The sequence below is a fragment of the Anolis sagrei genome, chromosome 10, assembly GCF_037176765.1.
Source record: "Anolis sagrei isolate rAnoSag1 chromosome 10, rAnoSag1.mat, whole genome shotgun sequence".
Classification (NCBI taxonomy): Eukaryota; Metazoa; Chordata; class Lepidosauria; order Squamata; family Dactyloidae; genus Anolis; species Anolis sagrei.
In genome coordinates, this window is record NC_090030.1 from 23920896 (window position 1) to 24030424 (window position 109529).

Genomic DNA, 109529 nt, shown 5'->3' on the forward strand with positions numbered 1-109529 from the left:
GGCAAGTATGATTTTTATTAATAATAATAATAATAATAATAATAATAATAAATTAATTAATATAATAATAATGTTGCAATTGGCCACCTTGATTAGCATTGAATGGCCTAGCAGTTTCAAGGTCTGGCTTCTTACTGCCTGCCATTTTCCAAGTTTCCAACAGACCTCACAACCTCTGGGGATTCCTGTCATAGATGTGGGCGAAACGTCAGGAGAGAATGCTTCTAGAGCATGGTCATACAGCCTGGAAAACTCGCAGCAACCCAGCGATTCCAGCCACAAGATCCTTTGACAATACAAAATAAACTTTGAAAGGAGGGAAAAGTTGGGGAAGAAGAAAGGACTGGTTTTTGGAAAACTGCTGAGAAATACGAAAGTACCTGAATATATACAATTTTTGTTTCCCCACATTTATTGTGGTTTCCTCGGTCAACAGGTCCAAATCCTTGAACGTGTGTGTGCAAGAGTGTAAATCCCTCCCTCTTTTCCCTCCAAAACTTGGGGACAGAAAAAAAATAAAAAATAAAATAATAATAGAAAAATTTTAAAACCAAGGGACAACATCCTAAAAACTGTACATCGTTGTCTTACAAAGGACCCTTCCGCCCGCCCCAAAGTCACTCCGATGGCATCAAAGTGAACTCAGGTGCCTCTTTTTAACTATATAATTATAATTATAATTAATTATTATTTTTTTAATAAAAGTCACTTTCTCCCCCCCGCCCTTCAAAAAACAAGAACCGACATTGCTGCGCCCCCCAATTATTATCTCCATTGTCTCTGTCCGGCCAGGAATAAGGCGATGCTAAGGAAGAGGGCCGCTTGCGAGAGGTTGGCACCGCTGGGAGAAGCGTTGGCCTTTTTGTCCATTTTGTTGGTGTTCCGCGTGACTTCTGTCGCGTTGAACACGAGCTCCGGGGAGCACTGCGCCGACCCGCATCCGCTGCCGCTGCCTTCGCCGCTGCCCATGTCACTGTCGATGGCTAAAAGAGAACGGAGACAGAGACAGGGTTTTGTTTACAAACGCAAGTCAACAAAACGCATCATCGGCTTCTGTTATGGCAGTGGTTTTCAACCTGTGGTTCTGCACAATGGGATCACAGGGTACTGGGAAGGTCTGAAGAAATGCTTATGGAACAGTTTCTCATAATAATGATAACAACAACAACAGGGTACTGGGAAGGTCTGAAGAAATGCTTATGGAACAGTTTCTCATAATAATAATAACAACAACAACAACAACAACAACAACAACAACAACAACAGAGTACTGGGAAGGTCTGAAGAAATGCTTATGGAACAATTTCTCATAATAACAATAATAACAACAACACCAACAACACCAACAGCTCTAAGCTGTTTTCAGACTACTTAGGTAAACAGTGAGCTGGGCTGACAATCGGGAGCTCATGTAGACCTGGGGCTTCGACCTGGCAGCCTTTTGGTTGGTAGATCTTATCACTGCTGGTGATTTATCAGCTGTGCTAAAGCCCAGCCCACCAATTATGATTCTGGATGGTGTGTGCAAAGATGCCACCAATTTGTAATGGTTTTGTAAAGGAGCCACCACTTTGTAAGGCAGTGGTTCTCAACCTGTGGGTCCCCAGATGTTTTGGCTTTCAACTCCCAGAAATCCTAACAGCTGGTCAAGCGGCTGGGATTTCTGGGAGTTGTAGGCCAAAACACCTGGGGACCCACAGGTTGAGAACCACTGTTGTAAGGGCTTATTTGCATGTTTTTGAATTGCTAGGTTGGCAGGAGCTAGGGCTAACAGCGGGAGCTCACCCAAACCTGTGGCTTCGAAATGCTGACCTTTAGGTCAGCAGATTCAACAGTTCAACCCGTCGCACCACTGCAACCCCAAAAGTAAAGGAGCTGTTACAACGGCTCAGTCTCACTTACGATCCAAATAGTCATTCCCGTTGTAGGCACTCTTCAATCGGGCGGTCATCACTCGAAGGGAGTGGATCTGCTGGCGAATCACCATGTCGGGCCTGGAGGTGTCAACCACCACTTCGGGATTGTTTGCCTGGTTAGCAAGGCCGTTGGCCGTCACGGCAAAGACGTATCTGCGGAGACAAAGGCCACCCATGCTATCAAGGGACAAGCCATGCATGGCTACCCATCTCAATCGCTCCATGGATCTTTCAGAGTATTGGTTAATCTATGGCTAACAGTTGACTTGAAAACACATATATACTTGCTGCTTTCACACCATCTTTTTAACTGGAACCCTAGACCACTGTATCCTACTTCTTGGATAGTGTAAGGCAGTTGAAATATCTGCTAATCTAAAATCGGGTGTTGGAGAAGGGATTTACTATGGACTACCATGCTCAGGAAAGGGGAAAGCTGCACATCACAAGTGCTGAACCTGACTCAGCACATAGACAGCAGATTACAGGAGCCGTCTTCATAGACCTGTCAGCAGCTTATGATACTGTAAATCATCACCGCCTCCTGAAAAAGATTTAAAATATCACCAAGGATTACCACCTCACTTGCTTCACAGAAAATCTGCTACAAAACAGGAGCTTTTTTGTTCGGTTCCAGGGTCAGAAAAGCAGATGGCAAAAACAGAAGAATGGCCTGCCCCAGGGGAGTGTGCTTGCACCATTATTGTTTAACATTTCCACAAATGATCAGCCACTGCCAGAAGGAACAGAGAGTTTCATCTACGCTGACGATCGTGCCACCAACGCTCAAGCAGGGAGCTTTGAAATGGTGGAACACAAGCTCTCCAAAGCTTTAGGTGCTCTTACTGCCTTTGCTACTCTGCTGCTCAATACGCATGCCCAGTACGGAAAACATTTCACCATGTTAAAACAGTGGATGTGGCTCTTAATGAGACATGCCACATTGTCACAGGATGTCTACACCCCACACCACTGGAGAAATTACACAGTTTAGCTGTTATCATGCCACCTGACAGCTAGCTACTTCGCTCAGGAAGGAAGCTTTGAAATTGTTGAACGGAATCTCTCCCAAGCTCTCGGTCAGCGGTTCTCAACCTGGGGGTCGCGGCCCCCAGGGGGGTCGTTGGGCCATTTTCAGGGGGTTGCAAAGCTGCCTTAGTTGGCCCCGCCCCTGCCAAAATGGCTGCCGACCTCCTGTGCCAGGCAAAAGGCTAGCACTCTTGGGTCAGCTCATCATCATGCTCTTCCCACAGGGCTGTTGGGTGGCAAGAGGAGGAGCTTGCAGGAAAAGGCAGGAAGAAGGCTCGCCTTTCTGCGTTCGGAAGGGCGCGGGGAGGGCAGGTAAAGGTAAAGGTTTTCCCCTGACATTAAGTCCAGTTGTGTCTGACTCTGGGGGTTGGTGCTCATCTCCATTTCTAAGCCACAGAGCTGGTGTTGTCCGTGAACACCTTCTAGGTCATGTGGCCAGCATGACTACATGGAACACTGTTACCTTTCCGCCGGAGCAGTACTTATTGATCTATTCACATTTGCATGTTTTCGATCTGCTAGGTTGACAGAAGGTGGGGCTAACAGCGGGAGCTCACCCAAACCCGCTCCCCGGATTCAAACCTGTGACCTTTTGATCAGCAAGTTCAGCAGCTCAGCGGTTTAATCCACTGTGCCACCGGGGCCTCCCATCATACCTTGGAGATATCATAAAATGACAACAATCAATAGAAAGGGTGATAATATGGGGCAAATGGAGGCCAATATGACTCAACGGAGCTACCACACCTTGGACACATCACAAAATGGCATGAATTGTTGGAAAAGGTAATAATAATGGGGAAAGTGAAAGTTGCAATCACTCAGTTGAGGCTATCATGCCTTGGACACATCATGAAAGGATAGGAATCCTTATAAATGACGATAACACAGGGGAAAATGGAAGCCAAACTGACTCCATAGAAGCGATCATACTTTGGACACATTACTGATAGGGCTGGATGAAAGTGGGGAACATGACAAACGGCAGCTCAAACAAGAGTCGCGATTCCATCCTAACCTGCTTTTGTCGCTCCCGTTCCAACACTCGTCTTCGTTGACATTCCCGGCGGCCATTTTGTCGTTGCTGCAGATATTGCTGGGAAGGGAGGACCAGAACTTCTTGGCTTGCTTCAGCTTTTCCTTCACGTCTGTCACCTAGTGAGAAAAAATGAATCCCAAAATGAAAGTGATTCTCTTCCATTGAGGAAGCGGGAAGAAGGAAATAGGAGAGAGGAAGGAAGAGGAATGTTGCAACTCAGGGTCCCAAACATCACCACACCAAAGCTGTAGATTTTGTAGTTCATTGAAGAAAAGGCAAAGTCAAAACATAGTATGAGAAATGCAAAGTTCCAAAAAGGCTTAAATGCAAAGACATAGTTCCCGAGATCCAAAGGCAAAAACATAAAGCATAATCCTTTAAGCAATGGTCAAACAATAGTCCATGAAAACAGTTGAACACAAGACCCCAAAATCCCAGACTCAGGAAGCCAGAAGCGAGCTGCTTAAGGCCAAGGTTAATCCATAGAAGTTTGCATGGAAAGAGCCACGTTGAACTGACAATGCCTGTGTGTCAGTGAGAAGGCTAAATACCCTTTGCAGACATGAACGCATTGCAATGACCTTTGGCAGACTTGGCTTCTCGCTTGCTTGCCAAGCAAGAGCTTCTTCGGACCCTTAATTGCAGACAATCTTGCCTGCTCATTAATTCGTTATCTTCAAGGCTCTCTAACCCCTTATCATCTTGGTCCAATGGCTGGACCGGATCACCGTGAGAAGGCAAAGGAGGCAAAGACATCTCCACCTGGCCGTGTAGGAATTCACTCTCCTTATCATTCGCACTGACATTCTTTTCCCCTGAGAACTAACTTGCGGTTTCCCTTTCTGCAGCCTCACCGTCAACCTTGTCTGAAGCATGAACAGAAATCTGTAACCCATCATCCTCATCATCATCTTGTAGGAACTCTGGCTCACAAAGCCCACAGGGGTCAGCTTCAGACTCAAGCTGAGCCACAACAAGGAATATGGTGGTGGACAGAGGAAAGCAGTGGCAGCAGGAAGGGGCAACACGCACTAGATCTCCAACCATCCAAGGTTGGAGTGGATGGCCCTTGTGGTCTCTTCCAACTCCACGACTCCATGAATAGAAACTACAAGTCCATCCAATAGCAAGGACAGCCTCCCATGCTTGGAATTTCCCATTAAGACTGGACCCATAGAAGACATCATAAAAAAGGCAGCTGCTGCAGTCCTTCCAACTGCCCTTGCCCTCGTCATAACAGAGCGAGTCTACTGCAAACACATTTGGGTGTTTACGCTATTTCGACTTTACTGATGGTCCTATGCCCCAGAGAAGTTGAAGTTGAAGGTTGGCCAAAGATGGAGGATGGTGTTGCCAACTCACCAGCCGATCCAAACTTGTGCCTGCTGCTGTCGTCGGCCGCTCCTCCGGGTTGTAAGGACGAAAACGGGCGCTGAAACTGCTTTCCGAGACCGAGCGAGACGTCCGGCTTTGGGCCAGCATTTTGGGCTGTCCACATCCTTGGAAAACCTATGACGACACCGTCGTTGTATAAACATTCTTACAGCAACAAGAGCAATGCTTAGGAATAACTAGCTACCGTATATACTCGAGTATAAGCTGACCCAAATATAAGTTGAGGTACCTAATTTTACTACAAAAAAATGGGAAAACTTATTGACTCGAGTATAAGTCGAGGGTGGGAAATGGAACTGGTAAATTTCAAAATAAAAATAGATACCAATAAAATGACATTAATTGAGGCATCAGTAGGTGAAATGTTTTTGAATATTCACATAAAACTGTAATTTAAGATAAGACCAACTCTGATTATTTATTTATTTATTTATTTACAGTATTTATATACCGCCTTTCTCACTCCTGGGGGGACTCACAGCGGTTTACACATAAATAATGGCAAATTTCAATGCCTTACATTGGGCACCGATACGATGCCAATACAAACAATAATTCACTCTGTTGTTGTTGTTACATTTATTATTTAACTCTATTATTATTACATTTATCATTTTATTTTATTATTGTTATTACATTTATTATTTTACTTTATTATTGTTATTGCATTTATTATTTTACTCTATTATTACTGTTATTATTACATTTCCATTATTTTACTGTATTTTGTATTATTATTATTAGATTTAATATTTTACTCACATTATTATTATTGGAAGGATAGGTAAGCACATTTACCTTTATATTGAAGAATAATGATTTAATTCAGAGTTGGGCAGTCTTATCTTAAATTGCAGTTTTTTTGTAAATATTAAAAAACATTAAACCTACTGATGCCTCAATTAATGTAACTATATTGGTATCTATTTTTATTATGAAATTGACCAGTAGCTGCTCCATTTTCCATCCTTGGCTTATACTCGAGTCAATTCATTTTTCCATTTTTTTTGTGGTGAAATTAGGTGCCTTGGTTTATATTCAGGTCAGTTTATACTGATTGAACAATTATTCTAACCTTCTTCATCTCCATCTACGAACCCACACGTTCTCTTTGGTCATCAGGAGAGGCCCTGCTCGTGATCCCACCGGCGTCGCAAGCGCGCTTGGTGGGGACGTGGGACAGGGCCTTTTCCGTGGTGGCCCCCCAACTCTGGAACACCCTCCCCAAAGACCTTAGACAGGCCCCTTCATTGGCTGTCTTCAGAAAGAACTTGAAGACCTGGCTTTTCCGATGCGCCTTCCCAGATTAGGAAATCTCCACTACCAAGTCGCATAAGCACTTTATCAGAACCAACGATTGCTGCACATCGCACATCGCACTTGCCCTGGAAGCCCTATATACACCTCCTGTCACATCAGCACTTTTAATCTTGTACCCATTGCTCTGGCCCGGCCCACTTTTATTGTGTTTAGTGTATTGTGCCTGTTGTTTATTTTGCTTTATTCTGTTTTTAATTGTTTGATTTGCTTAGATTGTATTGTGTTGTGTGTTGAGGCCTCGGCCTGTGTAAGCCGCATCGAATCCTTCGGGAGATGCTAGCGGGGTACAAATAAAGTTTAATAATAATAATAATAATAATAATAATAAATGTGCTTATGTATCCTTCCAATAATAATAGAGTAAAATAATAAATGTAACAATAACAATAAAATAAAATAATAAATGTAATAAAATGATAATAGAGTAAAATAATAAATGATAAAGAGTAAAGTAATAAATGTAATAATAACAATAATAAATAGAATAAGTAATATAATAAAATAGTAGGGTAAATTAATAAATGTAATAGTAATAATAAAGAGTAAAGTAATAAATGTAATAACAACAATAGAGTAAAATGAAAATGTAATAAAATAACAATAATAAACGTAATAATAACAATAATAAATAGAGTAAAATGATAAATTTAATAAAATAATAATAGAGTAAAATAATGTAAATGTAATAATAAAATAGAGTAAAATAATAAATGTAATAATAACAATAATAAATAGAGTAAAATAATGGAAACATAATAATAAAAATAGAGTAAAATAATAAATGTAATAATAACAATAATAAATAGAGTAAAATGATAAATGTACTAAAATATTAGAGTAAAATAATATAAATATAATAATAAAAATAGAGTAAAATAATAAATGTAATAATAACAATAATAAATAGAGTAAAATGATAAATGTACTAAAATATTAGAGTAAAATAATATAAATATAATAATAAAATAGAGTAAAATAATAAATGTAATAATAACAATAATAAATAGAGTAAAATAATGGAAACATAATAATAAAAATAGAGTAAAATAATAAATGTAATAATAACAATAATAAATAGAGTAAAATGATAAATGTACTAAAATATTAGAGTAAAATAATATAAATATAATAATAAAAATAGAGTAAAATAATAAATGTAATAATAACAATAATAAATAGAGTAAAATGATAAATGTACTAAAATATTAGAGTAAAATAATATAAATATAATAATAAAAATAGAGTAAAATAATAAATGTAATAATAACAATAATAAATAGAGTAAAATGATAAATGTACTAAAATATTAGAGTAAAATAATATAAATATAATAATAAAATAGAGTAAAATAATAAATGTAATAATAACAATAATAAATAGAGTAAAATGATAAATGTAATAAACTAATAATAGAGTAAAATAATGTAAACGTAATAATAACAGTAATAAATAGAGTAAAATAATAAATGTAAAAATAACAATAATAGAGTAAAATGATAAATGTAATAAAATAATAATAGAGTTAAATAATGTAAACATAATAATAAAAATAGAGTAAAATAATACATTTAATAATACTAATAAATAGAGTAAAATAATAAATATAATAAAATAAGAGTAAAATAATAAATAATTTTGATTTGAGTATAAACAGAGGGGAGCTTTTTCAGCTTAAAAAAGGGGCTGAAAAATTAGGCTTATACTCGAGTATATACAGTATTTTCATAAATTTCTCTGCTTGCATTATGTAAGGAAAGGCTATCATTGCATAACAACGAGAACTCGAGAACACATGGAGTCACAACTTATTGCTGTATCATCATAGATCCTGAGTTTGCTGTAACCCAATTGGAAAAAATCATTATCCAATTACCCTTTTAGTAGGTTAATTTGAAATGTAACTTCTGCTAAGGGAGCTGCTATTGAAGAAATGAAGCAGTCCTATACCTTGTGTACCAGTTTCCGTCATTCCCAGAAAAAGGGTTGGATAAATGGTATACGGCTCAATTCTTCCCACATCCTGAAATTTTACTTTTTAAAAGGAACTAGTTACTTTAAAAAGGAACTAGTTACTTTTTAAAAGGAACTAGTTACTGTAACTACTAAATAGATCTTGTCCTGTTACTGTTATGCCTGTCCAGAAATGGAATTTGTGTTGAGTTTTTCGCTGCTAACAAGTTCACATTACTGCTATTATTGTGCCATTGGGAAGTATGAAGAAATGCCCTCTGTCGCCCCCAAATGGTCAATTCAGATACTGCATTTGGAAACTGCAAACACAATTCTTTTCAGCACAAAACGGCCACCCATGAGATTCTTCCTTCCCCCTTCATAATAACTTTTTAGCGAAGTGTGATATTCCCTACCTTTTGGGACACTTGCATGCTGTTTTCTTGCATGTTCATGATGGCGTCGGAGATCTTCACGTCAATGGGATCCATGACGGTTTCAATGTTGAACGGTCCCTCCAGCCGTTCGGCCACCATCAACATCGAATCTGATTAGAAAGAAATGCCAAAGGAGAGAGAGGCAAAGGGTTGAGTGGAAAATCTAGCAATTAAACTGTGTTAATTTCACAGTGTAGACGCACCCCAAGACGCTGAAAACCATTCCCTTGGAGATTTGCCATGCTCGCATTCCCTGGTTTATTCTGCTTTTGAAATCTGTTGTATTTTCCCCATACAAAATGGGGATTTCTCTCCTTCTGTGACTTTATTTGACTAAATATTGCCTTTCCAAGACCTCAGACATTTTTCCTGGGAACACCATTCGAATTGGGGGCCTTGCGATTCGGAATGACATGAGGCCTTACTTACTTACTTAGGCGATCCCTCGTTGGCAGAGTAGGATAGTCTTCCAGGATCAGTATTCTTGTGGGTCCGTAGGTGACTGTGGAGCCCTATTCTTGATCTGCATCTTCTCCTGCAGTGAGGGAATTGGTTTCCAGGTGGAAGACTGTCTCAGTCGAGGTTGGCTTGACACGCCTTCTTCTTGGCACATTTCTCTCTTTCACTTTCCATTCGTGCCTCTTCAAATTCCGCAGCACAGCTGGTCACAGCTGACCTCCAGCTGGAGCGCTCACGGGCCAAGGCTTCCCAGTTATCAGTGTCTATGACAGAGTTTTTAAGGTTGGCTTTGAGCCCATCTTTCAATATCTTTTCCTGTCCTCCAACATTCATTTTCCGTTCTTGAGTTCGGAGTAGAGCAACTGCTTTGGGAGACGGTGGTCAGGCATCCGGACAATGTGGCCAGTCCAGCGGAGTTGATGGCGGAGGACCATCGCTTCAATGCTGGTGGTCTTTGCTTCTTCCAGCACACTGACAGTTGTCCGCTTGTCTTCCCAAGAGATTTGCAGGATTTTCCAGAGGCAGCGCTGATGGAATCGTTCCAGGAGTTGTATGTGACGTCTGTAGACAGTCCACGTTTCGCAGGCGTATAGCAGGGTTGGGAGGACAATAGCTTTATAGACAAGCACCTTGGTCTCCCTACGGATGTCCTGGTCCTCAAACACTTTCTGCTTCATTCGGAAAAATGCTGCACTCGCAGAGCTCAGGCGGTGTTGTATTTCAGTGTCAATGTTGACGTCAGTAGACAGTCCACGTTTCGCAGGCGTATAGCAGGTTTGGGAGGACAATAACTTTATAAACAAGCACCTTGGTATCCCTATGGATGTCCCGGTCCTCAAACACTCTCTGCTTCATTCGGAAGAATGCTGCACTCTCAGAGCTCAGGCGGTGTTGTATTTCATTGTCAATGTTGACATGTGTAGACAGTCCACGTTTCGCAGGAGTATAGCAGGGTTGGGAGGACAATAGCTTTATAAACAAGCACCTTGGTATCCTTACGGATGTCCTGGTCCTCAAACACTCTCTGCATCATTCGGAAAAATGCTGCACTCGCAGAGCTCAGGCGGTGTTGTATTTCAGTGTCAATGTTGACATCTGTAGACAGTCCACGTTTTGCAGGCACATAGCAGAGTTGGGAGGACAATAGCTTTATAGACAAGCACCTTGGTATCCCTACGGATGTCCCGGTCCTCAAACACTCTCTGCTTAATTCGGAAGAATGCTGCACTCAGAGAGCTCAGGCGGTGTTGTATTTCAATGTCGATGCTGACATCTGTAGACAGTCCACATTTCGCAGGCATATAGCAGGGCTGGGAGGACAATAGTTTTATAAACAAGCACCTTGGTATATCTACGGATGTCCCAGTCCTCAAACACTCTCTGCTTCATTCGGAAAAATGCTGCACTCGCAGAGCTCAGGCGGTGTTGTATTTCGGTGTCGATGTTGACTTTGGTGGAGAGGTGGCTGCCAAGGTAGCGGAAATAATCAACATTTTCCTATGTTCCACCATTAAGCTGTATCTCTGACATTGGAGAGGGATTGGTTGGTGACTGCTGGAAGAGGACTTTGGTTTTCTTGATGTTCAATGACAGGCCGAGCTTCTTGTATGCTTCTGCGAAGGTGTTTAGAGTGGCTTGTAGATCTTCTGAATGCGCACAGACGACGTTGTCATCTGCATACTGGAGTTCTATAACAGATGTTGTTGTAACCTTGGTTTTGGCTTTCAGTCTGCTGAGGTTAAATCGCTTCTCCGATAGATGAAGTATCATAGCGATGAAGATGGAGAATAAAGTTGGGGCAATAACACATCCCCATTTGATACCCGATTCCACCTTGAATGGGTCACTTTGGGAGCCATTGCTGTCCAAGACTGTTGTCATCATGGAGGAGCAGCAGGATGTTCACAAATTTAGGGCATCCGATTTTTTGGAGGATGGTCCAGAGAGCTTTGTCTAAATATTGGCTTTCCAATGTTTCCAAGACCTTAGGCATGTTTCCTGGGAACACCATTCGAATTGGGGGCCCTGCGATTCGGAATGACGTGAGGCCACACACATCACCGCTAAAGAATGCAAGTCTTGCTCTAACCGAGGGGGAAATGCATCACTTGAGAACAACTTGGGAAGATAAGCAAATCCATGCTCAGAGGACATGTTCAGCTGGGAACTGTTTTGGCTGTTGACGGAGACAGATAAGGGAGGCCTCGGGAGGAATGAACCCTATGGCACCAAGTAAACAGGAGCTGGTCTGGTTTGAAGGTGGGAGCCGTGCAAAGTGGGAATCCAAGGGTGAAACCGGCATTTGTTTAATTTTCAGAATCAAGGGAGATAGAGACAAAGGAGGGAAGCAAATAGTTCAGAACCCTAAACCAGATCTTAGTACAAGCCGAGTCTTCCCGTATCCAAAATTCTTGTTTTTATGATAGAGCCCTTTAAGACAGTGTTTCTGAACCTGGGGGTTGGAACCCCTGTGGGGGTCGTGAGAGGGGATGTCAGATGGGTCACCAAAGATTATCAGAAAACATAGTCTTTTCTGTTGGTCATGGGGGTTCTGTGTGGCAAGTTTGGTTCAATTCTATCGTTGGTGGGGTTCAGAATACTCTTTGACTGTAGGTGAACTATAAATCCCAGCAACTACACCTTCCAAATGTCAAGGTCTATTTTCCCCAAACTCCACCATTGTTCACATTTAGGCATATTGAGTATTAATGCCAAGTTTGGTCCAGATCCATCATTGCCACTACAACTCCAAAACTCAATGTCAATGCCCACCAAACCCTTCTAGTATTGGGTACCTGAGGATGCTTGCCATAGACGCAGGCGAAACGTCAGGAGAAAATGCCTCTAGAACATGGCCATATAGCCCGAAAAAATCTACAACAACCCAGTAATCCCGGCCATGAAAGCCTTCGACAATACCTTCTAGGTATTTTCTCTGTTGTTCATGGGAGTTCTGTGTGCCAAGTTTGATTCAATTCCAATATTGGTGGAGTTCAGAGTGCTCCTACAGAGTGCAACTACAACTATAAATAAAGCAACTACAACTACAACTCCCAAATGACAAAACCAATCCCCCTCAACCCCACCTGTTGTAGTAGAGTCTGTTGGCAATGCTGCAACTGGTAGTAGGAGTGGTAGAGGAGGGAAACGAGGTGCCCAGGTGTTAGACGAGGAGCAGCAAAGGAAGAGAATTTGGGAGATACTTATGTCACCCACTGATGAAGAATCCTTTGTAGTTTTCTCTGAGAGTGAAATGAGTGAGTAGGAAGAAGGAGATTCAGATGGGAATAGAGGCATTAAGAGGATTACTGGAGAGCAGGAGTCAGACGAGGAGCGCCAGAGAAAGAAGATCTGGGACGTACTTACTGCTCCCACAGAGGAAGAGGATTTCATGGTCTTTTCTGGGAATGATGGGTCTGGGGGTTGTGGGGATGAAGAGGAACCACTGGATTGGACCAAGGTACAGGAGGTTTGGAATGTGTGTACTCAACCAACATCAAGTGACACTTTTGAGGAGTTTTCTGGTGGCGGGGATTGGCAATCTGGGGATACTGTGGATTCATGGGGAGACCTAAGTCTTGACAAAAGGTGGAAGAGTTGGAGGGATGGGCGTTGGCGTTCAGCTGTAGAGGCTAAACCAGCTGAGAGTGATGAGGATGGAGTGGAGGGTGAGCTCATCATCGGATGATGAGCTGTAAGATAAATGAAGGCACTGGAGTGATAGAACTTTGCAGTAGGCAAAGTGTTGGTTTCATGCCTTGGGTCTTGTCACTGCCGCTTTCTTGTTGGGCTTGGGCCCTGGATCTGCAGGTTGCTGCTTCCTTCATGTACCGACTGGCTTGGATTCTCATAAGTGCAGATTTCCCCTCTCCTTGACTTCGGACTGTTTTTGATGACGACGCTGCCTTCTGGACTTTGGAACTTTCAACTGGGATTTCTTCAACTTTGGACTGCTTGTGGATGACGGCTTCCCTTCATGGCTCATTGTTTGCTTATTATCTTTGAACTGTGTTATTTTGGTGTGTTTTGGAAGAACTCTTATTTAATCCGGATTTTTTGCCAGTTTAATCCGGTTTATTTTCCAAGTTTGTTTTTCAAGCTGCAAATTGCTGCAAACTTTAAGTTTTGACCAGAGGCACTGAAGCAAGTGTCTCTGAGTCCTGTTACTTTGCTTTAATAAACTATTGTTTTGGATATACTAATATGTCTGGCTCTTTAAGGCATCTGTGTTCCGACACCACCAGTACTTAAATTTGGGCATATCGAGTATTTGTGCCAAATTTGGTCCGGTGAATGAAAATACATCCTGCACATCAGAGATTTACATTACGATTCATAACAGTAGCAAAATTACAGTTATGAAGTAGCAATGAAAATAATGTTATGGTTGGAGGTCACCACAACATGAGGAACTGTATTAAGGGGTCGTGGCATTAGGAAGCTTGAGAAACACTGGTTTAGGAAATGACCAAGGAACAAAAATCGTGTTACACAGTGTTATGACTGTCTTCTAATGTCATAATACACAAGACCTGGGCCGAATCCAAGCTGCACAATGCCAGAGTTCATGCCTCACAGTTCTGTGCTTTTGGGAAGATCCGGTAGCAGAAACCAGATCATGAGGGTGCCGAGCGCCCAATTACAATACTGCCGGGCTCCGAACCCAATTCACCCAAGACGCTCCCCTCCTTGAGCCATTGTGGGTTGATTCACAGGAGCTTACAATCCGCAGATTGTCCTTTCCCATCCAGTTCCCTGGCCTCCTGCCGAATCTTCTGTAATATCCTCCCCTTTTGCTATCATACGCGCGCACGGAGAGGAGACACACAGGGCAACTCTTTTCAATTCTGGGCTGTTCTGGTTACAACCTTGGATGAATCGGCCAGTGTGCTCGCATTCCCTCTGACGAAAGTGGGTTTGCTAAGGCTCCGTTGGGAAAGGCTGGGACAAGGCAGACCTCTGTAACACACTCTGTGTACAAAGCGCGGATATGTCTGCCAAAGGCACATTCCAACGGAGCGCTTGCAGACACAGACTATTCAGGACTCTCCAGTTGGGTTATTCCTTGAGCTGAATATACTGGGGACTACAAGTGTCTGGTTTTGAAACGCTTCAAGATAGATATTATTTATGATTATTATTATCTTTATTTGTACCCCGCTAACATCTCCCGAAGGACTCGGTGCGGCTTACAAAGGCCAAGGCCCTCAATAAAACAACAGCATAACAAATACAACAATAAAACTCATAAAGCAAAACAATAAACATTAAAGCAATAACAGTAAAACATCAAAACAATACATCATGACACATTTAAAACTAGGGCTGGGCCAAATATAATGAATAAATTAAAAAGTGCTGGACACAACAGGTGAAATGTAAGGATTTTAGGGTAGGTGCGATGTGCAGGCAATCTTAAATCCCTAGTAAAGTGCGTTTGGGACATGATGCTGGGAGTTTCCTATTCTGGGAAGGCACACTGGAACAGCCAGGTCTTCAAGCTCTTCCTAAAGACTGCCAACGTTGGGGCTTGTCTGATGTCCTTGGGGAGAGAGTTCCAGAGTCGGGAGGCTACCACAGAGAAGGCCCTGTTCCTCGTCCCCACCAAACACACTTGCCTCCCAACCCTGCTATATGCCTGCAAAACATGGACTGTCTTGGGTGGACAAGCAGACAAACGTCAGCGTGCTGGAAGACAAGTGTAAACAAGCATTGGGAATAAAAGCTTCAGTGGAGACCCTTTTTCCCCATGATAATAACTCTTTCAGGAGCGGTAGATTTCTCTAACTTCCTGTTGTCTCAGCCCTGTTCTTAACTAGGAGATGTTTGTAAGTCATAGGCGACTCACCTATGAAGTTGTTCCACTCGGTGTCCAGCTCTCCTTGGTTGGCAAGGCAGCCCCTCATGACGTTGAAGCAGTAGTTGTAGCAGGGCTTGACGGCCACCAATCCCCGGCAGTGTGGACAGTACATCATCTTCAGCAAGGCTTGGACGCCCTGCGGAGTGGGATTGACCTTGGGGAAAAAGAACCCAAAAAGACATGTGTAAATCAAGGGAAAGCGGGCAAAATTACTACTATCATAATATTGTAGAATGACCTGAAAGTTGGCAATTCGAAGCAACGGGTCAGGGTGAGCTCCTAGCTCCTGCCAACCTAGCAGTTTGAAAACATGCAAACGTGAGTAGATCAATAGGTACCGCTTTGGCAGGAAGGTAATAAAGGCACTCATGCAGCAATGAAATCAGGAGGTGGCTACAGACAACAGGCTCCTTGGCTTGGAAATGGAACAAGAGCACCTCCCCATGGCCTCCAGAAGCCGGAGATGAAAGGAGAAGCCTTGGCCTTTGTTCTGTGTGTTTGTGTGTCATTGTTATGTCACTGTATTAAAAGGCATTGAATGTTTGCCTATCTGTATATGTCGTAATCCGCTCTGAGTCCCCTCAAGTCAATAGAGCGGAATATAAATAAAGTGTTGTTGTTGTTGTTGTTATTGTGGTCAGATAAGATCCAACATTATGGTCTCTACATTACTTAACTCTGCAAATGGATCACAAAAGTCAGAATAACAAACGGACTTATAGCGATCATGGAGGCCACAATAATTTCCCAATAACAGCAATCACAACTGCAATGCCATGTGCATTATGGTGCTTGGTTCAAGGCATTATGGCACTCGATTTCTAAACCAAGTGGATTAAATCCCCTTGTACTGTCCTGATTTGTCATGGGGGTGCATCTACACTGTAGAATTAATGCAGTTTGACACCATTTTTAACTAGGATCCTGGGTGAGGCTCCACTAAAGAAGGCGAAAGCTCAACTACAACTCTACCACATAGAGAGACATTATATGAATCTACACCAGCCAGGGGCAAACTTCGACCCTCCAGGTGTTTTGGACTTCAACTCCCACAATTCCTAACAGCCGGTAAAGTGGCTGGGATGTCTTGGAGTTGAAGTCTTGCGGATGGAGCGTTTTTATTTGGCACCATTTCTGGCGTTACACAAATCTTCTTTGTCGGAAATAGCAACCTTCTTCTATTTGTTATGTATATATTTCAGATTGCTTACTGTATTGTATACGTATGCATTGGTATGCAATTTTCCTTGGCTCTTTGTTGTGGACGGGGGTGCAGACCATGTGATCTGGTCTGGGCTTGTTCAGGAATCAGACTCCATTTTTGGAACAGTATGAACAGAGTTGGAGTCCAAAACACCCGAAGGGCCGAAGATTGTCCATGACTCTCCGGATGTAGGTGAACTATAACTCCAAAACTCAAGGACAACGCCCACCAAACCCTTCCATGTAATGCAGTTTCAAACTTCACTATACGAAAGTTTGAAACTGCTTTGTACAGCAGAGTAGATGGAGCCAAAGTCATTCAGATATGTTTGACATCTATATAAATAAAAATGTAATGTTCATTTGTGGGATTAGCATAACTCAAAAACCACTGGACGAACTGACACTAAATTTGGACACAATACACTTATCAGGCCAATGAGTGACCATCACTCATAAAAACACTGAAAAACATAGCAGAAGGGACTTAAAAAGCAACCCCCCCCCCAAAAAAAAATTACAGTGCATGTGCAAAACCACATATATATACACAAACACACATATATACACACTTATATGCATATACACACACAAAACACATACACAGAAAGGGGGAAGAGAGGAAGGAAGGAGAGAAGGAGGGAAAGAAGGAGGCAAGGAGAGAAGGAAGGAAAGAAAGAAGGGTAGAGAAGGAAGGAAGGAGAGAAGGTGGGAGAGGAGGGAGAGAAAGAAGGAGGGAAGGAGAGAAAAAAGGAAAGAAAGATAGAGAAGGAAGGAAGGAAGGGGAAGAGGGAGAGAAAGAGGGAGGGAGAGAAGGAAATAAAGAAAGGTAGAGAAGGAAGGAAGGAGAGGAGGGAGAGAAAGAGGGAGGGAGAGAAGGAAATAAAGAAAGGTAGAGAAGGAAGGAAGGAGAGACGGAAATAAAAGAGTGAAAGAGGGAAGGAAGGAGAGAAGGAATGAAAGAAAGAGGGAAGGAAGAAAGGATGGAACCAAAGAGCAAAGGAAGCGAGAAAAGAAACAGGTAGAGAAGGAAGAAAGAAGAAGAGAAAGAAAAAGAGGGAAGGAAGGAAAGAAGGAGGGGAGGAAGGAGTGAAAGAAAGAAGGAGGAGAAAGAGGGAGGGAAGGTTTGCCACAGCAACGCGTGGCAGGTACAGATAGTATACTTATAGTAGGTAAAGGTAAACGTTTTCCCCTGACATTAAGTCCAGTCGTGTCCGACTTTGCGGGCTGGCACTCATCTCCATTTCTAAGCTGAAGAGCCGGCGTTGTACGCAGATACCTCCATGGTCATGTGGCCAGCATGACTGCATGGAGCGCTGTTACCATCCCGCCGGAGCAGTACCTATTCATCTATTCACATTTGCATGTTTTCGAATCGCTAGGTTGGCAGAAGCTGGAGCTAACAACAGGAGCTCACCCCGCTCCCCGGATTCAAGCCTGAGACCTTTCGGATAGCAAGTTTAGCAGCTCAACAGTTTAACCCACTGCACCACCTAATACGCATAGTCTAAGGCAGTGTTTCTCAACCTTCCTAATGCCGCAACCCCTTAGTAAAGGGCCTCATGTTGTGGTGACCCCCAACCATAATGTTATTTTCGTTGCTACTTCACAACTGTAATTTTGCTACTGTTATATGAATCGTAATGTAAATATCTGATATGCAGGATGTATTTTCAGTCACTGGAACAAATTTGGCACAAATACCCAATACACCCAGATTTGAATACTGGTGAGGTTGGGAGTGATTGATTTTGTCATTTGGTAATGCTGGAGTTGCTGGGATTTATAGTTCACCTACAATCAGAGAACCTTCTGAACTCCGCCAGTGATGCAATTGAATCAAACTTGGCACACAGAATTCCCATGACCAAGAGAAAACACTGGGAAGGTCTGGTGGACATTGACCTTGAGTTTTTTGGAGTTGTAGTTCACCTACTTCCAGAGAACACTGTGGACTCAAGCAATGATGGATCTGGATCAAACTTGGCACAAATACTCAATATGCCCAAATATGAACACTGGTAGAGTTTGGAGAAAATAGACCTTGCCATTTGAGAGTTGTAATTGTTGGGATTTATAGTTCACCCGCAATGAAATAGCATTCAGAATCCCACTGATAGAATTGGACCAAACTTTCCACACAGAACCCCCATGATCAACAGAAAATACTATGTTTTCTGATGGTCTTTGGTGACCCCCTCTGACACCCCCTCGCGACCCCCAAAGGGGTCCCGACCCCCAGGTTGAGAAACACTGGTCTAAGGGCAATTTAATAAATATTACTTTAATAATTGTGTCCATGAACAAAGTTTGGGTACATTAAGCACCAGAAACCAGGGTGTCAAAGTGCATTAATGCTACCGTGGAGGCGCGCCCAAAGTCAGACCAAGGTTGGGTTGACTTGGGAAAGAAGGGTGACCTCTATGAGTCAAAGCGTCAGAACAAAGGAAAAGCCTTTCTCTTACCTTAAGTGAACACGATTGACCCCTTTTTTTCGGGACGAAACGCTCCAAAGGGTATTTGCAAGGCATGCCTTGCTCCAACCCCCTCCTCCTTTGCAATCACTTCTAAGCCTTGATTTTGCATGACACATCAGTCAGCCATGTGTTCCTCATTACGGGGAAATTTCTGAAGCCGATGAATTGCCAAAGATCAGGTTCCACTCCGCCCTGAGTCACTGTGGGATCTGGCTCACATATTTCCCCTCTTTTTTATTTTTAGGTTCTTTCCTTTTTTCCTCTTCGCTCCTCTCTATTTTATTTTTATTTTTTGAAATAATAAGACGACCTCGAGGTTTGGGCAGGAAATGTCCGCGTTGGGCAGCAATTGAAACCTGTTGCTTTTAATTATTTTAATAATAATCAACCGAATCCCCTACCGTTCTAAAGGAAAACAAATAAATAAACGAATAAAGGAAATAAAGGATTTATGCAAAAGCAGAGAGTTCCCAAAGTCACAAAACCCCAAAAATGCATGAAATATTATCTCAAAATGCACGTGGTTTGAAAGAAACTGTGGTTTAGGATGGAGAGAAAGAAAGAAACAAGTATTATTATTATTATTATTATTATTATTATTATTATTGCAAGTCGCTTCTGTTGTAAGAGAATTGGCCGTCTGCAAGGACGTTGCCCAGGGGACGCCCGGATGATTTGATGTTTTTATCATCCTTGTGGGAGGCTTCTCTAATGGTTTCATGTGTTCATAATAATAAAGATTGATTGTAACAATACTGTGAAGAAAATACTGTGTAACAAATATGCTTTTTGTGCCTGAGAATTCATAAATAAACATTTCTTTGTTTAATTCTTATAATAAAGACTTGTGTCAAGTTACTGAATTGAAGATAATACTACAAGGAAGATGGCTGAAGATCATATTGGAGTTTTTATTTATTTATACACAGACATGCGCCTTTCACCTTAAGAACCTTAATATTTATTTATTTATTTTGTCATGTCAGGAGCGACTTGAGAAACTGCAAGTCGCTTCTGGTGTGAGGGAATTGGCCATCTGCAAGGACATTGCCCAGGGGACACCCGGATGTTTTGATGTTTTATCATCCTTGTGGGAGGCTTCTCTCATGTCCCCGCATGAGGAGCTGGAGGTGACAGAGGGAGCTCACCTGCCTCTCCCCGGATTCGAACCTGTGACCTGTCGGTCTTCAGTCCTGCCGGCACAGGGGTTTAACCCACTGTGCCACCGGAGGCTCCTGACACGACCAAATTATTATTATTATTATTATTATTATTATTATTATTATTTCTTCAAAAGTTTCCTCTTGACATTACGGCTAATTGTGTCCGACTCTGTAGGTGGTGATCATCCTCATTTCTATGCCAAAGAGCCGGCGTTGTCCATAGACACCTATAGGTCATGTAACCAGCATGACTGCATGGAGCGCCATTACCTTCCCGCCGAAGCGGTACCTATTGATCTACTCACATTTGCATGTTTTCAAACTATTATCTTAAAGTAGCGTTTCTCAACCTGGGGGTCAGGACTCCGGGAGGGGGGGTCACAAGGAGATGTTAGAGGGGTCACCAAAGACCATCAGGAAACACAGAATTTTCTGTTGGTCATGGGAGTTCTGTTGTAATAGAGTCTGTTGGCAACTCTGCAACTGGTAGTAGGAGTGTCAGAGGAGGGAAACGAGGTATTCAGGAGTTAGATGAGGAACAGCAGAGGAAGAGGAACCAGGAGATACTTATGTCACCCACTGATGAAGAGTCCTTCGAGGGGTTTTCCGAGATTGAAATGAGTAAGGAGGAGGAAGGAGATACAGTAGATGTGAATAGGGGAACTAAGAGGGTTACTCGAGAGCAGGAATCAGACGAAGAGCGTCAAAGAAAAAAGATTCGGAAGATGAGGATTTAATGGGTTTTTTGGGAATGATGGGTCTGGGAGTGATGGGGATGAGGAGGAAGCACTGGATTGGAGAGGTTCAGAATGTGTGTACTCAACCAACGTCTAGTGACACATTTGCGGGGTTTTCTGGAGGTGGGGATTGGCAATTGGGTGATACTGTAGAATCCTGGGGAGACCTAAGTCTTGACAAGAGGTGGAAGAGTTGGAGGGATGGGCGTTGGCGCTCAGCTGTGGAAGCTAAACCAGCTGAGAGTGATGAGGACGGGGTGGAGGGCAGCTCATCATCGGATGATGAGTTTTAAGATAGAAGTAGGCACTGAAATGGTAGAACTTTGCAGTAGGCAAAGTGTTGGTTTCGTGCCTTGTGTCTTGTCGCTGCCGCTTTCCTGTTGGGCTTGGGTCCTGGATCTGCAGTTTGCTATTTTGCTTCGTGTTACCGACTGGCTTGGATTCTCGTAAGTGCGGATTTCCCCTCTCCTTGTCTTCGGACTGCTTTTGACGACAACACTGCCTTGTGGACTTCGGAACCTTGCAACTTTGGACTTGGACTTCTTTGACTTTGGACTTCATTTGGACGATGGCTCTTCTTCACGGCTCTTTGTTTGTTTGTTTTCCATTTACTGTGTGATTTTCGGGTGTTTTGGAGGAACTCCTGTTTAATCCGGATTTTTTGCCAGGATAATTATTGCCTTAGTTTGTTTTTCAAGTTCTAAATTGCTACAACTTTTGAGTTTTGACCAGAGACACTGAAGTAAGTGTCTCGGAGTCTTGTTTGTTTTAATAAACAATTCTTTTGGATATACTCCTGAGTCTGGCTCTTTAAGGCATCTGGGTTCCGACAAGTTCTGTGTAGGAAGTATCACCCAATTCTATTGTTGCTGGGGTAAAGAATGCTCTTTGATTGTAGGTTCACATTTCGGCATATTGAGTATTCATGTAGAGATTGATCCAGATCCATCTTTGTTTGAGTCCACGGTGATCTCTGGACATAGGTGAACTACAACTCAAAAACCAAAGGACACTGCCCACCAAACCCTTCTAGTATTTTCTGTTGGTCTTGGGAGAACTGTGTGCCAAGTTTGGTTCAATTCCATCGTTGGTGGGGTTCAGAATGCTCTGTGATTGTAGGTGAACTATAAATCCCAACAATTACAACTCCCAAATGTCAAGATTCTATTTTCCCCAAACTCCACCAGTGTTCACATTTGGGCATATTGAGTATTCATGTAGAGATTGGTCCAGATCCATCTTTGTTTGAGTCCACAGTGATCTCTGGACGTAGGTAAACTACAACTCCAAAACCAAAGGACACTGCCCACCAAACCCTTCTAGTATTTTCTGTTGGTCATGGGAGAACTGTGTGCTAAGTTTGGTTCAATTTCATCGTTGGTGGGGTTCAGAATGCTCTATGATTGTAGGTGAACTATAAATCCCAGTAACTACAACTCCCAAATGTCAAGATTCTATTTTCCCCAAACTCCACCAGTGTTCACATTTGGGCATATGGAGTATTCATGTAGAGATTGGTCCAGCTTTGTTTGAGTCCACGGTGATCTCTGGACATAGGTGAACTACAACTCCAAAACCAAAGGACACTGCCCACCAAACCCTTCTAGTATTTTCTGTTGGTCATGGGAGAACTGTGTGCTAAGTTTGGTTCAATTTCATCGTTGGTGGTGTTCAGAATACTCTTTGATTGTTGGTGAACTATAAATCCCAGCAACTACAAATCCCAAATGACAAAATCAATTTTTTGCGTGAAGGACATACATTGGGTTGTTAGGTGTCTTGTGTCCAAATTTGGTGTCAATTCATCCAGTGGTTTTTGAGTTCTGTTAATCCCGCAAACGAACATTACATTTTTATTTATATAGATTGTTGTTGTTGTTGTTGTTGTTGTTATTATTATTATTCAGTATTTAGCTTTCTCTTCCAAAGACTACAAGATCCTTACCCAAATGACAGATCCTGGGATTCTACACCACTGAGCCACTGCAGTTAAAGTGGTGTCAAACTGTGTTAATTCTACAGTGTAGATGCGCCCCAATCAGGACAATCAAAGGGGGTTCAATCCACTTGTTTTGGAAGCCTTGCCTTGTAACAGAACAAGGCGTTTTCTCTGCTTCTCTGACATGATCCTCTCCAGCTGCCAAATTCTTCAATCTGCTGAAAGGCAAGCTTGGAAGCCGCCCCACCCTGCGATCGCTTTTAAATCTCCCATTTTTAAAAGGGTCGGCAACTTCTTACAGCTGGTGGGTTGCGTCCAATTACACAGCCTTGGCTCTTTCGCAAAATGCCTCGCCCTCAAAGGGCCGGGATTGGGGCGATTTCCCTCCTGCTCAACGCGCTCTCAATCACTCCCAGGCTGGGAAAAGAGAAACAATGCCAACCCTCCTCTTGGTTCGAGATATTCAGCCACCCGAAGTCACAATTTGTGGCAAAAGCCATACAGAAAGGCAGACATTTGGTAGCTTGAATGCTTATCCATGACGCCCTCAAGTTTCAGTTACCTATCCTGTTTGCAGAAGGATTGTTTTACCCCCGCTTTCTTGCAACGACGCATTATCTTGATGGGTTACACTTTTGTTGAATTTTGCAAACAAGGACTGTTCAAAATACCGTATTTAGTTGAAAACCAAGTGTTGTATGTTGGACTGTTCAGCCTGTGGTTGTATCTGATGTTCCTGATGGTGGGTCTGGGTCTGTTGGCAATGGGGATGAGGGTTTGGCCAGGCCTGAGTTAAGCTCAGACGAGAGGCCCGAGCTGTCTCAGGAAGATTCACAAGGTCACATTCCTGGGAGAGGCCCTTCACAGTCTTTCTCAGAGCAACTGTCTGAAGATGATTTGTCAGGTGTAGAAGTTAATGAGAGTCAAGTTAAGGAGAGTGTAGCTACAAAGCAAGACTTTTGTAAACAGAGACAGAGCGCTCAGGTGTAAAGAAGATCTGTTTGTTTGCAAGAAAAGAGAGATAAGAAACCTTTATCTGATGATAAGGTCAAGAGAAATGCTTTCCTTTCGGTTTTGGGATCTGGAAAGGCCTTATTTTGATTAATGGGAAAGAGTTGCCTCAGTTGGGTCAACATTGGAATTTCATGACGGTCTTGCTTTCAAGTGTAATAATAATAATAATAATAATAATAATAATAATAATAAACAATCAGGCACATCAAATCACCTCTCAACAAAAGATTCCCCCCCGGCACTTCCAAGCCATTAAATGCTAATCAAGGTGGTCAGTTGAAACATTCACACCTAGCTCCAACAGACAAGAGCTCTTTGCCCCACCCTGGTCATTCCACAGATATATAAACCCATTTTCCTACTTCCAACAGACCTCACTACCTCTGAGGATGCTTGCCATAGATGCAGGTGAAACGTCAGGAGAAAATGCCTCTAGACCATGGCCATATAGCCCGAAAAAACCTACAACAACCCAATAATAATCTATATAAATAAAAATGTAATGTTCAATGTATTGTCGAAGGCTTTCATGGCTGGAATCACTCAGTTCTTGTGGGTTTTTTCGGGCTATATGGCCATGTTCTAGAGGCATTTCTCCTGACGTTTCGCCTGCATCTATGACCTCACCTCTGAGGATGCTTGCCATAGATGCAGGCGAAACGTCAGGAGAAATGCCTCTAGAACATGGCCATATAGCCCCAAAAAACCCACAAGAACTGAATGTAATGTTCGTTTGTGGGATTAAGAGAACTCAAAAACCACTGGGTAAATTGATACCAAATTTGGACACAATACACCTATCAGACCAACGAGTGACCATCACTCATAAAAAAAACTGAAAAACTGCAGAAGAGACTTAAAAAGCCAAACAATAAAAAATACATTACAACACATCACAAAACCACACACACACACATATCTAAACACACATATATACACAAATATATACGCACACAAAGCACATATACACAGACTGGGCCACAGCAACACGTGGCAGGGGGTGGCTAGTAAATAATAATAATAAACTTTATTTATACCCCGCCACCATCTCCCCAACGGGGACTCGGAGCGGCTTACATGAGGCCAAGCCCAAACAAAAAATTACAATTAAAAAAAACAAAAACGCAAACAATAAACAACAAACAATATAATTACATAAAACATATGAAAACATAGCAATATTAAATTACAATAGGCACAATCACAATCACAATGGTCTAGATACATGTTATGACTAAAAGAGAGACTGATTAAAACTAATTAAAACTCAGGTGAGATAAGAGAGAGACAGATTATTTGCGGAGGAGGACTCATTATAGTGGGGGTTGTGGAATCAGGCTTTCCCACAAAGGTGGGGGGGACGGGGACATATACTCTAATGACAAAACGCTGAGGCTAAGCAATAGTGTGAGAATGTAAACCTATTCATCAAAAGCGCAGCAGAAGAGTCAGGTTTTAAGGTCCTTTTTAAAGGTTTCTAAGGTAGGGGCTTTCCTAATTTCTCCAGGTAGTGAGTTCCAGAGTCGGGGGGCCACAAAAGAAAAAGCTCTCTCTCTTGTACTTACTAGGCGAGCTTGTGAAATTGGCAGGGGTGAAAGAAGGACCTCCCCAGAAGAATGGAGGGCCCGAGTTGGTTCATGGAGGAAAATACGGTCACCAAAGTAGGCGGGTCCCAAACCGTTTAGGGCTTTATAGGTGATAACCTGCACCTTGAATTGGGACCAGAAAATAAACAGCAGCCAGTGGAGCTCCTTAAACAGGGGGGTTGACCGCTCCCTGTAAATTGCCCCAGTTCTAAGTTTCAAGTACCAAGTTTTTGCCAAGGTCCTGATTTGTGTATTGGATTTGTCATGCTGCCTTGTCTCATAGATTGTTGTTCCAATGAATCTTATTTTGCCTTGAAGCTCATGGACTATCCATTGTTTTGGAAACTTTACTGTTTTTGCTAATTTAATTGCTTTGCCTACATATATTCTTCAATAAACTGCTTGCTGATTTTACCAAATCAGTGTGGTGTTTAAGGGCAGAGGTGTTCCTGCTCTGGTGTATAACACTAATGCTCATCATTTTGGGATAAATCACCTGGCCAAACTTGAGTGCACATTATATTAGTATTGTACAGTCATCTTACTGCTGACCCAAAGCAAAAGGGGAAATTTCTCTTTGAGGGACTTCATATCTAATTTGATGGCTCAATGTTATGGGATCTTAGGACTTGTAGTTTGGTGAGGCCCCAACTCCCGGCTCCAAGCTGCGTTATGGATAGCTCGAGTGGTCCCTTACCAGGCAATGGTTGCTGTAGATCTGCCAAGCTGGTGTCCTTTTAGTTTCTCTAAAACTATTTCTTTTGCCCAGTAAAGGTTGGCTGTATTCCTCCACCAAAGCTGTGGAACTGTAACTTTACTCCCCAGCAGAGCTGTAGAGGTTTTCCCTTTTTCCCAGCAAAAGCTGGCTGTAGATCTATTTCTTTAACCCCAGCAGAGCTGTAAGAAGCGAAGCTTTTTACAGGTGGGACAGAGAAAAGGCCATATGTCCTACTGTAAGGCTCCAAACTGTGAGTCTGAATTAAAAGTCCCCTTTTCCCTCCAAAACCTAGGGAAAGGGGCAGATCTAAAGGCTCTAATGTTGATTGATAGGCTGATGGCCCTATGATTGCAACCTGGGGAAAGCTACCCAATTGCAAAATACAAGGCCCAAATGAATTCATGCAAACTAACAGTGCAAAAAAAAATTAGAAATTCAAATCTCCTGGCACAGTCGTGCCAGCACAGTTACTAATCAATTGCTGTACATTTATGAGGAGGGTCTATTGTTAATAAGACCACTCGCCCAACAATTACTTTCTTCTGAGACTGGGAAAGTAACAATACGTAACATTGGCAATGAGATTGTCATTTTGCCCAATACTATCCTAAGAAACTAGTTCTTCCCAAAAATAATGGCACACAACACACTGGACACTTTAGCGATGGGTGTACCATATTGTAAAAGCCCATCCTAGGAAAGAAGTCCCCCAAAATAATGATATGCAACTTTGGCGACCAGTCTACCACATTTCACAAGCCTACCCTATGAAACAAGTCCCTTCCAAAACACAATGGCACGTAACATATCACGGACACATTGGCAATGGGTTTACCATTGTAACGATGCCACCAGTTGTAGGGACGTTACTGATTTGTCAGAGTCTCCTACAATTTGTAATGAATCTATAAGTTCGATAACACAGCCACTAGCCTGTAATATTTTGTTTATCTTCCTTTGACGCGTAGCGTGGCTTGACTTGAAAGTATCCGAAACAGAGGCTTGGATTTAAGAGAAACTGTAATAAGTTTATTGAAGTATAGAAGCTTAATGGTTTCAATGTTTCTTAACTCCTAGAGGTACATTCCTTTAGTGGTTACATTTATAACCTTTCATAAAACAACTCTTAAGAGGACTGTTCTTTCCACTAGACAATTTCCTTCAAAATGTGTTTCTTTCAAAATGTGTTTTCTTTACCAGGTACTAGCCTATTCTTTCCCTCTGTTATCTCTGTTATAGTAAAGATTCTTACAGGGATTATCTTCCCTTTCTCCCCCAAACTCTAACTACTAATCTAAATAAGTCAACTTGGCCTATCTAAACCACACAGGTTAAAAGCCTAAACCTTCCTGATTCTCCAAACAGTAGAACCAGCTTTCCCTGCGGTTCTCTGACCACAGACTGCCTATTTAAAATGCCTGCTCTTGCCAAGTGGCAGTTGGCTCCTCCCCTTTTACCATGGCAACCCATCTCAGAGTGAGCTGAGCTGGCTATTATCCCCCCAGTTATGCTATTTTAAATACTTACCCCTTTAAACACCTACTTATAATTATACATGACTGTAGGTTAAAATTCACACTTCACCACAACCATATATTGCACAAACCCATCCATGGCATGCATAGTACAAGACTACGCTATCAAATAACCCAATAATAAATAATGGCATGTCTTTCCCTTGACATTTGCTTTGACCTTTTGACTTCACCATGTTGTACGAGCTCGTCCAATGACACAAGTTGTCATCCCCCCGCAAATAACAATGTGCCACCCACCGAAGACACTTTCACGACGACTTCAACATGTTGCATGAACCCATCCTGTGAAACAAGCCCCTCAAAAAGTAACAGGATGCCACTCACCATGGACACTTTGGCAATACATTTACCATTTTGCACGAACACAGTCTATGAAATAAGTCCCCTCCCCGCAAAAGATAACGGGATGCCACTCACAGCTAAAACTTTGGTGATAAGTTTACCATTTTGCACGAGTCCATTCTATGAAATAACACCACCACCACCACCACCACCACCCCCAAATAACGGGACGCCACTCACCGCAGATACTTTGGCAATACGTTTACCACTTTGCACAAGCCCAACCTATGAAATAAGCTCTCCCCCCTCAAATAAAGTCACACCACTCACCGGAGACACCTTGCCGATGACATCTCTGGCCACGCCCAGGCCCTGGGCAAAGGTCCTGGCGCAAACAAAGGCCCGGGTTACTTGGAGCTTGAGCTTGCGCGGCACGTCCCCGAAGGGCTTGAGCTGCTCGGTGTACTTGCTGACGCACTCCAGGTACTCGTCTGAGAAGTGGTACTGGGGGTTCACCAGGCGGAACATACGCTCCAAGAGCCGGGCCCAGAATTCGTTGAGCATCTCCTCCAGGTTGACACTGTTGCCCAGGTAGTAGCGCTTCAGCTCCACAAAGAGGTCCTTAAACATTTCCGAGTTCTGCATGTACAGCAGGCCGTAAGTCCTTAAAAACATGTCGTTCAGGGATTTTTCGGCATTCTCGAGAAGCTCTCTGAAGAATTCTGTAGCAGAGCAGAAAACATATTATTATAAGTCAGGACACAGGTCTGTAACAGCTTCATTAAACACAATCTACTCAATTAACAGAGGTATTACAGTACTGAATACCTTGGTACCTAATTTCACAGTTCAAATTGCCAACGTCCGGGTGCGGTGGAGGGAACATTCTCTCCAGGAATTTTCTGGATCGTCAAGCAACTCTATGCTATACTTCTCCTGGAAATTACTATGGAGGACCTAGCACTAGACTATCTTGATTTGCCAGAAGTTGCATTGGAACAGTGGTTCTCCACCTGTGGGTCCCCAGATGTTTTGGCCTTCAACTCCTAGAAATCCTAACAGCTGGTATACCGGTTGGGACTTCTGGGAGTTGTAGGCCAAAACACCTGGGGACCCACAGGTTGAGAAGTACTGCATTGGACTACATCAAGAGTTGCATTGGTAATCTTGATCTTCCAATGCAACTGTATGATATGATCATAGAATCATAGAATCCTAGAGTTGGAAGAGACCTCACGGGCCATCCAGTCCAACCCCCTGCCAAGAAGCATGCGTATTGCATTCAAAGCACCCCCAACAGATGGCCATCCAGCCTCTGTTTAAAAGCTTCCAAAGAAGGAGCCTCCACCACGCAGAGAGTTTCACAGCTGAACGGCTCTCACAGTCAGGAAGTTCGTCCTCATGTTCAGATGGAATCTCCTCTCTTGTAATTTGAAGCCATTGTTCCGCGTCCTAGTCTCCAGGACAGCAGAAAACAAGCTTGCTCCCTCCTCCCTGTGGCTTCCTCTCACATATTTGTACATGGCTATCATATCTCCTCTCAGCCTTCTCTTCTTCAGGCTAAACATGCCCAGCTCCTTTTTTTTAAATAAACTTTATTATCATTTTCAATACAATACAGGCTAAACATGCCCAGCTCCTTAAGCCGCTCCTCATAGGGCTTGTTCTCCAGATCCTTGATCATTTGAGTCGCCCTCCTCTGGACACATTCCAGCTTGTCAACATCTCTCTTCAATTGTGGTGCCCAGAATTGGACACAGTATTCCAGGTGTGGTGTGGACTCAAACAATGATGGATCTGGACCAAACTTGGCACAAGCACTCAATACGCCCAAATATGAACACAGATGGAATTTGGGAGGAAATAGACCTTGATATTTGGGAGTTGTAGTTACTGGGATTTATAGTTCACCTACAATCAAAGAGCATTCTAACCCCACAAACGACAGAACTGGGGCAAACTTCCCACACGGAACCCCCATGACCAACAGAAAATACTCAAGGCCATCCCGTCCAACTCCCTTCACCAGGGCAAGAAAACGTAATTAAAACCCTCCTGACAAAGAGCCATCCAGCCATCGATATAGATAGGTTTCGTTCGTTAATTTCGTAATTCGTTATTAATTCGTATTTAAATTAGCTTACGATCCAATATTGAGCCATGCAGGAATTGTGTGAGGAGTAGTAAAGATTCGAAACAATTTTTTCAATTTATTTCGTAATTATTTCGTAATTATTTCATAATTATTTCGAAATTATTTCGTAATTATTTTGAGATTATTTCGAAATTATTTCGTAATTATTTTCGCATGTCTGGTGCAAGTTTTATAGTTGTTGTTTGTTTTATCACACCAACAGTCAACAACAGAGGGAGAGGGAAGCTTCGGAAGTTCCTCCTGTCCCATTTGGAGGTTTTTTTTTTAGCATATTGCGCAATCTCGTCCGCCATTAACGAATCGTTTCGTAATTTTACGAAATTTCGTAAATTTCGAAATTTTTTAAAGGAAAATTTCGGAATTTTTTTGAAAACGAAACGCAAGGGCCCCCCTAAAAACAAAACGAGTTTAGAACCAAATTTTTCCGTGGTTATCCAAGCCTAATAGATAGATATGATTCACACACAGACATGTTGATTGTTCCAGAGTAGGCAAACCAGACACTCTCCACATCAACAGTGACAAAGAATCAACAAGAAATACTGTTTACCCATAAGCAGAAAGAAATTACATATATTAGAAACCAACGCTTTCTCATTACTTTATTTTCCAGATCACCAGACTGGGCCACAGCAACGCCTGGCAGGGGACGGCTAGTAATAATAATAATAATAGAACTAAAACATCTATGGAGGTTAAAAATACAACCCCACCAATTCAAAGCAATCTGGGAACCCTGGAAATGGTGATGGGTGATGGGTGAGGGGTTAGGGTTAACCCTAACCCTAACCCTAACCCTAACCCTAACCCATTTGTTGTCCCAGCTCCACTGGCTGCCGATTTGCTAGCGGACCCAATTCAAGGTGCTGGTTTTGGCCTACAAAGCCCTAAACGGTTCCGGCCCAAAATACCTTTCGGACTGCATCTTGGCCTACGAGCCCACGAGGACCTTGAGATCGTCTGGGGAGGCCCTTCTCTCGATCCCGCCTGCCTCACAGGCACGGCTGGCGGGGACGAGGGAGAGGGCCTTCTCGGTGATGGCCCCCCGGCTATGGAACACTCTCCCTGCAGACATCAGACAGGCGCCCTCCCTCATGTCCTTCCGAAAAAGCCTCAAGACATGGCTGTTCGAGAGGGCATTTAATTAAGTGCAACAACAATGTGGTAAAGAAGATCGGAATGGAACAAGGAATATGAGACTGGTTATGATTCTACTAAGAGACGAAGCGGATTTTTAGTGTTGTCTGTAATTGTTGTATAATCTATATGTTGTTGTAATTGGTTTCCTTTGTAAACTGTCTTCTATATGTGTTTGTACACCGCCATGAGTCGCCCTAATGGGCTGAGAATGGCGGTTAATAAGTGCATCAAATAATCATCTGCACACCTTGCATGGAAAATGCAACATGTGAAGCCAAAAGAGATGGGAAAATTAGGGGTCCCTAGGGACAGGGGGGCACCAATGTGGTCAAAAGAGGGGTCCACTAAAAAAAGGGCCGAAGAGATCACGGACCACGTCATAACGCCTGCAGTGCAGTCACCGAAACGACGTGTCTAATGCGGGACAGATGTCGGCAAGACAAAGCCTGGTGCGTCATTGCAAAACGATCTCCTCTCATCCATCAATTCTGGATGCAATTATGTTATGATTGAATAGCAGCGAAGGGAAAGGAGTTATTGGAATTCCTATAGGCTTTTTCCGGTCCAACGCTGCCCACTCCCTTTATAGAACCCACCAGGAATTATATTTTGCACAGACGCCGTGTGTCCATTGCATTGAGTCCACTCTGGACACCAGATCCCCAGAGTTTTGGCCCTGCGCTTTCTTGTGACTCATTTTCAATAAATAAATAGTGTGCATGCCTCTGTGCTGATTTCCTCAAAGGAGGCAGTGTTTGGACTCAAAAGTTGTTAGAAGCTGGAGCAAAAGAGGAGGAAAAAAAATAGTGGAAGGGGTGTGCGCGAAAAGAAAATGTTCTTGGCTTCGTCTGAATTTAAATCTTGTTAAAATGTATGAAGCATGCCGGAATTCAAATTTTGAAAGTCTTCAAAACGCTCCAGCACAAACAAGAATCAAACTTGGAACATCTGGGGGTGGAAGCAGAGGGTTTGAAAAAAGGAGGAATAAACACCACAAAAGCATGTTTCAAAAAGGGTTTGTTGCTAACGATGGCTCTGGGGTTATGTTGTTGACACCGCTGCAAAAACCACAGAGGACAACATGGAAACAGTTCCTTTTGGGGGAGGATTTTTCCCAGAAACCCCTTCCTAGGTCCAAAATCAATCCCCCCAATCAATAGTTTCCAAGTTCTGCCACGAATTCACGTATCAAAGGATGGAGGACAAGGAATCGGCCAGGTGTCATATGTTCTGCAGTTGATGGTTGGTGATGGAAGGGTTAATGTGAGTATTAGTTCTAGAGGGTTTGGTAATCTGTAAGTGGGAGTTCATGGGTGAAGGCAATTAGGGGTGGAAGTGTGCAGGAGATGGGTTGCAGCTGGGTGTTACTGGATTTAACCTTGAGACTGATCTTTGGGAGAAAAGTATCTGTTGTATTTTGGTGGTGGATGCTGCTGGTTTTCCCCCCAGGTCTGTTGGCTTTTTCAGTGTCCTGGCCTGTCTCCTGTAATCTTGGAATCCTGGAATCTTGAACCTTTGGACTGGCTTTTGACTACAGTATAGACTCTTGATCCCTGGACTTTGTTTATTGAACTCTCGGCATTTGACCATTGGACTGGACCCTGCTTCTTGGCAGAAAGGGATTGGATTGGATGGCCCATGAGGTCTCTTCTAACTCTATGATTCTATGATTCATCACTGTGCCAAGTTCCATTGCACTCAGTCCACAGGAAGTGGATCCAGAGAAATCTTTAATGAGCACCGCTCATACCTTTCTTTTGCTTCTAGCTCATCCTTAATTGTTTGTGCATGTCATGTTTTGCCAGATCTTGGTTATCAAGGCATAATATTTAGACAAAGTCACAGGTCAGCCAGAATCACGAATTCATTAGATCAGCGTTTCTCAACCTGGGGGTCGGGACCCCTGGAGGGGTCGCGAGGGGGTGTCAGAGGGGTCGCCAAAGACCATCTGAAAACGCAGTATTTTCTGTTGGTCATGGGGTTTCTGTGTGAGAAGTTTGGCCCAATTCTGTCATTGGTAGGGTTCAGAATGCTCTTCGATTGTAGGTGAACTATAAATCCCAGTAACTACAACTCACAAGTGTCAATGTTTATCTTCCCCAAACTCCACCAATGTCCACATTTGGGCATATTCAGTATCTGTGCCAAGTTTGGACCAGATCCATCTTTGTTTGAGTCCACAGTGCTCTCTAGATGGAGGTGAACCACAACTCCCAAACTCAAGGTCAGTGCCCACCAAACTCTTCCAGTATTTTCTGTTGGTCATGGGGTTTCTGTGTGGGAAGTTTGGCCCAATTCTGTCATTGGTAGGGTTCAGAATGCTCTTCGATTGTAGGTGAACTATACATCCCAGTAACTACAACTCATAAGTGTCAATGTTTATCTTCCCCAAACTCCACCAATATCCACATTTGGGCATATTCAGTATCTGTGCCAAGTTTGGACCAGATCCATCATCGTTTGAGTCCACAGTGCTCTCTGGATGGAGGTGAACCACAACTCCCAAACTCAAGGTCAGTGCCCACCAAACCCTTCCAGAATTTTCTGTTGGTCATGGCAGTTCTGTGTGCCAAGACTGGTTCAATTCCATCGTTGGTGGAGTTCAGAATGCTCTTTGAACTACAACTCCCAAATGACAAAATCAATCCCCCCTCTCAAATCCCACCAGTATTCAAACTTGGGTGTATTGAGTATTTGTGCCAAATTTGGTCCAGTAAATGAAAAAACATCCGACATTTACATTACAATTCATATCAGTAGCAAAGTGACAGTTATGAAGTAGCAATGAAAATGACTTTATGGTCTGGGGTCACCACAACATGAGGAACTCTACTAAGGGGTCGTGGCAATAGGAAGGTTGAGAACCACTGTTCTAGAGGGTTTGGTAATCTGTAAGTGGGAGTTCATGGGTGAAAGCAATTAGGGGTGGAGGTGTGCAGGAGATGGGTTGCAGCTGGGTGTTACTGGATTTAAGGAGCTAACCTTGAGACTGATTTTTAAGAGAAAAGTATCTGTTGCATTTTGGTGGTGGATGCTGCTGGTTTTCCCCCCAAGTCTGTTGGATTTTTCGGTGTCTTGACCTGTCTCCTGTAATCTTGGAATCCTGAACCTTGAACGTTTGGACTGGCTTTTGACTACAGTATAGACCAGGCGTCCTCAAACTAAGGCCCGGGGGCCGGATGCAGCCCTCCAAGGTCATTTACCTGGCCCTTGTTCAGGATAAACATAAGCCTGAAACGACTTGAAAGCACCCAACAACAACAACAATCCTATCTCATCAGCCAAAAGCAGGCCCACACTTCCCATTGAAATACTAATAAGTGTATATTTGTTAAAATTGTTCTTCATACAATCAAAGAGTTGGAAGAGACCTCATGGGCCATCCAGTCCAACCCCTGGCCAAGAAGCAGGAATATTGCATTCAAATCACCCCTGACAGATGGCCATCCAGCCTCTGTTTTAAAGCCTCCAAAGAAGGAGCCTCCATCACATTGTTCCACGTCCGAGCCTCCAGGGTAGCAGAAAACAAGCTTGCTCCCTCCTCCTCTCTGTGGCTTCCTCTCACATATTTATACATGGCTATCTCATCTCCTCTCAGCCTTCTCTTCTTCAGGCTTAACATGCCCAGCTCCTTAAGCCGCTCCTCATAGGGCTTGTTCTCCAGACCTTTGATCATTTTAGTCGCCTTCCTCTGGACACATTCCAGCTTGTCAATCTCTCTCTTCAATTGTGGTGCCCAGAATTGGACACAATATTCCAGGTGTGGTCTAACCAAGGCAGAATAGAGCATGGGGAGCATGACTTCCTTGGATCTAGACACTATGCTCCTATTGATGCAGGCCAAAATCTCATTGGCTTTTTTTGCTGCCGCATCACATTGTTGGCTCATGTTTAACTTGTTGTCCACGGGGACTCCAAAATCTTTTTCACACGTACTGCTCTCGAGCCAGGCGTCCTTTAAAGTTCTTCTGAGTTGCCGGTTAACAAATGTTTTCCATGTTTTTCATGATAGGACCAATTATAACCCAGGAACAAAAATTGTGTTACATAGTGTTGATAGGTTAGTGTTCAAATATCTGGATTCAAACCAAATCTGACCTGTCGGGCATTTTCAAAACCAATTGGACCCCAATGTTTTTCTTTTTAGGGTGTGCTTCCCATAGTTTTCCCTATTTGGACATCTTTCCAAGAGGCAGTGGGGGGGAAAGGGGGGCCTTTCGGGAAGGAAGCATGCTTTCGGGATGATTGAGTAAATGGGACATTAATGCATTCCCTTCCAGTTAATCTTTATGTCATATAGACCAACCCAAAGGAAGGACGGGGTCAGAGGGGACAAATAGGGGGGAAATGGATGGAGGAAATGCCAGCAATGGGAAGGAATGAAGGCATTGCAGGGTCAAGAAAGGGTTGGGTTGGAAGCCTTTGGAATCAAAAGGCTTTTCTAGGCTTCTATCCCAGAAAATAATGCTTATTCTTTAGGGTGGCAACTCCTAAAATCCTCCCAGTGGGATCATTCCCTGAATCCCCTAAACCCAAATAACCCAAGTTTTATAGGATTTCATTTTCCGCCTAAATGGCTAGATTTCTTTAGGATATTTACTATAATTCTGCCGTAGGGGAGCATGCTCACTCCATCAATATGTAACACTTACATGAATGATCAGGCACTGCCAGAAGGGACAGAGGGTTTGATCTATGCTGATGATCGTGCTATCACCGCTCAAGCAAAGAGCTTTGACATGGTTGAACAGAAGCTCTAGGACAGTGGTTCTCAACCTTTCTAATGCTGCGACCCCTTAATACAGTTCCTCATGTTGTGGTGACCCCCAACCATAATATTATTCTTTGTTGCTACTTCACAACTACAATATTGCTACTGTTTTGAATAATGATATAAATATCTGATATGCAGGATGTATTTTCATTCACGGGACCAAATTTGGCACAAATACGTGATATGCCCCAATTTGAATACTGGTGGGGTTGGCAGGGGATTGATGTTGTCATTTGGGAGTTGTAGCTGCTGGGATTTATAGTTTATCTACAATCAAAGAGCATTATGAACTCCAAAAATGGAATTGAACCAATCTTGCCATACAGAACTCCCTTGACCAACAGAAAATACTGGAAGGGTTTGGTGGGCATTGATCTTGAGTTTTGGAGTTGTAGTTCACCTACATCCAGAGAGCACTATGGACTCACACAATGATGGATCTAGACCAAACTTGCCATGAATACTCAACATGCCCAATGTGAATGAACACTGGTGGAGTTTGGGGAAAATAGACCTTGGCATTTGAGAGTTTTAGTTGCTGGGATTTATAGCTCACCTACAATAAAAGATCATTCTGTTCCCCACCAATGATAGAATTGGGCCAAACTTCCCACATGGAACCCCTATGAGCAACAGAAAGTACTACATTTTTGGATGGTCTTTGGCGACCCCTCTGAAACCCACTCGTGACCCCCCCAGGGGTCGTGACCCGCAGGTTGAGAACCACTGCTCTATGAAGCTTTATTTGCTCTTACTACTTATTATTTATTTATTTATTGTTTATTTAGAACTTTTATATCCCGTTCTTCTCACCTCCGTGGAGGGACTCAGAATGACTAACAGCAATGCAACAATAAATAACATTTAAACAACATCATAAACAATAGATCAAAACACATATAAAATTACAATACATATAAAACCATTCGCCAAGTTAAAAACATCATCCAACTCAGTTCGTACATTGTGGTCAATAACTGTTGTCTTTACTAGTCTCCGTCGTCATTTCACTAGCTTCTTGAAGGTCAGGAGGTGGGGAGCAGACCTGACTTCATTTGAAAGCGAGTTCCATAGCGGGGGGGGGGGGGCACCATGGAGAAAACCAGCACGTTCCTAATCCATCTAAAATGCAGATGTGTGCTTTCCATCTTAAGAACAGACAAATGTCTCAAGCTCTGAGGATTACCTGGGAAGGAATCCCACTGGAGCATTGCAGCACACCCAAATACCTGGGAGTCACTTTGGACCGTGCTCTGACCTACAAGAAGCACTACTTGAATATCAAGCAAAAAGTGGGTGCTAGAAATAATATCATACAAAAGCTGACTGGCACAACCTGGGGATCACAACCAGACACAGCGAAGACATCTGCCCCTGTGCTTGGCAACTCTGCTGCTGGATAAGCATGCTAAGTATGGAATGCATCTCACCATGTTAAAATGGTGGATGTGGCTCTTAATGTGAAGAAATTATACTGTTTAGCCGGTATTGCACCACCTGACATCCACCGGGAAGTAGCAGCCAACCATGAAGGGACCAAGGAAGTGATATCTCCGGCCCATCCTGTGTTCAGATATCAGCCAGAAAGCCAATGACTTAAATCAAGAAACAGCATCCTAAGATCTACAGAGATACTTGCAGGAAACCTCAGCAAACGAAAGTCCAAAAGTGGCAGGCTAAAACCCAGAACCTCAAGCCATGGCTGATACCGAATGAGAGACTCCCTCCTGGGCACACAGAAGATTGTGCGACTTGGAAGGTGCTGAACCGGCTGCGCTCTGGCACAATGAGATGCAGAGCCAACCTTAAGAAATGGGGCAACCAAGTGGTGTCCACAACATGTGAGTGTGGAGAAAAGCAAACCACAGACCACCTACTACAATGCAGTCTGAGCCCTGCCACATGTACAATGGAGGACCGTCTCACAGCAACACCAGGGGCACTCCAAGTGGACAGCTTCAAAGGAAATTATGGCAAATATCTAACTTTGTTTGTGGGGGTGACAACCAGGCAACCCTATTCACAAACTTTATGCCAAATATCTCAGGACATAGAAGATGGCTTTGAAAGGCAGCACATCACAGGAGCTGTCTTCATAGACCTGTCAGCAGCCTATGATATTGTGAACCACCGCCTCCTCCTGAGAAAAATGTATAATATCACAAAGGACTACCACCTCACCTGCCTCATAGGAAACCTGCTACAAAACAGGAGCTTTTTTGTTGAGTTCCAGGGACAGAGAAGCAGATGGCGGAAACAGAAGAACGGCCTGCCTCAGGGGAGCGTGCTCGCTCCATCCATGTTCAACATCTACACAAATGACCAGCCACTGCCAGAAGGGACAGAGAGTTTCATCTATGCTGATGATCATGCCATCACCGCTCAAGCAGGGAGCTTTCAGATGGATGAACAGAAGCTCTCCAAAGCTGTAGGTGCTCTTACTGCCTATTACAGGGAAAACCAACTGATCCCTAATCCATCTAAAACACAGACATGCGCCTTTCACCTTAAGAACGGACAAGCATCCCGAGCTCTGAGGATTACCTGGGAAGGAATCCCACTGGAGCATTGCAGCACACCCAAATACCTGGGAGTCATTTTGGACCGTGCTCTGACCTACAAGAAGCACTGCCTGAACATCAAGCAAAAAGTGGGCGCTAGAAACAACAATATTCGAAAGCTGACTGGCACAACCTGGGGATCATAACCAGACACAGTGAAGACATCTGCCCTTGCACTATGCTACTCTGCTGCTGAGTACGCATGCCCAGTGTGGAACACATCTCACCACACTAAAACAGTGGATGTGGCTCTTAATGAGACATGCCGCATTATCACAGGGTGTCTGCGCCCTACACCACTGGAGAAATTACACCGCTTAGCCGGTATTGCACCACCTGACATAGTGAAAGGACCAAGGCAGAGACATCTCCAGCTCATCCCCTGTTTGGGTATCAGCCAGCACGTCAACGACTTAAATCAAGACATAGTTTTCTTAGATCTACAGAGACACTCCCTGGAACACCTCAGCAAGCGAGAGTCCAAAAGTGGCAGGACCAAACCCAGCACCTCAATCCATGGGTGATACCAGATGAGAGACTCCCCCTGGGCACACAGAAGACTGGGCAACTTGGAAGGCGCTGAACAGACTGCGCTCTGGCACCACGAGATGCAGAGCCAACCTCAAGAAATGGGGCTACAGGGTGGAATCCACAACATGCGAGTGTGGAGAAGAGCAAACCACTGACCACCTGCTGCAATGCAACCTGAGCCCTGCCACATGCACAATGGAGGACCTTCTTGTGGCAACACCAGAGGCACTCCAAGTGGCCAGATACTGGTCAAAGGACATTTAACCAACTACCAAGTTTGCAAAATCAGTGTTTTGTTTTGTTTTTAATCTGTGTGTTTGTTTTGTTCTGTTAGAAATGTAATACAATAGTATGGTTGCTGATGACACGATAAATAAATATGCCAAATATCTAACTTTGTTTGTGGGGGTGACAACCAGGCAACCCTATTCACAAACTTTATGCCAAATACCTAACTTTGTTTGTGGGGGTGACAACCAGGCAACCCTATTCACAAACTGTCCAACCTTTCCAAAAATCCCATTGGCCTTTTTAGCTGCTGCATCACATTCTTGGCTCATGTTCAGCTCATTCTCCATTAAGACCCCAAGATCCCTTTCACATATAACTCAGGTGTCAATCCAGGTGTCGCTCATTCTGCATTTTATCCTTGAGATGGATTTTGTAAGTTTGCTGGAAGGCCTGCCTTGGTTCGCTTGCCCCAAGATCGACCCCTCTGGCCTTGAGGCTGCCGCTATCTCGACCTTTCAAAGGGCAAACGCAAGCCGCACCTTCAATTTGTCTAGGAAAGCCGGCAGGTCCTCAAACAGAAGCCTGTGGGTTTTAGAGATTACGGTGCCCTTGTTTTACAGGGCTGTAAATGTGAAGGCTCTACAAAGGCAAGGCAAACAAATGGGGACGGAGGTCAACACGTGGTGGCTGCTGAGACTTTCCTGGAAAGGGAACAAAGGGAGCCACGGAGGGAACATTTGCTGCAGCCTGAAGTTAGACTTCCAATGACATTCCAGTGACCCACAGTTTATGGAAATTGTAGTTGACCCGCAATCAAAGAACACTCAGAACCCGACCAATACAAACTTGGCACGTATACCCAACATGGCCAACTTTGAATACCAGTGGGGATTGGGAGGAATTGACCTTTGATTCTGGGAGTTGTAGTTCACTTGCATCCAGAGAGCAATGAACCCAACCAACGATGGGCCAAACTTGATACCCATACCCAACATGGCCAACTTTGGGGATTGGGAGGAATGGACCTTTGATTCTGGGAGTTGTAGTTCACCTGCATCCAGAGAGCAATGAACCCAACCAATGATGGACCAAACTTGGCACCCATACCCAACATGGCTAACTTTGAATACCAGTGGGGATTGGGAGGAATTGACCTTTGATTCTGGGAGTTGTGGTTCACATGCATCCAGAGAGCAATGAAACCAACCAACGGTGGACCAAACTTGACACCCATACCCAACATGGCCAACTTTGAATACCAGTGGGGATTGGGAGGAATTGACCTTTGATTCTGGGAGTTGTAGTTCACCTGCATCTAAAGAGAAACGAACCCAACCAACGATGGGCCAAACTTGGCATGCATACCCAACATGGCCAACTCTGAATACCAGTGGGCATTGGGGGGAACTGACTTTTGATTCTGGGAGTTGTAGTTCACCTGCAACCAGAGAGCAATGAACCCAACCAACGATGGACCAAACTTGGCACCCATACCCAACATGGCCAACTTTGAATACCAGTGGGGATTGGGAGGAATTGACCTTTGATTCTGGGAGTTGTAGTTCACCTGCATCCAGAGAGCAATGAAACCAACCAACAATGGACCAAACTTGGCACCCATATCCAACATGGCCAACTTTAAATACCAGTGGGGATTAGATACTTTAGATACTGCATCTGTCATATACATGTGTGTGTGTGTATGTGAATGGCTGGATGGCCCTTTGTCAGGAGGGCTTTGATTACGTTTTCTTGCCCTAGTGAAAGGAGTTGGACTGGATGGACTTAAGGCAGCATTTCTCAACCTGGGAAGACCTGGGGGCATCATCAGGGGTCTTGACCAAAGACCACCAGAAAACATAGACATTTCTGTTGGTCATGGGGGCTCTGTGTGGGATGTTTGCCCCAATTCTGTTGTTTGTGGGGTTCAGAATGCTCTTTGATTGTAGGTGAACTGTGAATCCCAGTGACTACAACTCCCAAATGTCGTCTCCCCCCCCCCCCCAAACTCCATCTGTGTTCATATTTGGGCATATTGAGTGCTTGTGCCAAGTTTGGTCCAGATCCATCATTATTTGAGTCCACAGTGCTCTTTGGATGTAGGTGAACTACAACTCCCAAACTCAAGGCCAATGCCCACCAAACCCTTCCAGTATTTTCTGCTGGTCATGAGATTGCTGTGGGCCAAATTTGGTTCAATTCCATCATTGATGGAGTTCAGAATGCTCTTTGATTGTAGGTGAACTATAAATCCCAGCAACTACAACTCCCAAATGACAAAATCATAATTTTTTGAGTGATGGTCACTCCTTGTGTAGTGAGACATTTTGTTGCCAAGTTTGGTGTGATTTCATTCATTAGTTCTTTTGTTTTTAAGTTACTCATTATGCACAGAGCATTTATATATATATAGATTATTATTAGAATAGCACAGGAGACAAAGTGGAACTGTCCCCTACCCCCCCCCCCCCTTCACTCTGGCCCAGAGAGACAGTTGGTGCTGTGGGGAGGGGTCTCCAGCTGATGGCATATCCAGGAGACAAGATGGAACTGTCCCCTGGCTTCCCCTCTCTTCAGTCTGGCCCAGAGCAAGGGGAATTGTTGCCAGTGTGATGTCTGTACTCTTCACTATTTTATCAAGATTGGTCAAGTTTGGTCCAGATCCATCCTGTCAAGTTTGGTCCAGATCCATCCTGTCAAGTTTGGTCCAGATCCATCCTGTCAAGTTTGGTCCAGATCAATCCTGTCAAGTTTGGTCCAGATCCATCCTGTCAAGTTTGGTCCAGATCCATCATTGTTTGAGTCCAGTGTTCTCTGGATGGAGGTGAACTACAATTCCAAAATTCAAGGTCAATACCCACCAAACTCTTTCAGTATTTTCTGTTGGTCAGAAGGAAATATAAAAGTAAATTATTATTATTATTATTATTATTATTATTATTATTATTATTCAGTGCGCAGATCGGAGGCAGACATTTATGGAAAACTAAAGGGTTATATCGGCCCCAAAGCAGACTTTTGGGAGGTACACCCATTGCAAAGAAAGAAACCTAGAAGAAACCAGAAAAAGAAGCAACCAGGCAAACTACAAATCCCAGGAACCTCATTTGAAGTGGTACAAAGATCTATTTTCAGAGCCCCGGTGGCGCAGTGTGCCAGCAGAACTGAGGACCGACAGGTTGCAGGTTCGAATCCAGGGAGAGGCGAATGAGCTCCCTCTGTCAGCTCCAGCTCCTCATACCGGGACATGAGAGAAGCCTCCCACAAGGATGATAAAAACACCAAATCATCCAGGCGTCCCCTGGGACACGTTCTTGCAGACGGCCAATTCTCTCCCACCAGAAGCGACTTGCAGTTTCTCAAGTCGCTCCTGACACAACAACAACAACAAAAGAGAGCTACAAATGCCTAGAAAACAAGGCAGACAGAGGCCTATGAGTCACCTCTAACAATAAAACAAAAGTCCAGTTCTCCTTTGTGCCCCAGACGGTGCAACGGAGACTTGGATGGGAACATTAAACCACATGTCTTCATCAGCAAATATTCTGAGCCAACAGGTTTGCAAAACAAGCAGCATTCTCGAACTGTTTTACCCACAAACGGTGAGTCATTTAACCTCCAAAAGTCTAGCAAAGGGATGCACAAAAGAAGAGAGGCTGCATCTACACTGCAGAATTAATGCCATTTGACACCACTTGAATTGTCATGGTGCATGGATCCATTTCCATTGGTTAGGGTACCTATGACACTGTGAACCACCGCCTCCTCCTGAGAAAAATGTATAATATCACAAAGGACGACCACCTCACCTGCCTCATAGGAAACCTGCTACAAAACAGGAGCTTTTCTGTTGAGTTCCAGGGGCAGAGAAGCAGATGGCGGAAACAGAAGAACGGCCTGCCTCAGGGGAGCGTGCTTGCTCCATCCATGTTCAACATCTACACAAATGACCAGCCACTGCCAGAAGGGACAGAGAGCTTCATCTATGCTGATGATCATGCCATTACTGCTCAAGCAGGGAGTTTTGAGATGGTTGAACAGAAGCTCTCCGAAGCTCTAGGTGCCCTTACTGCCTATTACAGGGAAAACCAGCTGATCCCCAACCCATTTAAAACACAGACATGTGCCTTTCATCTCAAGAACAGAAAAGCATCCCGAGCTCTGAAGATCACCTGGGAAGGAATCCCACTGGAGCATTGCAGCGCACCCAAATACCTGGGAGTCACTCTGGCCTAAAAGTAGCACTGCCTGAATATAAAGAAAAAGGTGGGCGCTAGAAATAATATCATACGAAAGTTGACTGGCACAACCTGGGGATCACAACCAGACACAGTGAAGACATCTGCCCTTGCGCTATGCTACTCCGCTGCTGAGTATGCATGCCTAGTGTGGAACACATCTCACCACACTAAAACAGTGGATGTGGCTCTTAATGAGACATGCCGCATTATCACAGGGTGTTTGAGCCCTACACCACTGGAGAAATTATTTATTTATTTATTTATTTACTACTCTTATATACCGCAATTCTCAGCCTACTGGCGACTCATTGCGGTGTACAGCATAGCAAAACAGGTGCAAGATACAACAAAGAATAAAATAATCTACAGTACACAATTATCAACATCTTATCAAAACATCAACCTTATTACAAAACCATTCCGAGTCGTCTCATCGTCAAATTCACAATCCGATACCATTTCCGTTGTTCCATTCCTATGGTCAAATTACACCGTTTAGCCGGTATTGCACCACCTGACATCCGCCGGGAAGTAGCAGCCAATAGTGAAAGGACCAAGGCAGAGACATCTCCAGCCCATCCCTTGTTTGGGTATCAGCCAGCACGTCAACAACTTAAATCAAGCGAGAGTCCAAAAGTGGCAGGCTCAAATCCAGAACTTCAAATAATGGCTGATACCAAATGAGAGACTCCCCCCTTGGCACACAGAAGACTGGGCGACTTGGAAGACGCTGAACAGACTGTGCTCTGGCACCACTCTGCCCCTGTGACTCGGGTCATGTAGAAACGATAGAACATGTGCTCCTTCAGTGCCCGTTCTACAGGGATATCCGTGGCAGACTTATCTCACCTCTGATATACAAGCACCCAGGCCATTCAGGACAATTTTATACCTCCCTGCTACTTGCAGATATTAATTCAGCTATAACCTACAATGTTGCAAAGTTCTGTGCAGCAGCATACAAAATCCATCAGGGAATGACTAGTCCCAAAAGTTAACTGTGTGTCCAGTAATCTTCTTCTCTGAATCCACAATTGGGTGATGGATCTGGGCATTGTATGTTTTTACCCTATTTCCCATTCCTTTCCACTCCCTCACCCATATTGTGCTCCAGTAGTGATATTTATATTTTTAATGTACCAAACGTACCAAGTTTGTATGAAAATGTGACTCTATTTCCTGTGCTGGTCAATGACCGAAATAAATGATTTGATTGATTGACTTCCCCCTGGGCATACAGAAGACTGGGCAACTTGGAAGGCGCTGAACAGACTGCGCTCTGGCACCACGAGATGCAGAGCCAACCTCAAGAAATGGGGCTACAAAGTGGAATCCACAACATGCGAGTGTGGAGAAGAGCAAACCACTGACCACCTGCTGCAATGCAACCTGAGCTGCTGGAGCTGATGAATAACTGCACTGCATCCTGTCAGATCCCCAAAATTTGGAGGAAAGCAAGAATCATCCCATCTTGAAGCCAGGCAAAGACCGTAATGACCCAAAAAGCTATAGACCAATCTCTCTGTTGTGCCACCTCTACAAATTCTGGAGAGACTTATTTTGCATGCACAATGGAGGACCTCCTTGCAGCAACACCAGAGGCACTCCAAGTGGCCAGATAGTGGTCAAAGGACATTTAATCAACTACCAAGCTTGCAAACTCTGTTTTGTCTGTTTGTTAAAAAATTGTTAAAAATGTAATGCAATTGTCCGGTTGATACTGAAACAATAAATAAATAAATAAGCAGAGGAAGCGAAAGGTTTTACAGAATCTTTCGTGTTCAAGTGGTGCCAAACTGCATCAACTCTACAGTGTAGATGCACCCATTAAGCCCCCATAAAAGAAACAAAGAGGTTTTTTTTTTCTTAAGGGTTCGCCAAACTCACCGTCAAACTTGTTGTACCGGGAGATGAAAACAGCTTGCAAATTGTTGCTGAGCTCGACAACGGCGTTGCGGAAGTCGTGTTTACTCTGCTGGCCATATTTCTCTTCCATTTCTTGGGAGCAGCATGTATAGCCTTGAGGGCAGACTTTCAAGTGATCGCCTGGAAACACATCAAAGAGGAGATGTTAATACGCCGGAACACGGGACACCGTGCCGTTTGCAAAGGTGCGGCATGATTAATGGGAGGCTGGGACTTATGAGCATTCATGGATGCAAACAAGTTAGTGTAAATGCATGCACGCAAATGCAGCCTCACACAGATATACTAGTCTGTGCTTGCATGCATATATCTGCACGAGGCTCTATTTGCATGCACGGATTTACATAAGAGCCTCTTTGCATCCATGCGTTTACTACAATTCAGGATCAGGTTTAATAATTACAGGAAGACCCCTTTCTCCATGAGCAAATAATAATAATAATAATAATAATAATAATAATAATAGCCCCTTCTCCATCTATATAAATAAAAATGTAATGTTCAATGTATTGTCGAAGGCTTTCATGGCTGGAATCACTAGGTTCTTGTGGGTTTTTTCGGGCTATAGAGCCATGTTCTAGAGGCATTTCTCCTGACATTTCGCCTGCATCTATGGCAAGCATCCTCACTACCTCTGAGGATGCTTGCCATAGATGCAGGCGAAACGTCAGGAGAAATGCCTCTAGAATATGGCTCTATAGCCCGAAAAAACCCACAAGAACCTAATGTAATGTTCGTTTGTGGGATTAACAGAACTCAAAAACCACTGGGGAAATTGACACTAAATTTGGACACAAGACACCTAACAATCCAATGTATGTCATTCACTCAAAATAATTGACTTTGTCATTTGGGAGTTGTCGTTGCTGGGATTTATAGTTCACCTACAATCAAAGAGCATTCTGAACCCCACCAACGATGGAATTGAACCAAACTTGGCACAGAGAACTCGCATGACCAACAGAAAATACTGGATTTGGTGGGCAGTGTCCTTTGGTTTTGGAGTTGTAGGTCACCTACATCCAGAGGTCACTGTGGACTCAAACCTCAAAACAAACAATGACTGCTTCTGATATTTATCATTGCAAAAGACCTAATCCGGGCATTGCCTGGTACATAAGCTAGTAAGTTAAAAATCTGACATTTGGAAGAGTATAAATAAACGAGTTTCATGAGACACTTTACATCCCGAGACTTTTCACTTTCGCAACTGAATGTCTAGGTCCGTGACTCATACCATTTATTTATTATTTACTTTATTTGTATACCGCTGTTCTCAGCCCTTAGGCGACTCACAGCGGTTAACAACAATAGCAGCAAAAATTCAATGCTAACAACAACAGGATATTTAAAAACAATTAACAACAATAGCAGTTTAAGCAATTAACACAATAATCATTCACTGGCGTCTCATAACTGAAAACATGATCCAAACTCATCATCCATTGTTCCGTTCTTATATTCATTACACTGCCTATTCAAACGCCTGTTCAAATAACCAGGTTTTCACTTTTCTCCGAAATACCATTAATGATGGAGCCGATCTGATGTCCGTGGGAAGGGCATTCCACAGCCGAGGGGCCACCACCGAGAAGGCCCTGTCTCTCGTCCCCGCCAGCCGTGCCTGTGTTGCAGGCGAGATCGAGAGCAGGGCCTCCCCGGAAGATCTCAAAGTCCTAGTGGGTTGGTAGGCAGAGATGCGATTGGACAGGTAACTTGGGCCAGAACCGTTTAGGGCTTTATAGACCAAGGCCAGCACTTTGAATTGTGCCCAGTAGCAAATTGGCAGCCAGTGGAGCTGGCGCAACAAAGGGGTTGTATGCTCCCTGCGTGCTGCTCCTGTTAGTATCATGGCTGCCGAACGTTGGACTAATTGAAGCTTCCGAGCCGTCTTCAAAGGCAACCCCACATAGAGAGCGTTGCAGTAGTCTAATCGGGATGTAACCAGAGCGTGGACTACCGTGGCCAAGTCAGACTTCCCAAGGTACGGGCGCAAGCTTTTACAAGCTTTTACAAGGGGTGAGTTTGCCCTTAAAACTGAACGACTGTGTCGCGAAACAGTGCAGGTCAGATAACGCTTTGTCACCAACACAAAACGTTTGGAAAACTGATCTAGAGGAGGGTAATAAGATTCGGAGGCAAACGCACTTTAGCAGGCGGCGACCCCGCTCTGGCTTTTAGTCCGAAGTCTCAAAGCACGAACAAGTAAATTCCGCAACTTGGGAAAATCCCTTTCAAAATTTTGCACAACGAAGGGAGGTAAAGGGAGATGCGGGCACCTCGGCGGAGCATGCACAGAGTGCAAACGGACTAGTCTGTTGGCCAGACCGATAGACGGGACAGGTCACAACCTTTGGCCCCAAGGCCGCTGTCCATCCTTCCTTCCTGCTTTCTTCCCTTTTGGGACTGCAATCCGTCAAATGCGTTTGGACCTTCCTCCTCCTCCTCCGTTGACGACTTCCTCCAAACCGGCGACATAAAGGAGCCCCGGCTAATCCGATTTCACACTAGACTTGCAGCTTCCTTATCAAGAGATATTAGGGCTTGCCTTATTATTGCTAATTAACGTCTTGCACCAAAGGAAAAGGGGGCCCGTTAGAGGGGAGCAAAAGAAAAGGGGCAATTCAAAAGACACAAGACGGGTCAGGTGAATTCAATTCAGAAAACCTAGAGCTTGGTGTGGCACATGGATACGTTTCCATTGGAATTGGCCCCATTTATAGAACCGATATCTAATTAGGGTGCATCAGGGATGGGCAAACTTCGGCCCTCCGGGTGTTTTGGACTTCAACTCCCACAATTCCTAACAGCCAATAGTTGGGAGTCCAAAACACCCGGAGGGCCGAAGTATGTCCATGCCTGATCATCATCATCATCATCATCATCATTTTATTAATGTATCATTATATTATTATTATTATTATTATTATTATTATTATTATTCTCCTCTCACACCAGAAGCGACTTGCAGTTTCTCAAGTCGCTCCTGACACGAACAAAAAAAAATTAGCTATTATTTACTATGTTTTAGTATTACAATATTATCATTATTACTATTATTATTTACTATGTATTACTATTACTATTCTGCCAACCTAGCAGTTCGAAAACATGCCACGGCGCTCCATGCAGTCATGCCGGCCACATGACCTTGGAGGTGTCTACAGACAACGCTGGCTCTTCGGCTTAGAAATGGAGATGAGCACCACACCCCAGAGTCAGACATGACTGGACTTAATGTCAGGGGACTACCTTTACCTTTACCTACTATTACTATATTATTTTCATCTCAAGAACAGACAAGCACCCCGAGCTCTGAGGATGAGCTGGGAAGGAATCCCACTGGAGCATTGTAGCGCATCCAAATAACTGGGAGTCACTCTGGACTGTGCCCTGACATACAAGAAGCACTGTCTGAACATCAAGCAAAAGGTGGGTGCTAGAAACAATATCATACGAAAGCTGACTGGCACAACCTGGGGGTCACAACCAGACACAGTGAAGACATCTGTCCTTGCGCTATGCTACTCTGCTGCTGAGTATGCATGCCCAGTGTGGAACACATCTCACCATGTTAAAACAGTGGATGTGGCTCTTAATGAGACATGCCGCATTATCACGGGGTGTCTGCGCCCTACACCACTAGAGAAATTACACTGCTTAGCCAGTATTGCACCATCTGACATCCACCGGGAAGTAGCAGCGAATAGTGAAGGACCAAGGCAGAGACATCTCCAGCTCATTCTCTGTTTGGGTATCAGCCAGCACGTCTAAATCAAGAAATAGTTTTCTAAGATCTACAGAGACACTCGCTGGAACACCTCAGCAAGCGAGAGTCCAAAAGTGGCAGGCTCAAACCCAGAACCTCAACCAATGGCTGATACCAAATGAGAGACTACACAGAGGGCACACAGAGGACTGGGCGACTTGGAAGGCGCTGAACAGACTGCGCTCTGGCACCACGAGATGCAGAGCCAACCTTCAGAAATGGGGCAACAAAGTGGAATCCACGACATGCGAGTGTGGAGAGGAGCAAACCACTGACCACCTGCTGCAATGCAACCTGAGCCCTGCCACATGCACAATGGAGGACCTTCTTGCAGCAACACCGGAAGCACTCCAAGTGACCAGATACTGGTCAAAGGACATTTAACCAACTACCAAACTCACGAGTTTAGTATTTTGTCTGTTTGTTTGTTTGCTTTGTTCTGTTCTGACACGACAAATAAAAATAACCACAAATAAGATATGTGCAGTGTGCATAGGAATTCATTCATGTTTTTTTTTTTCAAATTATAATCTGGCCCTCCAACAATTTGAGGGACTGTGACCTGGCCCTCTGTTTAAACAGTTTGAGGACCCCTGATATAGGTGATGTAATTGTGTTTTCATCTTATGCATATATCTTTTGCAATTATTATTATTATTATTATTATTATTATTATTATTATTTGGAATCAATGCAGTCGATTCACCAATTTGTGATTCAATGCCAAGGAATCATGGTAGGAATTACTATTATTATTATTATTATATTATTATTATTATTATTATTATTAATGTAACTAAAAGTAGTAATATGATAATAATACAGTAATAGTAATACATAGTAAATAATAGTAATAATAATAATAATAATAATATTGTAATACTAAAACATAGTAAATAATAATAATAACAATAATAATAATAATATAGTAATTGCAATACCTAGTTAAGAATAATAATTATTATTATCATATTACTACTTTTAATAATAATAATAATAATAATAATACTGTACCATCATCTCATAAAGAAAACTGTTTTTCTCCCATCCTCCCCAAATATTAAGCACAAACATGATTTGGTTCACAAAGGATGCATCTACACTGTAGAACTGATATAACTTGACACCACGTTAACTGCCATTCAATGCTATGGGGGATCCTGGGTGCTGTAGTTTTGCAAGGTCCAAACTACAAATCCCAAGGCTGCATCGCACTGAGCTGTGTCATTTGAAGTGGTATCAAACTGCATCCATTCTCCAGTGTAGATGCACCCAGGACTGTCAAACTACAACTCCCAGGATTGCATTGCATTAAATATCACTCAACTAAAATGAGGGGGATCCTGGGTGTTGTAGTTTTGCAAGGTCCAAACTACAAATCCCAAGGCTGCATCGCATTGAGCTGTGTCATTTGAAGTGGTATCAAACTGCATCCATTCTCCAATGAAGATGCACCCAGAAAGGGCACCCAGGACTGTCAAACTATAATTCCCAGGATTGCATTGCATTAAATATCACTCAACTAAAATGAGGGGGATCCTGGGTGTTGTAGTTTTGCAAGGTCCAAACTACAAATCCCAAAGCTGCATCGCATTGAGCTGTGTCATTTGAAGTGGTATCAAACTGCATCCATTCTCCAATGAAGATGCACCCAGAAAGGGCACCCAGGACTGTCAAACTATAATTCCCAGGATTGCATTGCATTAAATATCACTCAACTAAAATGAGGGGGATCCTGGGTGTTGTAGTTTTGCAAGGTCCAAACTACAAATCCCAAGGCTGCATCGCATTGAGCTGTGTCATTTGAAGTGGTATCAAACTGCATCCATTCTCCAGTGTAGATGCACCCAGAAAGGGTCCAGGACTGTCAAACTACAACTCCCATGATTGCATTGCATTAAGCTCGCTCAAATAAAATGATGCAACGCTGCAGCAATTCTATAGTGTAGACATACCCTTTTGTCAACTGAGATAAATCTTCTTTTAAAAATGCCATCTTTTTGGATGGAACTCCCCCCTTGGAAGACCCCTGACCTTTTTGAAAAAGATGACATTAGAAATAAAGCATTTTTTCCCTAGTTTAATGGTCAATGGCCTTAAAAGCCACATTCCGCGCATAGCTTTGTAAAGGGGGTCCCTTCGGGTCGCCTTAAGTTCTCCCCATCGTTGCCTTCTCCCAGAGGCTTAATCCCTCCCCAATGCAATCAACGGGCCTCTTTGGCAAAGGAAGCCCCCTTTACACAAAAAAGAAAAGGTTACGACCCGGACCCTGGGTTCCCTCCCTCCGAAATCCTTCTCCCCACTTCATATGTGGAGGACACAGTTCCAGTCTCCTTCCCCACCAATATCATAAAATAACATGAAAAAGTCAGAATCTATCTCTATTTATTTATTTATTTATTTATTTGCTGCATTTGTTGACCGCCATTCTCAGCCCTAGGGCGACTCACGGCGGTGTACAACATATAAAAGGCAATTTACAAAAAAACAATAACGAAATATCAACATATCAACAATTCAACAACAATATAATTACACTAAACAATCCGCTCCGTCTCAACGTAGAATCATAACCAATCTCGTAATCCGTATTCCGTTCCAGTCGTCATTGCTGATTATTTTAGCACTGGTTAAATGCCTTCTCAAATAGCCATGTCTTTAGGCTCTTACGGAAAGACATAAGGGAGGGCGCCTGCCTGATGTCTACAGGGAGAGTGTTCCACAGCCGGGGGGCCACCACCGAGAAGGCCCTCTCTCTCGTCCCCGCCAGACGTGCCTGTGAGGCAGGCGGGATCAAGAGAAGGGCCTCCCCAGACGATCTCAAGGCCCTCGTGGGCTCATAGGCCGAGATGCGGTCCGAAAGGTATTTTGGGCCGGAGCCGTTTAGGGCTTTGTAGGCCAACACCAGCACCTTAAATTGGGCCCGGTAGCAAATCGGCAGCCAATGGAGCTGGAACAACAAGGGCGTTGTGTGCTCCCTCCGTCCCACTCCCGTTAGTAACATGGCTGCCGCGCGCTGGACTAGCTGAAGCTTCCGGGCCGTCTTCAAGGGCAGCCCCACGTAGAGAGCGTTGCAGTAGTCAAGGCGGGATGTGACCAGAGCGCGTACCACCGTGGCCAAAAATGCTCTGTGCGTAATGAGTAACTTAAAAACAAAAAAACTACTGGGCCAAATGACCCAAAATTTGGCAACAACACTCCTCACAATCCAAGGAGTGACCATCACTGGAAAAAAAAACCCACAAAAATACCTTTGAATTAAAAATATTCCTATATTAAATAGACTCATAGAATAAAATGAGAAGGGACTCTACCATAGTATTGCGGGAGGGCAGGAAGGAAGGAGAGAAGAAAGGAGGGAGGGAAAGAAAGGAAGGAATGTAGGAGGGAAAGGGGAAGGAAGGAAAGAGAGAAGGAGGGAGGGAAAGAAGGAAGGAGGGAAGGAAAGAGGGAAGGAAGGGAGAGAAGGAAGGGAAGAAAGAGGTACAGAAGGAAGAATAAAAAGTGGAAAAGAAAGAAAAAGGGGAGGAAAGGCAGGAAAAAGGTAAAGAAGGAAGGAAGGAAGGAAGGAAGGAAGGAAGGAAGGAAGGAAAAAGGAAATAAAAAGTGAAAGAAGGAAGGAAACAGGGAGGGAAGAAATGAGACAAAGGAAGGAGTAGAGAAAGGGGAAGGGAAGGAAGGAAAGGATGAAACCAAAGAGCCAAAGAAGGAATGAAAAAAGAGGCAGAGAAGGAAGAAAGGAGAGAAAGGGGTAGGGGAAGAAAAAGGGGGGAAGGAATAGTCCAGATATCTACCTCTACTTCGAAAATTCTTACTATAGGGCACAGCTAGTATAAATAAAAACGTAATGTTCGTTTGTGGGATTAACAGAACTCAAAAACCACTGGGCAAATTGACACCAAATTTGGACACAAGACACCTAACAACCCAATGTATGTCCTTCACTCAAAAATCGATTTTGTCATTTGGGAGTTGTAGTTTCCGAGATTTGTAGTTCACTTGCAATCAAAGAGCATTCGGAACCCCACCAATGATGGAATTGAACCAAGTTCTCCAATGACCAACAGAAAATCCTGGAAGGGTTTGGTGGACAGTGTCCTTTGGTTTTGGAGTTGTAGTTCACCTACATCCAGAGATCACTGTGGACTCAAACAATGATGGATCTGGAGCAAACTCTACATTCATACTCAATATGCCCAAATGTGAACACTGGTAAAGTTTGGGGAAAATAGAATCTTAACATTTGGGAGTTGTAGTTGCTGGGATTTATAGTTCACCTACAATCACAGAGCATTCTGAACCCCGCTAACGATAGAATTGGGCTAAACCTCCCACACAGAACCCCCTTGTGGTCCACAGCAATGCGTGGCAGGGGACGGCTAGTATTTTATATTACTCAAAAGTTGGGAGAGGCACAATGGGAGATCCAACTGGTTTATTAATTGGTGGTTCTTATAGTCACTTGTAAAACCAGTAACCCTTTGCTAAACTTTGCTAAAGCTGTAATTGTCTCTCCTATCCCGCTGCCCTCTCTGTATATATATCACACATATACACAAAGCTCATTTAAGTAACGACAATAAAAAGGTATTGGATACACCGGCAGTTCTAAGATGCACCCCATTTTTGGAGATGTTTATGTAAGGGGAAAAATGCATCTAATATATGTGTGTGTGTGTGTGTGTGTGTGTATATATATATATATATATATATATATATATACACACATACACACACACACACACACACATACACACACACACACACACAATATACAGGTGTACATATATAGGAAAAATGCATCTTAGATTTAACAGTATATTATATACAGTATCTTAGAATACTATATATCAGTGTTTCTCAACCTGGGGGTCGGGACCCCTGGGGGGCTCATGAGGGGGTGTCAGAGGGGTTGCCAAAGACAATCAGAAAACACAGTATTTTCTGTTGGTCATGGGGGTTCTGTGTGGGAGGTTTGGCCCAATTCTGTCATTGGTGGGGTTCAGAATGCTCTTTGATTGTAGATGAACTATAAATCCCAGCAATTACAGCAACTACAACTCCCAAATGTCAAGATCTATTTTCCACAAACTCCACCGGTGTTCACATTTGGGCATATTGAGTATTTGTGCCAAGTTTGGTCCAGATTCATCATTGTTTTGAGTCCACAGTGCTCTTTGAGTGTAGGTGAACTACAACTCCCAAACTCAAGGTCAATGCCCACCAAATTCTTCCAGTATTTTCTATTGCTCATGGGAGTTCTGTGTGGCCAAGTCTGGTTCAGTTCCATCACTGGTGGAGTTCAGAATGCTCTTTGATTGTAGGTTAACTATAAATCCCAGCAAATACAACTCCCGAATGACAAAATCACTCCCGCTAACCCCACATGTGGGCGTATCGGGTATTTGTGCCAAATTTGGTCCAGTAAATGAAAATTCATCCTGCATATCAGAGATTTACATAATGATTAATAACAGTAGCAAAATTTCAATTATGAAGTCACAACAAAAATAAATTTATAGTTGGGGGTCACCACAACATGAAGAACTGTATTAAAAGGTCGTGTCATTAGGAAGGCTGAGAAACACTGCTCTATATAAATAAAAATGTAATGTTCGTTTGTGGGATTAACAGAACTCAAAAACCACTGGACGAATTGACAACAAATTTGAACACAAGACACCCAACAACCCAATGTATGTCCTTCACTCAAAAAAAATCGATTTTGTCATTTGGGAGTTGTAGTTGCTGGGATTTATAATTCACCTACAATCAAAGAGCATTCTGAACACCACCAATGGAATTGAAACAAACTTGGCACACAGTTCTCCCATGACCAACAGAAAATATTGGAAGGATTTGGAGGGCTTGGACCTTGAGTTTGGGAGTTGTAGTTCACCTACATCCAGAGATGCAGGGCCCCCCGGTGGCGCAGTAGGTTAAAGCACTGAGCTGCTGAGCTTGTTGATCAAAAGGTCGCAGGTTCGATTTCGGGGAGCGGCGTGAGCTTCCGCTGTCAGCCCTAGCTTCTGCCAACCTAGCAGTTCGAAAACATGCAAATGTGAGTAGATCAATAAGTACCGCTCCGGCTGGAAGGTAACGGCGCTCCATGCAGTCATGCTGGGCACATGACCTTGGAGGTGTCTACGGACAACGCTGGCTCTTCGGCTTAGAAATGGAGATGAGCACCACACCCCAGAGTCAGACATGACTGGACTTAATGTCAGGGGGACTACCTTTACCTTTTACATCCAGAGAACACTGAGGACTCAAACAATGATGGATCTGGACCAAACTCTACACAAATACCCACCGCCAAGACACCACATCTGGAAGATGGTAAAAACATCAAAACATCCTGCCATCACCTGGGCAACGTCCTTCCAGACGGCCAATTCTCTCACACCGGAAGTGACTTGCAGTTTCTCAAGTTGCTCCTTACACACACACACACAAAACTGTCCAGGTGCATCTATAGTGCAAAATTAATCCTGTTTGACTCCGCTTGAACTGCCATGGCTCATTGCTTGGGCATCCTAGGAGTTTTGGTTTGGTGAGGTGCCAGTACTGTTTGCCACGGAAAAGTCTATGGAAAACTACAAACCCCCCAAGATGGCATAGCATTGAATCATCCACGTGGTGGCTTTGAGTCTGAACTTTGAAAAGTCCTCTCCAACACCTTGGAAGCCAAACCCATCCTAAAGTTGCTAGTCCTAAACGCCACGGATCGGCGCTCCCAAAAGCATCCTTGAGGCACCAAACGGGTTCCTTCCAAGACACATTCCGTGGGACCGGCTACATAAACGTATATATATATTTCCGAGGCTGTGTTCATTTTGAGACATTCATTTCCTTTCGCGAAAAAGAGAGGCGGGAGAAGGAACCAGCTGGACTCTCATGACCTTCTGAGTCTTGGTCATAAACTAAACCTTGCGCCTGGTTTTGCTAAAAGCAGCAGGCGGTTTTTGAAAAAGGTGAATTATCACAGCTGCAGAAGCTTCTGCTCTTATACCTCTGCACATAGACACATTGCTAAATATCAAAACTGGTCCATGTAAACCAGACACGGGCAAACTTCGGCCCTCCAGGTGTTTTGAACTGCAACTCCCACAATCCCTAACAGCCTACTGACTGTTATGAATTATGGGAGTTGCAGTCCAAAACACCTGGAGGGTTGAAGTTTGCCCATACCTGATCTAAGCACACGCTACTGAATACTGAATTCTCAAACCAGAAGCAAATGAGAAACTTCAAAGTTATGCTTAACTAGGTGATTCCTTCCTCGGCCGACTTCCTGAACCTAATGGCAGAGTTGAGCTCCTTTGGGTTGTTGTAGGTTTTTTCGGGCTATATGGCCATGTTCTAGAGGCATTCTCCCCTGACGTTTCGCCTGCATCTATGGCAAGCATCCTCAGAGGTAGTGAGGTCTGTTGGAACTAGGAAAATGGGTTTATATATCTGTGGAATGACTAGGGTGAGGCAAAGAACTCTTGTCTGTTGGAGCTGGGTGTGAATGTTTCAACTGACCACCTTGATTAGCATTTGTTGGCCTGGCATTGCCTTCCCACAAAGGGGGAATGACAAAACGTTGGGGCAAAGCAATAGTGTGGGAATGTAAACCTATTCATCAAAAGCGCAGCGGACGAGCCAGGTTTTAAGGTCCTTTTTAAAGGTTTCTAAGGTAGGGGCTTTCCTAATTTATTGCCAAACTTCGCAAAAGAAATAAACCTGGGCATTAGGAGGTGCTTTGATAGTGCTTGGCTGAAGGAGGCTGGACTAGATGCCCTTTGGGGGCCTCTTCCAGTGGGGCTAAGCAATAGTGTGAGAATGTAAACCTATTCATCAAAAGCGCAGCGGAAGAGCAAGGTTCATCCGGGCGTCCTGTGGGCAACGTCCTTGCAGACGGCCAATTCTCTCACACCAGAAATGACTTGCAGTTTCTCAAGTCACTCCTGACACGACAAAAAAAAATCGAGGTAGTGAGGTCTATTGGAACTAGGGAAGTGGGTTTATATATCTCTGGAAAGACCAGGGTGGGACAAAGGACTCTTGTCTGCTGGAGCTAGGTATGAATGTTTCAACTGACCACCTTGATTAGCATTTGATAGCCTGGCAGTGCCTGGAGCAATCTTTTGTTGAGAGGTGATTAGCTGTCCCTGATGGTTTTCCCTCTGTTGTTTTGTTGTAATTTTAGAGTTTTTTTTAATACTGGTAGCCAGATTTTGTTCATCTTCATGGTTTCCTCCTTTCTGTTGAAATTGTCCACATGCTTGTGGATTTCAATGGCTTCTCTGTGTAGCCTGACATGGTGGTTGTTCGTGTGGTCCAGCATTTCTGTGTTCTCAAATAATAAGCTGTGTCCAGGTTGGTTCTCAAATAATAACAAAATCTGATTATCAGCATATTTCAAAGTTTAACTTTACATTTGGCCTCCCCTCTGTTTTTTCATTGTGTGTTGTTTCATTGATAATGCTGTTTATCTTATTGTCTATGTTTTTTTTTAATTGCTTGTATTGTTGTTTTATTGCTTGCATTGTTGTGTTTGGCTCGGCCTCATGTAAGCTGCACCGAGTCCCTTGGGGAGATGGTAGCGGGGTACAAATAAAGTTAATAATAAATAAATAAATAAATATTGCCTGAGAGGCAGGTAAGAAATACAATTATTATTATTATTATTACCACCACCACCTGAGAGGCAGGTAAAAATAGCATTATTATATTATTATTGTCGTATTCTGTCTAATAATAATAATAATAATAATAATAATAATAATAATGTATTACCTGAGAGGCAGGTAAGAAATAGTATTATTATTATTATTATTACTACCACCACCTGAGAGGCAGATAAGAAATAACATATTATTATTATTATTATTATTATTACCACTACCTGAGAAGCAGGTAAGAAATAACATTATATTATTATTGTCGTATTCTGTCTAATAATAATAATAATAATAATAATAATAATAATGTATTACCTGAGAGGCAGGTAAGAAATAGTATTATTATTATTATTATTGTTATTATTACCTGAGAGGCAGGTAAGAAATATTATTATTATTATTATTATTATTATTACCTGAGAGGCAGGTAAGAAATAAAATTATTATTATTATTGTATGATTATTAATACCTCTCAAGGAGGGTAAGAAATAACATTATTATTATTATTATTATTATTATTACCCGAGAGGCAGGTAAGAAATACAATTATTATTGTTATTATTACCACCACCACCTGAGAGGCAGGTAAAAATAGCATTATTATATTATTATTGTCGTATTCTGTCTAATAATGATAATAATAATAATAATGTATTACCTGAGAGGCAGGTAAGAAAAACAATTATTATTATTATTACCACCACCTGAGAGGCAGGTAAGAAATAACATTATTATATTATTATTGTCATATTCTGTCTAATAATAATAATAATAATGTATTACCTGAGAGGCAGGTAAGAAATAGTAATATTATTATTAGTAGTAGTAGTATTACCTGAGGGGCAGGTAAGAAATACAATTATTATTATTACCACCTGAGAGGAAGGTAAGAAATAACATTATTATATTATTATTGTCTTATTCTGTCTAATAATAATAATAATAATGTATTACCTGAGAGGCAAGTAAGAAATAGTAATATTATTATTATTATTACTACCTGAGAGGCAGGTAAGAAATATTATTATTATTATTACCTGAGATGCAGGTAAGAAATGCAATTATTATATTATTATTGTCGTATTCTGTCTAATAATAATAATAATAATAATAATAATAATAATAATAATAATAATGTATTACCTGAGAGGCAAGTAAGAAATAGTAATATTATTATTATTATTACTACCTGAGAGGCAGGTAAGAAATATTATTATTATTATTACCTGAGATGCAGGTAAGAAATGCAATTATTATATTATTATTGTCGTATTCTGTCTAATAATAATAATAATAATAATAATAATAATAATATATTACCTGAGAGGCAGGTAAGAAATATTATTATTATTATTATTATTATTATTATTATTATTATTTTCTATCTGAGAGGGTCCTGTATGTCAGCTCCAGCTTCCCATGCGGGGACATGAGAGAGGTCTCCCACAGGTTGGTAAAACATCCAGGTGTCCCCTGGGTAATGTCCTTGCAGACAGCCAATTCTCTCACACCAGAAGCAACTTGCATTTTCTCAAGTCGCACCTGACACGAAAAAAAAATCTACCATGCATGTTATAGTTTCACGAGGTCTTTAATCTTCTCTTTCCAAGAGTGCTGATGCAAACTACAACTCTGAGGACTCCTTACAATTGAACCATGCCAGTTAAGTCGGTATCAGACTGCATTAAATTCTATAGTTTGCATACAGGATCGCAGCACATAGAGCCATAGGTATCAAAGAATGTCCCAAACTGTTAAGGTGTTTCTCCAAAGGGTCTAAGTGCGCTCATTTCATGATGGACAGAAACCAGATCATGCCAAACAAGGCCTGGGCTGAAGGGCACAGAGCAGAGCCCGACTCCGGCTCACAGATCGCTCAGTGTTACCGGACCAGACGGCGCATAATGCAACCTCTGTCGGGAGGAAAGACGGATTCAATTCCCAATGGTCAGAAACGCACGCATTTCAGCTGGGAAAGGGACGAGCGCTCCAAGGAGACCAACCTGTCTGCTCCAAAAACGAAGCCAAGCGGACGGCAAACAACGGCACAGTGTTCATATATTGCAGACCTGGAGAGCATGATGGCCAAACGATTCTCATGCTCAAACTGGGTAGCTTGTCTTGCTTGGAGTGTGATCATGCACCAAATATCCTGTTTACTCGAATAGAGCGCTCATCTTTTGGGGCTAAACGTCCTTGCCAAAATTAGGGTGCGCATGAGATTCACGTCATACTGTGATCTTAGTGCTGAGCCAAAGAATTCTTCCGTCGTAAATACATTCCCGCCAATCGTACATCAATGCCTCCCAGGATTGGCAAAGGAACAGATTGCATAAAAGGATGGTGGGCTCTTCTATCTTGGGAGGTTTTCAAAGAGAGATTGCATGGGCATCTGTTGGGAATGCTTCGATTGTGTACTCCCACCTGGCAGAACAGGGTCAGTGTTCAGTCGCGCGCTGGGCCTGTGAATAATTGCCTTTAAATAGGATGTGCAACCTTTGCCCAGCGGGAAGCCAGGGGGCCTAAAGAGAAGTTCTCAGAGGTTTCGACCACAAACAGTCTTTAGATGGCTTGAGAAGTACAACAAAGTCTTTTATTAATGAACAATCAAACAGAAACTTCTCTTGTCTTCAGAAAAGTTAAGCAAATGATTCCAAGCTTTTAGGCAACTGGTGAATTCCTAAACTTGCCCGCGAAGGACAGGCAACTGTCTTCAATAACTTCTTTTTTAAAGGAAAATCCCTTTCTAACTTCTCCCAGACTGACTGTAATCTAACCCTTACTGATGTGGGCTCCGCTACCGGGTCGAACTGCTTCTCGAACGCCGAGTGGACCTACTAGCAAGGCAGTAGATGTTCTCCAACTGGAGTTCTTTGGTCTTTAAGACTCTTTAGGGCTGTTTTCCTGGAAATTCTTAAAGATTGAAGCTTTTGTACAGGGGAACCTTGCACATATCCTATACATAAGCTTACCTTGCTGACACTAACTAAAAAATGGCTCCCTTCCCTTCCCAATTGGCCTGAGCAAAGGGCGGGACCAAAACTTAATGATGATGGGCAGGTCTTGGAGTCCTCGTGGACAACAAGTTAAACATGAGCCAACAATGTGATGTGGCGGCAAAAAAAGCCAATGGGATTTTGGCCTGCATCAATAGGAGCCTAGTGTCTAGATCTAGGGAAGTAATGCTACCCCACTATTCCGCTTTGGTTAGACCACACCTGGAATATTGTGTCCAATTCTGGGCACCACAATTGAAGAGAGATATTGACAAGCTGGAATGTGTCCAGAGGAGAGCGACTCAAATGATCAAGGGTCTGGAGAACAAGCCCTATGAGGAGCAGCTTAAGGAGCTGGGCATGTTTAGCCTGAAGAAGAGAAGGCTCGTGTCCAAATGGTTGACAACAAAAGGTGCGATCATATTCCCTCCGGAATATATTGTATATATGTATGTATAGGCATAGCTCAGGTGACATATCCTTAACAACAAAACTTCTTTCTATATTCGCCCAATGCTCCTTTTCCTGCCTACCTGCATCCACATGGGGAGGAAGGCGAAAGAGGGCTGGAGAAACAAAAATAATCATAATACATTAGGGGGCTCACACATAGGCAAACATTCAATGCCTTTACAGTTACAGAGGGTGACTAAAATGATCAAGGGTCTGGAGAACAAGCCCTATGAAGAGCGGCTTAAAGAGCTGGGCATGTTTAGCCTGAAGAAGAGAAGGCTGAGAGGGGATATGATAGCCATGTATAAATATGTGAGAGGAAGCCACAGGGAGGAGGGAGCAAGCTTGTTTTCTGCTTCCCTGGAGACTAGGACGCGGAACAATGGCTTCAAACTACAAGAGAGGAGATTCCATCTGAACATGAGGAAGAACTTCCTGACTGTGAGAGCCGTTCAGCAGTGGAACTCTCTGCCCCGGAGTGTGGTAGAGTCCCCTTCTTTGGAAGCTTTTAAACAGAGGCCGGATGGCCATCTGTCAGGGATGATTTGAATGCAATATTCCTGCTTCTTGGCAGGGGGTTGGACTGGATGGCCCATGAGGTCTCTTCCAACTCTTTGATTCTATGATTCTAGGTGGCTTGCCCTATGACTGCAGCCAAAAGAAGCCACCTAATCTGCAGAGTCCCTGAAACTTAGGACTGGAAACAAACATTCAATGAAAGCAAACAAAATTGGAGCTCCTGGTACAGCTGTACCAGAACAGTCAGACTACATGGCCTTTATGGCTACAGGGGAGACATTAACGAAGGGTTCCGGCCGAGACGTTTCGGCTTCCGTCCCTAAACAGTAAATCCCAGCCCTCCCTCCGTTGGATGAAGCCAGGACCGTGAAATCGTTGCTGTGAAAAGGCCCCAGGTCACTTCTGCACGAAACAAGCAAAATATATACATATACATATATATTCCTAGTGGGGAGAGGAAGAGGGGAACTCTAGACACTTGTCCCAACAGGTCTTCATTCCAAGGTGTTTGCACATGGGAACTGCACACCTGGAATGGTATGCATTTACTCCCAAATAGGCAGAAGCTCCTAAAAGCTATCACAGGTTGAGCCTGGGGATATTGTTGTTGTTGTTGTTACTATTATTATTATCATTATTTCTATTTTTATTATTTCTATTATGATGATTGTTATTTATATTATTATTTATATTGTTGTTGTTGTTTCTATTATTATTGTTTCTATTATTATTATTTCTATTATTATTTCCATTATTGTTGTTTATCTATATAAATAAAAATGTAATGTTCGTTTGTGATATCATCAAAACTCAAAAACCACTGGGGGAATTGACACCAAATTTGGACACAAGATACCTAACAACCCAATGTATGTCCTCCACTAAAATATATATATATTGTCATTTGGGAGTTGTCATTGGTGGGATTTATAGTTCACCTACAATCAAAGAGCATTCTGAACTCCACCAACTATGGAATTGAACCAAACTTGGCACACAGGATTCCCCTGACCAACAGAAAACACTAGAAGGATTTGGTGAGCATTGACCTTGAATTTTGGAATTGTAGTTCACCTCCATCCAGAGAACACTGTGGGCTGAAGGGCACAGAGCAGAGCCCGACTCCGGCACACAGATCGCTCAGTGTTACCGGACCAGACACCGAATTGACACCAAATTTGGACACAAGATACCTAACAACCCAATGTATGTCCTCCACTGGAAAAAAAATATTGTCATTTGGGAATTGTCGTTGGTGGGATTTATAGTTCACCTACAATCAAAGAGCATTCTGAACTCCACCAACTATGGAATTGAACCAAATTTGGCACACAGGATTCCCCTGACCAACAGAAAACACTAGAAGGATTTGGTGGGCATTGACCTTGAATTTTGGAATTGTAGTTCACCTCCATCCAGAGAACACTGTGGACTCAAACAGTGATGGATCTGGACCAAACTTGACAGGAATGCTCAATATGCCCAAATGTGAACAGAGGTGGAGTTGGGGGAAAACAGACCTTGACATTTAGAATTTGTAGTTACTAGGATGTATAGTTCATCTACAATCAAAGAGCATTCCGAACCCCACCAACGATGGAATTGGGCCAAACATACCACACAGAACCCCCATAACCAACAGAAAATGCTGTGTTTTCTGGTGGTCTTTGGTGACCCCCCCCCCCACCCCCCGGTCTTGACTTCCCAGGTTGAGAAATGCTGCCTTAAGGCTATCCAGTCCAACTCCCTTCACCAGGGCAAGAAAACATAATCAAAGCCCTCATGACAAAGGGCCATCCAGCCATTCACACACACGCACACATATGTATATGACAGATGCAGTATCAAAGAGTTGAAAGGGACCCCTAAAGGGACCCCTATGTTGCATGTTCCAGAGTAGGCAAACCAGACAATCTCCACATAAAACACTGGCAAAGAAACAGTAAGAAATATTGTTTACCCACAAGCAGAAAGGAATTACATATATTAGAAATCAACACTTTCTCATTACTTTATTTTCCAGATCACCAGACTGGGCCACAGCAACGCGTGGCAGGGTACCGCTAGTTATTTCTATTATTGTTGTTTATCTATATAAATAAAAATGTAATGTTCGTTTGTGATACCATCAGAACTCAAAAACCACTGGGGGAATTGACACCAAATTTGGACGAAAGATACCTACCAACCCAATGTATGTCCTCCACTAAAAAAAAAATATTGTCATTTGGGAATTGTCGTTGGTGGGATTTATAGTTCACCTACAATCAAAGAGCATTCTGAACTCCACCAATGATGGAATTGGGCCAAACTTAGCACACAGGGCTCCCATGACCAACAGAAAAAACTCGAAAGGTGTGGTGGGCACTGTCCTTGGTTTTGGAGTTGTAGTTCACCTACATCCTACGAATACTCAATATGCCCAAATGTGAACACTGGTGGAGTTTGGGGAAAATAGACCTTGACATTTGGGAGTTGTAGTTGCTGGGATTTATAGTTCAACTACAATCACAGAGCATTCTGAACCCCAGCAACGAGAGAATTGGGCCAAACCTCCCACACAGAACCCCCATGACCACGAGAATGGGCCACAGCAACGTGTGGCAGGGGACGGCTAGTAATAATAATAATATTTCTATCCCCGCTTTATCTCTAACTCTAAAAACAATCCAATCTATAAGATGGGTTGGGTGTACTATCACTCCCAGAAGGTTGGCCATGTTGGTTCTGGGGGCCAACACCTCATCCCAGAGCAAACAATTTGCTGAATCAACTCATCAAAGACCAAGAGAGAGAGAGACAGCCCCTCTGGCTGGAGGTATCTCCCACCTCCACTCCCTCCTTTGTTTTTGCGCCTACCTTCATGAAAGGTGGGCATCTCCACCTCTCTTTCTCTCTCTCTCTCTCTCTCGGTCCCAATGGCTGAGGAAAAAGTCAGGAGAAGAGGTGACTTTTGGTGCACACGCCGGGGTCTTCAGGCACGCCTCCGGACCCAAAGCGGGCCAGGCAAGGGAGCAAGTGCGGAAAGTGTAGTTACTGGGATGTACAGTTCAACTACAATCAAAGAGCATTCTGAACTCCACCAATGATGGAATTTAACCAAATATGGCACACAGAACTCCCACGACAAACAGAAAATATATATCAATGATTTGTTGGGGGGGGGTGTGAGTGTGCCAAAATACTGTTTGCTTACCGTTGAAAATTACCTAGGGCCGCCTCTGTGACCCGGCATGCCACATTCTAGCCAGGCTGAATGGGGGGACGCTGGTCCTTGTAGTCCTAAAATTATATATTTTCCCCTCCTTCCCATTCAGAACATCTGGTTCTCAAGCCAGAGCTTGAAACTGGAAGGTCAAACCCTGGAAACGTTTGCAGCGGCTGTGTTTATCTCTGCCGTTTCCCACCCAAACAACTGGAAACAGGACCACCCAAGTAGGACGGAGACATGTCTTGTTTTTATATTACGATCTCTGGCTATATTTTGCACACAAAAAACCTACTTATATGTTGCTAACGGGGCTGTCGGATCCCAGGTCCCATAAGCTAGAACTATGGCAGGTAAAGTGGAGTAACAGCCCTATAATTTGACAGTGCAGACTGAGCTTGCATTGCTTTTCGCCATCAACAAGGAGGGACCGAAAGCCCTGGCCGGGTGCAGCCTCTTCAAAGTGGAAGCCGAATGAGGAATTTTGCCAGGGTTTATCCACATTCCAGTCTGTCAGCTCCCTTATTATCCTCGAAGCTGATGAAGGGTCTTTGGCATCCAGTGCCCCCGACTCCTGTGTTTAGTCATGGAAATCAGCGTCTGCGGCAATCTTTGTAGCCACGGAGGAGAAAGACATGCCAGAATGGATAGATATAAATACCCTCAAGTGTGTGCATGCATGTGCGTACACGCTATAGATAGAAAGAAAGAGAAAGAAAGAGGGAAAGGGAGAATACAGACATATATGTATGCAACATCTATCTATCTATCTATCTATCTATCTATCTATCTATCTATCTATAAAAATGCTCTCTGCATAATGAGTACCTTAAAAACAAAAGAACCAATGAACGAAATCACACCAAATTTGGCAACAAAACGTCTCACAACACAAGGAGTAACCATCACTCAAAAAATTATGATTTTGTCATTTGGGAGTTGTTGCTGGGATTTATAGTTCACCTACAATCCAAGAGCATTCTGAACTCCACCAACAATGGAATTGAACCAAACTTGGCACACAGGGCTCCCATGACCAACAGAAAATACTAGAAGGATTTGGTGGGCATTGACCCTGACTTTGGGAGTTGTAGTTCACCTACATCCAGAGAGCACTGGGGACTCAAACAATGATGGATCTGGACCAAACTTGCCACAGATACTCAATATGCACAAATATGAACACAGATGGGAGTTTGGGGGAAATAGATCTTGACATTTGGGAGTTGTAGTTACTGGGATTTATAGTTCACTTACAATCAAAGAATGTTCCGAACCCTACCAATGTCAGAATTGGGCCAAACTTCCCACACAGAACCCCCATGACCAACGGAAAATACTCAAGGCCATCCAGTCCAACTCCCTTCATCAGGGAAGGAAATGTAATCAAAGCCCTCCTGACAAAGAGCCATCCAGCCATAGATATAGATATGATTAGCACACAGAGAGATATAGTATCATAGATTTGAAAGGGATCCCTACAGAAGGACAATGATATGTTGCATATTCCAGAATAGGCAAACCAGACAATTTCCACATCAACACTGGTAAAGAAACAGCAAGTAATACTATTTACCCACAAGCATAAAGAAATTACATATGTTACAAACCAACACTTTCTCATTACTTTATATTCCAGATCAACACTGGGCCTCAGCAATGCGTGGCAGGGGACAGCTAGTATAGATATGTATATATTATCTACACAGAGAGACCTTTACAAACATCTTGAATACAGACATATATATGTATAATCCCACTGGAGAAAAATGTATAATATCACAAAGGACTACCACCTCACTTGCCTCATAGGAAACCTGCTACAAAACAGGAGCTTCTTTGTTGAGTTCCAGGGCCAGAGAAGCAGATGGCGGAAACAGAAGAACAGCCTGCCTCGGGGGAGCATGCTTGCTCCATCCATATTCAACATCTACACAAATGACCAGCCACTGCCAGAAGGGACAGAGAGTTTCATCTATGCTGATGATCGTGCCATTACCGCCCAAGCAGGGAGCTTTGAGATGGTTGAACAGAAGCTCTCCGAAGCTCTAGGTGCTCTTACTGCCTATTACAGGGGAAACCAGCTGATCCCTAATCCATCTAAAACACAGACATGTGCTTTTCACCTCAAGAATAGACAAGCATCCCGAGCTCTGAGGATGACCTGGGAAGGAATCCCACTGGAGCATTGCAGCATACCCAAATACCTGGGAGTCACTCTGGACCGTGCTCTGACCTACAAGAAGCACTGCCTGAATATCAAGCAAAAAGTGGGTGCTAGAAAAAATATCATACGAAAGCTGACTGGCACAACCTGGGGATCACAACTAGATACAGTGAAGACATCTGCCCTTGCACTTTGCAAGTCTGCTGCTGAGTATGTATGCCCACTGTGGAACACATCTCAACACACTAAAACAGTAGATGTGGCTCTTAATGAGACATGCCACATTATCATGGGGTGTCCGTGCCATGATAAACCACTTGAGAAATTACACTGTTTAGCCGGTATTGCACCACCTGACATCCGCCGGGGAATAGCAACCAATAGTGAAAGTACCAAGGCAGTGACATCCCCGGCCCACCCCCTGTTTGGGTATCAGCCAGCACGTCAACGACTTAAATCAAGAAATAGTTTACTAAGATCGACAGCGACACTCGCTGGAACACCCCAGCAAGCGAGAGTCCAAAAGTGGCAGGCTCAAACCCAGAACCTCAACCAATGGCTGATACCAAATGAGAGACTCCCTCCTGGGCACACAGAGGACTGGGCGACTTGGAAGGCACTGAACAGACTGCGCTCCGGCACCACGAGATGCAGAGCCAACCTTCAGAAATGGGGCTACAAAGTGGAATCCTCGACATGCGAGTGTGGAGAAGAGCAAACCACTGACCACCTACTGCCATACAACCTGAGCCCTGCCACATGCACAATGGAGGACCTCCTTGCAGCAACACCAGAGGCACTCCAAGTGGCCAGATACTGGTCAAAGGACATTTAATAGAATACCAAGTCTGCAAACTTTGTGTCTTGTCTGTTTGATTGTTTGTTTTTAATGCATTACAACTGTTTGGGTTCGCTCCTGACACGATAAATAAATAAAAATAAATATGTGTGTGTGTGTGTGTGTGTGTACAGATTACATTACATTGAGTTCTTCTAAACTGTGTTACATCTAGAGCGTAGATGCAATGTTTGAGTCTCCAGAATCACAGACCAACACTCAAATACTCAAGTTGTTGTCGAAGGCTCTCATGGCCGGAATCACTGGGTTGCTGTGAGTTTTCCAGGCTGTCTGGCTATGTTCCAGCAGCATTCTCTCCTGACATTTTGCCCACATCTATGTCAGGCATCTTCACAGGTTGTGAGGTCTATTGGAAACTAGGCAAGTGGAGTTCAGATCTCTGTGGAACATCCAGGGTGAGAGAAAGAGCTTTTGTCTGTTTGAGGTAAGTGTGAATGTATTCTCCTAGGCAGGAAGCAGGCAGGCTTTGAAGCTGCAAGGCCATTCATTGCTAATCAAGGTGGCCAATTGCCACGTTCACACTTCCCTCAAGCAGACAGGAGTTCTTTCTCCCACCCTGGACATTATTCCACAGATATATAAACCCCACTTGCCTAGTTTTCAAGAGACCTCATAAACTCAGGGTATGCCTGCTATAGATGTGGGTGAAACGTCAGGAGAGAATGCTTTTGGAACATGGCCAGATAGCCAGGAAAACTCACAGCAACCCAGTACTCAAGTTGCTTGCAATATACAATCTCTCCTCCTTCTGGGGAGAGAGGGCGGGATATAAACAAAGTTTGTTGTTGTTGTTGTTGTTGTTGTTGTTGTTGTTGTAGGGCCATCCATTTCAACCTCATTCTGCCAGGCAGGGAAAGCACAATTAAAGCCCTCCTGACAGATGGCCATCCAGCCTCTGTTTAAAGGCCTCCAAAGAAGGTGTTTTCACCAGACTCCGAGGCAGAGAGTTCCACTGTTGAACAGGTCTTAAGATCAAGATGTTCAGGTGGAACATTTCAAGTCTCATAAGCCAGCAAATGTAATGTGCACCCCAATTTCCAAAACCCTGAAATCAAACAAACGTGCTTGCTGCCGAATATAATTCGCAACAGCAAAAAGTAAACTCTTTGCAAATTAGGCAAATTACACTTGCTTCCTGCTTAGGATTCCCTTGTTGTACGCAGCAAAGAAAAAGGAAACCTTGGGATGCATCTATGCTGGAGAATGAATGCATTTGGTTTAATGCTATGGAGTCATGGGAGCTGTAGTTTGACAAGGCCAAACTACAAAAATCTTCTGCCAAAGGATGCTGGTGCCCCAAACTACAAATTCCAAGTTCCTATAGCATGGAATCGTAGCGATTAAATGAGACAATACGTCCCTCACAGAGGAGATTCAGGAGCAGCTTCCCCTTTGGCTTTAGCTCCACACTAAGATGACCGTACGAGGCGAATCGAATACTTTCCAACCCTGGGGAGGCCGAGAGGAAGCCTGCAGCCATCAGCATGCAAAGCAAGCGCTCTGTCATCTCAGCATGGGCCAGAGGGTCAGCTCCAAATCTGACCCATCAACTGCTCCAGCCGCGCAAGATCCAAGAGGAAATGCAAGGCCTCATCTGCCTGCAAAACTTGCAAAGAAACGGGCATTTTCATACCGCTCGCATCCCAGTTGCCTCCCGGTCTCTGCATTCATAACATTCCCCCTCCGATTTGATTCCCTGTTATGTATAAAAGAAAGCCCAGCAACCGAATTCATTCTCCCCACCGGAGGGATAGAAATCCATACCATCAAACTACAAGAGAGGAGATTCCATCTGAACATGAGGAAGAACTTCCTGACTGTGAGAGCCGTTCAGCAGTGGAACTCTCTGCCCCGGAGTGTGGTGGAGGCTCCTTCTTTGGAAGGTTTTAAACAGAAGCTGGATGGCCATCTGTCAGGGGCGATTTGAATGCAATATTCCTGCTTCTTGGCAGGGGGTTGGACTGGATGGCCCATGAGGTCTCTTCCAACTCTTTGATTCTATGATTCTTTGATTTGTTTGTTTGTTTGTTTGTTTATTTACTGTATTTGTATACCGCCTTTCTCAGCCAATTGGTGACTCAAGGCGGTTTCCAACAAACCAGTATACATAAAACATAATAGATAAAAAACATTAAACAGTATAATTATTATTATTATTATTATTAATAATAATAATAATAATAAACCTTTATTTGTGCTTTTCACCTCAAGAACAGACAAGCATCCCAAGCTCTGAGGATTACCTGGGAATGAATCCTTCATTTACTACATTTTGGGTCTCCTCTTCCAACTACTACATTTTGGGGTCTGTCCTTCAATGACTACATTTTGAGTCTGTTCTTCAACTATTTGGATCTGTCCTTCAACTATTTTTGGGTCTATCCTTCAACTACTTTTGGCATGTCCCCTTCAACTACTACATTTTGGGTCTGTCCTTCAACTACTTTTGAAGTCTGTCTTCAACTGTTTTTTGGGTTTGTCCTTCAACTACTACATTTTGGTTGGGGTCTGTCCTTCAATTACTACTTTTTGGGACTGTTCTTCAACTACATTTTGGGCCTCCTCTTCAACTACTACATTTTGGGGTCTGTCCTTCAATGACTACATTTTGGGTCTGTTCTTCAACTACTCTGGTCTGTCCTTCAACTATTTTTGGGTCTATCCTTCAACTACTTTTGGCATGTCCCCTTCAACTACTACATTTTGGGTCTGTCCTTCAACTACTTTTGAGGTCTGTCTTCAGCTACTACATTTTGGGTCTGTCCTTCAACTACATTTTGGGCCTCCTCTTCAACTACTACATTTTGGGGTCTGTCCTTCAATGACTACAGTTTGGGTCTGTCCTTCAACTATTTTTTGGTCAACTACTTTTGGCATGTCCCCTTCAACTAGAACATTTTGGGTCTGTTCTTCAACTTCTTTTGGGATCTGTCCAACTATTTTTTGGGGTCTGCCCTTCAACTACCACATTTTGGTTGGGGTCTGTCCTTCAGCTACTACTTTTTGGGTCTGTACTTCAACTACATTTTGGGTCTCCTCTTCAACTAATACATTTTGGGGTCTGTCTTTCAATGACTAAATTTTGGGTATGTCCTTCAACTATTTTTTGGTCTATCCTTCAACTACTTTTGGCATGTCCCCTTCAACTAGTACATTTTGGGTCTGTTCTTCAACTTCTTTTGGGGTCTGTCCAACTATTTTTTGGGGTCTGCCCTTCAACTACCACATTTTGGTTGGGGTCTGTCCTTCAACTACATTTTGGGCCTCCTCTTCAACTACTACATTTTGGGGTCCTTCCTTCAATGACTACATTTTGGGTCTGTTCATCAACAACTTGGATCTGTCCTTCAACTATTTTTGGGTTTATCCTTCAACTACTTTTGGCATGTCCCCTTCAACTATTACAACTATTGTCCTTCAACTACTTTTGAGGTCTGTCTTCAACTACTTTTGGGACCTGTCCTTCAACTACTCTTTAGGTCTTCCCTTCAACTACTACATTTTGGGTCTGTCCTTCCAATGATTTTTTGGGTTCTGTCCTTCAACTATTTTTGGGGTCTCAACTACTTTTTGAGTCTCCTGTTCAACTATTTTTGGAGTTTCCCCTTCAATTACTTTTTGGAGTCTGTCCTTCAACTACTTTGGACCACCTAGAACCAAAATATTGCCTGGAACACATCTTTCTTCTTTTGCAACTTGTACATTAACAGTCACCAGACACAGTGCTTCATTCCCCCCAGGAAGGCTATATTTTCCAGAGCCAAAAAAGGGGATTTTTCAAAAGCCACGGCAAGGAAGGGGGATTCCATGTGGTTCCATAGACCTCACGAGCAATAAAAAAGAGAAGAAGGCACTGACATGGGACAAGGTGCCAGGTTACTTTCCTTCACGCAACACCCTCCTCTTTACATATTTTCCAAATATCACATTTTCCTTCTTTCACCTCTTTCCATTTGAAAGCTTTGAGGTTTTTAACGGTTATCACAAGTCCAAGGACGTGGTGTTATTTTTGCTTCCAATTGTTTGCTGTATCCCTGCCCAGTTAAATATACCAACTTGAATTACGTCAAGGATCCAAAAATGTGCTTTTACAAGGGAAATCTAGGGACATATATAAGTGCAATGTGAATATGGTATCTATATATATATATATATAAATGCTCTGTGCATAATGAGTACCTTAAAAACTAAAGAATCAATGCACAAAATCACACTAAATTTGGCAATAAAACGTTTCGCAACACAAGGAGTGGCCATCACTCAAAAAATTTATGATTTTGTCATTTGGGAGTTGTAGTTGCTGGGATTTATAGTTCACCTACAATCAAAGAGCATTCTGAACTCCATCAACAATGGAATTGAACCAAACTTGGCACACAGAACTACCTTGACCAACAGAAAATACTGGAAGGGTTTGGTAGGCATTGACCTCCAGAGTCGGGAGGCTACCACAGAGAAGGCCCTGTTCCTCCTCCCCACCAAACGCACTTGCCTCCCAACCCTGCTATATGTCTGCAAAACATGGACTGTCTTGGGTGGACAAGCAGACAAACGTCAGCGTGCTGGAAGAAGCAAAGACCACCAGCATTGAAGCGATGGTCCTCCGCCACCAACTCCGCTGGACCGGCCATGTTGTCCGGATGCCCGACCACAGTCTCCCAAAGCAGCTGCTCTACTCCGAACTCAAGAACGGAAAACGGAATGTTGGTGGACAGAAAAAGAGATTCAAAGATGGGCTCAAAGCCAACCTTAAAAACTCTGGCATAGACACTGAGAACTGGGAAGCCCTGGCCCTTGACCGCTCCAGCTGGAGGTCAGCTGTGACCAGCAGTGCTGCAGAATTTGAGGAGGCACGAATGGAGGGCGAAAGAGAGAAATGTGCCAAGAGGAAGGCGCATCAAGCCAACCCCGACCGGGACCGCCTTCCACCTGGAAACCAATGCCCTCACTGCGGAAGAAGATGCAGAGCAAGAATAGGGCTCCACAGCCACATACGGACCCACAAGAATATTGGAATACAATCACCCTCGGAAAGCGAGGGATCGCCTAATACAATACAAATACAATACGTCAAGTAAGCTATGCCTATACATACATATATACAATATATCCCGGAGGAAATATGATTGCACCTTTGTTGTCAACCATTTGTACAAGAGGTGGTGAATGCCCCAACCAAAACGGTGCAAAGCAATGCCACTACTGCAAGGATCAAAGGTTTTTCACCCAGAGGCGCCAAACGGGTGTGTTAGACCTGTCTTGCACACACTTTTGTGAAGGGCCCACGCCCTGAATCACCAATTCATTTGCCTCAAGACAAGGATGCCTCATGCCAACAAAGCACCTTTTTCCCCTCTCTGCTGACTCAGCAAGAGTAATATCAACAGATGACTCAGCAAACGGTTTGTTAAACCCATAGCCTTTTCACATAAAAGTCACATCTTGAGTGGGATGAGAATAATATTTATGAAGACTCTAAGTATGGCTCATGGGCCACATGTGACTCCATATGCTCCTCATGGTATAGAATCTAGACTGCAATGCTTTTGAGGATTCTGCCTGGCACTCCTTCACTCACTTCCTGAAAGTAATGCAGCCGTTATCCAAAGACCAATAAAGACCAAACTTGGCATACAGAACCACCAATACCCACTTTCTCTAATAACCCGGGCAACGCCGGGTCCCCAAGCTAGTAACTAATAATGAACCCAAAGTTCCAGATTAAAACTCACCATGTACTGTATATAATCGAGTATAAGCCCAATTTTTCAGCCCTTTTTTTAGGCTGAAAAAGCTCCCCTCGGCTTATACTCGAGTCAAGGTTATTTATTATTTTACTCTGTTTATTATTATTTTATTATTATTATTATTTCATTATTATTTTACTCTATTATTATATTTATAGTATTTTACCCTATTATTATCTATATATATAAAAATGCTCATGTCGTAATGAGTGGCTTAAAAACAAAAGAACCAATGAACGAAATCACACCAAATTTGGCAACAAAACGTCTCACAACACAAGGAGTGACCATCACTCAAAAAATATGATTTGTCATTTGGGAGTTGTAGTTGCTGGGATTTATAGTTCACCTACAATCAAATAGCATTCTGAGCTCCACCAACAATGGGATTGAACCAAACTAGACAGAACTCACATGACCAACAGAAAATGCTGGATGGGTTTGGTGGGCATTGACCTTGAGTTTGGGAGTTGTAGTTCACCTACATCCAGAGAGCACTGTGGACTCAAACAATGATGGATCTGGACCAAACTTGGCACAAGCACTCAATACGCCCAAATATGAACACAGATGGAGTTTGGGGGAAATAGACCTTGACATTTGGAAGTTGTACTCACTGGGATTCACAGTTCACCTACAATCAAAGAGCATTCTGAACCCCACAAATGACAGAATCGGGGCAAACTTCCCACAAAGAACCCCCGTGACCAAAAGAAAATACTTAAGGCCATCCAATCCGACTCCCTTCATCAGAGCAAGAAAACGTAATCAAAGTCCTCCTGACAAAGAGCCATCCAGCCATAGATCAATATAGATAGATAGATAGATAGATAGATAGATAGATAGATAGATAGTAGGCCTGTTTGATCAAGAAAAAATTTGTTTCTAAAATCAATTCGTAATTGGGGTGTTTTTTTGTTTCGATATTTAAAATATTTACAAAACCTTCCAAAAAAATGTTTTGTTATTTACGAAATTTCGTAAATATTTACAAAACATTTTAGAAACAATTTTTTTCTTGATCAAACAGGCCTAGTAAACATATTTCTCTCTCTCTTTCCCACCTTTATTATTTATTATAATAAATAGCCTGAGTAACTATGAGGAGCCACCTACCTGCTTGGCCAAAAGATCCCCCTCCAGAACGCTATCACTTTGCTCTCCTGGGCGCCGCCATCTTTACTGCTCTACGGCGTGAGCAATCCCTTTCCCTGCTTCACCTACGGAAAGCCTGAAGGGACATACTTTCTTCCTCAAAAAAAAATACGTATTTGAATACTTGCTTGGTCTGTGAAGCTTGGTTGGCAGGTTGAGGCGTGTGTGGGGAGGGAAACTGATGGTCAAGGCGAAGGCAGGGGAGAAGGGCGCGCGCGAAAGGGAGGGAGATGTGATTGGCCGGCGGGGCAGATGATTGACAGAAACAGGAGAAGGTCGTTGCAGCCAAGCGAAGAGAGAGAGGAGGGCGCCCTCCTCCTCCTCCTCCTCCTCCAGCTGGGAAGAGAGCAAGCGAAGAGAGAGAGAGAGGAGGGCGCAGCAGCCCGAGCCGATCGGATGGCGCGCGCGCTCCTGCGCCCTCCTCCTCCTCCTCTCTCTCTCTCTTCGCTTGCTCTCTTCCCAGCTGGAGGAGGAGGAGGAGGAGGAGGGCGCCCTCCTCTCTCTCTCTTCGCTTGGCTGCAACGACCTTCTCCTGTTTCTGTCAATCATCTGCCCCGCCGGCCAATCACATCTCCCTCCCTTTCACGCGCGCCCTTCTCCCGTGCCTTCGCCTTGACCATCAGTTTCCCTCCCCACACACGCCGCCCTCAACCTGCCAACCAAGCTTCACAGACCAAGCAAGTATTCAAAATACGTATTTTTTTTTGAGGAAGAAAGTATGTCCCTTCAGGCTTTCCGTAGGTGAAGCAGGGAAAGGGAAAGGGCTCCCAGGCACCAGCAGCACTCAGCAGCCTCCATCCCATTAACGAGACGAGCTGAAGCTCGTAAAAAAAATGGGGCTGCTGTTTCAATATTTTTAAACCCTTCCGGGTTTGAAAAAATGTTTTGAAATCGCGTCGGATATGCTAAAAATAACAAATAAATTCCGAAAAACGAATTAACGAACTAAAATCGACAGGCCTAATAGATAGATAGATAGATAGATAGATAGATAGATAGGGAGTTGTAGTTGCTAGGATTTATAGATTACCTACAATCAAATAGCATGATAGAATTGAACCAACCGGGGCATACAGGACTCCCATGACCAACAGAAAACACTAGAAGGGTTTGGTGAGCATTGACCTTGAGTTTGGGAGTTGTAATTCACCAACATCCAGAGACTACCATGGACTCAAACAATGATAGATCTGGACCAAACTTGGCACGAATATTCCATATGCCCAAATATGAACATAGATGGAGTTTGGGAGAAATAGATCTTGACATTTGGGAGTTGTAGTTATTGAGATCTATAGTTCACCTATAATCGAGTGTTCTGAACCCCACCAACAACAGAATGGAGCCAAACTTCCCACACAGAACCCCCATGACCAACGGAAAATACTCAAGGCCATCCTGGACAACTCCCTTCACCAGGGCAAGAAAACGTAATCGCATTAATTCATTTTCCAGATCAACAGACTGGGCCACAGCAACGTGTGGCAGGGGACAGCTAGTTGTTATTATTATTATTATTATTATTATTATTATTATTATTATATGTATTATTTTACACTATTACTGTTATTATTGCATTTCCATTATTTTACTTTATTATTATTATTATTATTATTATTATTATATTTATTATTTTATTATTGTTGGAAGGATATGTAAGTACATTTCCATTGAAGATATGTAATGATTTGATCAGAGTTAGGCAGTCTTATCTCAAATTACAGTTTTATGTAAATATTCAAAAATTAATGTAATTTTATTGGTATCTAATTTTATTTTGAAATGGCTGCATTTCCCACCCTCGGCTTATACTCGAGTCAATACGTATTCCCAGTTTTTTGTGGTAAAATTAGGTGCCTCAGCTTATATTCAAGTCGGCTTATACTCGAGTATATACGGTAAAAGAAATTCCCCAACATTACAGCAAACAGAAACGTCTGCTGTACATTTGCGAACGATGCCATCCAAATCCAGCAATGTGGGAACAAACCCTGGTTTGCACTGCTGCCTTGTTTCGAGGAATCCCAATTGAGATGGGAATTGTAGTTCTGCATAGTCAAACTACAGCTCCCAAGATTCCAAGGCTTTGAAGCACGGCAAACTGCATCCATTTGACAATGTTGATCAACGCTTCTCAACCTGGCAGTGTGGTGTGCATGTGCGGGTGAGGGAGAACCCGCACATGCGCACCAAACTCCCCAAACATCCCCCAAACCCCACCAGTATTCACATTTGAGCATATTAAGTATTTGTGCCAAGTTTGGTCCAGATCTATCAGTAGCAAAATTACAGTTATGAAGTCACAGGTCCACAGCCTGGGTGTCCTCCTGGACTATCACTTATGCTTGAAGCTTAGGCATCAGCGGTGGCTGGGAGGGCCTTCGCACAATTAAGACTCGTGTGCCAGCTGCGACCATACCTCGTGAAGTCGGATCTGGCCATGCCTTAGTCACCTCCAGATTGGATTACTGTAATGCACTCTACGTGGGGCTGCCCTTGAAGACGGCCAGGAAATTTCAATTGGTACAACGGGCAGCAGCCAGGTTACTAACCGGTGCTTCTTGCAGGGAGCGGTCAACCCTCCTGTTTAAGGGGCTGCCGTTCATTCTCTGGTCCAAATTCAAGGTGCAGGTTCTTACCAACAAAGCCCTGAACGGTTTGGGACCTGCCTACCTGCATGACCGCATTTCTGTGTACGAACCCACGCGATCTCTTTGATCATCTGGAGAGGCGCTGCTCACGCTCCCACCTCCTTCGCAGGCGCGATTGATGGGGACGAGGGAGAGGGCCTTCTCGGTGGTGACCCCCCCCCCCCCCGACTCTGGAACTCACTTCCCAGGGACATTAGACATGCCCCAACGTTGGCAGTCTTTAGGAGGAGCCTGACAATGTGGTTGTTCCAGTGAGCCTTCCCATAATAAGGAGAACTCTCAGCAATATGTCCTCCCAATGCACTTTAATACTGACTTAGGATGGACTGTGCTCCCTCATTTCTCTCCGAAAAATCCTATCCTAGTTATATTTTACCTTGTTCACGTCAGCATATTTTCATATTTTAATCTATTGCATTTGGCCCAGCAATTTTTAAAATTGTTTATGTGATTTATATGATTTGTATTTTATTGATTGTTTATTGATGTTGTCTTTATTGATGTTTTGTTTGATGTACTTTGGGCTTGGCCTCATGTAAGCTGCACCGAGTCCCTTGGGGAGATGGTAGCGGGGTACAAATAAAGTTTATTATTATTATATTACTAGCTTGGGGACCCGGCGCTGCCCGGGTTATTAGAGAAAGTGGGTAATGGCGGTTCTGTATGCCAAGTTTGGTCTTTATTGGTCTTTGGATAATGGCAGCATTATTTTCAGGAAGTGAGTGAAGGTACTTGAAGTCCCATCATCCATGGGCCATCCTCCTACAAACTGCAGTAGGATGTAGAGTGGGTCATGGGGGCTTTGTGTGCCAAGTTTGGTCTGTATTGGTAATTTTCTGACAGAGCCCCCTCTGGCCTTTTCCTTTCATCTCTTTGTCATCTCGGAATCTTGGAATTGAGGCTGGCCAATCAGAGACCATATGCAAATTTCCTTCTCATGTCCCTGTTTCTATCATGAACTCTTTTCTCCACCAGGGGCTCCTCTTGAAGCTGGCCAATCATAGACCATATGCAAATAGCACCACAGCGGCAGCCAATCAGAACGCTGGCACATACTCCTCCCGCCACACGTCCGCCGCATACAAACTTTGACTTTTATTATATGTATAGATTATAGCAACAAAGGAGCCCCCAGTGGCGCAGTGGGTTAAAGCACTGAGCTGCTGAGTTTGTTGATCGAAAGGTCGCAGGTTCGATTCCGGGGAGCGGCGTGAGCTTCCGCTGTCAGCCCTAGCTTCTGCCAACCTAGCAGTTCAAAAACATGCAAATGGGAATAGATCAATAGGTACCGCTCCGGCGGGAAGGTAACGGCGCTCCATGCGGTCATGCTGGCCACATGACCTTGGAGGTGTCTACGGACAACGCTGGCTCTTCGGCTTAGAAATGGAGATGAGCACCACACCCCAGAGTCAGACATGACTGGACTTAATGTCAGGGGACTACCTTTACCTTTACCTATAGCAACAAAAATAATTTTAAGGTTGGGGGGTTACCACAACATGAAAAAGTGGATTAAGGGGTTGCAACATTAGGAAGGTTGAGAAACACTGATGTAGTTGCAATGGAACGCAATTTAAATGAACCACAAACGGCATCATAGACACACTTGAAAACAATTTATGCCAACTGTAGTGTATGTGCCTTCAGGTGAAGTTGGCTTTATAGAAGGTGGCATAGACAGAAACCAGAGACCCGACATTCTCTTTCCAACGGGTTCTACGACATGCAAGGATTTTTATTGCTCTCCCCCATTAATGCTTTGGAATATTTGATTCTATCACCCCTTTTTCCCTGCCGTCGCCAATGGCGCATCCCAGGTAGGGCTTCACCGCAAGGATAATTAAACCATTCTTGCCGAAGACGCCGATGTCGGTGCCTCAGGTGGAAAGCTTTGCCAAGCCTGCGTTCCTCGGCGCTGAGGTCTTCGCCCACTTCCTCCCTCACCGTTTAGCACAAAATAAACAGCACATCTTTTTCCACGTAAGGATCAGCAGCCTGCCAGCTTCTGCAAGGCACCCACGGCATTGCATTAGGAAGAGAACAAAAGGCCATTGTGGCGCCTCTGAGGTTCGCTTTCGAGCATCTCTACAACTATTTTTTTTTCTCTCCCTTTGTGATGAAGCTCCTTCGTCATGTATTCCCCTTCCCTCCACAATCAAAGAGCCGTTTATTGTTCTGCAAAGGCTTCGGGAAAGAGCACATCATATGCTATTTTCTCCCACCCTCTCTTTCTTCCCAGAAATGTCCAATCAAGAACTAATACCGTGTTTACTCCAATCTAATACGAAATGACCTGGCCAGAATTGGGGTGCACATCAGATCCGTGTCATACAGTGATCGTAGAACAGTGGTTCTCAACCTGGGGGTTGGGACCCCTGGAGGGGTCATGAGAGAATGTCAGAGGGGTCACTAATGACCACCAGAAAACACAGTATTTTCTGTTGGTCATGGAGGCTCTATGTGGGAAGTTTGGCCCAATTCTGTCGGTGGGATTCAGAATGCTCTTTGATTATAGGTGAACTACAAATCCCAGCAATTAAAAGGTAAAGGTAGTCCCCTGACATTAAGTCCAGTCATGTCTGACTCTGGGGTGTGGTGCTCATCTCCATTTCTAAGACGAAGAGCCAGCGTTGTCCGTAGACACCTCCAAGGTCATGTGGCCGGCATGACTGCATGGAGCGCCGTTACCTTCCCGCCAGAGCGGTACCTACTGATATACTCACATTTGCATGTTTTCGAACTGCTAGGTTGGCAGAAGCTAGGGCTGACAGCGGAAGCTCACGTCGCTCCCCGGAATCGAACCTGCGACCTTTCGATCAACAAGCTCAGCAGCTCAGAGCTTTAACCCACTGCGCCACCGGCAATTACAACTCCCAAAATGTCAAGGACTATTTTCCCCAAACTCCACCAGTGTTCACATTTGGGCATGTTGAGTAGTCGTGCCAAGTTTGGCCCAGATCCATTATCGTTTGAGTTCACAGTGCTCTCTGGATGTAGGTGAACTACAACTCCAAAACTCAAGGTCAGTGCCCACCAAACCCTTCCAATATTTTCCGTTTGCCATGGGAGTTCTGTGGCCAAGTTTGGCTCAATTCCATTGTTGGTAGAGTTCAGAATGCTCTTTGATTGCAGGTGAACTACAGGTAACTCCCAGCAACCACAACTCCCAAATGACAAAATCAGGCCCCCCACAACCCCACCAGTATTCAAATTTGGACGTATTGGGTATTTGTGCCAAATTTGGTCTAGTGAATGAAAATACATCCTGTGTATCAGATATTTACATTACGATTGATAACAGTAGCAAAATGACAGTTACGAAGTAGGAAGGAAAATAATTTTAGGGTTGGGGGTCACCACAACATGAGGAACTGTATTAAGGGGTCGTGGCATTAGGAAGGTTGAGAACCCCTGTCTTAGAAGATCAGCCCATTGCTCAAACATGTGGATACAAAATACCATATTGTGAAGAACGCACACGGAGAAGGATTTATGCGGCTGGAATATTGCAAACCAGAAGGTATGACAGCAGACATCCTGACAAAGCTGCTACCCAGACAACAAAAACAACAACAACAACAACAATAATCTATATAAATAAAAACATAATGTTCGTTTGTGGGATTAACAGAACTCAAAAACCACGGGGGGAATTGACACCAAATTTGGACACAAGACACCTAACAGTCCAATGTATGTCCTCCACTCAAAACAACAATAATAGAAATAATAATAGAAACAATAATAATAGAAATAATAATAGAAACAACAACAATATAAATAATAGTAATAATCATCATAATCTATATAAATAAAATGTAATGTTCGTTTGTGCTGCTATCAGAACTCAAAAACCACGGGGGGAATTGACACCAAATTTGGACACAAGACACCTAACAACCCAATGTATGTCCTCCACTCAAAACAACAATAATAGAAATAATAATAGAAACAATAATAATAGAAATAATAATAGAAACAACAACAATATGAATAATAATATAAATAATAGTAATAATCATCATAATCTATATAAATAAAATGTAATGTTCGTTTGTGATACCATCAGAACTCAAAATCCTCTGGGGGAATTGACACCAAATTTGGACACAAGACACCTAACGACCCAATGTATGTCCTCCATTCAAAACAACAATAATAGAAATAATAATAGAAACAATAATAATAGAAACAACAACAACAATATGAATAATAATATAAATAATAGTAATAATCATCATAATCTATATAAATAAAATGTAATGTTCGTTTGTGCTACCATCAGAACTCAAAAACCACTGGGGGAATTGACACCAAATGTGGACATAAGACACCTAACGACCCAATGTATGTCCTCCATTCAAAAAAACAATAATAGAAATAATAATAGAAACAATAATAATAGAAACAACAACAACAATATGAATAATAATATAAATAATAGTAATAATCATCATAATCTATATAAATTACATGTAATGTTCGTTTGTGCTACTATCAGAACTCAAAAACCACGGGGGAAATTGATACCAAATTTGGACACAAGACACCTAACAGTCCAATGTATGTCCTCCACTCAAAAAAATGATTTTGTCATTTGGGAATTGTCGTTGCTGGGATTTATAGTTTACCTACAATCAAAGAGCATTTTGAACTCCACCAATGATGGAATTGAGCCAAACTTGGCACACAGAACTCCCATGACCAACCGAAAATACTGGAAGGGTTTGGTGGGCAGTGTCCTTTGGTTTCGGAATTATAGTTCACCTACATCCAGAGGGCATGGTGGACTCAAACAATGATGGATCTGGACCAAATTTGGCATACAGGACTTCCATGACCAACAGAAAACACTAGAAGGGTTTGGTGAGCATTGACCTTGAGTTTAGGAGTTCACCTACATCCAGAGACTACCATGGACTCAAACAATGATGGATCTGGACCAAACTTGGCACGAATACTCCATATGCCCAAATATGAACACCGATGGACTTTGGGGGAGGGGGGGAGAGAGAGACCTTAACCTTTGGGAGTTGTAGTCACTGGGATTCACAGTTCACCTACAATCAAAGAGCATTCTGAACCCCACTAACGACAGAATCGGGGCAAACCCCCATGACCAACAGAAAATACTTAAGGCCATCCAATCCAGACAAGTAATCAAAGTGCTCCTGACAAAGAGCCATCCAGCCATAGATAGATAGATAGATAGATTGATTGATAGATAGATAGATAGATAGATAGGAAGCTGTAGTTGCTGGGATTTATAGTTCACCTACAATCAAATAGCATGATAGAATTGAACCAACCGCGGCATACAGGACTCCCTTGACCAACAGAAAATACTTAAGGCCATCCAATCCAACTCCCTTCATCAAAGTCCTCCTGACAAAGAGCCATCCAGCCATAGATAGATAGATAGATAGATAGAGATATGATTCACACACACAGAGATATAGTATCATAGATTTGAAAGGGACCCCTAAAGAAGGACAATTATATGTTGCATGTTCCAGAGCAGGCAAACCAGACACTCTCCACATCAACACTGACAAAGAAACAACAAGGAATACTGTTTGCCCACAAGCATAAAGGAATTACATATATTAGAAACCAACGCTTTCTCATTACTTTATTTTCCAGAACAACAGACTGGGCCACAGCAACGAGTGGCAGGGGACCGCTAGGAATAATAATAAAACTTTATTTATACCCTGCTACCATCTCCCCAAGGGACTCGGTGCGGCTTACATGAGGCCGAGCCCAAAGTACATCAACAATAAAAGCAATAAGAAAACAATCAATACATCAGTTAAAATAAATCTCATAAACAAAAGTAAACAATAGACAGTAACAATGCCATGAATACTCAACATGCCCATTGTGAATGAACACTGGTGGAGTTTGGGTAAAATAGACCTTGGTATTTGAGAGTTTTAGTTGCTGGGATTTATAGTTCACCTCCTACAATAAAAGATCATTCTGATCCCCACCAATGATAGAATTGGGCCAAACTTCCCACATGGAACCCCTATGACCAACAGAAAATACTATCCAGTTCTTGTGGGTTTTTTCGGGCTATATGGCCATGTTCTAGAGGCATTTCTCCTGACGTTTCGCCTGCATCTATGGCAAGCATCCTCAGAGGTGAGGTCTGCTGGAATTGGGGGAAAAGGGGTTTATATATCTGTGGAATGACCAGGGTGAGACAAAGGGCTTTTGTAAGTTGGGCTAGGTGTGAATCTTGCAACTGACCACCTTGATTAGCATACAATGGGCGGACAAGTCTACATAGGGACCACCAAACGCAGCGCCCAAACACGAATCAAGGAACATGAAAGGCGCTGCAGACTACTCCAACCAGAGAAATCAGCCATAGCAGAGCACCTGATGAACCAGCCTGGACACAACATATTATTTGAGAACAGAGAAATGCTGGACCACTCTCACAACCACCATGTCAGACTACACAGAGAAGCCACTGAAATCCACAAACATGTGGACAATTTCAACAGAAAGGAAGAAACCATGAAAATGAACAAAATCTGGCTACCAGTATTAAAAAATTCTAAAATTGCAACAGCAAAAACAGCAGAGAGAAAAACAGGCAGGGACATCTAATCACCTTTCAAGAAGAGTTTGCTCCAGGCACAGTCAGCCCATTGTATGCTAATCAAGGTGGTCAGTTGCAAGATTCACACCTAGCCCAACTTACAAAAGCCCTTTGTCTCACCCTGGTCATTCCACAGATATATAAACCCCTTTTTTCCCAATTCCAGCAGATCTCACCTCTGAGGATGCTTGCCATAGATGCAGGCGAAACGTCAGGAGAAATGCCTCTAGAACATGGCCATATAGCCCAAAAAAACCCACAAGAACTAAGTGATTCCAGCCATGAAAGCCTTCGACAATACAGAAAATACTATGTTTTTGGATGGTCTTTGGCGACCCCTCTGAAACCCCCTCATGACCCCCCAGGGGTCCCAACCCCCAGGTTAAGACCACTGATATAGAGTGTGTTTATGTGGTTTTGCGCATGCGTTGTAATGTATTTTTTGTTTTTTGGGCCACAGCAACGCGTGGCAGGGGACAGCTAGTTGACAATAACTTAGGGGAGATGTCGCTCACCTACATCTGGAGAGCATTGTGTTTCTAAGACCATCAGAAATATGTGTTTTCTGATAGTCTTTGCTGACCCCTCTGACACCTCCCAGGGATCTTAACCCCCAGTTTGAGAAACACTGGGATAGATAGAAAAATAGAGAGATAGATAATATTAAACTCTCATAATAGGTTGGTTGAACCTCGTACTTGCTGCTCAAACTGAATAGCCAAAAGGAGGCAGGTCTAAACAGTATGTCAACCAACAAGAAAAGTTTGGAAAGTTCTGCTTCAATGTATAGGCAGAGATTTACTCCGTGTAATGCTACAATTGGATCTCAGTCTCTCTTTTATTTTTTTGTCAAAGCAGTTTCCTCCTTTCTTTGCAAAACGAATCCTGGCAGAAGTGGGCGGAACAAGGGCCAAAGGGGTCCGTGCTTTGCTTGGGGAAGGAAACGTCTAATTGAGGCAATTTGGGACAACGGACAATCATTTGGCTCCAATTGCCAGGGAAGGCAGCGGCTGCTTGTTCTGGCAAGGAGAACAGGCCTTTCTGTGAAGATCTCTGCCAAGGCAAACGGTCCTCCCCCGCGGACTGGCAAACCGCACATGGAGCATTGCTGGGCGCCCAACGTCTCCAGGCGAGGCTTCCCAGCTGCAGACAAGGCTACGGGACCAACCAAGAGGTGGAGAACGAGCCTACGTTGACGTCTTGCTGAGATTTATATGTCTCGAGTTACAAACATCCGACTTGTAAACAACTCTTAGTTTAAAACAGGGCTGAGACAACAGGAAAGGAGAGAAATCCATCCCTCGAAGGGAGAATCCACTCTTGGAAGAGTGGAGAGAATGCTTCTGGAACATAGCCATACAGCCTGGAAAACTCACACAACAACCCAGCAATTCGAGTAATGGAAATCTTTGACCATTCATATTTGTGTATATACATACTTTCACAGTCCAAATTGAAATACTACTAGGGTCCTTGGAGAACAATTGCTTTGCTTACATATATCCTTCAATAAACTGCTTGCTGATTTTACAATAGGCTTTACAAGAGGCTTCCCTGCTACAGACAAGGCTATGGGACCAACCAAGAGGTGGAGAATGAGTCCACGTAGTGTCAACGTCTTGCTGAGATTTATATGTCTCGAGTTACAAACATCCGACTTGTAAACAACTCTTAGTTTAAAACAGGGCTGAGACAACAGGAAAGGAGAGAAATCCATCCCTCGAAGGGAGAATCCACTCTTGGAAGAGTGGAAAGAATGCTTTTGGAACATAGCCATATAGCCTGGAAAACTTACAATAACCCAGCAATCCCAGTGATGGAAGTCTTCGACAATTCATATTTGTGTATGCTTGTCAAAAGGTCCTACATGGCTTGATGGATACGGATCAAACTTGGGTGTATATACATACTTTCACAATCCTAATCGAAATACTACTAAGGTCCTTGGAGAACAATTGCTTTGCTTATATATATCCTTCAATAAACTGCTTGCTGATTTTACAATACTGGTGTGGTGTGGAACTCAAAACAACCCAGCAATCCCAGTAATGGAAGTCTTCGACAATTCATATTTGTGTATGCTTGTCAAAAGGTCCTACATGTCTTGATGGATACGGATCAAACTTGGGTGTATATACATATTTTCACAATCCCAATTGAAATACTACTAAGGTCCTTGTAGAACAATTGCTTTGCTTACATATATCCTTCAATAAACTGCTTGCTGATTTTACAAGAGGCTTTACAAGAGGCTTCCCAGCTACAGACAAGGCTATGGGACCAACCAAGAAGCGGAGAACGAGACCATGTAGCGTCAATGCTTAGCTGAGATTTATATGTCTTGAGTTACAAACATCCAACTTGTAAACAACTCTTAGTTAAAAACAGGGCTGAGACAACAGGAAAGGAGAGAAATCCATCCCTCGGAGGGAGAATCCACTCTTGGAAGAGTGGAGAGAATGCTTCTGGAACATAGCCATACAGCCTGGAAAACTCACAACAACCCAGCAATTCCAGTAATGGAAGTCTTCGACAATTCATATTTGTGTATGCATGTCAAAAGGTCCTACATGGCTTGATGGATACGGATCAAACTTGGGTGTATATACATACTTTCACAATTCCAACTGAAATACTACTAAGGTCCTTGGAGAACGAGTGCTTTGCTCACATAGATCCTTCAATAAACTGCTTGCTGATTTTACAACACTGGTGTGGGGTGGAACTCACAACAACCCAGCAATCCCAGTAATGGAAGTCTTCAGCAATTCATATTTGTGTATGCTTGTCAAAAGATCCTACATGGCTTGATGGATACGGATCAAACTTTGGTGTATATACATACTTTCACAATCCCAACTGAAATACTACTAGGGTCCTTGGAGAACAATTGCTTTGCTTACATATATTCTTCAATAAACTGCTTGCTGATTTTACAATAGGCTTTACAAGAGGCTTCCCAGCTGCAGACAAGGCTACGGGACCAACCAAGAGGCGGAGAACGAGTCCATGTAGCGACGCCTTGCTGAGATTTATGTCTTGAGTTACAAACATCTGACTTGTAAACAACTCTTACTTAAAAACAGGGCTGAGACAACAGGAAAGGAGAGAAATCCATTCCTCGAAGGGGAAATCAACTCTTGGAAGACTTATAATAATGGAGAAAAGCTTTCTCTGCAATCCTTGTTTCCACAACAAGCCACATTTCTCAAGTCATCACAGGGACAGAAAATGAGGTGAATCCCCACCTGCCTAGTTTCCAACAGACCTCACCACCTCTGAGGATGCCTGCCATGGTTGCAGGCAAAACATCAGGAGAGAATGCTTCTGGAACAGCCTGGAAAACTCACAAAAACCCAGCAATTCCAGTAATGGAAGTCTTCGATAATTCATATTTGTGTATGCATGTCAAAAGGTCCCACATGGCTTGATGGATACAAATCAAACTTGGGTGTATATACATACTTTCACAATCCCAATTGAAATACTACTAAGGTCCTTGGAGAACGAGTGCTTTGCTCACATATATCCTTCAATAAACTGCTTGCTGATTTTACAATACTGGTGTGGTGCGGTGTTTAAATAGAGAGGTGTTCCTGCTCTGGGAGACAATACTTTGGCTGTGAAAGAGCCAAGATCAGGTAAGACTACATATCCCACGATTCTCTAGCATGGAGTCAAGTGATGCCAAAGGGCATGAATTCTTTATGGGAATCTTCGTTAACTGAAGTAATGCCCGCAAATACAGTCTTGGATATGTGTCTTTGTGCCTCCACTCCAGGCATGAGCAAACTTCGGCCCTCCAGGTGTTTTGGACTTCAACTCCCACAAACCTGAAGTTTGCTCAAAGAGCATTCTGAACCCCACCAATGATAGATTTGGGACACACTTCCCACACAGAACACTCATGGCCAACAGAAAATATTGTAGGGATTTGGGAGGAATTGACAGTGATTTAGGGAAGAGCACACCTGCTCTCCCCTTGGTTGAGAGGCCAGCCAATCATAGCAAGAGGGAGGCTTTTGGTAGGAGGATTCCCAGTCTGTTTCCAAAAAGGAAGAGGACAGGCAGAGAGATCTTCAGCCTTCTCTACCAAATCGGTTCCTAAGACCATCTGTGTGGGAAGTGTGCCCCAAATCTATCATTGGCGGGGTTCAGAATGCTCTTTGAGCAAACCTCAGGTTTGTGGGAGTTGAAGTCCAAAACACCTGGAGGGCCATATTTCTGATGGTCTTTGGCGACCCCTCTGAAACCCCCCTCCTGACCCCCCTAGGGGTCCTGACCCCCAGGTTGAGAAATGCTGATGTAGATAGAAAGCAAGGCTTTTGTAAGCAATGACAGAGTGCTCAGGGGCAAAGAAGATCAGTTTGTTTACAGGGAGGGAAAAGATAAGAAACATTTATCTGGTGGTAAGGTCAAGAAAAATGCTTTCCTTTCGGTTTTGGGATCTGAAAATGCCTTATATTGATTCATGGGGATGGGTTGTCTCAGTTGGGTCAACGTTGGAATTTCTTTCAAGTGTTCTTAGTTTCGTGTACCAAGTTTTTGCCAAGCTCCAGATTGTTTTTGTTTTTTTTACCTATGGATCTTATTTGGCTGGAAGCTCATGGAGTATCCTTTGCTTTGGGAACTTTACTGTTTTTGCTAATTTCACTGCTTTGCCTACTTACTTCTTCAATAAACTGCTTGCTGATTTTACCAAGCTGTTGTGGTGTTTAAGGTGAAAGGTGTTCCTACTCTGATGTACTACATAACAAATTATACTTTCTCCAAACGGATGGACAAAACACCTAGCAAGGTGACCTTCCCTGGATGCTTTGAGGGCAAAGCCTTTTTCATGTACCAAGTTTTTACCAAGCTCCTGATTGGTGTATTGGATTTTTCATGCTGCCATGTTTTGTGGATTCTGGTGCCTGTTTCATGGATTTTTTTTACCTATGGATCTTATTTTGTCTTGAAGCTCGTGGACTATCCTTTGCTTTGGGAACTTCACTGTTTTTGCTAATTTCACTGCTTTGCCTACTTACTGTATATTCTTCAATAAACTGCTTGCTGATTTTACCAAGCTGGTGTGGTGTTTAAGGTCAGAGGTGTTCCTGCTCTGATGTACTACATAACAAATTATATTTTCTCCAAATGGATCTTATTTTTACTTTTGGATCTTATTTTGCCTTGAAGCTCATAAACTATCCTTTGCTTTGGGAACTTTACTGTTTTTGCTAATTTCACTGCTTTGCCTACTTACTGTATATTCTTCAATAAACTGCTTGCTGATTTTACCAAGCTGGTGTGGTGTTTAAGGTCAGAGGTGTTCCTGCTCTGATGTACTACATAACAAATTATATTTTCTCCAAACGGATCTTATTATTACGTATGGATCTTATTTTGCCTTGAAGCTCATAAACTATCCTTTGCTTTGGGAACTTTACTGCTTTTGCTAATTTCATTGCTTTGCCTACTTACTGTATATTCTTCAATAAACTGCTTGCTGATTTTACCAAGATGGTGTGGTGTTTAAGGTCAAAGTGTTCCTTCTCTGATGCACTACATAACAAATTTTATTTTCTCCAAACGGATGGACAAAACACTTAGCAAGGTGACTTTCCCTGGATGCTTTGAGGGCAAAGCCTTTTTCATGTACCAAGTTTTTACCAAGCTCCTGATTGGTGTATTGGATTTTTCATGCTGCCATGTTTTGTGGATTCTGGTGCCTGTTTCATGGATTTTTTTACCTATGGATCTTATTTTGCCTTGAAGCTCATGGACTATCCTTTGCTTTGGGAACTTTACTGTTTTTGCTAATTTCACTGCTTTGCCTACTTACTGTATTTTCTTCAATAAACTGCTTGCTGATTTTACCAAGCTGTTGTGGTGTTTAAGGTCAGAGGTGTTCCTGCTCTGATGCACTACATAACAAATTATATTTTCTCTAAACGGATGGACAAAACACCTAGCAAGGTGACTTTCCCTGGATGCTTTGAGGGCAAAGCCTTTTTCATGTACCATGTTTTTGCCAAGCTCCTGATTGGTGTATTGGATTTTTCATGCTGCCTTGTTTCGTGGATTCTGGTGCCTGTTTCGTGGATTCTGGTGCCTGTTTCGTGGATTCTGGTGCCTGTTTCATGGATTTTTTTACCTATGGATCTTATTTTGCCTTGAAGCTCGTGGACTATCCTTTGCTTTGGGAACTTTACTGTTTTTGCTAATTTCACTGCTTTGCCTACTTACTGTATATCCTTCAATAAACTGCTTGCTGATTTTACCAAGCTGGTGTGGTGTTTAAGGTCAGAGGTGTTCCTGCTCTGATGTACTACATAACAAATTATATTTTCTCCAAACGGATGGACAAAACACCTAGCAAGGTGACCTTCCCTGGATGCTTTGAGGGCAACGCCTTTTTCGTGTACCAAGTTTTTGCCAAGCTCCTAATTGGTGTATTGGATTTCTCATGCTGCCTTGTTTCGTGGATTCTGGTGCTTGTTTCATGGATGTTTTTACCTACGTATCTTATTTTGCCTTGAAGCTCGTGGACTATCCTTTGCTTTGGGAACTTCACTGTTTTTGCTAATTTCACTGCTTTGCCTACTTACTGTATATTCTTCAATAAACTGCTTGCTGATTTTACCAAGCTGTTGTGGTGTTTAAAGGTCAGAGGTGTTCCTGCTCTATAACAAATTATATTTTCTCTAAACGGATCTTATTTTTACTTATGGATCTTATTTTGCCTTGAAGCTCGTGGACTATCCTTTGCTTTGGGAACTTTACTGTTCTTGACAATTTCACTGCTTTGCCTACTTACTGTATATTCTTCAATAAACTGCTTGCTGACTTTACCAAGCTGTTGTGGTGTTTAAAGGTCAGAGGTGTTCCTGCTCTGATGTACTACATAACAAATTATATTTTCTCCAAACGGATGGACAAAACACCTAGCAAGGTGACTTTCCCTGGATGCTTTGGGGGCAAAACCTTTTTCGCACCAATGAAATGCGACTCAAGGTCCAAAAACTTGCATGTTCCTCTCCCCTTCGGTCCTTTCTTCCAGCCTTTCTCTCTCTCTTTCTTTCTCTTCTTTTCTTTTCCCTTCTGAATGACCTACTGGACGGCATTCTCTGGGGGAACAAAGGAGGTGGCTTTGGAGCCGGCTTCTCCTCGGAGAGACCACCAAGGACTGGGTGCATTTCGCACCGCTCTCCACAATAACAAAAATGCATGACCGAAGGGCTCAGAAATGCGGAGGGGTTCCAGGCATTCATCTCCGCCCAGGACCCTGTCACAACACAAACAGGCTCTCTACATAAATACCCTTCTCCTATTAGAAAATAGCAGAGAAATCATACTTTTTAAACACTAGATAGATAGATAGATAGATAGATAGATAGATAGATATCAATTTCACGGAATAAGGAAAAGGTAAGGGTCACCTCTTGGGAGAAATTGCTTTATGGTGCCCCAAGGATGGATAGGAGCAATAGGAGCAAAGGCTTCACCCAGATTGTTAGAATCATAGAGTTAGATGGGACCCCAAAGATCATCTAGTATAACCCCATTCTGCCTCCATGCGGGGAAAGCACCATCAAAGCCCTCCCAACAGATAGCCATCCAGTCCCTGCTTAATAATAATAATAATAATAATAAACATAAAATCCTATTTAGAAAGGACCCCTAAAGGTCATCCAGGCCAACACCCTTCTTGCCATGCAGGAAAAGCACTATCAAAGCCCTCCTGAAAGATGGCCATCCAGCCCTTGCTTAATAATAATAGTAATAGAACTAAAGAATCCTTGTTAGAAGGAACCCCTAAAGGCCATCAAGTCCCAGCCCCCTTCTGCCATGCAGGAAAAGCACCATCAAAGCCCTCCCGACAGATGGCCATGCAGCCCCTGCTTAATAATAATAATAATAATAATAATAATAATAATAGTGATAGTACCAAAAAATACTTCTTAGAAGGGACCCCTAAAGGCCATCCAGTCCCAGCCCCCTTCTGCTATGCAGGAAAAGCACCATCAAAGCCCTCTCAACAGATGGCCATGCAGCCCCTACTTATTAAATAATAATAATAATAATAATAATAATAATAATAGTAATAATAGTAATAATAATAATAATAATAATAATGGAACCATAGAATTCTAGTTAAAGGCCATGCAGTCCAACCTCCTTCTGCCGTGCAGGAAAAACACCATCAAAGCCCTCCCGACAAATGGCCATCTAACCCCTACTTAAAATTAATAATAATAATAATAATAATAAAACAATAGGATCCTAGTTGGAAGGGACCTCTAAAGGCCATCCAGTCCCAGCCCCCTTCTGCCATGCAGGAAAAGCACCATCAAAGCCCTCCCGACAGATGGCCATGCAGCCCCTGCTTATTAAATAATAATAATAGTAATAATAATAATGGAACCATAGAATTCTAGTAAAAGGCCATCCAGTCCAACCTCCTTCTGCTGTGCAGGAAAAACACCATCAATGCCCTCCCGACAAATGGCCATCCAACCCCTACTTAAAATTAATAATAATAGAACAATAGGATCCTAGTTGGAAGGGACCCTAAAGGCCATCCAGTCCAGCCCCCTTCTGTCATGCAGCAAAAGCATCATCAAAGCCCTCCCGAGAGATGGCCACCCAGTCCTTGCTTAATAATAATAATAATAATAATAATAGAACCATAGAATCCTAGTTAGAAGGGATCCCTAAAGGCCCCTTCTGCCATGCAGCAAAAGCACCATTAAAGCCCTCCCGACAGATGGCCACCTAGCCCCTGCTTAATACTAGAAATATTAATAATACTATGCAACCAAAGTTGAAAAAATTCTTTCTGGTTTAATTGTGCGGTCCTCACTTTGAAAGTAGTTGTTCTGCTCCAGAAACTTTGCTTTTGTACTATGTTGAATTGGTTGAGACTTATTCATGAGATGTACGGTATATTGGAAATTCCCTCTCAAAGAAACTAAGTTTTTGCAGTTTAATAAACTTTTCCCATGTTTTGTAAAACGATAGAACCAATTATCAAATGACATTTATAACCCAGGAACAAAAATAGTGTAATAGAGTTGGAAGGGACCCCTAAAGGCCATCCAGTCCAACCCCCTTCTTTCTTCCACATATGAAAAGTCCAAAACCAATTAGCAAATGACTTTTATAACCCAGGAACAAAAATAGTGTGATAGAAGCATAGAATTCTAGAGTTGGAAGGGACCTCTAAAGGCCATCCAGTCCAACCTCCTTCTTTCTTCCACATATGAAAAGTCCAACCAAAGGCCTCCTGACTGATGGCCATCCAGCTTCTGTTTAAAAACCTTCCACCACACGTCTTATGGTGGGTGCCTTTCGTTCAGGGTTTCCTAAACTCTGTCTTTCCAGATGTTTACGACTGTATCTCCCAGCATCCTTGCTCATTAGGAAAGACTAAGTGAAGCTTCTGGGAGTTATAGTCCAAAATACTTTTAAAAGAGTTTGGGAAATCGTTGCAACCCCTTAATACAGTTCCTCATGTTGTGATGACCATAAAATTATTTTCGTTGCTACTTCATAACTGTAATTTTGCTACTGTTATGAATCGTCGTGTAAAGATCTGATATGCAGGATGTGTTTTCATTCACTGGACCAAACTTGGCACGAATACTCAATATGCCCAAATATGAACACTGGTGGAGTTTGGGGGAAATAAACCTTGACATTTGGGAGCTGTATTGCTGGGATTTATAGTCCACCTCCAATCAAAGAGAATTCTGGACTCCACCAATGATGGAATTGAACCAAACTTGGTACAAGAGAATTCCCACTGGAAGGGTTTGGTGAGCATTGACTTTGAGTTTTGAATTTGTAGTTCACCTATTATTATGATTATTATTAATTTTATTTATAGCCCGCTAACATCTCCCGAAGGACTCGGTGCGGCTTACAAGAGGCCAAGGCCCAACACATCAATAAAACAGCATAACAAATACAACAATAAATAAACTCATAAAGCAAAGCAATAAACATTAAAACAATAACAATAAGCATTAGGCAGTAACACCACAACGCATTTAAAAACTGAGGCCGGGGCCAAATGTAATGGATAAAATTTTAAAAATGCTGGACATGACAGGTGAAATGGATAGGTTTTTGGAGATAGGTGTGCAGACAATCCTAAATCTCTAGTAAAGTGCATTTGGGACATGATGCTGGGAGTTTCCTATTCTGGAAAGGCACGTCGTCAAGCTCTTCCTAAAGACTGCCAACGTTGGGGCTTGTCTGATGTCCTTGGGGAGAGAGTTCCAGAGTTGGGGGGCCACCACAGAGAAGACCCTGTCCCTCGTCCCCACCAAACGCACTTGCGACGCCGGAGGGATCGTGAGCAGTTCGTATACGGAGATGCGGTCACGCAGGTAGGTGGGTCCAAAACCGTTTAGGGCTTTGTAGGTAAGCACCTGCACCTTGAATAGGGACCGGAAAATGAACGGCAGCCAATGGAGCTCCTTAAACAGGAGGGTTGACCTCTCTCTGTAAAGAGCACCAGTTAACAACCTGGCCGCTACACGTTGGACCAATTGGAATTCCAGGCTGTTCTCAAGGGCAGCCCTACGTAGAGTGCATTACAGTAGTCCAATCTGGAGGTGACCAAGGCATGGACCACCCTGGCCAGATCAGCCTTCATGAGGTACGGTCGCAGTTGGCGCACGAGTCTCAGTTGTGCAAAAGCCCTCCCGGACACCGCCAACGCCTGAGCTTCAAGCTTAAGTGATGAGTCCAGGAGGACTCCCAAACTGCGGACCTGTGACTTCAGGGGGAGTGTAACCCCGTCCAGCACAGGTTGCCACCCTATACCCCAATCCGGTTTACGATCGACCAGGAGGACCTCTGTCTTGTCGGGATTGATCTTCAGCTTGTTCATCCTCATCCAGACAGCCACAGCGGTCAGGCACTCGTCCAGCACCCGAGAGGCCTCCTTGGAATTGGGTGGAAATGAGTAGTAGAGTTGCGTATCATCTGCGTAGAGATGGCACCCAACTCCAAAACCCCGGATGACCTCTCCCAGCGGTTTCATGTAGATGTTAAAAAGCATGGGAGACAGAATACATCCAGAGAGCGCTGTGGACAAAGTAGTATATGTCTCCATCTGAACTGGAGCAAGTTTTGTTTATTCTCCTTGGAGGAAATGTGGAAACGGGATATGCCCCCAGGATGTGTCGGCTAATCAGGCTCCTGAAAAGGGCAAAAGGATATGAGCAATGGGTCAGGGCACCTATTTATATAAAAGGGCCCCACGGGGAAAAAGGCCAAGCGCTTCCTGCAAAGAGAGGCTCCTGTGTCTCCGGTCACAGTGATACTCTGAGGACACTAAGTCCTGAAACGCTGAGGTGGGGAAACTTTGCCCCCATTGCAATACTTGTATGATTACTTTTGTATTACTAGCTAGTGGACCTGGCGATGCCCAGGTTTGTTTTGCGAAGTTTGGTAATATCTCTGAACGCAGGGTGAACTACAACTCCCACACTGGATCATTCACCTCCAAACCCCTCCGATATGTTATGTCCAAAATCTGGAGGAAAGCAAGAGTCATAGCCATCTTGAAGCCAGGCAAAGACCGTAATGATCCTTGTGGTGAGAAAAAGCTGGGTATATCTATATAAATAAAAATGTAATGTTAGTTTGTGCTACCATCAGAACTCAAAAACCACTGGGGGAATTGACACCAAATTTGGACACAAGGCACCTAACAGTCCAATGTATGTCCTCCACTCAAAAAAATTGATTTTGTCATTTGGGAATTGTCATTGGTGGGATTTATAGTTCGCCTACAATCAAAGAGCATTCTGAACTCCACCAATGATGGAATTGCGCCAAACTTAGCACACAGAGCTCCCGTGACCAACAGAAAAAACTGGAAAGGTTTGGTGGACACTGACCTTGAGTTTGGGAATTATAGTTCACCCACATCCAGAGAGCACTGTGGACTCAAACAATGATGGATCTGGACCAAACTTGGGACGAATATTCCATATGCCCAAATATGAACACAGATGGAGTTTAAGGGAAATATACCTTTTCATTTGGGAGTTGTAGTTGCTGGGATTTATAGTTCACCTGCAATCAAAGAGCATTTTGAACTCCACCAATGATTGAATTGGGCCAAACATGGCATACAGGACTTCCATGACCAACAGAACACACTGGAAGGGTTTGGTGGGCATTGACCTTGAGTTTGGGAGTTGTAGTTCACCTACATCCAGAGAGCACTGTGGACTCAAACAATGATGGATCTGGACCAAACTTGACACAAAAATTCCATATGCCTAAATATGAACACAGATGGAGTTTGGAGGAAATAGACCTTGACATTTGGGATTTGTAGTTACTGGGATTTATAGTTCACTACAATTATATAACATTCTAAAAACCACAAACGACAGAAATGGGGTAACCTTCCCACACAGAACCCCCATGACCAACAGAAAATACTTAAGGCCATCCAGTCCAACTCTCTTCACCAGGGCAAGAAAATGTAATCAGAGCCCTCCTGACAAAGAGCCATCTAGTCATAAATATAGATAGATATGATTCTCACACACACACACAGATATAGTACCACAGATTTGAAAGAGACCTTTAAAGAAGGACTATGATATGTTGCATATTCCAGAGTAGGCAAACCAGACACTCTCCACATCAACACTGACAAAGAAACAACAAGAAATACTGTTTACTCACAAGCATCAAGGAATTACATATATTAGAAACTAACATTTTCTCATTATTTTCCAGATCACCAGACTGGGCCACAGCAACGCATGGCAGAGGACAGCTAGTAAATAATAATAATAATAATAATAATTATTATTATTATTATTATTATTATAACAACAACCTTCATGAACCTTTTACACCTACTGAATTGGACATGGCTCTCAATAAATGTAAAAATGTCAAAGCAGCTGGCCTGGATGATCTACGGATAGAACAAATCAAGAACTTTGGTTTAAGCAAGGCACTGGCTGCTGGAGCTGATGAACAACTGCACTGCATCCTGTCAGATCCCCAAAATCTGGAGGAAAGCAAGAGTCATCGCCATCTTGAAACCAGGCAAAGACCGTAATGATCCAAATATCTATAGACCCATCTCCCTGTTGTGTCACCTTTACAAAGGTCTGGAGAGACTTATTTTGCATAGAATTATGGAAGGAATAGACCCATGTCTGATTCACAGCAAGCTGGCTTCAGGAAAGGCAAAAGCTACACATCGCAAGTGCTGAACCCGACTCAGCACATAGAAGATGGCTTTGAAAGGCAGCAGATAACAAGCGCTGTCTTCATAGACCTGACAGCGGCTTATGATACTGTGAACCACCGCCTCCTCCTGAGAAAAATGTATAATATCACAAAGGACTACCACCTCACCTGCCTCATAGAAAACCTGATACAAAACAGGAGCTTTTTTGTTGAGTTCCAGGGCCAGAGAAGCAGATGGCGGAAACAGAAGAACGGCCTGCCTCAGGGGAGCGTGCTTGCTCCATCCTGTTCAACATTTACACAAATGACCAGCCACTGCCAGAAGGGACAGAGAGTTTCATCTATGCTGATGATCGTGCCATTACCGCTCAAGCAGGGAGCTTTGAGCTGGTTGAACAGAAGCTCTCCGAAGCTCTAGGTGCTCTTACTGCCTACTACAGGGAAAACCAGCTCATCCCTAATCCATCTAAAATGCAGACATGTGCTTTTCACTTTAAGAACAGAGAAGCATCCCGAGCTCTGAGGATGACCTGGGAAGGAATCCCAATGGAGCATTGCAGCACACCCAAAAACCTGGGAGTCACTCTGGACCGTGCTCTGACCTACAAGAAGCACTGCCTGAATATCAAACAAAATGTGGGTGCTAGAAACAATATCATACGAAAGCTGACTGGCACAACCTGGGGATCACAACCAGACACAGTGAAGACATCTGCCCTTGCACTATGCTACTTTGCTGATGAGTATGCATGCCCAGTGTGGAACCATGCTAAAACGGTAGATGTGCTCTTTACGACACATGCCGCATTATCACGGGGTGTCTGCGCCCCACACCACTGGAGAAATTACACTGTCTAGCCGGTATTGCACCACCTGACATCTGCCAGGAAGTGGCAGCCAATAGTGAAAGGACCAAGGCAGTGACATCTCCAGCTCATCCCCTGTTTGGGTATCAGCCAGCACGTCAACGACTTAAATCAAGGAGTAGTTTTCTAAGATCTACAGAGACACTCGCTGGAATACCCCAGCAAGTGAGAGTCCAAAAGTGGCAGGCTCAAACCCAGAACCTCAATCAATGGCTGATACCAAATGAGAGACTCCCCCCTGGGCACACAAAAAACTGGGCGACTTGGAAGGCACTGAACAGACTGCGCTCTGGCACCACGAGATGCAGAAATGAGGCTACAAAGTGGAATCCACAACATGCGAGTGGGGAGAAGAGCAAACCACTGACCACCTGCTGCAATGCAACCTGAGCCCTGCTACATGCACAATGGGGGATCTTCTTGCGGCAACACCAGAGGAACTCCAAGTGGTCAGATACTGGTAAAAAGGACATTTAATCGAATACCAAGTCTGCAAATTTTGTGTTTTGTCTGTTTGTTTGTTTTGTTTTGTTCTGTTAGTAATGTAATACAATTGACTGGTTGCCCTGACATGACAAATAAAATACTATATTATTATCATATTACTACTTTTAGTTACATTAATAATAATAATAATAATAATAATAATAATAATTCTGTACCACCATCTCATAAAGAACACCAGAGGCACTCCAAGTGGCCAGATACTGGTCAAAGGACATTTCATCAACTACCAAGCTTGCAAACTTGGTGTTTTGTTTGTTTGTTCCTTTCTTAAGAAATGCAATGCAAGAGTTTGGTCTGAACTTGACACGATAAATAAATAAATAAGTTTGTTAATTTGTAGCTATTTCTTAGGAAAAAAATCCAGTTTTTCCTGTTTTGTTTTTTTTTTAAATGAATGCTCCCATTGGAAAATGTATAAGGATGTGGGTGAACTGCAATTCCCCAAAATGTGGCCAATCAACCCAAACCTCACCCGTATTCAAAGTTGCCCATGTTGGGTCTGTGTGTCAGGTTTGGTCATTCTTCCCAATCCACTTGTTCAGTTGCTGATCCAATTCCTGTTTGCTGTATGCTATAAGAATGGGTAGGAAGGGGTTAAGTGAGAGGAAGTAGGTGGGGTCATGCAAATTTGGAAATAGAAAGGAACCCTGGGATGTCCGATAGGATAAAATGGTCCCCAAATGAAAGCATTCCTTGGGTGGTTGGTGTTGTCAGGGGTTGGGCTGTATGTTCACGGCGCTCAATCTAACCTGCAATATCGTTGGGAGGCTGTCTGTAAGTAGACACTTCTCCCACATACACACATTTTCACTTTTATTATGTGTATAGATTGCAGTTGTTGTTGCAATTTTTCTCTCCAGGATTTCTGACACCTCAAACTCCCTCTTACTTGTCCCTAAGGCTTGTCGGATCAATGGGATTTAGCATGCATTGATTGACAACCTCCAAAGGAGGAAACTCCACTGGAAGAGACCCCCAAAGGGTACTAGTCCAGCCTCCTTCAGCCAAGCACTATCAAAGCACCTCCTAATGCCCAGGTTTATTTGTTTTGCGAAATTTGGCAATAAATTAGGAAAGCCCCTGCCTTAGAAACCTTTAAAAAGGACCTTAAAACCTGGCTCTTCCGCTACGCTTTTGATGAATAGGTTTACATTCTCACACTATTGCTTAGCCCCACTGGAAGAGGCCCCCAAAGAGCATCTAGTCCAGCCTCCTTCAGCCAAGCACTATCAAAGCACCTCCTAATGCCCAGGTTTATTTGTTTTGCGAAGTTTGGCAATAAATTAGGAAAGCCCCTACCTTAGAAACCTTTAAAAGGGACCTTAAAACCTGGCTCGTCCGCTGCGCTTTTGATGAATAGGTTTACATTCCCACACTATTGCTTTGCCCCAACGTTTTGTCATTCCCCCTTTGTGGGAAGGCACTGCCAGGCCAACAAATGCTAATCAAGGTGGTCAGTTGAAACATTCACACCCAGCTCCAACAGACAAGAGTTCTTTGCCTCACCCTAGTCATTCCACAGATATATAAACCCACTTTCCTAGTGCCAATAGACCTCACTACCTCTGAGGATGCTTGCCATAGATGCAGGCGAAACGTCAGGAGAAAATGCCTCTAGAACATGGCCATATAGCCCAAAAAAACCTACAACAGCCCACCTCAATAGTCATCCAGCCTCTGTATAAAAACTTCCAGAGGAGGCTTTATTGGAAGAGACCCCCAAAGGGCCCTTTCAGCCACCATGACTGCAAAATCAAAGCCATCCCAACAGATGGCCATCCAGCCTCCATTAAAAAACCCCAGAGAGGTTTGATCCCTACAGAACTGGAATGCTGGTGCTACTCAAGTGTGGGCGCTGCTACAACTTCTATAACTTGCACCATTTGTTGTACCACTGACCCCCAAAGGGCATCTAGTCCAGCCTATTTCAGCCAAGCACAATCAAAGCAACCTTCCAGCCTCTGAATAAAAACCTCCAATAAAGGAGACTCTACTGGAAGAGACCCCCAAAGGGCATCCAGTCCAACCTCCTTCACCCACAAAGGATTGCACAGTCAAAGCCCTCCCAACAGATGGCCATGCAGCCTCCATTTAAGGCATATTCCCTAAAGAAGTGGAGTGTTGGCGCTACTCAAGTATTGGCTCTGTTATACCTTCTATAACTTGTTGACTGAATGGCAATAAAATGGATAAGGAAGGCCATTTGTTGACAATGATGTTTGTGATTGATCCCATTGATGAAACTACACAGAAATCAACTGTAGGACTTCAGAAACATAAAGGGGAAATTTCCAAACCTTGTTTGTATCGCAAATATTATGTGAAACTTATATATAATGCATTTATTATATGTTTTATAAATTGTCTGAAACCCTTCTAAAGGGGTTGGTTGGCTTAAGCTCCGATTTGCCAGTGAAACTGAATGAGCCATGTCCCAAAAGTGTGTCGCCAACATGGAAAGTTTGGAAAGCTCTACCCCCCCCCCTTTTTTTTTGTCGTGTCAGGAGCAACTTGAGAAACTGCAAGTCGCTTCTGGTGTGAGAGAATTGGCTGTCTGCAAGGATGTTGCCCAGGGGACGCCCGGATGTTTTGATGTTTTATCATCCTTGTGGGAGGCTTCTCTCATGTCCCCGCATGAGGAGCTGGAGCTGATAGAGGGAGCTCATCCGCCTCTCCCCGGATTCGAACCTGCGGCCTGTCGGTCTTCAGTCCTGCCGGCACAGGGGTTTAACCCACTGCGCCACCAGGGGCTCCTTTACTGAAGGAGCTATAAACTATAAAGGGTAAAGCATTGTAAAACTACAAGGCTGAAAGCATTGCGAAACTATAACTCCCAGGATCCCATCACATGGAGCCGGGGCAGCCAGAAGTGGGATCAAACTGCATTCATTATATAGCGACGGCTAAAAACATTGCAAAACTATAAAGACTAAAATCATTGTTAAACTGTAAGGCTAAGAAAGAACTGAGAAACTATAACTTCAAAAATCCAATAGTCCAGGTTGCACTCATTTTTCAGTGAAAGCTAAAAAGAATTGGAAAACTATAATGCAATAAATGCATTATGAAACTATAACTCCCAGGATCCCACAACACCGAGTCATTCGTAGCTAAAAGTGAAATCAAACTGCATTCATTCCACAGCGAAGGCTAAAAACATTGCAAAACGATAAAGACTACAGCATTGTAAAACTACAAGGCTGAAAGCACTGTGAAACTATAACTCCCAGGATCCAATAGCATTGAGGCATGCCAGCTAAATCTGGGATCAAACAGCATTCATTCCACAGTGAAGGCTAAAAACATTGCAAAACTATAAAGGGTAAAGCATTGTAAAACTACAAGGCTGAAAGCATTGTGAAACTATAACTCCCAGGATCCCATCACATGGAGCCGGGGCAGCCAGAAGTGGGATCAAACTGCATTCATTTTATAGCGACGGCTAAAAACACCGCAAAACTATAAAGGCTAAATGCATTTTGAAACTACAACTCCCAGGATCCCATAGCAATGGGTCATTGGCAGCTAAAAGTGAGATCTTCAGTGAAGGCTAAAAACATTGCAACTCTATAAAGACTAAAATCACTGTAAAACTCTAACTCCCAAAACTCAATAGCATTCAGGCACGTCAGTCAAAAATGGGATAAAACTGCATTTGTTCTTCAGCAATGCCTAAAAGCATTACAAAATTATAGACTAAAAGCAATGCAAAACTGTGATGACTAAAATCATTGTGAAACTATAACTCCCGGGATCCAATAGCATTGAGGCATACCAGCTAAAACTGGGATCAAACAGCATCCATTCTTCAGCGAAGGCTAAAAACATTGCAAAATTTTAGACTAAAAGCAATGCAAAATTATAATGACTAAAATCATTGTGAAACTATAACTCCCAGGATCCCTTTAAAAGTTTCCCCAAACTTCTTCTCCCCCCTTTTTTACATTCTCTCCAATCTGAAATTCAGCTCTGAAACTCCACCAACACTTTTTTAAAGGGGGGCAGAGCGGAGCCCCATTGTTTGGGAGGCATCAATGGTTGCAAATTCCATCAGCCAATTCCTCCATGCTCTGCCTGCATTCATTTAGTAGATCCCAAAAAAGAAAAGAGGGAGGGAGGGAGAGAGAGGCTGGAGAGAGAATGCAATCCAATAATAAAATACTAGCTGTCCCCTGCCAGGCGTTGCTGTGGCCCAGTCTGTTGATCTGGAAAATAAAGTAATGAGAAAGTGTTGGTTTCTAATATATGTAATTTCTTTCTGCTTGTGGGTAAACAGTATTTCTTGATGTTTCTTTGTCAGTGTTGATGTGGAGAGTGTCTGGTTTGCCTACTCTGGAACAGGCGACATATCATATTCCTTCTTTAAGGGTCTCTTTCAAATCTATGATACTATATCTCTCTGTGTGTGAATCATATCTATCTATATTGATGGCTGGATGGCTCTTTGTCGGGAGGACTTTGATTACGTTTTCTTGCCCTGGTGAAGAGAGTTGGACTGGATGGCCTTAAGTATTTTCTGTTGGTCATGGGGGTTCTGTGTGGGAAGTTTGCCCCATTTCTGCCATTTGTGGGTTTCAGAATGCTCTTTAATTGTAGTGAACTCCCAGTAACTACAAATCCCAAATGTCCAGGTCTATTTCCTCCAAACTCCGTCTGTGTTCATATTTAGGCATATGGAATTTTTGTGTAAAGTTTGGTCCAGATCCATCATTGTTTGAGTCCACATGCTCTCTGGATGTAGGTGAACTACAACTCCCAAACTTAAGGTTAATGCCCACCAAAACGTTCCAGGGTGTTCCGTTGGTCATGGAAGTCCTGTATGCCATGTTTGGTTAAATTCCATCATTGGTGGAGTTCAGAATGCTCTTTGACTATAGGTGAACTATAAATCCTAGCAACTACAACTCCCAAATGTCAAGATTCTATTTTCCCCAAACTCCACCAGTGTTCACACTTGGGCATCTTGAGTATTCGTACCAAGTTTGGTCCAGATCCATTATTGTTTGAGTCCACAGTGCTCTCTGGATTTAGGTGAACTACAACTCCCAAACTCAAGATCAATGCCCACCAAACCCTTCCAGTGTGTTCTGTTGGTCATGGAAGTCTTGTATGCCATGTGTGGCTGAATTCCATCACTGGTGGAGTTCAGAATGCTCTTTGATTGTAGGTGAACTATAAATCCCAGCAACTACAACTCCCAAATGTCAAGGTCTATTTTCCCCAAACTCCATCTGTGTTCATATTTGGGTGTATTGAGTGCTTGTGGCAAGTTTGGTCCAGATCCATCCTTGTTTGAGTCCACAGTGCTCTCTGGATGGAGGTGAACTACAACTCCCGTACTCAAGGTCAATGCCCACCAAACCCTTCCAGTATTTTCCCCAGACACCACAAGCCTTCACATTTGGTCACATTAGGTATGGTCCTGATCCATTATTGCCAAGCTTGGTCCTGATCGATTATTGTTGGAGTCCACAGTGCTTTCTGGATGAAGGTGAACTACAACTCCCAAACTCAAGGTCAATGCCCACAAAATGCTGCTAGTATTTTCTGTTGGTCATGGGAGGCCTGTGTGCCAAGTTTGGTTCAATTCCATCATTGGTGGAGTTCAGAATGTTCTTTGAACTATACATCCCAGCAACTACAACTCCCAAATGACAAAATTATTATTTTTTGAGTGATGATCACTCCTTGTGTTGTGAGACGTGGGTGTGGTTTCGTTCATTGGTCCTTTTGTTTTTAAGGTACTCATTATGCACAGAGCATTTATAAATAGATAGAAGATAAATAAATTATAATTTTATATATTATTATTTTATATACTAATTTATATACAATATATAATTTCTATAGATAAATAAATTATAATTTTATATATATTAATTTATATGCAAGATATCGTTTATATCTTATAAATTAATAACTTATAAAATAATTTATATATTATTTTAATTTATATAGATAGATAAATAAATAAATAATGTTATATATAACTAGCTGTGCCCTGCCACGCGTTGCTGTGGCCTATAGTAAAACTTATCAAAGTTGAGGTAGATATCTGGACTATTATGAAAGAGAGGTACCTACCTATTCCTCCCCCCTTTTCCTCCCCCTTTCTCTCCTTTCTTCCTTCTCTCCCTCTTTCTTTCTTTCCTTCTTTCACTACTTGGTTTCATCCTTCTCTCTTTCCTTCATTCCCTCCCCCTTTCTTCCTTTGCCTTTCTTCCCTCCCTGTTTGCTTCCTTCTTTCACTTTTTATTTCCTTTTATTTCACCACCATCATAACAATAACAATAATGCAATGCATTGCCTCCGGGACCTGACACCTCTCCCATTCCCCCTCAAAGGGTCTCAGAGGAACAATAGCATCATAATAATAATAATAATAATAATAATAATAATAATAGAAATAACAACCTTTACCCGCCACGTATTGCTGTGGCCAATCTTCCCTCTTTCTCTCCTTCTTTCCCTCCTTCCTTCCTTCCTTCCCTCCTATCTTTCCTTCTCCTCTTCTTTCTCTATCTCTTTCCTTCCTTCCCCCTTTTTCTTTCTTTTCTGCTGTCTCTCTTTTCTTTCTTTCCTTTTTTTTCCTTTTCTTCTTTCTCTAACTTTCCTTCCTTCCCCCTTTTTCTTTACCTCCCTTTCTCTTTCTTCCTTCTTTCCTTCCTTCCTGTCTTTCCTAAATTTTGACAGGGCGGGAAGGGGCGGGGTGGGGTTTGGAGGGGGCGTGAAGTAAAAGGAGGTAAGATTGGGGTGGGGGAAGTGATGGGGTTGTGTGTGTGTGTGTGTGTACAGCGGCGGGGGGAGTGATGGAGCGTGGGGTTGCGTGTGTGTGTGCGGCGGCGGGGGGGGGGGGTGGAGTTGCGTGTGTGCATGCGGCGGCGGGGGGAGTGATGGAGCGTGGGGTTGCGTGTGTGTGTGTGGCGGCGGGGGGAGTGGGGTTGCGTGTGTGCGTGCGGCAGCGGGTTTTTTTTGAGTTTTGTTGTTTTGCCGTTTTGTGAGTGTGTTGTTGTGTTGTTTTTCATTTTGAGTAGATATCTTTGTACCTTGTGGGTTGTGTTATGGGCATGGGAATTTTGGTTAAGTTTCGTTGGGGGGTTTTTGAGTTTTGTTTCCTCGTTGGATGCCCCTAACAAATTTATATATATAGATTATTTTATATATTAATTTATATACAATAAATCATTTATATATTATAAATTAATAATGTATACAATAATTTATATATTATATATTATATATATTTATATAATATATATAAATATATATATTATATATTATATTATTATATATTATATATTATTTTTATATATTAATATATATATTCCAAATATTATTTAGAAGCCCCCCCCCCCCCCCGGCCCCTTCCCATTGCAAAAGGTAGTTTTGCACCAATGCACCACCACCCTATGCAAAATATCAAGAGTGAGAAAGGATGCATTCCATCCATTGAAAGACCCCCTACTGGTGCTTTCCAATTTGTTCAATGGGGTGGGTTTTTTCCCCCATCCTCCACCCCCCTCCATCTCTCTCCTGCAAGCAACAACTTGAGAAAGGATGAAGGAAGGGGGAGAGAGAGAGAGAGAAAGAAAGGAATGAGAAAAGGGCGTTGGGGGAGGAACAAATCCTCCCTCTCTCCCATGTTCTTCCATTTGCAACCCCAAGGCATTCCAGCTCTATTGAATCTCTCTACCTAAAGCTGCAAAAAGGAGGAGAGGGGGTGGTGTTGGTGTCAGGTTTCCAATCCAGGAGGAAAAGGACCTTGGGACCGTTTGGCTGGGTGTAAGGGAAAAAGGCGCCAGGTCTTGGAAGGGAGATAAAAAATCACAATAAATTGCAAAAATCCCCAAACATCTTTTTCCTCTTTTGTTGTTGTTGAAAAGTTGCACAAAGTCCAGAAAACACCGTTTTTACTCAAAACAAACGTCCAAATCGAGTCAATTCCGCTTTCTTTTTCACCTTTTCTTTTTCCCCATTAAGCCTGGCACTTTTACTTCCCCATTAGAGTAGACCCATTGGTGTGAATGCATTTACTCCAGTGTAAAGTTAATATTTTGCTCTCAGGGGGGGAAATCGTATTGGGGTTGGTATCGGGACCAAACAGCACTTTCCCGACCCAAACTCTGAAAAAATTACGCTCCACTGTGGTGTCTACACGCTGAAATGTATCCCAACCCGCTGTATCAGAAGCATAGGGTCCCGATCCACTCATAAAGTCAACTCGAACCCAATGGAAAGTTCACCCAATCCGGCCCGGTCTACTGCCACCTAATTAGTCCCGGTCTACCACAATCGCTTGCTCCCGGTCTACCCACTCTCTCAAGTCTCAAGGAGTCTCTCCAAACTCCCTCCGACCCGAGAGGTCCTCCCTTTCCAATCCGGTCTATCTCCAGCCAAAAGGGGGCCACTGTACGCAAGCCTGGCGCTCCCCGGTCTACCCAAGCCGCTTGCTCCCGGTCTACCCACTCTCTCAAGTCTCAAGGAGTCTCTCCAAACTCCCTCCGACCCGAGAGGACCTCCCTTTACAACCCAGCCAAAGGGGGCCGCTGTATCCAAGCCTGGTGCTCCCCGGTCTACCCAAGCCCCTTGCTCCCGGTCTACCCATTCTATCAAGTCCTGGTCTACCCAGCTCAAGGAGTCTATCCAAACGCCCTCCGACCGAGAGGTCCTGCTTTCCAATCCGGTCTATCTCCAGCCAAAGGGGGCCACTGTATCCAAGCCGCTTGCTCCCGGTCTACCCACTCTCAAGTCCTGGTCTACACAGCTCAAGGAGTCTTATCCAAACTCCCTCCGACCGAAAGGGGGCCGCTGTATCCAACCCGCTTGATCCCGGTCTACCCACTCTCTCAAGTCCTGGTCTACCCAGCTCAAGGAGTCTTATCCAAACTCGCTCCGACCGAGAGGACTCCCCTTTCCAATCCGGTCTATCTCCAGCCAAAGGGGGCCGCTGTATCCAAGCCTAGCGCTCCCCGGTCTACCCAGGCCGCTTGCTCCCGGTCTACCAATTCTCTCAAGTCCTGGTCTACCCAGCTCAAGGAGTCTATCCAAACGCCCTCCGACCCGAGAGGACTTCCCTTTCCAACCCAACCAAAGGGGGCCGCTGTATCCAAGCCTGGCGCTCCCCGTTCTACCCAGGCCGCTTGCTTTGTCCACGGAGCCTCCCGGTCTACCCACTCTATCGTGCTTTGGAAGTTCCCGGTCTACCCAAGTTCTTCCCTCCTTCCCTCCCTCCATGGGGCCCGCTCTCCCTCACCCTTTTCTCTCTCTCCTTACCATTGATCTCGTGGCTGGGCGCCTCGTTCTGGCTGAAGCCTTTGGCCACGTAGAGACGCTTGACTTCGGAGCAACTTCGCGAGCGGGGCTCGGCGGAGGAGAAGGAGGCTCCGAGGAGGAGAAGGAGAAGGAGAGAAAGGAGCGGCGGGCTCCGGGCGAGGAAGCCCGGGCGGGCGGGCATGCTTGGCGCGGCGGCGGGGAGGGGGCCCTCGTTCGCGGGGCTCTTGCTCGCGGTCCGCGGAGGAGGGACGAAGGGAGGGAGGGAGGGCGCCCCCAGCCCGGTCGAGGCGCTGCCCCCCGCCGGCTCCTTTTTTTCCCCCTCGCCTTGCCTTCGAAGTCGGGCTCGGCGACGGAGACTTGGCAGCCCCCGGGAAAAGGCAGAGGCAGCCCGGCCGGGGAAGGAGGGAGGGAGGGAGGCAGGCGGAGGCGGAGCCCAGCGGGAGGAGCCCCGCAGCCTTCCCCGCCTTCGGAGCCGCCTCCCCCGGACTCCCGCCCCCGTAGGGAGGCCCCCCTCTGGACACGCGTCTTGCGTGTCACGCCGTTCACACGTGATTATGCTATTTTTTTGCGATTTCTCACTTTTTCCCCCGTTTGTTTGAAAGGGGCATGGAGGTCAGAAGACAAAGCTCTTTCCCGACCTCTCCTTTGGCTTCTCTTGACACGCATCTTGCGTGTTACTCCGTTCACACGTGATTATGCTAATTTTTTCCGATTTCTCGCTTTTTCCCCCGTTTGTTTGAAATGGGGCGTGAAGGTCAGAAGACAAAGCTCTCTCCCGACCTCTCTTGACACGCATCTTGCGTGTTACTCCGTTCACACGTGATTGTGGCCTTTTTTTTTTGCAATTTCTCGGTTTTTTCCCTGTTTGAAACGGGGCACGGAAGTCAGAAAACAAAGGAGCTCTTTCCCGACCTCACCTTCGGCTTCTCTTGACACGCATCTTGCGTGTTACTCCGTTCACACGTGATTGTGGCCTTTTTTTTTTTGCAATTTCTCGGTTTTTTCCCTGTTTGAAATGGGGCACGGAAGTCAGAAAACAAAGGAGCTCTTTCCCGACCTCACCTTCGGCTTCTCTTGACACGCATCTTGCGTGTTACTCCATTCACATGTGATTCAAAACGATCTTGACAGAGAGATGGGCCAAAATTAACAAAATGAAGTTCAACAGTGACAAATGCAAGATACTCCACTTTGGCAGGAAAAACGAAATGCAAAGATACAGAATGGGGGATGCCTG

The 109529-nt window shown here is 43.4% G+C and overlaps 1 protein-coding gene across 1 annotated transcript; it reads right to left on the bottom strand.

Moving 5' to 3' along the window:
- Positions 1-394: 394 nt before the first annotated feature.
- GPC4 (glypican 4) lies at positions 395-108566 on the bottom strand. The gene is made up of 9 exons (XM_067471643.1): positions 108293-108566; positions 45583-45741; positions 28393-28784; positions 15394-15559; positions 9066-9196; positions 5347-5493; positions 3964-4100; positions 1903-2069; positions 395-983 (listed from the first exon to the last, which is right to left on the bottom strand). The coding sequence occupies exons 1-9, from the start codon at positions 108471-108473 to the stop codon at positions 766-768; spliced, it is 1698 nt and encodes a 565-aa protein (XP_067327744.1). The 5' UTR covers positions 108474-108566; the 3' UTR covers positions 395-765.
- Between the last annotated feature and the right edge of the window lie 963 nt (positions 108567-109529).

Bases quoted from the DNA above. Each gene is read 5' to 3' on its own strand.
- GPC4 (XM_067471643.1), bottom strand. From the start codon at position 108,473: ATGCCCGCCCGCCCGGGCTTCCTCGCCCGGAGCCCGCCGCTCCTTTCT. The intron at 28,785-45,582 runs GTGAGTTTGGCG...GCTCTGCTACAG, and splicing joins CCGGTACAACAAGTTTGACG to AATTCTTCAGAGAGCTTCTC. The intron at 9,197-15,393 runs GTGAGTCGCCTA...CTTTCTAATCAG, and splicing joins CGAGTGGAACAACTTCATAG to ATTCGATGTTGATGGTGGCC.